This window comes from Cupressus sempervirens, chromosome 11 (assembly GCF_028749045.1).
Source record: "Cupressus sempervirens isolate cs-2001-9-10 chromosome 11, ASM2874904v1, whole genome shotgun sequence".
Lineage (NCBI taxonomy): Eukaryota > Viridiplantae > Streptophyta > Pinopsida > Cupressales > Cupressaceae > Cupressus > Cupressus sempervirens.
In genome coordinates this window covers 316,762,438-316,906,616 of record NC_143128.1, presented here as the reverse complement: position 1 = coordinate 316,906,616, position 144,179 = coordinate 316,762,438, and the positions used below count along the sequence as shown (strand labels likewise).

The window sequence follows — 144,179 nt, the reverse complement described above, 5'->3', positions numbered from 1 at the left end:
TAATGTAAATTTTTTTTAGTAGTTTGTTTAATTAGTTTAAATTTTAAGTTATTTTATTTTTTTAGCATGTTAGTTTAGTTTAGTTTTTTTTTTTTATATATTATGATTTATTAGTAATTTTAAATTGTTAGTTTAAAATGAAATTTTAATTTGTAAAAGGGTAATTAGTTTAATTTAATAAAGTTTTAATTTAGTATTATGTTGAAGTTAATTTATAATCATTTAGTTATTAAGTTAGTTGATAACTATTTTTTTTAATTGTGATTTGTTTTTAGGTTTTTTTTTTTAATTTTTTTTTTTATATATATATTTAGTACTAATTGTTAGACATTTAAGGTTTTAGCAACTCATCGTGAACTATTATCTCATTCTATTACGTTAGTACATGTTAGACAAATAGAAAATGTTGAATTGTTTTATTTACCATCTAGTCAAAAGTTAAGTGTAACTTATATGGTTAATATCTTTTGATATGTTTAATTCTTAAATAGCATTATGGGTTTAAATATAAAAAATTGAGTTTTGCATAAAGTTAATTTTAGTATATATATATATGAACGGGTAGACATGATATTTTTGTAATTAGTCCTTGATTAGATATTTCAATTAATTTTAACCCAAAATTTATTTAGATTGTATTGAAATAACTTTAGTATGTTATTGTGAAGTTAATGTAATAGCGTAACTTAAGATTGATATCAATCTAATAATGAATGTTTCAAAATCTTAACAATGTAGTCGTCCTCATGTTTATAATCCTTAGACGTAATGTAGAGAACCTGTACTAAAACTTTTATCTATCATTTCAACTTAGAGCATGTTTAATTATTAATTATTATTCAAAAAAAAATTGTGTGTTTTTACCCTCGTAGTTTGGGCATGACAATCATATTGCCTGAATTGGGCATATCAAGTCAGCAAGAACAAGGCACGTCAAAATCCTTTAAGAGCACTCAAAAGTCTTGGCACTAATTGGTGGATACTCGCTATAACAACTTGGTCATCCATTGCTATCTGGGATCTTAGTCATCCATTACTATTTTTTGAAAGATATTGGCAAATATTGAAGTTTGATGTGCATCAATATGAGGAATTAGAAGATAAGGAATCATATTAAGAAGTCAAATGATATGAAGGTATCATGTCAATACTAATGATAAATGAATTCAATAAAATAAAACATATTCATCTGGAATTATTGACTAAGACCACTCTTAAAGAGGAGAGATCCACTTTTAGAGTAGGCCTCCAGTGTTCATCATTTATCTTGACATCCTAGTAGGTGCTTCCAGGTCTACCAAGACACAAACAAATATGTTGCCATGCATCCTCTTTTGAATAGGGCAGCCAAAACCATATGTCTATAAAGGGCTTTCACAAGCCCACATCTTTGATATATGGGATATTTAGGACTTCCATTTGGCCTGTAAGTCGAGCATACTTAATACATAAAGAAGAATGCCTAATCACTTGAAGAAGAACAAATACATATATACTTGAAGGTGCTTTCCCATGATTATCTTCTCTGAGAATGCTCCCACATGCATGGCTAGCAAATCTCCCCAAAGTGTTGGAAGCATTTAGTTGAACAAAAGCATGTTGTGTATTAACTAATTCAAAGGTTTTTCTTTTCTTCTAATTTTCTCCATAAGTTGATATTCCTTGCAAGGATGGAATTGAATGCACAATATCTGAAAGGAAATGCTTTCGACTACTTATTTTTGGAGTTATGTCTGATGTGTTACCATGACAAGTTAAAGAATCTAATGTTTGACCTATAAGATGTATACCTCATGCATTAGCTAGATGATATTCAGTAAAAATAGAAGGCATACAATAGACACAATTGACATGCCCAACCCAACATGCTACCATTTTCCATCTCAAAAGTATAGTGAATTAGAAATAGAAACTTGCATGCTAGGGGGATCATGTGAAAGCTAGTTGCAAATCTTTTGAATACAGTTGATTTTTGACCACTAGTTGAATTCTTAACAATAGAAGACCTTAACTATTGAATGGAATTCCTATGCACTAATGATATTCTTTTTGTATATGACAAACTAGTTTTCCAATGAGTAGAATGTGATGGGAGCCCCTCCTTTGGAGAATCCATTACTTTTCTTATATGATTATCCTCCATTATTGGATAACCTAAAGTGTCTCCCAGATGCAATGGAGACTTTGAAGAAGTGAGATCATGGTTAAAATAATACTTTGTAGCTGATGACAGTTTATTAAAAGATTGGATCCTTGCAGGGTTGAGTGTGGATGTATTGACTCCATAATTGTGTCCACTAGCTGGGGGGCTTGAGCCAGTCTGCCATACATTCTTATGATTTGGTTCAAACATCAACCTAGTGTTAAAAGGTGAGCTTCTAATAGAATTTTTTCTAGTATTATTAATTAAGGACAACTGAGAGTTCCTATCCCATATAGTTGATGGACCATACTTTCCTCCTTCCTGAATACCCTACACAACACTTAGATGATTTGATGGTGAAGATTCAACAAGAAAATTATGTTTTGGTAAATATCAAGATAATGGCATTCCCTTGTCAAACTCAAATACATCATCTACTAGAGATGAAAATCTTGACTGCAAGCACCCTTGGCCCTAAAGATCAGAATTTGTAAATGCATCAAGATTAGACACAGATTCTGACATTAAATTTGAAAGTTTTGTTATCTCTTTCTCTAGAGATGATTGCCCATTGTCTAAAAGGCTCAAGTTCACCTCATGATCCACCATTTGCATTCTTCTAATATCAATCTTGTTGAAATGAAACATGTGGATGGAATTAGAAAGAAGACTAGATCTACTTGTTGAGTCTTGCTTGGACTCCAAAAGGGTAAAAAGAGGCTTGAAATCCATATCCAATTGTATTAGGAGGTAATAAGAATTTCCATAGTTTAGAAAACCCATGAGTAGTAAGTTTGAGCCTTTAATTATTGATTTGGGAAGCTTAACTATAGCCACACCTTTTTCATACACCTGTAATAGGAAATATCGATAAACCAAAGTCATTAAAAAGCATGTCAAAAGATTTTAGTATGATTCTATTTCAAAAAAACATCTATAAACTTTTCATACAAAAACAATGGCAAAATTTGGATAAGAAATAAGTTCATAAATGCTCTGTCTTGCTAAAAAATATTGGCAGGCATACAAAAAATAAAAAATATGGTTTCTTAGATAAACTATTAGAAGTGCATTTAATGGACTAAATGGAACATTATGTTTCAATAAAAGAATTTTTCACAGGTATTCAACAAGTCTCAGAAACCCAATGCACATCTCTATACCCAATTTGGATCTTGCATCCCTATAGAGCCCATACCCACTCCTCAAGATGAACATACATGTATACCATGTTCCTTGAAATCAACCTCAAAGAATATTCTATCTTTAAATGGAAGTGTATTATAAGGGTTACTGGTCAACGTATGATCTTTCCAATGAATGAGAACCATGTACTTGTCTATTATCTAGATACTAGGAACAAAAGTACATGACCTTGCTCCTCACAAAGATGGTTTGCTTCAAATTTACTCTAGACTTCTAGAATTGCATTGTGAGACTAAAGCATCCCTAGGTTAATAATATTTTGTATTGCCCTTGCATCTTTGCCTAGTGCAAGTTCCTTTGAACTGAAGATACACTGATGAATGAATCACACAATACACTCACTCTTCACAAGATTAGTTAATGTCAATGCTAAGTAGTGGTCATTCTATTTGAGTCAAACACTGAATAGCTTTTTTGATAGCATGCTAAGCTTGAAGGAAAAAAGAATATAAATTCAGATTTGTTGAGGAATTGTTTGATTGTTCTTTGTTAAATTGCACCTCGCTGGCTCAACTAACTCTTGAGCACATGTTTATTTCAGCTTCCAACTCCCATCCACTCCCAAACCTTGTCTTTAGTTCCAAATCTTCATGTTTGAAAGCTATGGTTTAAGAACTTAATCATATCTAAAACATATGGTAAACATAAATCTTCAGCAAAGATGTATCCAAAGTTCTATTACAAATTACAACAATGACAAAATGATCCTACTTTAATCTATTGGGAACATTATAGTTCTAATGGAATGGTATTTATATTAGTAAAGATAGCCTAAATGTTGTTTGGATTGAACACCAGAATCTTGGCTCTCCAAAGAAAACAAAAATAAGATACCATCTATTTTTTAGTTCATAAATTTTTCAAGTAGGAAGGATAAGGCAAAGCATGTCCAAAAGAGTACACAATATTATAAAGTATGACTAAGGTAACTAATTATAAATTTCTCCTGGTTAATAAAAGATGATAGAGATATTGTATTTAAAGATTTAAAGATACTCCACTTGTTGTTTGCAAGTGAAGAGAGTAAAATTCAATTAGAAAGCCACATGTATTGCTTATCCAAACTAGATGTATACATATGATAGAGCTTTTACATATCACTCTCAAATTTGCATAGGAAAGTGACTCCTTCAAAGGGAAAGGTCGTGTCTCTCCCAAAAGGTGCTAATTAAGAAAGGTTGTGACTCTTTCGTAAGGGGGTAGCTATGAAAGGTTGTGACTCTTTCAAAGGGCATAAAGGATGAAGAGTTGTAATAATGAAAGGTTTTGACTCTCCCATCATGAAGATATAAACAAGGGGGAAAGACTTCTTTTGAAGGCATGGAAGACTGGATAATCATAAGATAACCATAGTAAATTATGGCCTAAGATATAAGACAGTTCTGATATGCATAAATGGAGCATAGGAATTAAGGAAGGATTTATGGAAGAAGGGAGGGGAAGATAGTAAGGAAGTACCTTCATTTTGTCAACAATGATGAAGAGTTTGACCTTATTTGAAGGGTGGTAATTGTGAAAGGATGTGACCAATGCAAAGGGCACATGTGGTGAAGAGAAGTGACTCTTACATTGTAAGATATAAAGAAGAGGTTTTGTTTGAGGAGGGCATCCAAGGGAGATAAAGTTGGGGAATAACATATTAATCTAAAGTGGTGATTCAATTTTTATGATAGGTGTTGAACCTTCCATGAATAATATATAAAAGAACAAAAAAAATTTATGATCATTTATCAATCATCACTTCCAAATACATTAAATCAGCACACAATCATCACTCCTCAATTTATGAATTACAATATTCATTTAGTCGTAATTCACTAACTATCAAATTTTCAAATCAAAGGAAATCATTCTATCATTCATCAAACATCAGTTGGGAATCAAACAGACTTGCAATCAATTCTTCAATTAATTCAATCAGTCTATATTAATCATTCAATCGTCCTGAATGAATAAATAAATATAAAAGACAAGAAGACTATATGATTTAGATAATTGGGTATTCTTATTTGGTCTTTAGCTATAAACTTATGTTTTGTTGAAATATTAACTAGTGCTATGTTTATGCCTATTCTTGGCCTGATTTTGTTGATAAAATTTTAACTAAGGTATTGGAGAAAGAAGAGCTGATCAAATTTTAGAACTGTGAGAAACTTCCCCAGAGAGCTTGAAGGAGGTAGTTATATCTTTGAATGTATTTAAAAGTATTTTTTGACAAATGAATTTGTGTGGGAAGATCTTTGCTAAGTAATACACTAATTTTGTTTTGTGGCTCCATGATCTGCAAATACAAAACATGTTCAAGAGTACAGCTCAGCAAGTCTTTGGTTGAAACAAAAAGAGTTGTTCCTTGTGTTAGGCCTTATTTTCTCTAACATATGACCTCTTCTATGCCAAAAATTGGCATCCATTCTTGAAGTATAAGGAAAAGTTTCTTTTTCCCTTAAAATGGTAGATAGAGGATATAGCTTCTAAAATTCAGGAAGTGTGAGATACTCATCCTCTAATCATATGAGCAACATGAGTCGTGTATTTTTAGATACCTCTTGATGCTTCTTGGAAGCTCATTCCACATAATTTCCATGAGCTAGAGGGTTCTCTGAAGTCCAATTGAATATGAGAATTATTCTTAAAAGATACTGTGTTCTCTTAGGACTTTGGAGCTTTAAGTGGTATATGTTTCCTACCTTGTAAGGATAGAAAGGTCTTCTAATGAGCCTATTCAACATAATTGCTTTCTATTGTGATATTTTTAGGATTTTAATTAAATTGACATTTCACGTTATTTTTTGGCATGCTTAATGTTGTACATTATACCCAGCAGAATAAAAACTTCTCTATTGTTTTCTTCATGTAAATAAAGCCGAGACAATTATCAATATAGATTTTATCTTGTGAAACATTTGCATAACATCATGAATTTGATTTTTCTTTCTTGTAATGTCTTCCAACGGCTATCAATAATAGAAACCATTAAACCTTTTTTTGTCAATTGGCCCTTTGAACATTTAGAGGGCTGAAGACTCTATTATTGGTGAAGTTTAATATTCTAATCACTTGTTCACCTTTGCTCATCCCTAAGAACCCTAACCTTGGCATGATACCCTCAAACGATCTAGCATAGTTGGCTCGATTGCATAGTAATAGATTTGTAGGTTATTCTAGTAGTTGATTTTATTATTTTGAAGCAAACTTTTTCTAAGCTTCATCTAGATTGATCTAGTAAGATGCATACATATGTATAGAATGAATGTTGTAAGTATGGATAAGTTTGTAATTATACATGGGGATAGTAGATGCAAATTAGATAGGGATACTCAACTTTGTTATAATAGATATTCTTTTTGAGAATTTTGGAATTTGAATTGTCTAGAGTTTAGAAATGATAGGGGTATTACCTTGGATTTCATCTAAGGGTTATTATTGGAGGGCCTTTTTGTGTCCATTGATTAGATCTTGATAGTTTTGTGTTATATTTTTTGACTCATCAAATTTGTTTGTCTTGCTTTTGGATTACTTGTATTTATGAATATCTTAGGAGGTTGTTATAAGAACTAGTTTGAAAACTCAAGTTAGGGAACAAAAAAAATGAGAAATGTCTAGTCCAAAAAAAGGAAAACATTGTATAGGGCATATAAATATATTCAAAACAAGGCAAGAAAGCAAGCAATTAAAGCGTAAATTACAATGACTAATGATTTTGTAGAAATGGGGTGGATTATTAAGAGTATGACGAGATCAAATGTCAGTCTATAAAATAAAACTTCAACTCACCTTTGTAATGCCAGGAAGGAGACTCTTAATGTTTCTAGCTGTTATTTAATCCTTTCACGCTGCCTTCTTTCTAAAATCTCTTTCAATGGATCAACTTTGAAGCATTCACGAGCTCTCCTCTACTACAATCAAGCAACAAAGAACCCAAGATGTCAAACCCTATTGGTGCTGACACTATAAAACCCTTTTGGCGCGTACTCCTAGCCACAAAATGCAGTGTAGAAAATGGTTCAGTGCACGAGTTATCTTCTGGGTTGTGTAACAATAAGATTAGGGTGGAAAATAACACTTTTTTCAATTTTGACATAGTGTGATCTCGTATTGGTCAAAATTTTGACCAACACAGGATCACATTTAACAAAAGTCATCACATTTTGACCAAATTGACCCCAATTTATCAGATGGTCAAAATTTTTGGTCAAAAATCGGGGTCAAATGTACTAGTGTCTAGTCCTAAGTAACAAAATAAAAATATAGTATCTATGCTATGATGGGTCAAGGTGAGGCCTTACATCCTCCCCCCCATGCATGAACTTCCTCCTGGAGTTCATCAAAAAGATTGAGGTACTATGCTCTCATCTGTACTACATCCTCCCATGATGTCATGACCTTATCATAACAGTCCCACTAGACTATAACCTGGTCCAACTCTCTACCTCAAAGCGAGAGGGTCCACCAAGCCAATATGCAAATGGGCTCCAAGGCTATCTATCTATCTGACTCCACCTACAAGGTATCCCAATCTATGAGGTGAGACTCATCATATATATACTTTTGCAATACAGAGACATGAAATACATCATGGATATGTGATAGGCTAGGTGGCAGGGCTAGATGATAGGCAACTAGTCCTATTTGTTCCAAAATCTCAAAGGGTCTAACAAAATGAGGTGTTAGCTTAGAGCCCTTTCCATCATGAATTGGACTCTTATGAGGTCACACCCTTAAGAATAATCTATCACCCACCATGTACTCCCTGTATATCCTCTTGGTATTTGCATACTTTGTTTGCTTATCTTGGGCCTCTCTGAGTCATTGCCTAATCTAGGTCACCTATTGTTCCATGTCCTTGACCAACTGCAGTCCAATGGATACTTTGTCCTTGATCCTATCCCAACTCAAGGGTGTTGTACAAGGTGTACCATATAGGGCTTGGTAGGGTGGCATACCAATAGAAGAATGATCACTATTATTGTAGGAAAACTCAATAAGATGTAAGTATTCTTCCCAGTTAACCTGGTTGTCCATCACATACATCCACAACATATCCTCTAAAATTTGATTAACCCTCTTTGTCTATCCATCTATCTGAGGATGATAAGAAATGCTAAAGTTGAGCCTACTTCTGAGTGTTACCTATAATTCCCTCCAAAAGGATGATGTAAATAAGGAATCTCTATCCAAGATGATCTTATGAGGAATGCCATGAAGTCTGACAATGTCTCGCAAGAACACCTATACAACTATAGGGGTGGTGAAGCTAGTTCAAATCAATGAGAAATGGGCAACTTTGGTCAAGGTGTCAACTATCACCATGATGGCATTGTGGTGACAAGAAGACATTGGAAGACCAACAATAAAATCCATAGAAATGGTGTCCCACTTCAACTTAGGTATCTCATGGGGCTGCAAGAGTCCACCTGGATGTCCATGTTCTTCCTTAACTCTCTGACACTCTAGGCATCTAGCTACAATACTAGCAATTTGCATCCTCATGCTCAGCCAATGAAATGGCAGCCTTAAGTCAGCTTCTTAACTCCAATATGTGCTACATAAGGTGCTTGATGAGCCTCCAAAATAATGAACTCAAACAAGTCACCTATGGAGGGTACATAGATGCACCCTTTATGTTGTAATAATCCTTCAAAATCCAAAGAATAATTAGAAAATTTACCCTCAAGAGGTCTCTAGGAGTGGACTATCTGACAAAATTTTGCATAGAACTCATCCTTAGGTAGGAGGTGTATAATATGCTCTCTCAAATATGTACCTATGACAATGGAAGGAAGCTCATGACACCATCTACATAAAGCATTCACCACTATGTTCTCCTTAACTTTAATGTAATGCACATCAAAATTGTACTCACTTAGGAACACCATCCATCTCCTTTGCCTAGCATTAAGATTTGGCTATGTGAAAATATACTACAAGCTTTGGTGATCTAAATGAAGTTCAAATCATTTCCCTAGAAGAAAATGATGCCATCACACCAATGCATTGAACTACTGTCATGAGCTTGAGATCATGAGTAGGGTAATTGAGCTCATGAGCCTTGAGTTTCCTAGACTTGTAAGCTATGGCTCGACCCTCTTGCATAAGAACAACTCCAATTCCATCCAAGGAAGCATCTATGCATACTACAAAGTCCAAAGAGGGGTCAAGTACTACTAAAATGGGTGCACTAGTGAGTGCCCTCTTGAGCTCCTGAAAGGCCTCCTCACACTTTTCCATCCATTCAAACTTCTTTCCCTTTCTCTAAAGAGATGTAATAGGGTGAGCTACCCTAGAGAAACTTGCCACATACCACCTATAGTATCCTGCCAGCCCCATAAAACTTTTGACCTCTGTGACATTGGTAGGTGCTAGCCAATCCATGATGGCTTGGATCTTGGATGGGTCCACTAAGATCCCATCTCCTGATATCACATGACCCAAATAATGCACTTTCTATCTGAAAAAGGAACACTTTGAAAAGCTACCATATAGCTAGTTCTCCCTTAACCATTACAACACCTTCCTTAGGTGTTTGTCATGCTCCTTCTTTCCATGAGAATATACCAATATATCTTTATATCTTATAGGAAAACTACTACAAATGTATCTAGGAATGTGTGGAATACCCCATTCATGAGGCTCATAAATATAGCTAGCACATTCATGAGACCAAAAGGTACCACTGTGAACTCATAGTGGCCATATCTTGTATGAAATGCAATCTTGTGGATGTCACTTTTCACAATGTGCAACTGGTGGTACCCTGACTTCAAATCTATTTTGCAAAATACTCAAGCACCCTGTAACTGATCAAATAGGTTATCAATCCTAGGTAGTGGGTATCAGTTCCTAATACTTAACTTATTCAACTATTGATAATTAATGCACAATCTGAGTGATCCATCCTTCTTCTTAAAAAAGATCACTAGTGCTCTCCAAGGTGACACACTAGGTTGGATATGTCCCTTCTCCAAAAGTTCCTCTAGCTAAATCTTAAGCTTGTTGAGCTCATGTTTGGTCATCCTATAGGGTGCTTTAGATACAATTTTAGTTCCTAGTACGAGATCAATATGGAAATCAACTACCCTTGGTGGTGGCATGCTAGGAAGCTCTAATGGGAACACATCTGCAAACTCCTATAATATCGGATAGTCATCGAGAGAAGTTTCCTCCCCTACATCCTCCTCTCTATCACTAATGGTGATAGAAAAAAACTAACATCTCTTCTACATGCACTACTTAAGCTGCATGGAAAAAATCATACGAAGGCATACTAGCCTCTAAACCCCTAAAATCACCCTAGGTGTACCATGATCATCTACACACTCAACCCTCTTCTATCTACAATCCATCTTGGCACTGTGGGCACAAAGACAATCCATGCTAAGGACTACATCATAGGAACTCAAAGGATTAATACACAAGTCCAATGTGGTGAACATGTCTCCAATCTGAATTAGACACTCATGAACCAAGGAATCAACTGACACCCTAGCCCCTAAAGCTAACTCAACCTCCCAATCAACATCTTGTCTAACTACCACTAGCTTGCATCACTCCACTATAGAAGGGGATATAAAAGAGTTTGTAGCTTTGGAATCAAATAGTATAGTAACCTCATATCCTTAAATCATACCTATAGCCTCAATCATCCTAGCCTGGTGGTTATCAACCACTACAAACACTATGTGGGATCTGCCCATATAACCTACTATAGGCTTTGAGGTGGTTCCTCACTAACTACCTATTGTGGGTCACTGTGGACACTCTCTCACAATATGACCCATACCACTACAAGCATAACATGGCCCACAAATCTAAATCTACACTCCTTGTGGCCTGGACTACTATTGACCTCCAGTTCTGGTAGATCCATTAAAGCCTCCCCTAGAGGACTGTTGAGTCCTGGTTGGTTATGTATACTAGGTTTGTGGCCTTTGATCACTTCTGGGGCCCTGTGACTGCCATTATTTGGGCTTAGAGCCCTAATAACCCTAAGATGACCTATGTTTAGTGTCCTACTACCCTCTCTATTATGTCTATGAGGCCTTGGAGGGCCCTGTTGAGTGGCTCTAATTACCCTTCCAAGAGGATTTATATTGTGTTGGGTGCTACAAGGGATTTTAGTTATGGGACCTATCCCAAGATTCCTATCTAGTATGAATGTCTTTAGCAACCAATGTCATCTCAACTGCCTCTCTAAAAGTACTAAGAAATGCCAATTGTATTGATCCTTGGAGAGATAAGTTAAGGCCCTTAATAAACCAATTAATGCATAGCTTCTCATCTCTCATATACTCCACATAAGGGAGTAGCTCCAAGAACTTACTCTCATACTGAGCCACTGTGAGACCCCTCTACTAAAGATCATGGAACTCCTCAACCTACCTCTGTCTAAAATGCTCCAACAAATATCTGTCTCTAAATTGGTCCCCAAAGGACTCCCATATAAGTGTCTCTATGTCTACTCCCCCTATGGTCTCCTCCTGCTTCTACTAGTTGGAATCATCCTCTTGTAATAGGTGTATGGCCAGTTGTGCCTTCATATTGCTCTCGTAGGTACACAATCCAAAGCACCTCTGCAACTCTTTAGCCATGCCTCTGCACATGTGTTATCTATGGTACTGGTGAATATGGGTGGCTTGAGTCAAAGTAACTTGCTAATATCATCCCAAATATCTCTGGGTGCTCTCATTGGTGGTTGCTCTAATGTAGGGGGTGGCTCTATTAGGTGCACTGATGCTTCCCCCTAATCCTCTGCAATTCTAGGTGGGCGACTCTAACTTCTCTCCTTGATATTGGGCACATGCCCCTCTGCACCCTACTGTCCTAGCTATGGAATGATAGGTGGTAATCTCTACTGCACTACCCCAATAAGATTATTGTTAGCATTCAAAACCTGATCAAGATTTGGAGGTTGCCCTAGTGGGGGTCCTCCCACATCCTATCTTTCCCCCTCTTGGCTTGCTGGGTTTACTCTAGAACCTCTAGCCCTTCAATGACCATTACAAGTGACTACAGGCATCCTTCACAAAGTTGTAGTTCATAGGTTAGAAGTAATGGGTTAGGCTCCTAGTGTTGTAACCAAATGCTCTGATACCATAATGTTATGCCCTAAAATTTATGGGACAAAAAAAAACTATTTTTTTTAAACAGAAACAAGAGATAAATTTGAAGATAAGATACATAACCTATGCTTGAACTTGGAGATGTTAAAGTTAGTTAATGGGATGAAGATTGTTCCACTTGAAATCTGGATTTCAAGTTTGCTATGAGAGGTCACCTAGTTGCTTATTATTGAATGTAAAACTAAGTTAAAAGATGGTATGGTTATAAACCCTTCACCTTCTACTCTCCAATTAAGACACTCTGTAAGTGCCAATGAAATTCAATATTCGTATTAATGTAGTTGAAAAGTTTCTAAGGTTTGTGACCATGAAGATGTGTTTATAAATGTCCTAAGTGCTTCGATAGCAAGTTGTCCTACCACATACATATCCTTCCCATCTATCATACATTTCCATTTATTTGCATATATATATATATATATATACCCTGAACTTCTTCACCTCACCCTTCTTCTGACCTTGTTCACTTCAATACACTACTAACTAGGTATTCAATTATCTGTTGATTATTTTTATTTTTATTTTTTTGGTCTTATTCTAGTTATAAAATTATTTATTGATTATTTATTTGATTTTATTCCAATTAATATTTTATTGATCCATTTAATTAAAGTCCTATCAATTCCTCACTTATAAAATTCAATCCTAATCAATCCATTTCACAACATACTTTATTAATTAAATTAACCCTTAATTATGCTTCCATTTATTAATATCACAATTTATATATCCTAGCTTTATCTCTATCTAACCATGACAAAAAAAAATTAACAAACCAAAAATAACTAACTAATATAAACATATTTAAAATTAAATTACCTATCCACCTATCTTACCTATGCTACCCCCAAAAAATATTAATCTAAAAAATATATACATTACACTCCCCAAAAAAAAAATCTCCTAAAGCCATTCTAAACTTAACATCTTTTAACTTATGTAATATAAAACTATAATCGCCCCCCCCCCACCCCCACCAACAAAATTTCCTAAGCTGCCCCTTTTTCCTAACTCCCATCTACCCTACTCCCTCCTAGCTGACCTAGCTACCACCCTACCCCATACTCACATGGGAGAAGCCTTGGGAGATGGTGTGGAAGGGAGAGGGGAGGACCCACCCTTGTCATGTCACTCCCTTAGGAGGATGGAAATGGGGAGCACCTTGGGCAAGGTAGGTGGGATGGTTCCCAAAATTTTGAATGAATATTTTTTTTTGAAAGGTCCCCTAACTCTAACATAATGCTTGGTCCCCTAACTCAAATACTTAAGGCACACATAAGATACAATAAAAAAATGATAAACAATAGGGATGTGTGCAGGAAAAATCCTCACAAATTAAAGGAATTGCATATAAGCTGACATAGACAACAACAAAATGTGATATAGTATTTAATTCATACCAATTAATAAAATAAATAAAAAAGACAATTATTGTCTAAGACTAGTTTTGCCCATGAAGGATCATGTCCAATTGTATTGGAAAACCTCAAAAAGGAATTAAAGGGTACAAACTAAAATAAATATGCCCAAAGACAAGGCATATATGACATCTCTTTCTTCCCAACCTCTTCATTATAAATGGTGTGACCACATCCTCTTGTTGATTCCTATGGTAGGCCTTGTCAATGCCATAGCTTATTACACCTGTGAAATCCAAGTTTGCTCCAACTTTTTTGGTTGACCTTTAGAACCTATTTAAAAACCATCCAGATTCAAACTAAATTTAGTAATTGGTCAACTATTGAATGATTTGTTCTTATAATGGGTGAGTTGGCATACATTTTCAGCATAACCAGTCTCAAAGAAAGTTTGCATCTAATTATTTAGGGAACAACAAAAATATGGATCCAACTAAATTCAACAAGGAAAACCAAATTATGTGCATGAACCCTTTTTTCTAGCATATAAGGACATTGCTACATGGGAAGGAAGTAAAAAGAGGAAGGTTTCACAAGGACGAGAGTACTTGGGTACTTCGAGTATGGGTACACCTAAGGTTATTTTCACTATAGGGGATGGGGGTTATATAACTTAATATTTTATAGAAAATTTGAGAATATGTATCATGATAATGAATTTTCAATACAAGAAAAATGATAAAATTTGCAAATGTAATGTTATGTTTTCAATTTGAGATTTGTAATATGTTTGTACATGTTTAGATGCATAACAGAGAAGGAAAACTTTAATAATTAAACATGAACAAGAAGATCATAAATCATGTAGAAATGACATATTGCAACTGATAAACTTCTGACTCAAACAATGATAAATTTTACTATTAATCAATACTATATCAAATTTTCAAACTTATATATTGAATTAAGTTTGATAAACAACAAGCTGATATGCAAAAAAAAATAAGAAATCTTAATTAAGTTCCTTATCTATGATGCTCTCCATTGAGTACCCACTGAGTATCCAAGTGTGAATTATAGGGGTATGGAAACAAGTACCATGTAACATTGAAAATAAGACTATTTCCAATTGTAAAAGAGTAGAGTCATGGATTCTTTGCACATAAGGCATAGATGATAGGTGAAATGGAACCTAGGTAGTCCAATGGACAACAAAAGCAACCAAAGCCTAGATAGAAGATGTGTTGTAAGATTGAAAAAACAATATGTATATTAAGTGTTAAACAAAGAAGAATACTAGGACTGGAACCATTTTAACTAATCTTTATGTTTCATACAGGGCATTCTCTCATTGTCATGCTCTCATGCTAAACTCTATATCTATTATGTTACAAATGTGCATTTAAAGTCTACCTGATCATGAAAATGGAGGTTTTTTAGATGGCTTACCAATAAGTCTTCATGTATGATACTTATCTTCCAATCATAGTTGGGAAACTCAGTCTCAGCAAAACTTTGACAAACCTAAAAAAATTGACTTGGCAAATAATTGCGTAACTTAAAAAATTGCTTGAATATCTTTACAAACACCTTTTTTTGTTTGCAAAATTTGATGACAAGAAGTATCCAAAAATTCCTTAAATGATTACACAAGTGCTTTTATTTTATACTAAGTTTTATTGATTTGAATACAAATGAGTACAAAACCTCATCACCATGTGGAATCTTAATGGTTGATAACCTAATATAAAGGATGTCTGACAAAATTAGAATAGTAAAACTAAAAGTGACTACAAAACTTTACATCTTCCTCATCCCTAATCTACTAAACTAGGAGAGAGATAGATATTCTAGTCCTTAGAAAATGTTATGGCTTTTTAATTAGCATGGAAGGCAATGGCTAGACCTCTGATGACCAATCTAATAGTAGATGGCAATGAGTCCATAATGTCATCAATGGCATATTCTTCAAACTCATGGCCTTCAATTATTAGAATACTATGTTCAGTACTTGGGGGAGGATAGAGCAAGTCTTGATATATCCCAAACTAGACACCAACCATATTCCAAACAATGTTGTGACTAGCTATTCTTTTTGCTAGAGTAACTATCAACTAGCCCATTTTGGATAAGTAAGCCATTTCTCATGTGTTATAGATTTTGGTGCTAGATATTTGCCATGGATAGCTAGCCCTAGAAATTTGATTTATGTTTTGTTTAGTTTGAGCTTCACTTGGTTTCAAGAATAGTTTAATATTCTCTACTTAACAAGGCCAACCACGTGAAGGTGGAAGCTCATTTGTACCCCCCCGCCCCAACATCACTCTAAATTCCCCACTAACATCTAACAACATTCATTCATTCAACCATTTTTGAAATATAACATTCAATCATTATAATCACACGATAAAATTCATTAACACATAACATTCATGAATAATTCATTAACACACAACATTCATGAATAATTCATTAACACATAAAATTCATTAACACACAACATTCATAAATAATTTATTAATACATAAACTTCATTAACATCATTTCCTTTTGAGTTTCTTAATGCTTTTTTTTTTTAAGAATCTTGTAAGAGGAATATCAATGTCCTCATCATTCCCCTCCTCTACTAATTATAATGCTAACGCATGTCTCCTCCTCATTTGTTTAGGAACAAGTGGCTATTGTACCAAAGGGGAATCTATTGCAAAAACAATTGCATCATGAGTTAAATTCAAACCATTTATATTAGTGAATTACATGTATTTAATTAAGTAAATGAACTATAAATCAAATAATTTATTTAAATGAGAAAAACATAGATTTTCTTTACCTGAATGTGCCACATGATCTACATGGTGATCAATTTGAACATCCTTCGGCACTCGTTCAACATGACATTCTGTATCCTCTAAAATATATAGAAAAAAGGTTACACCAAGTTCAATTTAAGATATTAAATTGTATTAATAATAACATAATTATTTTTAAATAGAAAATGAACACTTCCATCGACACTAAGATGAACACTAAGGGCTTCATCATTTAGTGTAGGATCTATGTTACAATTAAGAGGTTGCATTGCAATGTCATGCACACATTATTATCAAATAGATTGTTGCTCAAGTATTCAATTTCTAATATATATTTTTTTTCATATTTACCTATTCACATAATGTAGGGGGCTATTGGGTTGGACCAGTGGAAGCTTGGCATAGGTATTCAACCATGGCTTGATAGCCTTCCTTGAAGGCAATTTTTTGGTGTTCTCTTGTGGCATCTAAATTAAATTCAGAGCCCTACATTTTTTAATTAAAAACATTATTTTTATTTTATAAATAATTTTTTTTAGGAATTTATTTACTCCTACTTACAATTTGTGCTTTAATTTTTGAATATCCACCATAGCCAAGTTTGTGTTTCTCAATCTTTTGTAGCCTAGCCTTTGTTGCCTTTGATGTATCTTGCAACCTATGAAAGGTTTGAAATATGTTAGATGATATAGATATAAAGATGCCTAATTAGTGCATTATTACATTGTACTAGTAGTTAATACTATTGCATACCTTCTCTCATTTGCAAGTGTAACTCCTCTTTTAACATCCATTTTTTCCTTTGCATCCAAAATGAAGTCATTCCAATCCCTCACTAAAATAAAGGAAGGATTCTCATACTTTGGATTGTGGACAAGACTCCTTCTATACGAGTCTTTCATAGTGTTTAGATGTTTTGCAGCTTTTTCCAAAATTTTCTTCTCCTTAAAAATATTACCAAACTCATGCTCTAAATCTTTAACGAACTGATATTTTAATTTATTTTTCTTGCAAGTTCCACCTTTTAAGGAAAAACACAAATTTGTTAGATAGAAAAATTAACTAAAGTTGTGTACCTTGAATATACTAAAAGAAAAGTTGTGTACCTTATACGTATCGTGGGCTGAATATCTTTAGTGCATGGTCATAAAGTGTCTTATAAAATTAATTATTTCCTACAGAAAATGTCATGGGATCGTCAATCCAAAACTTGTTATGAATGGGTTAATGCATATTACAATATAAAAAATAATAATTTAAAAGTACCAGGAAGCTTAGGATATTTCAAAGGCATCAATTCATTATCGTCAATCAATAATGACATCTGCATAGCTCCCATGCTAGAAACATGGGTAGATCCAAGAAATGATGGTAAATTATCATCGATACATGTACTATGATCTGTAACTAGCATTGCAAACATCGGGAATGAATATGCTACTAGATGCACCCATGATTAAAGTAAAAATTATCAAATCATAATTAACACAAGACCAAATATAGCAAAACAAGGATTTACCAAGCATAGGTCGTGAAGGCATAAATGTTTGCATGGCCCTTGTTGCTGACATTGCAGTCAAAAATCTCTAGACCTTTGTCAACCTCCTAGGAGTCTCTTGCACTTGATGACCTAGTGAACAATACATTGTTAGCAAACACATTCTGATATAATAAAAGTAAGAATTAACTTAAGAAGTTTTTGAATGTTCAATCAAAGAAAAAATTCCTTGTAACTTGTCAACATAAGGATTATTTTACCTAGGATAGTTGAAGCTCCACTAGTACCAGTCGCACCACGATATCTTGGACCAGACACTTGAGTTTACAAAAAATCTTGTAACAAGAACATATACATATTTTAGTTCACAATATAAAATTAACCTTTATTGAATTTTTTTTATAATTAAAGATTCATTATTGCTTACTTCAAAATGACATGCTATGGCCATCAATTCCTGTTGCCTCTTCAACAACTCCTTCATTGTATTTGGATATTTGAAAATTTTCATAATTTATAAATTGATTTTTTTTAATTTTTTCCTCATCATATATGTTAAATTAGGCACCTTTGCGATATCATCATTAGAAGGGGTAGGTGCCTCTATTGTTGTAGGTGCTTTTCCCCTATCCTAAACATCAAATTATGACAAATATTAGCAAAACTTTCATAAAAACTCCAAAACCCTAAATAAAATAACATAATAATATAACATTTTTCAACTATCTAATTTGTACAATTTCAATCACCAAGGAATGGGTGAGAGTTGGAGCATCCTCGTGGCCTCTATCTTGTGGGGGATCCATATTGTCCTGTGACAAAGATTAAATATGAAAACTTCAGTGATAATAAAAAATGCTCATTATTTCTATATTGATATTTTTATTTTTATTTTGTTCATATTTTATGTTAAATTAGGGACATCCACAATGTCCTCATCAAAAGGGGTAGTAGCCATCTCTATTCTTCCAGGTGCTCTTCCCTGATCTTGAACATCAAATTGTGATAGAAATATTAGTAAAACTTTCATAAACTCTAAAACCCTAAATTAAATAACATAATAATCAAGGTTTCATGGGTACTCGTACCCACACCCCTGGTACTCATACCCACGTACACAAGTACCGAGTACTCGATGGAAAGCATCATATCTAAAAACCTTGATTAAGATTTCTATTTATTTTTTCAATTTTTTGTTTGTGTATCGACTTGTTTATCAAGCTTAATTCGATACCTAATCAGTTTGAAACTTTGATACAATATTGATTAACAATAAGATTTATCACTGTTCAAGTCATAAGTTTATCATTTGAAATATGTCATTGTCATATGATTTATGATCTTCTTGTTCGCATTTAAAGCCTACCTTCTCTGTTATGCATCTAAATAGTTATTATATACTACTATTACAAACATACAGTAATTTCAAACTGAAAACATTCATTACATTAGCAAACTTTATCACTATTCTTGTTTTAGAAAAACTTTTCATGACTCATAATCTCATCTTTTCTATGAATATAAAAGTATAATTAAAAATTAAGCTTGATAAACAAGTACCCCCATCCCCTATTATGAAAAATAGTCATAACAGTATCGATACCAGTACCCTAAGTACCCTAAGTACCATCATCCTCATGCAACCTTGATAATAATATAAAATTATTCAACTATCTAATTTGTACAATTTCAATAAGGTTTACCATGGCCAAAGAATGGGTAGGAGGAGCATCCTCATGGCCTCTATCCCATGTTTGATCCATATCATCTTATAACAAAGATTAAATATAAAAACTTCAGCCAATTGATCTTAGCAACAAAAAAAATTATTAATAAAATGGTATATAGTACTTACCATCCTCATGATAGTAACTTTGTTTGTATCTATGCAATTTAAATGGTAATCTATTAGTAGTTCTTCCCCAACACTTATTGATTTTATCACACATACAAAAAATTGATTCCCCTCACGCACCTCAAAAATGCAATTGGGTTGCTTATTAGTTGAGGAAGTTCACATACTATTTATAAAACCCTTAATATTACCTATTTCTTTTGGTCTCCCATCAATGGACATAGAAAATATTTTACTTTGATCATTTTCTTTCCATTGTATATAATTTGTTGATAGTGCATACCTACGCATACTTTCTTTATATTGAACAATCCACATCCAATCATTGTAGTTGTAACAATGACCAGCATAATTCATCAATTCAACAACTTTTTTGTAACATACCTTTATCACATCCATGGAATATAGGCCCAAACCATGTAATGAGGATGGAGCTATGCGATATATCCTCTCATCAACACAAAAATTAGTATTAATTGGAGGTAGCTCATTAGGAACCTATTCTTTCTCAATATGTGTATACCAAAAGGGCACCTTGATGTCACCTTTGCTCTCATCATCATAAGAACACGACCCCCCTTTAGCAAGGAAAAATTGCATGGGTTTATTGAATTTTTTTTCTAATCTTTTAACCTCTAGTTGATCTCCCCATTTTAGCTATAGTACATGTAGAACTTTCATCTACCATTCCCTCATTTCCCTCATTCGATGTAGATAGATTTGACAAGTACCTATTTGGTGGTCCTTGCAATCCATCAAATGAGATATTTTCAGATCCCCATTTCAACTACTAGAGAATTTTGATAATAATTAAATAATATACATAGAATAATCAAGTTGTGACCAATGCATATGGTTCTTCTTTTTCTATACATGAGAGATATCAAATGTACTAAGTTGAAAGTGATTATATAATTACGTCTATATGGTTCTTCTTTGTCTATTTAAAAAAGAAGAATATAAGAAAATTGTGTCTATTTATTAACTTATACCTACTAATCCATGTCACTATACACAATCCTTGCCAAAGGGGTTAAATTTCCTGCATATGTTAATCATTTATCTTAAGTTAGCTACAAATAACTTAGAAGACAACATTAACATTTCAGTCAATTTATTTCAGGATACTTGCATGTGAAATTATGAGAGTTTACTAGGAGTCATGTATATCTTAAATTTTTTGGACATGTTATACTTAATATTAAATCTTCACATATGGCTTTGAAAGAAAAATTTGGTGCATGTTATACATAACAATCATAACTTATTAGGAGTCATGTATATCTTAAGAAAATTTGGACATGTACTTAACGTTTATATTTGCACATATGGTTTTAAAAAAAAAATTGGTGTATGTTGTACTTAAAAATCAAAGCTTAGTAGGAGTCATTGATCACATACCTTGTACATTTCAATCATGTCATTGATCATCTTCTTCATCTATCTCATCATCATCATCACCACCATCATCATCATCGTCATCATCACCACTATCATCACTATCATCATCACAATCATCATTGCCATCATCAACACCATCATCATAATCACCATTATCATCATTATCATCATCACCATCATCACCATCATCATCATCATCATCATCATCACTAGTATTGTCATCATCATCACCGTCATCTTGATCTTCATCATCTTCTTCTTCATCATCATCTTCAACATCTTCTTCTTCCATAACATTATACTTTATTGGCCTTCCTCATGGTTCGTGTCTAATAAAAAATGACCAACCCTATTTATGTGGAACCTCTAAGTAAAAAACTTACTCACATTGGCTTGGAAGAACATAGGGCTCATCTCCAACTAGCTCAAATGACCTTGTATTAATCATTGTAAATCCATTATCATGTTGAATAATAGTTCTATCTAGATCATTTTGATTTAGTTGTAGTCTCTACCATTTAATGACAAATAGAAGTACTTTGAAGGAGTTAAAGTTGCACTTAATTATATCATCCAAGATGCCATAGTATCGATTTTGAGATTGTTGAGGATGTATGTTGTTTCTAGATGATATATTAGTGACCTAAAAAATAATAGTTATCCCAGAATCACAAGTTTTCTTAGTGTCAATATCTATCTTTTTTATGAAAAAATTGTGGCCATGATAGTACATAGCTTTGTGGTGCTTTACCTGCAATTTTTGAAGTGTGTGACAATTATTTGCATCGTGAGTTGATATGAAACATATAAGTGATGATCATTAATAAATTTTTACATACTTTCCCACCTCTTAAACCCTTTGCTACATCAACTACCATCGGTGTAACATTGAAATCTCCATTACGATGAGATTTTGTAACCAATGAAGAAACACCTTCCCATGTTTATGAGCAACCATTTTTTTGACATCATTCAATCCATGCCATCATCCAATCAAGATTTGTTCATAATATATAAATGAACTTCATCCCACTCTCAACTAGCTATATTAAAAAAATACACTAATTATAAATAACTTATATTGAAATTTTATAAGAATTAATTAACTACAATAACATCTTATATTTACCTTTCACTTTCCTCAATCTACCTTTTCGCATCAAGTACTCCCCTTCAAATTTTTTAATGGATTTTAGATCTCAAATATGATCTACATGGATCTTTGCTACAAACTTAGGAAGATATTCACTAATGTACACCATGGTCTAGTATACCATATATCCCTCCACCATAGAACCCTTAGGATGTGCTCTCTATCGAACCAAGCCTTTCAAAAATTTCAAATGCCTCTCAACCATCCACATTTACCTAGTTGGTGTAGGTCCACACAATTTAATCTCCTCAACTTGATGTATGATGTAGTGTTCTTATGCATTGAAAAAAGTTGGAGGTAGACACTTTTGCATTTCACACATAAGATGAGGAATTTTTCTCCTCCAATATTTTATATCTTCTTTATTGATTTCTTTTGATGACAACCACCTCATGTATTTTCCAAGGTCATATATAAATTTTTTGACAATGTTCTAAAAGTGGTGTGGAAGAGATAGAGGTAGAACATACTACAATATTTGTAAAATGAGATTATCAATATTTTATAAAAGAATGCAATGAAAACTACGTGCAATATACAAATATATAGTGAATACAAATAACATGAATTAACTTAATAAATGTATGTCAATCATGTGTTTTCATCCCTAACCCAAATTCACTTTTCTTTGATATGAGATCGTTTATTTTTGCAGCAAATTCTGTGGAAATTTTTTTTTTTATGACTTCTTTTATAGCATTGCTCTATTGCTCTGATAATAACCAACTAAGGGTACTTGTATCAATATGGTCTTGATTTTTATTTGATCGAATGAAATTTTTCATTGTATGGTTGGATTCTTCAATGTCACTACAAATTTAGACAATTTTTTCTTTCTCATGCCTTCCATCCAAGATTTTTCATAATGCCTCTATTACATTCTTTCCAATGTGCATAGGATCAAACAAATGCATGATTGGGAGTTGTTCGTAGTACAAAAACCTACTAAATTTTGTAGGATAATTTTTTACTCCTTTTGGAAGTTGGACATTAATGCCTTGACGACCTTCAGGAGCATCAATTACATCATCAGTAAACAAAATCAAAATATGAATTTCAAACAAAAAACCATTAGATGGAATGACATTACCTTTGCAATTTATTTTATTGTATTCCAACTTTCATAGGTAAGGTTTCATTCTCCATAGTTTTGATGTAGTCTCTTCTTTCCCATTGAAAAGATGTTTTTCAATAATTCGGTACTTATGATTTCTATGGAGAAAGTGTCTATTCTCATCGAACACCTACTTTCCTAAACTTTTTGAATGACGAGATTTCATCTTTGGACCACAAACTGGACATGCAAATTTTCTCTTTGTCTAAAGACCTACAAGATCATGGATAATTGGATTAAATATGTTAACTTTGTGTTAGCACTATAACATACCACAAAAATGTGTTAGCCCAAGGGCATCATGTATTATCCATACAAACATTGCATATAATTAAAATTGTATTTGTCCTATTGGTCTAGAGACATCATACATAGTGATCCCATTACATAACACCATCAACTCATCGACAAGGGGCTCAATATATACATTGATATCTTTAACTTGGTACTTATCTAGTTGAATGAACAAAAATGTTACATAATTATTATGACCATTTTGATGGATTATTTATAATAAAGTAATTTAGATACTATTAAATGAAAAAATACCTGGAATAATCAGTGCCAACATTATGTGCTCCCTCTTTATGGTCATCCAAGGAGGAATGTTATTGTCGATAACAAAAATAGGCCACACTAAGTAGATCTCATCTCTCCAAATGGATTGACACCGTCCGTTACCAATAAAAACTTGAGATTACGAGGTTCTTCCTTAAAGTGTGGCCACTTTTCCTCTATTTCCTTAAATGTTGAACCATCTATAGGCATTCGCATAATGTCATCTCAACTTCTATTTCTTGCATGGTAATCCATAAAATATGCCAAGCTATTGCACTTGAATAATTGTTGCAGACATGGAATAATGGGAATAACTTAAAGAACCTTGCAAGGCACCTTTTTTGTTACTTGATTTTGTTGATATCAACTAATATGACAAACAAGGAATTGTGTTGCAAATTCATGTTGTTTATGATATATAATATGATCATTTGGACATGCATGTATTATTTGATACTCCATTCCAATATCTTTCATAATGGCAGTTAATTCTTGATATGAGCGAGGTAGAATGTTTGATGGTGGTAACAAAAACTCACCTATCAACCTATGACAAAAAATATAATTTATTAATACAAAGAATATTAGTTGCTACACAATTCACCCAATATTAATTGTAAGGGAATTATGACTAAAAAATGAAAAAAGATGACATACCTTAACATACATGTCATTGCTACGTTGGATAAGCCATTCATAACCTTCAAGTTCACCAAAAATAATACAACAGCAAGAAGAGTTGTTTGGGAGCCTTTGTATAAGGCCTTGTGTGCCTTTTTAAGTATAGGTACATCAAGGTCTATGTCAATATCATCATCATCATCTTGATCATCATGATTTTCTTGATCTTTGTAATCTTCTTCAATTGGATCATTACCTTCTACTTCTATATTCACACCTCCATGTTCCCTCATTTCAAAATCCACATTATTTAAATTGTAATGGTCCATAACATGAAACCTAGGATGGTTGGCCTATATCAAAATGATGACCTTATATTAACCATGACCATGATGTTATCATCAAATCATGTCTTATGTATTTTATAAATTATTAAAATACATACCAATAGATGAAATTTGTTTCCCCCTCCAATGTGACCATGCTGCCTACAATGTTCCTCAGATGTTTTGATTAGATATCTTCAAGTCTTTAAACCCTTACAAATTTTTCAAGGACAATAACATTTTCCATCACCTTTTCTTTTTAAGTTAGACCACAGTCTAGCAATTGTCTCCCTATTTTGTTGTGCATCGATATTGTCAGACATGGTCTTTCTTGAATGGAATGACTCATTGCTGGAAGAAGGATGATTTCTTTGCAACCTATAGATTCTATATCAAGTGTATTAAAATAACATCCAACATTAATAATCAAGATGCCTTTTGGTAGCATGATAGGTGGATTGAAAATAATATATAAATCTATTAATATTTAACACTCATTAATATTCACATTATAAACTAATCACATATTATCTAACCTTACATTATTTCTCATCAGTTATTTTACAAGACTAGTTAGGAATATCTTTACATCACTAGTAATAATATAATCATTGATTATGGTAGGACTAGTATCAATCAAAAATACATGAAACAAATAGATCTATAATGAGAATAGGGAAAATATTAATAAATAGAATTATCAATCATAAAAATCAACATCTCCACTAGAAAATACTTCAATGTATAGGCATCTCAATTCACATAAAAATCATCTCTACCAAAACAAGTGGAAGATTATATGGAGTCCGCTGAAAGAGCAGGATATGCACACATCTATAAAGCAAGAAGATTGGTGATTAGTATATAAATTGACTAGAGGCGCCCATGGCATATTGCATTGAGCACCACATTCATAAACACCTTTGTCAAATATTAAGCTAATGAGTGTGTATACTATCACTACTAGTATTTCCATGCATCAACATGATCAAGCCTCACTTCTTATTCATGTACTAGATTATTCATTATTGCTATGTTGTTATACTAGCCAACATTATGGGGCTTACATTATTGATTGTCCTTAATGACTCATAATTTTTGGGTAATCATCCATGATTTATTCATAATAATCATGAAGAACAAATAAACTAATTATGAAAGGTGATGACTTTCTACCATGTCTCTTCATATCCCAAAGCACATATTTATACAAGCTGATCGACTCTCCAAAGGCTGATAAGAAAAATTGATTTTATAAATTATATATTCCCTTTGTGGAATCTCTCAACTATAGAGAATTGAAGGTTGCAATAGCAACTACTAGTGCAAGCGATACAGTTTTATATCAAAGACAACATCCATTGAAGAGCATATAACATCAGATACACATCAAAGACGATTCCTATAATAGAGACAATTACATATATATAACATTAGAATATCAGAGATGGCATATCTATGCCTAAGATCATTGTTATTCTATAACTTCCAACTTACAATGAAAGTAATAATTGTCATATACAAGTACAATCTCAGAGTGGTTATACAATGGAGTAGTCATCATACATGGCTATCATAGTGCATGACAAGATTTCTATAGTGCAGAAGAAATACCATTAATATTTTCATTGAATAATCCAAGTCAACATGCAATCCAATACTCTCGTTAATAATACATGTCAAGTATGAAATTGAATTCATCACTGGCTAGTGTAATTTTGATGCAACATTAGCCCACTCTTTAATTGGATATATATAGATACAACACATCACTTCAAACCAGTATATTCTAAAGTGCCACATATTATTTTTGGTGATGTCATAAATAGACATAAAGGTTAATCAAAGGTGTAGTTAAGTTATAATAACCTCTATATTATATATTGTGATCAACGGATATTAATACACTTTGCAAGGCTTCTTTTATATTTCCTCAATATATCAAATTCTTATATAATAAAATTGGAAATCATAATCTAAGAAATTACAACAGACATAATTAGACATATGCTAGCACCATATCAAAAGGTTAAAGAACATTCAAATAGGTGAAGGAAAGCATATGTGTTGTGTTAAGGATATTAAGAATCTTGAAGAATCATTCTCCACATTTATTATAATAGCAATGGAAGCATTAGAGTCTATATATGCAGAAGATTGGATAGGGGGACATAATATAGCCAAAATGGAGAAATTGAGAAACAATTGGAGTTCCCTAAATTTATTCTTAACAAGAAAAAAATCATTTAAAAATCCTTAAAATTCATATAGAATGTTTGGAAGTATGATGTTTGAGTTTGGATAGTGACATGTTTTATGAGCATGGCAGGAGGCCATCAAGCTTGCAGTTTATTTTCTCTATTGGTTATAGTTAATTAAATTGGAATAAGAAGAATTTTGGATCTACCTTAATTTTAAAGTATTGATTTTTCAGTTCATAGAAAAATTTGAGAAGCTACACTTGTACTTGTCAATTAAGTTTCCTAGTTATTGTCAACATTTGAGGGATGTCTTCCTTGATTGAGATGTTCTAGGAAAGGAGAGCTTGAGTTATATAATATGCTAGGAAGATAAGGCATTCACTTGAAATTTGAAAAGAAAAAATTATTTTTTTCATGGGCTAAACAATATCCCTCTCTACATAGAGATCAATCTTTTTGAAAAGAGACACCCTTAAGAGCAGATCACCATTTAGATTAACATCTGGAATAACAATAATGTCCATTCCTTAAAGTAAAAATGTTTAATAAGTTGTAATAGTTTAATGAATCTCAATTTTCTTGTGTTATATTTCAAAACAATACACAATTTATACAAAATATATTGTTCATGAACATTTATAAATTGTTGTCTATCCACATTCAGACTATGTTAATAAAATGGTATCAAAGCTCAAATCTTGCCAGCCTATGAATCATGGAGGGAATTTTGACAAAAAGAAGGGCAAACCTTTTTCAAGATAAACTTATGGAAATTCATAGAATCCAAGTTATTTTGATTAAGCTATTCAAAAAAAAGAGTTGCACGTTTAAAGAAGAAAGCAAAATTTATAAGTATAATAGAGACATAATAGAAACAATTGAGCCTTAGGTATAAGTATGTCAGCTTTGAGATATCTCCTAGACAAGGCCTAGACATACCCCATAGATTCATCTTGCATATTGTGATACCAATATGATGCAGAGATAGGTCAATCCAACCACTTGATCAAATCACTCTACGAAATGTATAATAAACCACAAGGTTTTCCAACTTTCACTTAAATTTTTCCTTTGAAATAGAATCAACTAGTTTTCTCACAACCTAAGACTCTCACCACATCTTCTTAGGTTGATCTTATCACTTTCTATCATGTTTAAAACTCTCACAAAGTCTTTAAAAAAAATAGATAATGAAAACTACCAAAATGATCACAAATGGGTGAATCTCCTTGTAGTCCTACAAAACCTAATTTATGACCTTTTTGTAAACTTTCTCAAAAAATATTAACAAACATATTATCTATCATAGTTGATAGTGGGATCTATATAAGATATGTGAAACACATGTACAAGTCCTTTGGACTAGCTATATGGAATGTGCAATTTTAATTTTTTTCCCACGTGCAAGCTAGAGATCTAATACTAGCTGAAGCAACTAACACTTGTTTAGTATTCACAAAAACTCATGTAACTTTTATTCATGATTATCAATTAAATAAATTTGATCTATTAATTTTAGTCTTGTGTGTGGATGACCTTATTCTTATTAGTGATTAGGAGCTAATAGGATGGTGCAAGGAGGAGTTGAAATTCAAATTTGATATGAAAGATATTGGCCTTATGTACTATTTCTTCAGTTGTGTCTAGGTACAAGAAAGTCTTCAGATTGTTAGTTGTGTGCATCTAGAATTTACTTTGAGTAGACATAGTTTTTGTCAACACATGGGTAGAAAGTCAGACAAAAAGATGTATGAGTAAAGAGTAATGACCATTTGAGGACAGTAAGGGGTTGATGTTTGGAAGGTCAATAGGCAGAGAAATTGAAGAAAAATAATTTTGGAGGAAAACATGATGGATAAAATAATTGGCTATGAATGATGGAAGAAAAAAAGGCTATCTCCAAAATAAAGAGAGCAAGTCGATAAGGAGAGAAGTTGAACAAAAGTATAATGACGTTTTATTGAGGTCGATAGAAGAGAGGTTAAACAAGATGAACATAGCTAAAGGAATGGAAATGGTCTCGAAGAGAGATGGAAGCTAGAGAACCCATCATTGAAGAGTTTTTGGAGTATTGCTAAGAAAACTAATAGAGGAATCTATTTGCAATCAAAGGAGAAGAAGGTATGCAAATTCAAGAACAATGGAGAGCTACAAAAAAATATAGGAGAAAAGGGTTGGCCGAATAGGTGCATGGAAAAATGTTTGAATGCATCTATATGTGAACATCATTAAATGAGATTTAGTAATAAAGTTAATATTTTGGTGTTCATTATCTAGGTTAATGATTGAATATGTTGTTTCCTCTTGGTTTATGTAACTATTGTGATGCCTAGTCAGTTTTTCCTCCTAGTTTATGTAACTCTTGAATTGGGCATTGTCACTTCCAAACCCCTTTTCCTCCATTTTCTCATTCTCACCCCCTTGAAATTTTGAGTCTAGTGTAAGTTACTGTGGTGATTCTTCTTTGTCAAGGGTTTACTACTTTTAACTATATTTGATAGTAGATAACATTGAGATTCAAACTCAAGATGTAGCTTGTGAAGATAAAATTTTCCAAATTCACAATATAGTGGAATGTACTTGCAGGTTGAGCGTGGGAAGATTTGAACATAAGACCTTCTATAGTGGAATTTGAGCAAATGGATAAGGATGCAAAATGGGCATAGACACACACACACACACACACACACACATATATATATATATGCACAAAAAAAATGCTCTTTCAGAATTGTGCATAAAATCTATGGGGCCAATATACCTCATTTTTTAGAAGAAATCTATTGTTTGAAGTTTTAACAAATGTGTGTGATCCCTTTGAATATATTAGGCTATAGGTATTTGGAACATGATACATACTATTTACCCTAATTTTACAAACCTCTATGGTTTTAGTAGAAGCTATGTAAGTCTATTGGAGGTAGTATTGAAGGGCATTTGAAATAACAGAGAAAATGGGAGCTTAATTTGTTCTTCTTGCATCACTACTCTGGTGCACTTTCCAAATTCATTGCACATCAAGGAGCACCCCATATTTCATGCATTGCAATCAACACATTAACATAAAAATAACTTAATACCTTTGTGATGCACAAAGATTTGTATGCGAGCATGCCTCCTTCCACCCAAAAGTGCTTCAGCACAACAAAACAATGAAAATTGTGTTTCATTTTTCATTTTTTTTAATATAATCCTATGTTCATCGCTATTTTGACATCCCATGTTTGTCACTATTTTGATGTTTTTAGGAGCATAAACAAAAAAAGTTCACAAGCCAATTTGGCTTTTGTTGCTATTTTGACATTCCATGTTCATCATTATTTCAACATTTTTAGGAGTATAAACAAAAAAGAAGAAGTTCACAAGCCAATTTGGCCTCTCATTTAAAAATTTCATCAAAAATAGAGGCCAAATGTACTAGTGGATCTATAGTATAAGAAAAATAAGAAATTTGAATTAAGAGCCTATATTGATGTTGATTGGGCTAGAAACATTGATTACAAAAAGAGCACTAGTGGAGAAGCATTTTTCTTAGGCAAGAGGCTGGTCACATGGACTAACAAGAAACAAAAATGCACCTCACAATCTACTATTGAAGCTGAATATGTTGATGTTGCTGTAAATTGTACAAACATTGTATGGATCAAATAGTTACTCAAAGGTATCAAGGAAGAGATCACAAGACTTGTGACACTTTATTGTGATAAAATAAGTTCTATCAATATATCAAAGAATCTAGTTATGCACACAAAGACTAAGCACATTGCAATCAAGTATATTACTTGAGAGAATTAGTTCAAGATAAAGAGGTGAAGATGGAATATGTTAACACAAAAGAGAAAATTGTTGATACCTTCACAAAAGCATTACCTAAGGATGCTCATGAGTATCTAAGAGGTAAAATAGGGGTGATACCTCTATCTAAGGCTATCTAAGTAACAAAAGGAGTGCCCTACATCAAATAAGCTAATTTTCATATGTTACACATTGATGCAGTGGATCTTACTTTAGGAGCTACCTAAAGTAGACAATGAGATGACACTACAAATTAGTCACAAGAAAGTTGACAAAGGAAGAAACTAAAAAATATCATATCTACATATTAAGATGACAAGTCTTTGGCATTATTGTCAAAGAGGGAGATAATTGCTAATTAAGGGAAATGCAAGAAAGAGGGAGATAGAGAGGGAGTTATAAGGAAGAGTTTTGTAACATATTCAGAAGATGAAAGTTGCTAATAGAGGGAGAGATTTCAATACAAGGAATTATTTTCTTTTTAGTATTTTTTTGGTCTTACTATTTCAACCTAGTCAATTTGGTTGATTAGTTTGGCTTGCCATCAATACCAAAGAGGGAGATTGTTGAGAATTGATTGAAGAATATTATTTAAGTATGATCAATATGTTTCAATCATTTTTTTGTCACTGATGTCAAACCTACTAGTTTCTAGTAAGACAAATATTTATATGATTTAAGTACTATCACTTATTTGATTGATGAAGAGGATTTGATCAAAAGATGTAACAATAGCACCTAGAAGAAAGGTTGAGTTATGATATGTAAAGGAGTACAAGAATCAGTTAAGACAGTGATAACATGATTTATTGATCATCTAGTTAATGTTACAAATGCTAGTTATACTAAGAAAGTTTAGAAGAACAAGTTAAAAGAAATTTGTCTACCAAGCTTGACCGAGTGGATAGTAGGTGCCAAGAAAAGTCAGTGCAAATCGAGCAAAAAATAAGTTTGAGCTAAGTAAAATTCTATTCTAGCATATGCTAAGAAAAATAGTGGATGTTGAGTAAATTTTAGTTGATGTTGAGCACCAATAAACTTTAGTTCATGCTGAGTGATTTTACAGAGGATGTCGAGCAATTCGGTATCTGTCGAGCATCAAAAGCAAGTTAATGCCAAGTGGCTACATTATTTGGAAGATTGTGAATTTGATGGATCTAAGTTGACAAGTTTTTTTTCTTGGGTTGTGTGAACTAGGTGGAAGATAAGATTGATGAGCTGGTGGCACAAAATTCAAGGTAAATCATTTTGAGGCAAATTCAAAGGCATTCTTGGAGAAATTCTTAGAAGAGATATGAAGTATGGGGTAGATTCATTTTATCTTACCTAATTTATCCTAACCCTAAATTTGATGATGGAAAATGAGTGGCAAAAGATCTTAATTTCCTATTAATAGGAATGGCTCATCAGAAGTAAGGGTTGTCATGTGCAAGAACCTAAGACAAGGAGTCAAGGGTTTTTCTTCATCAAGTGACCTAAGAGAAGAGTCTGCATTGGCATGTTAAGCAAGAAGGCTTAAGGGTATGAATGCTTGAAAGTTCAACAAGCTATCAAAACTTAACTGTGTGAAGACAAAGCAAAATAGAGGACTGGAACAAAGATATATAATCTACAAATGGAGTTGTAAGTTGTTATTAGATCAAGCCTTACTATTACTCTCTAATAATTGTATCAGTCTAGGGTAAATCCTTTGGATTAAGGTTGACCTAATAGTCATTTGTAAATCCTTTAACTCACTAAAATTCCAATTGAATGATCTAAAGTCCTCTAACAAGGCTCACTCCAAACAAGGTGATTGACATCCTTTAACAAGGTCACATTTAATAGTGTGTATTGTAACTTTTAACAGGGTTGGCCTTTCACAGGGCATCACTTCAAAAGAGTAAAAAAGGGTAGCTTGTTACTAGTGGTTTTTCCCAAATTGGGTTTCCACATAAATCATTGTGTCAAGTATGTTGTTGAATCTGTTATGTTTCATGTTTACATTTCTGCAAATTGATTTGATAGTAACCTACAAGTTTTAAGTGATTACATAATCTAATGGAAGCATGCATGATGATAAATGTTTATGGGTTCATCAAGTTGTGAAAATTTTTGTTTATACATCTAGACCTTGGATAACTGATTCACACACCCCCCCCCCCCCCCCCCCACCAGTTATTCTAAAGTATTCCAACAATAGTTACTATAACTGAAGACATTCAATCCTTGATATGTCGAAACTTGTCTTGCATGACAACAAGACATCAAAACTAGGAATCACAATTACCATTTCGATGTAGACAACTAGACCAACTTATCTATTCATACTAAGAAATCCTAAGAGGTTCATCAAGGACACTAAAAATGCAAAGACTATTTCTTGGACACTCCTTTAGTCATTGATGTTGATCAAAATTTAGATAAGAAAACTCTATATGGCATCACTATAGTAGACTTATAAGGTTGTTAAAAGAAAATACAACATTACTATTGTAATTAAAATTTGAACAACATATATCATGAAATCAGGTGCCAATTGTTCAAGCCTTCTCGTTCTCATTTCAAATTTGTGTGAATAATTTTGTTTCATCATGTGCTCTTTGCCTCTTTCATACTTCTACAAAGGACCAAAACTTCTTAAAATTTGATGGAGGTTGTTTGCTTAGTCCAAATCCAAAACTTGAATAAATAACATTAAAATCCATAACTTGAATTGAAAATGTTAGTAAAATGAAATTTATGGAATGAATGTTGCTTCTTTTTAACCTTAAACCAACTGAAGGCCTAACATTAAGAAACATAAATAACATGATTGGGCTTGTACATTGGATCTAAAATGCCTATGCTTATCCTACAAAATGAACACAAAAATATTAATGTTTGTTCAACATAAATTTGGAAAAAAATTATATGAACAGTCCAATCTACCTAAGGCATTGATAATCAATATAATTCAATATGATCATATTAAATTTTTCAGTGGGAAAATCTCTCTCTTCCTCTAAAAATGTATTAATAGATTGATTAAAACATTGGAATCTAGTTGTTTGCATAGATAGGTCTCCTACACAAAAAGCATTTACCATTTGATATCCTTTTTAATAAAAGTATATCCAAGTATCTTTTTAATTCCACTTACCTTTCAAAAATCTCATTATTTGAGCTTCATCACAATTTCTTGCTTCTACAAAGATGTTTTTGAGCAAAAAACAAAAAATAGTGTTGTTGGAATTACTCAACAGATCTAGGGTTAATTCATACATGATCTACAAGCACCAAGTTTTTTTTCACAAAACTACTGAAGGTATAACTAACATCTTAATAATAAGGTTTGAGTGTCTACAAGATAGCCAAAATGGGCATGAAGGTCAACTGGGAAAACCTAAAGCTCAACTATATATGTACTGTAATAAGGGTTATTCATGTGATTGAATGATGTCTTGCACTTCGATGAAAAATCTATTTTGTGCACCGCTTGCAATCATTTCATTTCATTCCTTGAGATGATGTTTATATGAGGCCTCTGGAAAACAATTCAGGTGATTTGTCTATTATTTCGCATTTTTCATACATGTCTACAAGAGAATTTACAATTATAACATTTGACAAAAGAATCTTGTACCATCACACTTTAGTGCTTATCCATAATATATTTCAAAGGTGGTGAAGAATTTGGCTTTATACTTGACAATTGCATTATGTATGACATCTTTGAGATATTCTACCAAAAAGTTTGCATGCTTTATTTGCGCTTCCATATTTTCCATGCATATCTACTAGAGCATTTCAAAGCATGGAATCTGAAAAAAAATGTACCTTCCATTTCTCTTTGATGGATGTCCATACATATCCATATATTGTTCCCAAGCTCCTAATTTGTGAGAAGTAGGAAGGATGTTGGTAAAGGTTGTTGAATTGGGCTTCATACCTACTTGTGTTTTCTTAAAAAAAATTGAAACCTTTTGAAAAATCCATTTTGTGCATATCTTGCAATCATTGCAATCCATGAACCTTTTTTTCTTCAAGGATATTTCCATGGGTTATCAACTCTTGGATGTATCCCCAAATATTGTTCCAAAGCTTCTATTTTGACACAGGAAGGGATAATGTTGGAAAAGGTTGTGAAATTTGGATTTACACCTGCCAATTTGGTTTTGTGCATATCTAACGTATATTACTAAAGTTTATCAACCTAGATTTGTTGTAATCATCCCATTTTATCATCTCAGTCTTATGTTATTGACTAACTTCACCAATCCAACTAATCAATCGACCAATTTTATTGTCAAGTTATTCTCATTGTCTCATCACACCATTAATTATCCCTTTCATGCTAATTTTCTTTGTTGATTAATTGATTAAAATATACTATTTCCTCTAATATGATCTCATGTCTAATTAATTATTACCCTCTATTTTATCTTTGCACATATATACAAATAAACTAAATAAATAATTTTAGTTATCCTTACCCACATTTTATTGATCAATCAATGTTGGTTAACTAATGAGTAAGTCACACATTGGACTCCTATTAGTTTAGTTAGTTTAATTCTTATCATTATGTAAATATATTAGCTAATTAATAGATCAAGATAACTCTCAATTGATCAAATTATTTGATTGAACAATTTATTTAGTTAACATATCAATCTAGTTACTTAACTAACTAGCTTGAGTATTGAATTAACTAACTAATTATTTAGTGTTAATTTGATTGAGAGTTGACTAAATCCCAATTAATTGGTAAACTAATTTAAATGTTGAGTGAAAGGTGTGACTGACTATATTGGTATGAGTGGAATGTGAGATTGAGTGATATTTTTTCTTCTAGATTTGATTGTGTAAGTTTTTTAGCATAAGTGTTTCTGATTACTCACCATTATCCATCATCAGGATGTTAGAGAGCTTAAGGGTATGAGTTTGACTTGTTTGTTAACTAAGTTTGATAGATAAAATGAACTATGGGTGAGGATCATTATAACCATTTATCTCTTATAATTGAATATCTTTGCATGGACTAATAAGTAGTAAATTAAACATTTATTTCACTTTTCAGCATCAACTACAAGTATCCCTTCTATTATGAGAAGAAGGAGCTATTCATTGCTACTAAGGGTATGTATTCTGGCTATAACTTATTTATCAGTGAGAAGGTGAATATGATTGTGGAATGCCTTGCCCCTGAGATTTATTTGTGAGAGTGTTGTGGTTTTCGATGTGGAGGAACATGTGGATGATTGTGGATCCTTTGCAAGGGCTTTTGGAGATTATGTCATTATCACCAGTCACAACCATGATGGTGGAAGTTCTAGGTTTTTTATCCCTTTAAATCCAAATATGTTGGGTTTGTTTTGGTTCTCTTTTAGAAATAATAAATTGTAGATGGGGTGATATAAGGGTAAATAGGATTTTATAAATTAGGCCAAAGACACTCTTTATTTGAAGTGAATAACCCACTTTTTGAAACCATTGATTTAGAATTGAGCTCCATAATAACACTATTAGTAATAAGCTCCATAGCTTGGTTAAAATACAAAAATAGAGCAACCAAAACCATCAACAAACCTCAACCTCTACCAAAAGAATCTCCTACAACATATAAGTTGTGAAGGAGTTAGACCTCTATTGAATATTGCTCACAGCATGTCCAACTACTTCTTTAACTACAGGGTCATGCACTGGAACTTCACACTGCCATGAACCCATCCCTTCTATCATATACTCATTATACAATAAATTCAAGAAAGTAGAACCCATAATATAATCCCACCATAGTACTACAATAAGATTGTTGTAATTATTTCTTTCATGTTATTGACTATCTCAACTTATCCTATTTTCATTATTTTTTAAAACCAAAATCAAGGATATGTCATTTCTCTATTATTTCCAAGAAAAATGCTAAATTTTAATGTTCTCTCCAAACATTCTTCCCAAAAAATGATCCTCAAAATAATTAGTACAATACAAAAATTTGCCAAATTTAAGCAACAATTTTTTTGAATAGTACTAAAAATATTAACCTCAAAATATTGTTTTTTCTTAAGAAAGGTTATGTTATTGCTCAAGAAAATAGTTTCTATAGTCAATGAAACAAGAAAAATATGGGCATTACATTCTCTGGGAGCTATACATTCTTGGGATGGGCAAGTTCCAGTGAAGCAAGATTTTCTTGCTACCTTGTTACCATTGGTGTGCATTCCTGCCATACTTTTTCTTTCCTATGGCATTTATAAATGGTAGGTCAATGTACCTAGTCTTTTATCTTCAAATTTGTTATTTCTATGTAGATAGTAAAATTTATATGCAAGCTATTCAAACTTTGTAGGAAGGATGATAGCTAGCAACTTTCACATGGGGTCTACATGTTTGTTGGTATAGGCATGTTTCTTTTACTAGTTGCAATAACAATAGTAATAGTTGTTAATCCATGGACAGTGAGTGATTTTGGTGTACAATTCTAAATTAAAATGTTTATATCTTCTTGAATTTGAAAGTATGACACTATTATGTTTTATGTTCTAATTTTCTGTTGCTTGTTGATGGTTCAGGTTGGACTTGCATTTTTGCTACTTCTACTGCTCCTAGTTATTGCCATTGGTGTTATCCATCATTGGGCTCCAAAAAAATTTTATCTGACATGTACAAAGATATTTACAGTGTGCATGGCACTATTTATACTTGCTTTAGCAACTTTTCTTGTTGGATATCTAGTAGGTTACGTGAGATCTTTTACCAAGTACTTGCTCTAATTTTCACTTCTTGAGAAAGCCTGCAACTCTTGCTTTGAAATTCATACCTTAGCAATGTGCTAATATAGCCAATATACCTACTATCATAAAAAAATAGATTGATTTTTCTTTTATATGGGTCTTTCTTTCCTTGTATAAAACTGTAAATATAATATATAGGGTAGTAGGTATTTGAAGGATATGCATATATAGCTAATGTGGCCATAATATAAATATATGCAAATCATTCAATCTAAGTTCTTGTTTCCCTTTCTCATGTATGTCAATGCTTATGGACACAAATAGGGAAAACATGCACATACATATACACAAGATGTGCATTGTGTAAATACACACACAAATGCCCAATACTTGTTTAATATTCCCCATATTAAGCACATTTCCATAGCATCCAACTCATGTTAAAAATATTTTTGAAGAAATAAACTTATTCTATATTCCAATCCTTGCAAATCCTTTTTGGTTTCATTTGAAAAGAACATACAGTGGCCTTTTCTTGTTCCTTTTTTGGTATTTTTTCCTTGATTTATTCAAAACTTGGATACTATTTCATAAAATAACAAACCCTCTTAGCTACTCATACATACAAAAGCTTTTTTGTTTCCCCCCTTTACCATTTTTTCGTTGATTTACTTATCAGTCTAAAAGGTCTTTAATTTAAAAAATAAAAAAAATAGAGCTAGGGTATGATAGTACAATCCTCTTTTATCATGATATCAGGTATATTTATGTAGAGATTTGATGTATTTGTGATGCCAATTATGTAAAATATAACCTTTTATGAGGGTTCAAGAATGGGAGAAGGCATGAGAGGAGCAAAAAAATGAATGTTATTGAGTATAGATCCTTTTTGGAGTCATGAGATTTCATAAAGGTGCACACCTAAGTTTTTGTTTTAGAATGTTTTATAATGCTACAATAGTTAGAAGTTTTATTAGAATGATTGATGTTTTTTCTCTAATTTGTAGGTAATTTCTCAATGGAGAAAAGTTCAAGATAGACTAGAGGATGATGAGAGATGCTCAAGACTTGATAAAATTGACTACTTGGAGATTTTCCAGGTGACATTAAATTCTATGTTCTTCATTTTTCCAACCATTTTGTTCTGTTATTTTGGCCATTAATGTATACTTTTGCTATGACAAGAGTATATACGTGATTTGAAGAAGGAAGAAAAAGAAGAACAAAAGATTCAAAAGGTGTCTAGAATTAGAGTAATGCTTCCATAGTATTTATTGTTTTACTTTTGTACATTTGAATGACTTGAATATTATTTTAATTGCAAGAACAATAGCATCAAAAGGAACAAAAAAAATTGAGATAAATTCCAAAGATTAATGGAGGATCATAAGGTCAGTGGCCTTCTTACAATGAAAACACACTGGCGTGATTACTATGCCAAGGTATTAAATGTTCAAATTTTTGTTTTGAATATTAAACTTTTTTTTGAATACACATACAAAATTTTAACATTTTTAATAATAATTACTCCAAATTGAGTTTTATTTAAGTCTATTATGAGATTATGTACAATATAAGAACTTTATTTGTCTCTTTAAGGTTAAGGACCATCTTGCTTATTTAGTTGTGGCTTCAAACATGTCTAGTTCAACACCCAAGGATTTGTTTGAAGATGTTACAAAAGAGGTGGAAAAGCAAGTATCGAAGTTAGAAATTGCTCAATGATTTTATTGCAAAAGTTAATTGCATTTTTATTGTCAAGTTGAATCATTATTAATCAATTCAATGCATGTTTCTTTCCTTTGCTGAAATCTGACTTTGAATTTGATATATGTTTGATACCATCAGTAGGACAAAAAAACATAAAAGATTCTTTGAAGGCAAGGAAGGTGTGTTTTTCCTCCTTCAAATTTTCCATGGAATGTAAATTAAATTTTAATCTATCTAATTTGATTATCGTAGTTCACAATAAAATCAACATGGACTCTTGAAAAGTTCAAAGCCTCCATTGGTGAAGTATATGATTTGGCTGCTACATCTGAAACAAATCTAAAGCTTTGTATTAGTTTAGTATCTAGATTTTTGGTCTCAACATAGAACTCTTTACAAGAGAGTATCTAAGATTTATTTTTTAAATGAACAATGTCAATTGGGTGTTATATTGTGTCATATTTTATTTAAGATTCTAATTATACCAGTTGTATTATGTTGAAACTATTTTGTGCTGACAAGAATTACCATTGTAAATACATAACATCCTACTCTCATTTGTAGATTGTGGATATTTTCTAGCTAGTTAAACTCAATGAATTACCAAACTTGAGATTAATGCAAGTTGTTTGGGGATATGCATAAATTTTTGGTCTAATTGGCATCTTGTGTTTTTCTTAATAGCTTGTGTTTGAAGAAGTGCTTGAATGGACAAGGGAGAAAGAAGAAAAGGAAGCAAAAAAGAGGCAAAGGTTGGGAGATGATTTCATGGATTTACTTTATTACTCAAAAGGTTTTGATTCTTACTTGAAAAAAAATACTCTAACAAATATATTATATTATTATTTTACTTTTTGTACATCTGAGGTACATTTTTGTATTGTCCTATATATAAAAAGTTAGTGTCATGACTGAATTTTTATTTACTCCTTTGATGATTGATTATATATTTTTTCATTTCAAGAAATTGATGCTTCCTCAAAATGGGAAGAATTTATACCTTTTATTGAAGATGTCCAAGAGTACAAGTAAAAGAACAATTATTTAAGGAATAATCTAGTGCAAGTGATAAAAGCTAGTTTTTATGTGTATCCACTATAATTAGATATAAAAGAAATTGGACTTGAATATTCTGGGCAATTAGTGATGAAAGCTTCCATCGAGAGATATTTGATGAGTACATTGCACACCTTCAAGAAAAGGTCAAGGAAAAGGAACACAAACGAGGCAAAGAAAAGGTATCTAACAATAAAAAACCTTATACTTTTCTTTCCTTTGTTTATTATTTAATGTTACATGTCTAAATTTATCAATATCTCATTGATCAAATGCTTCATACCATGTATGTAGGTCAGTCAGATTATAATTTTCTTATTTTTGCAATAAATTAAATATTGGTCCCATTAGCTTAGCTTTGCATTTCCCATAAGTCACAAGGTTTGAATTCAAGTGTGTTCTATGACAAATTTATATGAAGCTAATCAAGACAAACAAAATTGACAAAAAAAATGATGAAACCAAAATCTTCATGTAATTTAAATTTTTTCACACACAATAATTTATCCACTTAATTATTAGATCACTAAACAACAACCTTTTAAGTTTCCAAACATTCCACAATTACAACTTGTGAGCACAAAGCTTACAAGCATAATGGCTCAATGATGTCTTGGTGGCTACCTTGTCAACAAAAGCATTCCAATTGTTGCTTTAGATGGGTTACCCCAAAGTTTTAAAATATATAAATGGTAAAGGAAAATAAAATAATTTTTAGTGTTCATTTTTTAATAAAAATTTATTTCAAATAATTTAATGTTTTTATTAAAATTAATATTTGGTAAACTTTCTAACATGACTATTGGCATTGGCATTAGACACATTTTGGCTCTACATGAAAAGCTTTTCACATGGAGATATGAGTGGGCAATGCTACAAAGAGGGGATCTCATCCCCAAATTTCATGTGTTCGAACTTGAAAGCTCACAAGTGTGCAATCTTTTGTTCCTTTTAAGTTGGTAGGATTATTGGCCAGTTCTCAAAATGATATAAAATGTCGACAAAAAAGGGGGAAACCAAGTCAAAGAAGTTGTCAATGAGATTTTTTAGTTTCTCCCTTATTAAAAATTCAAAATTTGGGATAACAAAAATGGCTCCTTTCATATTTTAGCTAGTTGTAATGTCCCCACTTGGCACTCACCCTTCATTCTCTTCTAATTCCTGACTCAAGGTTTTGGAATGATCTTATTTGTATAAATATTGTGGATAGCTAATTTTGGATGCTCTAATTATAAAGAAAGCTTATAAAAGTATAAAAGTAGGCCTAATGGATTAAAAAACAAATCAAATGGACAATACAACCTCTCAAGAAACAATATATAATGGCAATGCTAGTTGAGTCACAAAAGAGAGTTAAATAGGGTGGTCATACAAAAAGAATGAAAGATCAAAGCATTTCAAGATGCAAAACTTTCGACATTATTTTTCAATTTTAACTCTCTAGTATGGAAAAAAATGTATCCCATTGGAGCAATCAACTGGGACTAAATGAATACCAATTCTATTATATTTATGATTTTTACTTGATGTTGGACCTCATGTCTTATATATAATTGTGATTTTAAGGATGCTATGAGATCTCATAATTAATGTAAATTAAGAAGGTAGCATTATATAAGATCTTATAAAGAAAAGAAAAGAAAAACTCAATGAATAATTTTTGCCAAACATTTTCATTGACTGAACCTTATTTTGTTAGTCAAATGTGGTTATAAGAATTAAAAATATGGATTCCTATAATTTAACAAAATTTTCCTAGTACATATATCAAGAAGACTGGAAAAATTATGTGCAACAGAGGTAACAAACATCACTAAAATTTGAAAACACTTAAACAATAAATTTTTAAAATATTTTTAGCTTGAAAATAACATCTTCTAACTTTTAGGAACTAATCAATAAATATGTATTGTCAAGAATGTCCATGATCTTCAATCCATCTATGAAAGCAAGTCCATGATCTTCAATCCATCGATGACAACAAGTCCATGAATACTTAGTCACTATTTTTATCATTTTTTTTAATGTTCTAGAATAGAATTTGTCCAAGAACAGTTAGAAGAAAAGATGTTGTTCAACTATCTATTTAACCAATGTTACTAGAAAAACATGAAGATTTTGGGAAAGTTTATCTGCAAATTCTTAGATTAATTGAAGATTTTTGAAGGGTTAAAAGACAAAAGACAACCAACTACACAATTAACTTTAAATGGTATATAGAAAAATGTTTCTTCTTTGGGAACTTCATTATTTCAAAGATGATAGTAGAGCATTGCATGGTAGATTTAAACCCAAACAAAACCTTTTTTAATTTCATTCTTTCCTGCCATTTAGGAAAACTATGTTTCGTTCCGGGTTAAGTAAGCTGAATTTTATAGCCTTATACTCACGAAAAGTATCTAGAAAAAATAATTAAATAAGAGCAATTATTAAATTAGAAGTAAAAAGAGTGATTATTTAAACAAGTAATTTCTTTCTCTTTTATTGCAAAATGTATCATTCTTTCTCCAAAACTTTTCACTGATTTCATAGTTTGATCATTCATCTTCTCTAATTGTGTGTGTGGTCCGATCAACTTTCTGTTGAGACTAATAACCATAGTTTGCAAAGTTAGAGATTGTACTAAGAACCAAGACAATTTAGAAAGTTACACATTGTATGATCATTCTCTAAAGGGTGTTAGCTCAATGGAAGAGCACCTACTTTACAAGTAGATGGATGGTGATTTGATTCCATTGTGCCCTATTATGACCAAATACACTATTAAATATTTTATCAAATATGCTACTAAATAAATCACTAAACATGTGACTAAATATACTAAATATGTGACCAAATATATGATTAAATATGCTACTAAATATGTGACTAAATATGTGGCTAAATCAACTATCAAATATATAACTAAATGTGATTAAATATACTACTAAATATGTGACTAGCAACATGATTAAAGATACTACTGAATCAACCACTAAATCAACTACTAAATCAATTACTAAATATAGTACCAAATATACCACTAAATCAATGATCAAAATCAGTGATCAAACAAATGACTAAAATTGCTTAGTGGTAAATTTAGTAGTGTTATAAATGACTAGATATTTCTACTATTAGTCACGTGACTAAGTTGAGTCACATATATACAAATTTTAGTGGTTTATTTAGTCACATGTTATTTTTGTACTAGTGAATAATTGTCTCCATAATAGCTCTCAACCTTCATAGGCCTACAAAAATTGGTATGAACCAATTCTAGAATGTCATTAGTTAAATATGTCTTACTTGAGAAACTAGACATAGTCATCTCACCAAGTTGAAATGGTTTGCACATTGCACTATAAGGTTTATGCAAGCTTGTTAAGCCTCCAACTCTCTTCTTTCTACTCACTTTGACCATATTCTCAAAGTTAACATGACAAAGTCTCTTATGCCATAAAGAAACATCTTCAACTTTTGCAAACAGGCATGTACTAATAGTAGGATCTAGGTATATAGTAGATTACTTAGCATTTGTTCTTCGGTTCCAATCAAGTTTCCTTCATCATCATAGGTCTTTACCTTCTTGTTCTGAAACTCCAACTTGTGACCTATATTGTTCAACTGAGAAACACTCACTGGTTATACTTTAGTCCTTGAACCCAATATGTCTCATCACATCTAATTCTATCATTAAGTATCAATGATCCTCTACCTTTCACTAGACATGGAACGCCATTCCCAAGTTTAACAATTCCACCATCATATTCTTCAAGCTTATCAAACTTACTAATATCACTAGGCATGTGATGTTGTGAACATCCACTATCAATAATCCATGTGTCATTTTTACTAACATGAGAAATATGGGTCATTTCTTCCTCGTACCTTTCCTCATTAAGATCTTCTTTAACAACAACATATACCACTTCTACTTGATTTTTATCTTTTGTATCTAACTCGATGTGCTCCTCTTCAACAATGTAGCATGACTTATTTCCTTTGTCCATGTAGTCCTTGTGTTCCTTGTTATTTTTTTGTTTCTTCTCCTTCTTGTCTTTCTTGTCATTACTATACTTGTTAGGACATTTAGCAACAAAATGACCAACTTCATTATATTTAAAACATATCAGGGGTAGTTTACCTATGAATCTTCCTTTACCTCTCAGTAGCCTCCTTGCAAGAAGTAGTTCAATCTATTCCATCTCATTCTCATTTGAATCTAAATCACTCTCGTCCTTACTGCTCTTCTCGTTCTTTGAGCTTCTAGTGGTTAGTGAATACATAAAAGCATTCTCAATCTTGGGCATGTTATTATCATAAGTACTTAACTCAAATGCATTCAGTGTACCAACTAAACAATCAAGAGTAAAATGACTATTAGACATGGCTCTGACTTTTTGAATAGAACATACTCTTATAGCATAAATATTGAATAATGTTCTAAGAACTTTACTTACAACACATGTATCACTAAAGACTCCTCCATCAACATTTATAGCACTCACAACCTCTTTTATTCAATTAATATACTGCAAAAAATCTTCTCCATCTTCGATCCTCATATCACATTTTTGTCTCTTTGACTCTCCTCTTTAGCTCTTAACACATTCTAATCTCCACCGTGTACAAGTATCATCTTGTCCCACATTTCTTTACTAGTAGCACAATATTTGACACCATGAAATTCAAAATCATTTAGTGCAAAAGAAACCACAATCATCAGACGATTATGTTTTTTTTTCTTTTGGTTCATCTCATCAATTGTCATAGGTTGGTTTGGTTAGGTGTACTGGTTTTCTAGTGTAATGCATGGTCTCTAATTCCAAATAGATGCAAATCCATCCTTCTCTTTCATGATGCAAATTTATCCTTGTTTATCTTTGGTACCTCTCTCTTATATTATTTGGATCTTTATCTGAAGTCCCTTTAAACTTTTCTTTCAAGCATTGTGCTCTCATATCAATTGTTAGATAACTAAGAGAGGGGGTGAATTAGTTATAACAAGTTATCCTACAGCCCTTAAAACACTTTTGTACTAACTTAAACAATTTACCCTTATAGATCGATCACTTGGTAACAACATCAAACATCATACTTAAACTAATTTTACTTTTGCATCAATCTAGCAACTTAACATACTTCATTGCTCCTTATTATACTAAGTGTCATAGTTATCTTTCAGTTTATACCAAGTTGCAATGATCAACATAAAAATTGAAATAAACATGCAACATCATAAACATTCACACAAGCTTGACACAAGTATTTAATGTGGAAACCTTGTAAAGGAAAAAACCACCTAGGACTGGCAACCCAAATATTTTCACTCTTTTGAAGTGAGCTCAGTTATGAGCCAACCTTTTAAAATGTTGCAAACACATTGTTAATGAGACTTTGTTAAAGGATTTTCACCAAAGATCATTTAGACCTTATCACTCCTTGAGATTTATAAAGAGTGGCCTACTCTAAAGGACTTATGAAACATTACTATTGAATGTTACCATATAGGATTTCAAAGACTTGTTAGGTCCACTCAGTTAAGATTTTTTTTTGCCACAATGGTTAGAAAGTAATAGTGAAATTGATATGTTAGGTTTTAGCACTACCTTGCTTGATCAAATCTTTTTTTCCCTCAAATTCTTACTTGTGGTCGCTTTCTGGCTAATTCACACACTTCACACATCAACTTTTCACTTTCCTTGTTTGATTTTCACGATGCATCTCTATTCGGTTCCTTCTGGCTATAACTTTTCTTCTTCCTTAATTAGCTCCTCCAACATTAGCAACAAGAAACATCTTTTTCATCCCTTTAAATAGAAAACTTTTGTCTTTCTAGATTCTTCCATATGTTGTCACTTAATTACAATCATAGATCTTTATCAAGTTTAGATTCATTGAATCTAGATACTCAGGTAATATTTCTTCACCTCAAAATTTGTGCTCCATTTTAAAATCATTAGATCTTCATTGAATTTTCCTAGTCATTGACCTTCTAACTAACTTCATCATTATCTTCAAATCTTCAAATCCATTCTTTATTTTCATCATGTGTCGGCCTTAGATTAAATATTTCCTTTTGTTCCTTTCTTGATGAACATTACATATTGCTCAGTAAACACTACAATCAGTTAACACTAGAATTTCTCATTTAACATTGGATTTCATAACTTCTTCATCAGGTGCTTGTTGATAACTGTAGTAGCTTAGTTATTATTGTGTTCTTTCATTCACCAACTAAATTTTCTTGCATATATATGATTTTAACACTTCATATAAAACAACCAAACCAACATTATACTATCAGAGTCCAACTCATTCAAGTGCCCATTGAATAGCATACTCTTATCAACATTCACATCATCATACTTTCTTCAAATCCTCTTCATCAGCCAAATGATATGGAACTCTACTAAATTAGCATGATGTCTAACTAATTAAGTCTTGACATCAATGACAACATAACAATTGACATGACTCTTTCATATACATTAACAACATTGTTAGTTGGGGCTAACACCACTAATGAATAGGAGAAGAAATGGCTTGCATGGAAGTCAACCAAGGTAAACTTAGATTCACTTGGAATTGATTCGAAGTAGGAATGACAACAAAGGCACTATTCACCACTGTAGAGTTCAACAATCAAGGAAATAGAACCATGTGGTGGATACAAGAAACCATTAAAAGTATGAATCTAAGTACAGTTGAATCATAGAAGTCACGATCCAATCACTACAATATTTGGGGTCAAATTGTGATGAAAATTTGTGACGATGGTCTAATTTGCTATGATTTTCATTAAAAAAAATTGAAATTTTCCTCGACGTCATCATAATACTGATGTAAGTGTCATAATTGTGACACCTGCATAAGTATAAACAAATGAAAAAGAAAATATCACATAAATCATTCCCCATTTATTTTGATTGTGAAGATTTATTTGTCAAAGAAGGTGGAGAGCTCCGAACAAGGGTGGAAAGCTCTAAACATCTTCATTCCCTTGTGCTTGGTGAATTTTGTTCCTGTGATATATCTCTACATTTGGTTGTCATGCCCTTGCTCTGAGATTTTATTGTTGTGATCTCTACATTTTGTTGTTGTGCCTTTGCTCTGCAATTTGGTTGGCGTGCCATTATGATCTTTGTGTTTCATTTTCATGCCCTTGCTCTATGATTTGGTGGTCATGCCCTTGTCATCTCTATGTTTTGTTTTCGCACCCTTGCTCTGTGATTTTGGTGTTGTGTCATTGCTCTGCAATTTTTTTTCCATGTCGTTCCCTTGCTCTGTGATTTTGTTGCCATGTCGTGCTCTTCCTCTGTGATTTTATTTCTATGTTGTGCCCTTGCTCTACGATTTCATTGCCATGCCCTAGCTCTATGATTTTCTTCAAGGGTATGTAAATGTTGGTTTCTTTTCCTTCTAAGCAAGTATCTATTTATACCTCCTTCTAAACATGTATATTTAGAGATCTTTTTTAAGGTGCTTATTACATCTTAGGTACACAACAAAAAAATTGATCTAGCTGCATACACATTCAAGAATCCAAATAAAAATAAATAAAACTCACTCAACTCGTGCTAAGTGACTTACCTCAAGATCCTCCACAAAAATAATGTAGACCAGGAAAAATGGGCAGAGTTTGCAAGAAATTTTACAAAAAAACATCATAGCAGATATTTTTAGAAAGAAACAAGCCATAACCAGTTAAATGGGTCTACTTGTTGATTAGTTGGGTTGATATATATGTATATTTAACTGGGTTATGGCTTCTGCAAGGGAATGAACCTCATGATTATGCATATGTACTTGGTGCATTTCATTCTTGTGATATATCTCTGCATTTCATTGGCATGCCCTTGCTCTACAATTTCGTTCATGTGATCTATGCATTTTGTTGTCATTCCTTTTCTTTGAAATTTGGTTTTTGTGCCCTTGTGATCTTTGTGTTTCATTTTTGTGCCCTTGCTATGCGATTTGGTTGTCGTACCCTTGTCATCTTTTTTGTTTTCGTGCCCTTGCTCTACAATTTTAGTGCCGTGCCCTTGCTCTGCAATTTTGTTGCCATGTCATGCTCATGCTATGTGATTTCGTTGTCATGTTGTGCCCTTGCTCTATGATTTCATTTCCATGCCCTAACTCTGCAATTTTCTTCAAGGGTATGTAAATGTTGGTTTCTTTTCATTCTAAATAGGTGTCTCTTTATATCTCCTTTTGAACATGTATATTTAAAGATCTTTTTTAAGGTGTTTATTACATCTTAGCTACACGACAAAAAAATTGATACAACTGCATACATATTCAAGAATCCAAATAAAAATAAAATAAATTAAAACTCAACCTGTGCTAAGTGACGTACCTCAAGATCCTCCACAAAATAATGTAGACCAAGGAAAATGGGTAGAGTTCACAAGAAATTTTACAAAAACATATCATAGTAGATATTTTTAGAAATAAACTAGCCATAATCAGTTAAATGGATCTATTTTTTGATTACTTGGGTTGATTACAAATTCTTGTAGAACTGTCATTAGATTAGGTATAATAAAATGAACAATCAGTTGTTACCAACTAGCATGATCAAATACAATTTTCCAAGGTGATAAAATTGCATATGCAAGAAATTGAAGAATGAGTGTAAGGAGTTGAAGAAGCAAGTTCTACTTCTATGTAAATACCATAATCATAAGGCATATTCTCTTGTAGAAGCCTCTACCACAATGACATTACCTCTAAACCATGCAAAGGATGTTGAAGTGGTTCCCAACCTTGAAAAACTCTTATAATCATTTGATACTTGGGATCATCATAGGGAGACTATGCCCATATTTGAAACACTCTTATAAACATTTGATATTTGGACAATAAATTCTCAAAGACACTTGCAAGTGATTCCAATGTTACAGTACCTACCGCAACACTTGCCTAGATTCTATCTAGTGGCTCCCATAATATCCTCTATGTTGTTTAGTTGTTGTTTCTGTCGTGCAGTCTCTTTCTAAAGCTGCTCCTTCTCCTTTGCTCTCATGCCTTAATTTTGATTATCAAACTTCTACTTATTACATCTTAGGTGCTTATTACTTCATACTTGTTTTATTGAACACTTTGTTTAACATAATCAGCAATACTAGAATTATATAGCTACAACTAGTACTCTTGTTTATTTTATTTAATCATATATATTTAAGACTATTATTTTTCTTTAAAATTAGACTGTATATTTGTTATCACCAAAACACAAATATAGATCTCTGATAGTTATCTTTTTTAATTTCAAGATCTTCATATTTAAGGTGAAGAATTTCCACTACTGGATAGTGGAATAGCCACAATGTGGAGCCACATAGCTCATGGCTTTTTCAACCACAGTATATTTTTGTCCTTCAAAAATATTATAGGTGAATGTTCTTTTGATTTTCCATATATTTAATAATTTTTCACTTGTTGTTTGAGGTAATTTTCTATTATGAGATAAAGGCATCTATCATAAGGATGGACATGCCAATTTTGATCATTTCACTTTCAAAGTTGATTTCCTTATCAAATTAATGAAACTAATTGCAACTGACACCTGATTTTTTGCAACTTGCCCGATCAACCATTCACACAACCATCTTCCTCCTACCCCACCATAGCACGCAGCCCTTGTTTGAGGTTTATATCTTAGTCCCACCATTTTAGAAGACCAAGTCCAGTGATTTGTATCTAGTAAATTGATGATATAGAAATTCAATATGGAGGAGGATATATTGGCATCACAAATGAATCATCCCATATCCATAAACAACATCCAATCTTCTATAAGTCTCTCTCCTCTAAAGACCCAATACATGGAGCCATTATCATCATGAGTAGACTCACTCTCCTTCGATGAACTCAATTGAAATTATTCATATCAAACTAAGTATGTAGAAATATGTACTTACAAATTATATTATCTTTTGGTGATTGAGTAAAGATCAAATACAGTTTTCCATGGTGATAAATTTGCATATGCAAATGTATGTGTATGTATGTATGTAGATATGTATCTCTGCATGTCATTGTCATGCCCTTGTGATCTCTATATATGTATGTTTGTATGTATGTGTATATACATTCACACAAATATGTGTGTCTATGTTTGTATGTATATAAATAGAGAGATCTTTGTATATATACATACATACATACATAGACACACATATGTGTGTATGTATGTATATATACGCATACATATACATAAATAGTAGCTTCTCTATATATACATACATACATACATAGAAATACACATATGTGTGTGTATGTATATATATACATAAAGAGAAGCTTCTCTAGTCACCTGCTGGGGGAAATATAAAGAGATACATGTTTAGTATCTCTTTATATTTAGTATCTTTGTTTAGTATTTGTTTAGCTTCTCTATATATGCATACATACATACATAGACATACATATGTGCATGTATGTATGTATATATACACATACATATGCATAAATAGTAGCTTCTCTATATATACATACATACATAGACATACACATATGTGTCTGTATGTATGTATATATACACATATATATACATAAAGAGAAGCTTCTCTAGTCACCTACTGGGGGAAATATAAAGAGATACATGTTTAGAGGGAAAAGAAAAGAACATTTACATAGGTACCTCTTCTCCCCTTGAAAAAAATCATAGAGAGAGCACTACTACATTTGGGCCCGAACACCACAAATTACATTGCCATCGCAATTTGACCCGAAATGTTGTAGTGTTGCAAAGGGCACATAGATCACAAGGGCACGACACAACAATAAAATCACAGAGCAAGGGCACAGAGATCATAATGGCACAACAACAAAATGCAGAGATCACAAGGGCACGACAACGAAATCCTAGATCTCCATTGATCTCCACCAAGGGCACGACAACGAAATGTAGAGATCATAAGGGCATGACAAAAAAATGCACCAATCACAAGGGCATAGCAATGCAATCTCCGCCAATGGTCAGGACTTTATACCCTTGTTCAGAGCTCTCTACCCTCTTTCACACACAACTCTCCACATCAAAACAAATGGAGAATGATTTATGTCGTTAATTTTTTTTTTTTTTTAATTTATTTATTTAAATCTAAAATCAACTTCAAATTATGGTGTAACTCTTCCATAGGTGTTTGATCCTAGATAGCTTTCATTTTAGCATTTCAACATTCAATTTTTCAAGTTTCCTCTTCATTATATAGTCCTTTCCACCCTAAAAACCACTTTGTTCCTTCATTAAAATCAGGACTTTAACAAAGTCAATGATAAAACAAAGCCCGTATTCCATAATCCAAATAATAAAACTATAAAACTCACTCCAACCCATGCTAACTGACTTAGCTCAAGATCCTACACAAAAATAATGCAAACCAAGAAAAATGGGCAAGAAATTTTAGAAAAACATATCATAACAGATATTTTAGAAAGAAACAAGCTATAACCTAGTTAAATTGGTCTAGTTGTTGATTAGCTGGGTTGATTACAAATTCTTGTAAAACTATCATCAGATTAGGTATAATAAAACAAACAATCAGCTATTCCTAGCTAGCAAGATCAAATACAGTTTTCCAAGGTGATAAAATTGCATATGCAATGTATGTATGTACATATGTATGCATATATATATGTATGTATATGTATCTATGTATATATGTATGCATGTATGTACGTATATATATATATATATATATCTTGTGGATTATGGAGATCAGTGGAGATCTAGAATTTCATTTTCGTGCCCTTGTAATTGTTGCATTTGTTGGTGTGCCCTTGTGATCTCTATATATGTATGTATGTATGTACATACATATACATATACATATACATGTGTGTGTGTGTGTGCGCGCGCGCATATAAACAGAGACATCTTGGTACAATAGAAAAATAATAAAACTCACTCAACAAGTAGCATGGCCATGGGTATTGTCACAAGCTTTTAAACATAACTATATAAGGAGTGACTTAGGACATATATAGGTTAGCCTACATTAACTATAAACTACAACACAAAGGTTGAACTAGGGTATTATATTATTGTACTTATAGAAAACTATCTAATTCACCCGAGTGGGTGTATGATGGCAAAGAGTTGTATTAGGTGAGTAAAGCTCACCAGTGGTTATAGGAATACAAATACATCAAAAAAATTAGAAACCAAAACTACATATTCGTTAGAGTGAGTAGTTCAAAGGTCTTGATCCCATGGATACGAGTATGTAGGCAGCCTGGTAGGCGGAGTATGCCTCCAATGTGCAGATGCCTTGGACATAGTTAGGTAGCACTTAACCATGTATGTATGTAGGTATGTATGTATGTAAGTATGAATGTAACTATTCTCTACTTAATAGTGCCATCCAGATGGGGGGTGGGGGGAAGTTGAGCTTGCACCTTTTGCAATACTTCATGTCCATTATTTGCACTCTCTAAATCAAAAGTATATAACTTTATCACTTGTAACTATAATTTTCAAATAGTACAAACCACAATAGTTTTTTATAATTCAATGGTTCTCTTTGTAAGTTTATAAATTTGAAGTTTAAAAATTAATTGCATTTAAGTACATCTTTTTCAAGCTTGATATTTCTTTTTTTCCTAACTCACATTCCAAGAATAATTTTTCAAAACACATATTGACCAGTTGGAGATTGAGCCAAAAAATTACAAGAATGATTGTGTGAAAAGAGCTAAAAACATGATTGGTGCACGATAATCATCTTTTTATGTTCTTTTTGGTACAGTTGTTCTTACATTTTATGATTTTTGGTGACAACAAAATTTGAAACTAATCAAGTAGGTGATCCAAAATTAAATCATAATTGGTTGAGGCACATTTAAATACCTTATTTCACATGTTATTTAATGTTATGTGTTTATGTGCTACTGTTAATGAATGCTAAAGGATGAACTAATGTTAGATGTTAACTTTGGACATTATAAGATTATTTTATGGATGCTCATAATTGTTTTTTACTTCATGTGATAATGAATGAATGCTATATTTTATTAATGAATGAATGTGAGATCCATCTCTTTTTAGGTACTCTTTCTAGGCTATTGTACCAGTTCTTAAGCCCAAAATAGATAAATCATGATTTAAAATGCAAACTTGGATACTTAACTTAATGAATGAGCACACCAAGCAGAAGACCTTTGGCGATGAAGGATTATATGATTTTCTACATATTTCACCACATAGCAATGCATTGTAGGTTCACATACATTCTTAAGTAGACATTTGTGAGCACTAGGTGTGTGAAGGCTCCATGCAAAAACATGTAGAAGCAAAAAAAGGTCATAATGAACATTTTCAATGACATGTTTGCCAAGAGCATAAACAAGTTCCTTAAGGTTACTTTGCATTATTGAATTTTCATGTTTTCCAACACCACTACTCTTCCTCTGTATCTTGCACAAATAAAAAAATGCTACCTCCAACATTGCAACCATATGATAAAGGGAATAGCACATGCCTGAGCCATAACCTAGTTAAATTAGTCTAGTCGTTGATTAGCTGGGTTGATTACAAATTACTGTAGAAGTGTCATCATATTAGGTACAGTAAAATAAACAATTAGTTGTTCCCAGCTAGCAAGATCAAATATAGTTTTTCAAGTTGATAAAATTGCATATGCAGATGCATCACTTGAATGTCAGGCATGAAGTGCATTCTCCAATTTATAAGGAATGGTTGGATATAAAGGCTACATACGTTGGCCCAACAATGGAAGCCAAGGATGTAACCATGCATGTATTGGCACACTCTCCTTACAAGGATCCCAGGTATCATTTTCATTGTTAATTTGGGCATCACTATATGATACATATTGTAATGAAGTACTAAAGCCCGTAGTAACTTCTCTCATGTCTCCAGAAAACGTAGCATAAGTTCAGGCTCCCTTGGCTCCTAGAAATTTGTAGCAGCTATTCTCATTGCTAAAAGAATAACTTCAATTAAGAGTTGAGTGTAAGGAGTTGAAGAAGCAAGTCCTACTTTTGTGTAAATTCCATAATCACAAGGCTCATTCCCTTGCAGAAGCCACAACCCAATTAAATATACGTATATATACAAGTCATAACCTAGTTAAATGGTTCTAGTTGCTGATTAGTTGGGTTGATTACAAATTTCTATAGAATTTTCATCAAATTAGGTACAATAAAAGGAACAATCAATTGTTCCCAGATAGTAGGATCAAATATAGTTTTCAAAAGTGATAAAATTGCATTTGTAGATATATCACTTGAATGTCAGGTATGAAGCACATTCCCCAAATCATAATGAATGGTTTGATATAAAGGCTCCATATGCTAGCCCAACAATGGAAGCCAAGGATGTAACCATGCATGTCTTGGCACACTCTCCCTACGAGGCAAGTATCTACTACTACTACTGCAATGGAAAAGAAAATGCAGATGCAATACATATTTTACTATAGGCCATATGGAGGATTGTGTGAAATATACAAAAAAGAAAATAAAACACGACATTAATCATTCCCTATTTGTTTTGTGTAAATGCCATAATCACGAGGCTCATTCCCTTGTAGAAGCCTCTGCGACAATGACATTACCTCTAAACCATGCAAAGGATGCAGATGTATGTATGTATGTAGGTATATACATATATATAGACCAGGAAAAATGGGCAGAGTTAATGTCATTGTTAATGGGCATTATGTGTGTGTGTGTGTGTGTGTGTGTGTGTGTGTGTGCATGTGCGTACACACACACACACACACACATAGTAGGAAAAATGGGTAGAGTTAATGTCATTGTTAATGGGCATTATATTTCTCCTACATACATACATTATATATATGTATGTATATGTATGTATGTATGTAGGTAGGTAGGTAGGTAGGGACATGCATACAAATATAATGTATGTATGTAGAGGAAATATGTGTGTGTGTGTGTGTGTGTGTGTGTAGATATTGTTTATTAACTCTACATTATTTTTGTGCAATATTTACTTAGCACGGGTTTAGTTAGTTTTATTGTTTAATTATTTGGATTATGGAATATGTATGTAGCTGGATCAATCTTTCTGTTGTGCTAAGATGTAATAAGCACCTTAAAAAAGATCTCTCTATATAAATACATACATGTGTATGTATGTATATATTTATGTATGTATGTATGTATCACGTGGAGATCTAGGATTTCGTTATGTGATCGGTGCATTTTGTTGTCGTGCCCTTTTGATCTCTGCATCTTGTTCATTTTATTGTACCTAATATGATGACAGTTATATAGGAATTTGTTGTTTTGCCCTTGTGATCTCTACATCCTGAGTATCTACTATTGTTGTTAATTTGGGCATCACTATATGATCCAGAATGTTATGAAGTACTGAAGATGGTAGTAACTTCTCCCATGTCTCCAAAAAATGTAGCATAGGTTTAGGGTCCCATGGCTCCCAGGAATTTGTAGTAGCTATTCTCACTATTGGAAGAATAACTTCAATGAAGAGTTGAGTCTAAGGAGTTGAAGAAGCAAGTGTTGCTTTTGTGTAAATGTTATAATCACGAGGCTCATTCCCTTGCAGAACCCATAACCCAGTTAAATATACGTATATATCAACCCAACTAATTAGCAACTAGACTCATTTAACTAGGTTGTAGCTTGTTTCTTTCTAAAAATATCTGCTATGATATGTTTTTTATAAAATTTCTTGCGAACTCTACCCATTTTCTCTAGTCTACATTATTTTTGTGGACAATCTTGAGGTAAGTCATTTGGCACCTTAAAAGAGATCTTTCTATGTGTGTGTGTGTGTGTGTGTGTGTGTGTGTGTGTGTGTGTGTGTGTGTGTGTGCCCTTTTGATCACTGCATTTTTTTTGTCATGCCCTTGTGATCTCTACATCTCGTTGATGTGCCTTTGTGATCTTTGTATATGTATGTATATATGTATGTATGTATGTATATAAATAGAGAGATCTTGACACAATAGAAAAATAATAAAACTCACTCAATAGGTACCATGGCCACAGATGTGATAACAACGCCTATTGGTAAGTAGATTCCTCTTTTTCTCTCTCATTTTTCATGTGTTTATTTCACTTGAACTATTATTTCTTAGGTGGGATTTTCTAATATTGGATTCATTTAATGCAAGAGGTGATGAGGGCATTCTTGGATGTACCCGTGTGATGAATTACTCGTAAGAAATGAAGATTGACTTCCCTTGAGAGTAGAAAAAGGTGATGAGGACATTCCAAGTACTTTAAATATTGATCCTTTCTTAAGGATTTTAGATGTTAAACGAGATTTTAGATGTGGGGGGGGGTGCAAATGAGCTTCCACCTTCACGTGGTTGCCCTGATTAGTAGATAATATTAAACTATTCTTAAAACCAAGTGAAGCTCAACATTAACCTATGAATGTATGACAACTAATTGTGTGAATCTCTTGGTTGTAGGCAATGCAAAAGTATGTCATAGTTCAATATGAAATTTCAATTCATATGCATATGACATCAGGAGGAGCTAAAAACACAACAAGTTTGCATTTTTGTTAGCGGTCTTTAATTAGGTATTTTAAATTATAGACCATCATGAACATTGTTCAAGATGGTCGGTGATTTTAAAAACTTAATAAACCTATTAAATAAATGTAATTGTGTTGTGTTTTCTCAACGCCGCCTGCTATCCATGCATTTGAACGTGCATTCTCAATTCAGAGTGGCAAAATCTTATTTTGGATGTAATGGAAAAAAATTGTCACTTTTGCAAGTCTGGAACCTTTTTTGCACTTTAAAGATTGATACTTTCTCAAATATTTTAGATATTAATACCTTTATGTGGTTGGCCCTTCTTAGTACATAATATTAAACTATTCTTAAAACCAAGTGAAGCTCAACATTAACCTATGACTATATGACAACTAACTGTGTGAATCTATTGGTTTCAAGCAATGCAGAAGGACATCATAGTTCAATATGCAATCTTAATTCATATGCATACGACATCAGGTGGACCTAAAAAAAAATAAGAAGTTTGCATTTTTGTTAAAGGTTTGCATAGACCTATTAAATAAATGTAAACATGTTGGGTTTTTTCAGCTCCTATTGTGCATGCATACAGAATGCAGCTACACGTGCATTCTCAATTCAAAGTGGCAGAATCTTATTTTGGATGCGACAAAAAAATAACATGCACCAGAAGATGGGAAAATGATGTCACTTTTGCAGCTCTGGAATTTTTTTTGTACTTTAAACATTGACCATTTCTTAAAGATTTTATATTTTAACGAGGAATTTAGATGTTAGGGGGGAGGGGGGGCAAATGAGCTTCCACCTTGACGTGGTTGGCCTTGATTAGTAAAGAATATTAAACTATTCTCAAAACCAAGTGGAGCTCAATATTAACCTATGATTGCATGACAATATTCACCTATGATTGCATCATAGTTATTCAACGTTTGTTGCTAAAAAAAAATTTATTAATACAACACATCATCACAATTTGCAATGGCTATCTGTCGATCCCAAAACTTTCCTGCCACATGCTCATCTCAATTGCAATGTACATTTCTAATGGCTTGTCGTGGGGCCTGTAGCATTTATATCGCATAGACATCACAATTGTGATAGTGAAAAAGAACAGTTTTCCAATATGTTAGCCCAATTTACGACACCTGTATTCATCCTTATTGCGACGATCAACCCTGCCATCAAAACTTGCGTCAGTAAAAGTCCAACGCCTGTCCGACGAGAGCCAATTCCTCTTGATGTCGATGTGGCAACTAGTTACCATCATAATTCCGACAGCCTGTTGTCACAATTCGAGCCCAAATGTAGTACTGAATTATTTAAAACAAATGTTCTTTAGTGACATCACTAACCATGGAAGTAGGATCAATAAGACAACCATAAGAAGGATACTTAGCAAACCAAGAAATAATATAAAGAGGACCATCATGACCATGAAAGATGAGAGAATCATCAAATGAAATAGTAAGGTCCCTAACACACTTAAGAGAAGGTTTAGGCTTCGGTTGATCACAAAATTTAGATGGAATCTTAAGTTAAGGTTGAGGTACATGTTATGCAGTATTAACAGCGTGATCATTCTCTTCGCATTGTTTATCATAAGCAATGCTCCTATCAAAGGAAGAAGGTTAAGCAGTTGATGCAGGAGCATCCTGGGTGTAAGGGCAATCTTGCATCACCCAAAAAATATTTTATTTTTAGCCTTTTCTATTTTAATAAGGACTAGTAGACAGGGTGGTTACTATTTATGGGAACTTACTATTTTTAGTAAGTTTGTCATACGAGCTCAGAATGTTCTCATTTTCTACAGAAATGTTCACTTTAGAGTTGTAAGGCTACCATAAAAATCTCATTGCTCAAGCATTAGTATCAGAGAAGTTATTGCAAATTTTCGGTGGAAAAATTTGTAGAAAAATCTTCAGGCTCACCGTTGGAGGTCTTAGAGTGCTCGGATGAGGTCTGAAAACTCAATGGAAGGTTGCTAGTGCAATTTCGAGCCTGTAGATCAAGAGATGGTGTTTTCGAAATGTGGTTTTAATAGCCAATCGGAGCAACGGTTCATGAGTTATGGCCTTCGGAAGTTAGGCTACCAAAATTTCTAAAATAATTTGTCAAAAATGTATTTGGCTGAATCTGTGTATTGTTAGGGTCTGTCGGCCCTAGGTATTAAGTTTAAGCATCTAGAACCTTCCCGAGCAGCATAAAATTACCTATTTAAGAAAGGTCCAAAGATTGTCAAGGACAGCTCTGGATGGTAGTTCACAGCACTATCTTGCAAATTACTGTAATGAAGGCCCCCATTTGGGTTAGCATATTGTAATTGAGAATTCTGTAATTCCACATTTGAGGCAATAATAAGAATTTCATATCTTGTTCTCACATTTTTTGTTGTTTCTTTGTTTTTGTTATGAGTTTATGGTACTAAGGGGAGTCCCCTGCATTAGCAATTGTAATAGTAGTGTGCATAGATAAGGGATTAGTGTAGATTTCAAGATTTTGATTATGAGGTGCCATATATTTATTTCTGCTATCATAACTATCAACAAACAAAGCATTGGAATCAATCAAGTCTTAAATCTTATGTTTCAAAGTATAACACTATTTGGTATCATGGCCAAGATGACAATGATATTGAGAAAAGGATTTTGAATCAAATTGTAGATTTGATGTGATAGAAGGAAGAAGTGGTCTAATAGGATGGAGTGTAATAATACTAGCACTTACTAACATTCCCATGATTGAATGAAAAGTCTCTAAGAGAGAAGTAAACTTACATTTCATCCAAAAAATAGAGGAAGAAGCAGCGACACTTTTGGATGCAACAACTACTTGTTCATCTGTCGTATTTGTGACTTTGTTGAATTTGACATAGTTATTAGATTTTTGGAGTTTTTTGTGACTAGGTGTGGCATCACTATTATCAACGAGTACAGGAGCCATTGGAGTGGTGCTCTCAACTAGCTCATTTGTAATTGATAATGATGAAGCACTACACAAAGTTGTGAAAGGAGGTAAATTTAGTAAGTAAAATCTTATCTCTAATGTCATTTTGTAAATTAGCAATGAACATATGCTAAATATCAATATTGGACATGATTGGAAAATTAAGCATGCAAATGCTTAAATCTACTAGTAAAGTCATTTTTTCTTTAGGAACTCGTTTACAATGCATCAAATTAGTGAAAGACACTTGAGGACCTATGTTATTATGATATGTTTGGATAAAAATATTAGCAATTTTGAGATTAGAATAAGGTGGTAAAGAACATTGCCACTACAAGGCCTTATCACAAAAAGTACAATAAAATAACTTAGCTAAAATCCTATGATCATGAGCATAATCACTACATATAACCTAAATTTTTTTAAGATGAGTTACAAGGTCACCCTTACTATATAGGCATCAAGGAAAGGCATATCACCTTGTTGAGAGGCAACGATATGGATAATGTCTAAGGACAAAAGACTACCAATATCACATGTAGGCACATTAAACTTGGATTGAGTTAAAGAAGTGAGTTGTTGTTCCAAAGAAGAAATAGTTTGAGCAAGGCTAATGATATTGGAATCATTAATGGAAATGGTTGGCAATGACATATTTGACACATTAAGAAGAGTGTGTCAAATAGCTAGAATAGAAGGCACTACGAGTGGAACACTAAGAACCATGGTAGTAGGAGGATTAGAATAAGTGTAAGGAACACTATTGTATGAAGGTTGTGAGGTAGGCAATGAAGTAGGTGGAACACTCACGGATAGAGAAAGAATTAAAAAAACTCATGATAAGAGTATTGTATGGTTGACAAGAAGTAGTCACAATAAGAGGAACATATGTAAGAATACTAGATATAGGTGTGAAAATAGACAAGGAGGGTTTAATATCAGTAACAAGTGGAACCATTCCTATTTTGGATGCGGCTTGAGCCAAAGGCTTAACATGAGAGTGGGTGAGGTGTGTAAGACCCACGCAAAAGATTAAAATCATGTCCATCATTATGGGTCACTTTCTTAAGGACATCAAAAGAAGAAACAATATCAATTTTGTGCTTCTCTTGAATAATCCAAACATGCATCTTTTCAATCTTAGTAGCAAGCTAATGAAATTGTTTGCGAGGAACTCTTAAAACCTCATCTTCATCATGAGATGAATGAGAAGAGTCATTCTCCGTGGAAGGATTAGGATCATGGGAAACCATAGAATCACTAAGCTTTCAAAATGGACGAGAAGAAATTCTAGATCAAAGGAAGCCACAAGTCTACAACTTCTCCTGACAAGAATACTATAGGAAGGGCTTAAGGTAATGGAGCTCATACACCAAGCAAGGAAAGAAGAAAATGTAGCCTTGAGTTGTGAACTAGATCAAAAAGCATACAGTTACAAAGTAAATAGTAAATATAATTGAGAAAGATATACTATTACATGCAACAATCTAACTCCAAAATGAAAAAGAAGGGTAAGATGTCAAGTTCACCAAAAATGGTAAATGCCCAAAAGAATCAAACTCCAAAAAGAAAGGGTGAACACATGATCTCACTCTAGTAGAATACAAAGGGAAATCTAACACCAAAATGAAGTGGAAATGTTTCATGTCGGGTTCACGAAAGATGTGTATGGGGGAATGTGAAGCAATGAAGTAAACCAAAGTTCATCACATAACCCAACACCTTGAAAGTGAATCAAGGAAATCGATCCTTTCAATTCCAATTCTAAGGTAACTAGATCTAAGAAGATTAGCGCCAATGAGTGAGAAAGGACCACTAATACAATAAAAGATCTAATAGTTATGGAATTAGAGAAAGAATGCAAGACCCTAAAAACCTTAATGTAGCAAGAACTATGAAAGACATAGACTTAAAAAGTAAATAGAAAGAAATAAAGAAACCAATTAAATGATCCACCTTGAAAATGAAGAGGAAATTACATTTGATTTTTGATGTTTGTGCAACTCTAATCAACGAATAGCCTAAGCCCCAAAGCTGAAATTGTGAGATCTTTGAAACCTAGAAATTGTTCAATTGTTTAACAGAGTCAACTTTTCTCAACAGGTTCGACTTTCATCAGCAGGGATGAAGTGTGTCCCTACTTAACAATCTCCAAACGCAAAACACTTTTTGAATCTCAAAAGTTTGACAAAAAGGGTATTCAAATTCGAAACCCATTTTTCCTTTCAAAATCCTCAACCTGCAATAAAAATAGTTTTATTTTGTTGATTGGAGGTTTTCCTTGGTCAAACCCCAGTTCAGGAATTAACCTTGAAATTGAAATAATTGAAATGTTGGAAATGTAAAGTAAATGCATGAATTCACCTTACAATATTAAGATTTCTCAAATAAATTATAATGAACTCACTTTACCAATTGAATTGGATCAAGAGGATGAGAATGTAGAAGTGTGAATATAAGAGTCCTCCCTTGATGACAAGCTTCACTACCAGTAATGAAGGAAGCTAGATATTGAAGGGTTGAGCATGAATATGGAAAATAGGTGATCAAGCATCCAAATGAACTCCTTGGAGCTCCTTAAAATCACCATGAATGCAAGAGATCTCCTCTCTGATGACTTGCAAAAGGATCTCGTTGAATGCTCCTACAAATGATTTGGATGCTTGAAGACTTGAAGACTTGAGTGCTTAAGTGCTAGTGCATGCGAGATGATATTGTTAGTATATGATACAAAACAAGGCAAGCAAATGGGATTGTAAAGGGCTCGGAATAAGACTTCCCCCACAAGCCGACTAAACCTTGAAATTAACTCCTCGAATTAATCTTGAAATAGGGCCCGAGAGGCGACCAAAAATGACTCCTAAGCAAGGACACAATGTGTCCCTAATTGACCATGCAAGGATACACTGTATCCCTGATTGAGTAGGGATGCATTGCGTCCCTACTAACCAGGTCCCGCAATCTTTGGGAACCCCCCAAGCCCCCATAACAGGTCTCAGTTTCGTGAAATTAGGTGCAATTTTTGAGAAAAGTTCATTTTGGTGTGGGAAATAGATTTCAATTGATTAAAGGAAGACAAGGGAGGACCCAAGTAATTAGATCCTCCATTGAGTTTATGCCATGAAAAAGGAATACCAAGGGGATCTATTAGGTCCTACCCAATTAGTGTTAAAACTAGAACTTAGATCATCATACAGATCTAACTATACAGATCACACAAACCTTATCTTGGTATATTACCTTATGATGGCCTTTAAATACATTGCTCCTTTCATAGGCATGATCGGTGATTTCATAAATGAGCGTGTGTTAGCATTTACCTTAACTAATTTTAGGTATTATTGTTTGCTAAACATTATCTACTTGGGCATCGATTATGAGAATGCATTATTTGGGCCAACCTAGATAGGATCATGTCCCTTCAAGGGACATGCCCTTTGGTTAAGGTATTTATACAAGGTGTGATTGCAGTTAAAGGACACACAAGAAGAATAAGTTTGCTCCTTTAAGCAATTCTACCTATACAAATTTATTGTAGATATCAAACAAATTTCAAAACAATGTTTAATATTCTGATAACACCTCCTACATTCAAAAGATAAAGAAGATCATCTACAACAAGGATAGAAGGTATTACCTAAGTCTAATTTAATAATAGAATTTGTAGAAACTTTACAATTTGGTCTAGGAGAAATGAGAAGAAAGGGGAGAAGTGCAAATTAAATGTGAGTCTAACAATAAATCTCACTAAATAGGTGCTAAATCATTATTAAATTGAAGTGCTTCCAATTTAAGATGACATAAGTCCATAAAAGAATCATTATCTTTGAAATATTGTTCTACTTCCATTAATTATTTCCACATTCTTCGTCATTCCTGCACCTCATCATTAGACATAATATTCCTTACCACATCTTCCTCATGAAATGAATCATGAGCAAAAACCTTTTTCCATGAAGTCATTTTTTAGAGTAAGATTTAAATAATTTCCCTAGGTCACAAAATCTAGAAGCGCAATGATCATCCTATATTTCTTAAGAAAAATATTCAATTCTTGAAAAGATTTCCTTCCAACTAAAACATCTAGTACATTCCATAATATAGGCAAGAAAGTCCCCTTCCTATTTCCCTCCAAATACTAACTCCCACTAAGAATAATTGCCATAAAAGTTCAATCACTACAATTTAGAGGAAACAAATTTTGTTAAGATATGGGGTGGTTGTAGACAACCATAGACCTTAAAAATTGTAATGTCATCAACGAAGTACGAGTCTCCCTAGTTATGTTGGATAGATCATCAAAGAAAAAATGGCAAGGCCTTTGCAATCATCCAACCTTTCCCTATCAACTGCAAGCAAATCTAAAATGTGAGTAACAACCTAATTCTCAAAATACATGAAAGAAGAATAATCCCAGGTCCACAATTGTACAAGAATTGGTACCTCTAACTCCTCCCTTCCCAAAATTAACTAATCCATTTCATTGATACATAATCAAATCACATGGTATTAAATAGAATTTGAATTTATTTTTGTTCAATTCTTCTAAATATATATCAACCCTTTATGTATATTCTTTACTAGATAACCAATAAAATCATTATCTATATTTACCTTAGGATTCTAAATAGCCATGGCCATCATCAATAATCTCTCTGACACCTTCTTGTAACCATGCATGCTAAGCACCTTAGACTATCCATATATTGTGAATACCATGTAATTATGAAATATGTTTATACATAAGGCTCATTGATATTCTTCAAAAGTGGGATAAGGTTCCTCTTTACCCTAGATATGTACCTTGGTATCATAGATTTCTTGAAAATTTCCTTATGGGCGTGATAATTCCTTTTCTTGCTATTAGAATCCATGTCTCTATCAACAAAATTATTTCTATTGATTGTAACTAGCATCATCTTATCCTTTTTTCCTGATAACCCTAGTGACTGGGCAGTAAGCCTTGGCTAATTTCCTCGAGAAATTAATATTTATAAACACATTAGGGACCAAATGCTTGACCAAATTCAACTCCCATGGGTTAGACATAGGTACTCCCCTAACTTTTTTGTTATAAAAGTAATTAAATGGAGAAAAAATTGATAATGACAAAGTTTGTAGATTGTTGCACTTGCTACATGCATCACCTTCTTCATACTCATTTATGGACTACATATTTGAAGAAATTGGCAACAAATAAATAAACTATTGTCAACATGGTCTAAAAATTGTGTCCTTACCTATACCAAGCATCTTTGAACTAGTCAACTTACTTTGAATCGTCGCTAAAACTAACATTTAGACAATTCTTAGTACAAAAAAATAGGAATCCCTAATGAGAAATGCAGGAATGACCACTTACAATGTATTTCTTGCAATATACACACCACCACCTTTACTATTATTTGTACTAATCTCCATCTTTGCACTCTACTCTCTAGCTTAGATTGTTTGTTGAACAATTAAAAGTTATGTATTTATGCATTAAATTTTTCTATTGTCTGATTCATCTCTTTAGTTATCAATTCACGTTCTTGTACAACTATATTCAAGTAGCTATAATTTATTTCTACTTTTTTTTAATATAAGCCATCGAGAGAATTTGAAAGATGCAATTGTAAGAGAAAAAAAAAGGTGGTGCCATATTATGAAGAGTCATAATCCCATTTCAAAGATCCCTCTCCTTTTACAAATAAAAAGTAAACCCTACAATCTGCTACCAAATGTCACCAACTTGTCATCTCGCAACTTCATACTTTTTACTTTAACTATCCACTATGATCATGCAACTAATTGTTAGGCCTTCTATTGTATCCCCACAATTATTAGCACCATCTCCTTCAAACCATAAGGTTGTGATCACTATGTTCACAATCCCTCTTTCTTTGGTCGTGACCTCACAACCCTTTTTCACATCACCTACTTAATAATGGAGAACATATGAAAGCGCCATTTACCAATCGTAAATGTCATGCTTCCAAGCTCGCACAATAACACATAAAAACTTGAAACTAAACTCAAACCCCAATCCAAATTGTACCCTACCCTAACATAGAAAAATTTGAAACTTACATCCCATAATAATCAACAAAAACAAATTCTAGACCTGAACCACATTGAATTTAATCAAAACCCTAAAGAAAGTTAAACCTTAATCATAAAACTAAATGAACACCAAACCAAATTAAACACTAACTCTAAACCAAATTTTACCTAAACCTTAAGGGCAAAGAAAATTGAACCCTAACATTGAGAGTATTTGTCCACACTAAAGGAAATTAAACCCTAACTCTAAGCTTGGTAAAGTGTTACAAGAAACTAAACTTGGCGATTATCACATTTGCATTGCTCTTTTAATAGACACATCTACGGGACATAGAATCAAATCAAATTTTGAAACATTTTTTAAACATGACCTTAAATAATGTCAAGTGTCCAAAACCTCACTCAGCCATAAGTGAATACCAACCTTGAATTTGAGCCTAATGGCATGACAACCTTCAAACAAAAAACGTTACCCTAAAACTAAAAGTAGACCAAATTGAATCTCAAATTTGATAATAGACGATGATAAACCCAAAACCCAATCCAAATTAAACCCTGCCCCCAATACATATAAAATTTGTTTAAACAAAAATAAATTCTACAACTAAATCAAATTGAATTGTAATCAAAACCCTAATCAAGTTGAATCCCATTCATAAAACTAATTAACACCAAACAAAATTAAACACCAACTCTAAACTAAATTTTACTTTAACCTTAAAGGTACTAAATAAAATTGAACACTCACACCAAGAGTATTTGTCAACAAAGAATGAAATTGAACCCAAAGCCTAAACCTGACAAAGTAGTACACAAAACTAAACCTAGTGATTGTCAATTTTTTGTTACTCTTTCAATCCACACAAATCTACAAGGCATAGAATCAAATAAAATATAGGAACCCTTTTAAAACACAACCTTGAAAACTATTAAACCCAAACCTCACTCAACCATAAGCTTACGTAAATACCATCCTCGACTTTGAACCTAATGAAATTACAATCTTTAAACAAAAATAATTATAAAAAACTAAAAGTAGACCAAATTGAATCTCAAACATAATAGTAGATAGAGTAAACCCAAAACCAAATCCAAATTAAACCGATGGATCCAACAACTAATTATCATTGTTCTTCATTTTTACTGCTAGCCCGATACTTAGATCATCACAACTTGACCAAATAACTTTATAAACATGAGTTATCACAAACATAGATATATTATATTGTGTAGAATCATCCACTAACCATGCACTTAAAATTTGAACACAATTGCCCACACTAATCCATCTACAAAACCTTGTACATTGTCTCAACTCTGTCATACTTAGCTGATTTTGCAATCTATCCTACGCTAAATCAAGAATATGATAAGTTGCCATGTGAAACATGTATGGTTGCCATCAATGAGAAATATAAGTTATCTATCAATGTCCCCTGCCAACATTATGGACTATAAACTTGCCTCCACACATATAGTTAAGGGTTTGAAGTTATCAACCAAATCTAATTCGATTGCAATGATCAATATTTAGACAACTATGCGCAACCTCATCTACCTCAATACCACTAGACTCAATATCAGTTTTGCTGCAAGGTACACTTCTCGCTTTATGACAACCACAAGAACTAATCATTAGGTTGCCACAAAGTGAGTTTTGAGATATGTAAAAGACACTTCAAATTTTGACATTTTATATATAAGGCGCAAAGATCCAAAGCTGATTGGTTACACAAACTCAGATTGGGCAGTCTAAGTGGATGACATAAATTGTTCTTCTAGATATGTATTGAATTCGAATCCAGGTGTTGTAAAATAGACCTACAAAGAGCAGCAAGCGGATACTTTTTTCTCTACTAAAGTTGCCTATCGAGGAAAAATTAAGGCGGCACATGAGACAGTTTGATTTCAAAGGATGCTCTCTAACATGCAAGTGTCATAGGCAAGACCTCCTCCCTTGTGCGTTTATAATCAATGGGTGTTTAAACTAGTGTATATCCAATCTTCCATAAACATACCAAGCATGTTGAGCTTCATTGTCATTACATTCACAAACTAGTAGAAAATGAATTAGTTTAAATGTTATATATTCCAATAGAGGATTAGACTGCAAACTTTCTCCCCATCTCTCTGAGCTCAAGTAAGTTTGTAAAATGTAGGGGGCAACTCGATGTAGTTGAGATTGACAATTAAAGGAGTCTTAATAATATTTATATCCATTAATGGTCAATATTGTAAATAGTTGATTTAGTTAGGGAGTTTCTATTGTTGTTTTGGGTTTAGTTAGTTTCTCTTAGAAACTTCTTCGTTGTAATTTCTTTAAACTGAGCTTACACTCCTTTAGCTAGTCAAGTAATTACCAATTCTTTATTTCAAACAATTTTTTGATTGGCTGAGCACAACTAATGAGGGTAATGTTATGTTCTTTCATATCACATCCACCAAAGTTCAAATTCTTTAAAGTACAATATATAAAAGATGAGACCAAGATCATGTCCCTAATTGACTTTGATATATTGGATATTCCTCAATCATTGGCTTTTAGAAAAATATCAATATAGATTCATGGTCCAATATAAAATTGGAAATTAAACCAAAGTCAAAAAAACTAGAGAGATGACAAGAAGATGCTGGATTGATGAGAGGAAGAGTGACCACTTCAGGATTCAAATCGGACCTGCCTTGAGCTTACATACAGCTACTAGTGTAAGGTTCGCTATTAAACATAATATTAAGTCTCTGAACTAGTAGCATTTTAAAACATACTACTACTATAAGGTTTATTTCGAATTCTATTTTTAAATTCAAGAACTCAAAACCATCAAATTGAGTTCAATGCCAAAATGTGTACTTTTACTAGGACATTTCTTCCTGGCTCAACAACATTAGCTGGCGATGTAAGGAACCATTTAATTATGCTCTGTAATTGTCTTATTTGTTAATTTACACCAAACAGCACCAGGTTTGCAGACCACACTAAGCTGAAAGCAGCTCGTAGCCTCACATAAGATTTACCGAGCAATAAGGAATTTATAATATTTTAAGTGCCTGCAGGTTCCCCTAGAAGTATTTAAGATGGAAACATTCCCAAGGGTCACGAAATGTGTCCTAATTACTCTGATGCATATTAATACAGAGTTCCATTACATATTAAACAGAGCAGGTCCATACAACGAAACATTTTTTAGCATACCAAGTAAATTAGTACTCAGGTAACATGTTCGTCAGCTCAAAATGATACATTAATTCCTAAAGATACCATGATTTGGGAGATAAATTCAGGATGTCCAGGCCAAGCTGCTGCTGTCACTAGGTACCCATCTGTGAAGCATTTAGTTATTGGTTCTGGCTCCAACCATTCAGCACCAGCAAGCAATACATTAAGTTTCACTGCCGGATATGCTGTACACTTTTTTCCCTGTAAAACAACATTTCAATAAATTAATGCACTTTATAAGCACATGTTCTCCTGACATTGAACAATGGCACAAGTTGAGTTGCCATTGTTGGCAAGAAGAAGTTGGGCTACCTTGAGTATGTTTGCTGCTGCCAATATTTGTTGCCCATGACAAATTGAGGCAATTGTTTTTTCCTTTTCTGCAAATAGCTTTACAATGGATAAAACCTTGTCATTGAGTGAAAGATATTCAGGAGCTCGACCTCCAGGAATTACCAAAGCATCGAAGTCTTCAACTTTGACATCCTCAAAATTGGCATTAAGAGTGAAGTTATGGCCTGGCTTTTCACTATATGTTTGGTCACCTTCAAAATCATGGATGGCAGTTGGGCATGTGTCTCCAGCTTTCTTTCCAGGGCAAACAGTCTTGACATTGCAACTGAGAGATTGCAGAGCCTGGAATGGAACCATTATTTCATAATCTTCCATGTAGTCCTACCAAGATAAGAAAACAGGATTATATAAATGTCAAAGCGAGACGAATGGACAAGAAATTCATTTTATAGGAAAATATGCTGCACTTGTTTTTAACAAAAGCTATACAAAATGCCCACCAGAGGTAGCAAAAGAAAACCAAAACCTAAAAGGAACCACCAAAGTTTCAAGTCTCGCAAAGACCAAAAAAAATTGTAGCTTCCATGCTAAGGGACTGATACCAAGAATTAAGGTTAATGCTTACCCCACAGAGAAAAAGAATGTGTTTCCCTGAGCCAGTGACCTTGCCTCCTAGTGCCTTGATAAAAAGACTTATAAACTCAGGGTGTCCTGGCCAAGCTGCACCAGTGATCAAATTACCATCAATGAAGCAGGCCGATATTGGCTCTGGTTCTTTCCACACTCCCCCTGCAGCAACAACAGCAGGTTTTACAGCAGGATATGCAGTACACATTTTCTCTTTTAACACACCTGCTGCAGCGAGAATCAACTGCCCATGACAGATAGAAGCAATGGGTTTGTTCAAATCAGAAAACTGCTTGACCAGTCTAAGAACAGAATCATTCAGAGCTAGGTATTCAGGTGCCCGTCCTCCAGGAACTAACAACCCATCATACTCCCTTGCATCAATGTGATCAAATGTTGCTGTCAATTCAAAATTGTGACCTCGTAGCTCTGAATAAGTCTGCAAATGCACAAATAATCAGAGCCTAATCTAGATCAGCTATTCAAATTTATCACTTACTTGTGTCGAGCAGATATCAAATTCTAAATCTTAACAGGCAGCTTGAACACTATCCAATATCCTTGTACATGACTTTCAGCTTAGATGTCTTATCATTGCAATGCACACAAAACTTCTCATTTTGTGAACTTACAGTTCTATGCATCTCCCAAGTTTCTACAAACAATGTAAAATACAAAATCATCTTACTGATTACTGTCGTAGAGATGAGCAAGGTAATCCGTTCCATGATTGAAGAAGGTTCAAAGAGAGTGTAACTAATTATTGAGCAAGAGCTACATGTTGAATGTCCATTAGACAATGTCAAAAGAATACATAAAGGTTGTTAGTTTAGCCAGAATTTTACAGAGGCTTTTGTAAGGTGCAACAGGAAATTGATGTCTAATATAAGTTATATAACTTCACCAAGGAGAAAATTTTCTTGCATAGGAAGGAGGCAATATGAATTTCAAATAAGAGTATCAAGCAAAACCAATCACAGTTATATCATTGAACCAATTCAGGGAACTAACATGCACTTACCGAAAATAATAGTGTGGAAGAGAGAAAGGCATCACCAACATAGATTTCAAATCATATTATGACAGAAAGTAATCGGATCAGAGACTAGTGCACCTAGAACAGATCATCTCCACATACAAATACATAAAGTTGACACACCAAGTAGGAAGCATGATCATTCACCCACTAATTATAATTGTGATCATAAAGGCATTATTTACTATAAAAAAAAAATTCTGTCAGGTTAAAAGATCACCAGAATATTATTTTTGATAAGATTTGCCAAAAAGGCAGTGCAGAGGTATTTCTGTACAACATATATCTTCAAAACTGTACATATCTGACATAAAATTGATTTCAATGTGATCTGCCTCTTTCCTCTGCTTCTAAGGAACATTTGGAATTGATACGAAATGAAGAAAGACATATTTTTGTTGAGTAACTGGGATCGCTTCTGCAAATGTAATAACATTGCCATCGTATTGATGTGTTCGAAATGCAGATTTGAGTCTCCGTGGTTTAATCATCAATAAATTAATTATAATATATTAACAAAACTAATATGTATAACAATATATATATATATATATATATATATATATATATATATATATTATAAAACATGAATAATTATACATAAGAAATGATGATTTACCAGTAACAATAATGTATCTCAGATCGAATCAATCCGATAGAGGCTACAACCTTAACACTCCCTTTTAGCTAGGAAGGATTTCTAGAACACATTATGCTCTCAAGCATATCGAGAGATATCATCTCAATATGATATTCCTGGAATGACATATTTAGGGATATAACATATATCCATCAAATCAGATGTAATTCAACTAATGTTATTTCATCAACACTCTCTCTTAGTGAGGGAGGATTTAAACAACAAAACCATCTCAGAAAATGGTGTTCTGATTCTAACAATATTATCAATCTCACATCCTTGTGATATAAGCACTAGCATCAACACCAAGATGCCTATCAACAATTATATTTATGGTGCTTAGCTTCTGGATTAGATTGTGTTGAGAATCTTGAGATTTTTGTCATCAACGTTTTGAATCACACTACGTGATCCATCATCAATATGAGAGAGCAAGAGATCACGTAGTGTGATTCAAAACGTTGATGACAAAAATCTCAACACAATTTAATCCAGAAGCTAAGCACCATAACTATCATGGATTGTGGAAATCTGATCTCCTTAACAATCATATTATTACATATCCAAGAAGGATATGAGTTATATGATCTCCAACACACTACATGACAACAACTAAATGTTGCCAATAAGATAACAATATGATCTTAGTGACATCAACTTAATATAGTCTCCATTAGGACAAGTATCATGACCACCGGCACACTCTGGGACATCAACTTAATGTGATCTCCAGCACATTCTGGGACAACAATTTAATGTAGTCTATCATGATAATAGAGCAAGAACACAAGAACTGCACATGTAGAGAAGAAATAGGCATGATCATAAAGTATCAAATAGCTTGTGATATTAGTATGTGTACGAAATCAAACATATGCATATATGTATGTATATGTATATGTATGTGTAAACCTATTCCATATACTAATATCAATTTTATCAGATTCAACTGAGGCTATTACTTTAACACTCCCTCTTAGTGAGGGAGGATATGATCAATTTCTTAATCTCATATTCGAGTTTGCATAAAATCCGCTTATACACAATTATATCCCTTTAAGAATATATATATATATACTCTATTTTCTAGCACATTCCGGAATACAAACATAGTTGATCAAATAGTCAGTTTTGATCTCATGATTTCTAGCTCAATCTAGGACTATCAGGATTTACTTATTGTCATGCCTACCAGCAAAGTCTAGGACAACAAGTTTAATGTAGTCTATCATGAAATGGATCAAGAATGCAACACAACAACCGTAGTATCATGATTTCCAGCTCATTCCAAGACAACAATTTAATGTAGTCAATCATGATACATTTTGTTAACATGAGTACTAGCACATTCCAGGACAACTTAATGAAGTCTATCATGATAACATGGTCAAGCTATTGCTAAGATCGTCACCTTACAATAGCAACCTCACACATTTATCAAATGAAAGATCGTCACCTTTCATGACATAAATTACGACACCATTATATAGTAACTCAAATGATATCCACCATAAATAAAGTCAGAGGATTGATCCACCATAGTTGCTCCTAGAGGGTGGAACAAGGGTTTTCACCTCAAACTTCTCTCTCATAGAGGAGAGTGCATTACAAAAAAAAATTCACTTTGAACTTCTCTCTTATAGAGAAGGGGTAATTAACAAAGGATTGCACCTTAAAATTCTCCCTCTAAACAACGATCCTAGGTAGTCAAGTCCTCTAGTAACTCAATTAGAAGCTCTCTTCGCCCAAGGATGCCTATCAAATTCCCTTTGAATCTGCTATCAATCTTCTGATTTTCTGGTGACAAATCATTACTTCCTCATCATGTATACAGGGGTAGGCCCATCAAAATCATGCAGTAACATGTATTTTTAGATTCCCTCTAAATATCAATCTTTTGAGCTCCTCATCCAATGCTTCGTTTGAGGAAACATTGGACTCCCTCTTGATATGGAAGGATACTCATAATCTTAGTCATCAAAGATATTCGCTTCATGAGCTTCAATTTATCAAGCTTGATCATTAGGTGACAAATGGATTCTAGATCAAAGTTTCTTTGGAGCTACTATCATAAGATTGAGTCGGACAATATTTGGTAGTATGTGTAAAGTACCAACCTTCTTTTCCTGCAAGAACATCCCTAGACATAAAGGAAAAGATCAAGGCAAGTAACTTTTATAGTATGTATAGAAATACAATTAATAGAAAGAATACATTGAGTAGATAAATGTAATACTCAAAGATAAGGAATACTTATCTATACATGAATGGAACATCTCCCCTCTAAAGATGGTTCAAGTGGGAATGGAACATTGTTTATCATTTCCCCCCCACAATGTGAAATTGCCACTATTCCATTGTTTATAGAATTTTCAATCACTTGTAGCAATTGAATCAGACATGTTGTTTTACTTATTCACCCACATTAGTTTTACTCAAGAGAATGGATGTTCACTTCATTCATATCTCATATTTATTCTCTATAAAAATAGCTCTAACCATAGAGGAAGAGGGATAGTTGGAATGTTGCACTTAGCCGTATAAGCTAGATGCTCCAAATATTAAAGCTCGATGATTAAGATTCCCAACACTTTCATAATATGTCCTTTGGATTTTACCCAAAGGTCTACATAAACCCAACAATAGGTAAGTATGAATCAATTTGCAACTGAGAAGTAACTCAGGCATAAAAAATTTCACTTGATAATCAAGCACTTACAAATTTTATGGCAAACGCCACTTTTTCTATATATTCTATCAATGTCATCTTTATTGAATAAGAGTTTCCAATCAGCCCACTTTCTTATATAGTTCTCGTGCTGTCATTTCTCCCAGCCATTATACTTGATGGATGTTTGTCATCCATCTCCTTTCATATCAAAATCTGTTGATTTTATATTTAATACTGTCTATATGATATTCTTCCATGACCATTGTCTAATGCGCTTGATTTTCCACTACCATTTTATTTGATCCTTCCATTCGTAAGGGAAAGAATGAGACTCGCTATTAATGAAGTTTGCAATAATAAAATTATGTCTTCTCCCACTTGGTGGTTATGAGTTTATAGTCCAATTGTGATATTTTGTTTGATGTTCGACACCCATGGGCCACAACATTTTAAAATGCATGAAGTAATCTATTCCTTCACAATCACCCGAACGAAAATTTTTGGTACCAAACAGTCCGGCCAAGAGGATTTAAATAAGCACTGGCAAATTTGAACTTGAAGAAAATGTAGAAAGATGTATCTCACAAAGGCCATGCAGGAAATTTCAGCATCCAAGTCTCCACAATGACTTTCCTCCTTAGGAGTGACTGTCGTCAAAATACCATTCTCCTATTGAAAACTTGAAATCTGTCTTGGTCTCTTCTCTTTCTACAAGAACGTCTACAACCATTGGAAGTTCCCAAACTTGTGAAGATATGCATTTCGATATTGAGTGAATTTGCAACTGCATTTTCTTTTATCTGAAAATTAAATAAAGCATAGTTTACAATGAATGATTTCACATCCCATGAGGGGCTGGCCACAATCCATTTATTCCTCTTGGTGAATTTGCAATTCTGTTATTCCTGAATCATTACACGCGGGTAGGGAACCTATGATTTTCTTCCATATTCAACAATTTCAACTGAGCATATTCCTTTTGGTAATCATTCTATACGTCCCCCAACATATTACTCATATTTCTCCAATGTATTCTATTCTATATATATGCTTTTAAAATTCTCCCTTATCATTTCCTTGTTTAGTTCATGTTCAATTTGATCTTTATATTCAACGTTGCCTTTGTAAAAAAAATGTCTTCCAATACTCAGTCATGAGAGATTATTTGGTGTGCTAATCATGATAGCCAAATTTATATATTTATGCATTGTTGTGTATATATTATCCCGTCTATCTTTTCTTCGCTGACTGGATCCAACTCCCGTGATTTGGGTTGCTTATGTTTTAATTGCTGTAAGTAATGTCTCGCTTTTCCGTTTCCATACTCCTCCCTTACCACGATCATTTAAAAATAAATTGAAGTAAATAGAGATGCCCGTCTATTTCACTGCACCATGCACATTATTGTTTTCTTGATTCTGAAAGGCGAAACTTAAAGACATCTGCTCCTCCTCACAAAGTAATAATCAATACATGTGCATTCGGAGATATGAATCAGATCAGAACATAGAGTTGTATGTTCCGAAGTAAGATTTGGTGTATCTTCATACTATAGAGTTAGTTTGCATGGTATTAATATTTGACTTAATGAAGGAAGATATTTAACCTGTTGGAAGAAAGATCGATCTTCAAAACTCCAAGCTTTAAAATCAATATTCAATCTTCTGGTATACACAAAGCTGACTAACTCCATGAAAACTGTCGGAGGATCTTAGCGTCATAGAATGAACGCAAGACAGCAAACCGTTGGAAAAGGATATGAGATTTAGAAATATATTATAAAAACCTAAGTTGTTGTTGTGATTTCAATTGTTCATTCATGATACCATGTTGAGTAACTAGGATCACTTCTGCAAATGTAATAACATTGCCATCATATTGTGTTCCAAATGCAGATCTAAATCTCATATATATATGAGAGGAGACATGTCTCTATGGTTTAATCATCAATTGATTAATAATAATATATTAACAAAAATAATAATATGTATAACAATATATATATATATAACATGAATAAGTATATATCGGGAAAGTAGGCATGAAAGATGATGAGGGTGATTACTCCCCCCTAGATCTTATTAAGAACTAGTATGGTGGCTCTCTATCCCCTGAGGATAAAGATAATCCTCCACCGTTTGTTGAAAAAATTTGCAAAGAAAGAAAAATTTCCTGGGAAAACATATCCTTAGACTCGATGAGGTTGGGGATTGCAAGAGAAACAATAAATTTAAAGGTCAGAGAAACAGATCTGGATAAGATGGATCTCCAGACTCTGACTAATCCTTCTCTGGTCATCCTTAGTGACAACAGCAAAGAGGAAGGCATGGACCTCCTAAATAATACTAGGAACAACTTGCTCGATAGCTTCATATCAATAAAATGGATGTTTCATCAGATTTTGGGTCTGAAGGGCAGGATGTCCATGGTCGAGGAGAAGGTTGGTGATAACAAGGTGCAGGATGGAGACAACAAGGACAATCTCCCCACTGGGTCCCTGATTGACTTGGCTACTTTCTACAGGCTGAAAGCCCAGGTTATAGAGTTGGAAAACAAAGTCAATGGTATTGAAAGTACCCTCCGAAGTATAGCTCAACAGAGCTATAACATCCTCGACACCTCCAACAAACACATCAAGATCCTGATTAATGAGCTGGAAGGAAGCCCAAGGGTGAAAGCCATTGTTGGAGTGACTAAGGGTGTTGGACCGACTACTAACAACAAGGAAGGAATGGGCAGGAGAACCAGAGCTACTACTAAGAAGATGACGGCTGAAGCTTCCTCAGAGATCAAACAAATCAAAGCTACTGCTGAGAAGATGGATGTGTTGCAGGATCAAGCAGCAGAAATGATTAAAAGAATGGGTTAATGCCCTGATGCCCTTTGGCTTTTTTGTGTTTTTTTGGTTTGTTGGCTTTTTGTGTTGTCTTTCGTTTGCGGGTCTTTCATTACTGGCTCTATTGTTTGTGGATTGTAGTTTCCTGGGCTGTAATGTTTAATCTTTAGATTTTTTTTGTACAGGGTTTCAAGGCCGCTTCAAAACCTGTTTTCTTAATCAAAAACATGAATAAGTATATATAAGAAATGATGATTAAATTAAATAAACACTTAGGACAGGCCCTAAGTTTACTAACATAACTAACTCATAAGATAAAATAAAGCCATACGGCCTTAGACATAGACCTACATCCCATCCAACAATCAAGATCCAAGATCGCGTAAGATAACTCCCACGGATTGAAGATCACAGAAACAATCTCTAACATATGCCCACAAAATAAAGAACATGTTACCAACAGACACCAAAAGAGTTCTAACTCGAACAAGATCCATCCAAACGTTATGCGAACATTGGTATAAGTCCATGGATGGGCCCCAAACATAACCCCAAGCTCACAGAGCATAGGGTCCTTAAAAACCAAGCTCGATGCTATCCAAACATTATGTGAACATTGGAATAAGTCCACAGATAGGCCCCAAACATAACCCCAAGCTTACAGAACATAGAGTCCTTAAAAACCAAGCTCGATGCTCCTACATCAACAAGGTGCAAGAAATCTCCCTCATATTCTAGAGTTGCAAAATCGCCAACCAAAAATCTACCTTTTCTCAACAAGAATGATGAAGATGTATTATAGGTGGGATGCAACATAAATGAAGCTTCCATAGTACTAGTGATAGCCAAAGGTAAATGATGTGACTTTGTGATAAATAATTAGTTGTTGACGTGAACATGGTATATAATCTAACTAGTGTCTTATTAGCTCTGTTGGCATAATTAAGGCATTTTAGCTTGGTGATTTATCACAACATTCTAATTAAACTTCATTTAAGCTTACTTAGGGAATTAATAAGACCAGTTAGAGCATTTCCAATTTGAGTGGACTTATCGTGATATTACTTTATCATGGACTTTTCCTCCTTTGGTGGGTGATCCACCTTTTATGATGTTATCACATTATCACCTATCTAACTTTCATGGAGTGATTTTTTTATGTTGGATTGTCATTTACTAATGTGACAACACTTGTCATTGTCTCATTCACTCATTCGTACTCATCTTGGCTATATAATCAAGGGGTCTCCTATCTAATGATAATCTAGTTGATTTGTATTGCACTCCTTATAGAAATATAGTTTATTCCCGTCATATTCATTCTCTCTTGTTATTGTGCTTTCCTTTTGACTTCTATATCTTAGGTGGCTATCTCCATATCCAAATGTTACAAGTCATTAGAGCTCGTTGAGTGCTATTAGAGAGCCTTTTGAGAGGATTTGGTGCATTTTGGGTTTGGTGTTTTCATGGCTTTGTGTTGCAAAACGAAATTGGAGCTTGTTCAGCCAGATCTGAGGACACCATTGGATTCAGAAAGTTGTTTCAAATCAAAATCGCCTTTTGCTTTGTCCAAATCAGACATCAAATCTATAGCTGGTTGAAGCTTGCATGTGGAGACAAGACCAAGAAGCAATCTGAAATAGCTGAGCATTTTGCGCAAAAATTGACCCCGCCATCGCGCTCAAAAAGCCCAAACCCCAAGCTTGATTGTCAATTTGTCCAAATCTAAGCAATTGACCTCAGGGCATCAGAAAACATTCTCCGAGATGGGGATATAGATGTAATTATCTTGCAGTTGAGTAAATATTTTTGAAATAAATAAAATTATTTTCTGCAAATTATTTAAATAAAATTATTATTAAAAAAAGAAGAAGTTTCATATATATTGCAGAGGATTTTGTTTTAAAAGTTGTGTTTTGAACCTTTTTTTTAAAAAGTTATATAAGGTACTTGACACCTACCTGTCTCGCTTATAAAAAATCTGCTGCTTTATTAGTCAAATTTGCAACACCATGTAGGTATTTTCTTTGTAAAAGGATGTGGGGTGAGGAGGCATCACCCCCACCCCCCACCTTTTAAGTTATTTTAAAATGTCATTTTTTTGGTTATAAATTCTGAAATTAGAAAGAAAAATCAGAAAAAGATGCAGAAGAATATTCTCTTCTGAGGTCATATCGACATCTGTAAACGTAAAAAAAATCGCTCCCCCTCTCATTTACCTTTTCAGTCTTGGAGGCGAATTTCAAATGGTGATCTTGGTCATAAGAGCTCCTTTATTCAAAGAAATACTTTTTTATGTGGGTTAACTCTTCGTGCACTACATATTGGTGGAATTAGATTCCGATTTTGATGCACATATGTTTCATTAAATTTGGTTTTTCATATGAGTAGCTCTCCAATTCTCTTTTCTGCAACTTTTGGGGCTCTGTTTAGGCTCTCATATAAAGTCCTTTTGAGGTGTCTTTTATTTTCTGAAGTGTATAATATTGTCTAATTGTGTAGTTTGCTATCAATTTGTATCCATTGTGGCAGGAAATATCACTTTCAAAACCTGATTATTTTTGGCCAATTTTGGCAATTGTATTGCTAGGATCTCAAGTTTGGTCTTTAGCATCGGTGATTTGAGTTTGTTATAGCCAGATTAAGGCAGTTGTATGTTGAAGTTTATAGCTGTGAGAAAGATCTTTATAACTAAATTTGCCTGAACGAGCTTCTCAGAAATCTATGTATGGATTCTATTGTCCTCTGTCTTGCTATGGAGTTGCACAGATGTTCTGAGCTTCTTGTTGATCCTCTTTGAGTAGAGGCTCCTCTTCTCTTCAGGTTCGTTTATTCTCAGGATGCAATGACTCATGTTTCCAAGTTGCAGCAGTTCATTTCCTCCGAATTCTTCCTATGTTTACTTGTGCAAAGTTCATTCTACTTTGTTGACTCTGTATATTTGTGCATCTTTATTCTTGCATTCTTGGCACCATTTGACTGTTGACTTGGACCCAGGCTTTCATCACCACTTCTTGGCAGTTTGTATCAGATGTTCATTGTCTTGACATCATGTGGATGCTGGATTAATGTTGATATTGTGTGAATGATTTATGAAGTCAACAATTTCTTCTCGTACACGTCATTTCATATATCACCGTCTTCCATTCTCCTCTGTGTGTGTTGCTTCATTTATTATATATGTTATTTGATTATTTAACTGTATTTTCTTGTATTGCCTCCGTGAAGTATCAACAATTACTCATCTTCTTGTATCGTGCGAAGAGACATTTTTTGGCAATATTGTATCTTCTGCTGCTTATTATTTCAGATTATAGTGGTGAAGAGAACCTTTAGTGCAGTGATATTGTTTTCTGGTCTGCAAGTTATATCAGTGATCTAGTTATTGATCATATAGAATTTTGTAAAAGACATCAGTACTTTTCAAGCTTATTAGTTGATCGAGTGTGCAGGATTCAATCATAAGTACCAGTTTTGTAATTGTTTCTGAGATTCTGAATAAAGGAACTATCTAGCTGTTGGCTGGGTTCTTTCCCTCAGAGGGGAGGGTTTTTACCAGGATAATATCCTTATTGCTATTTGTTTCTGAATTTTTGTGTTTCTTTCTTGTAATCTTATATTTCGGGTTAAAAAATTTAACATGGTATCGGAGCGGGTGTAAAGAAACGATCCAGAACTAGAAGTATTAAGTTATACTTTTACTATTTGCTCTACTTGTCAGTTCTTTGTTTCAGCTACTTACAATGGTGAATGTTTTGAAAGTTGAAGACAGATTAGAAGGCTATTCAAACTTCTCTTCATGGAAGTTAAGAATTCCAATTGCGCTTGAAGAGAATGATCTTCTTGACTATGTGAACTCTAATGTAGCAGAACCTTCTGAAGAAGCTCAATAAACTCAATGGAAGAAAAGAAGATTATAATTGATTCAGTTAGGGATCATCCGGTTCCCATTATTTCAGAGTTGAATGCAGCCAAAGGGATGTTTCAAACTCTAAAGGACCTATATGAATTCAACAACACCAATGGAGCTCTAGTCGTGAGACGTCAACTTTTACGTGTTAAAATGGCTAGAGGAGAATAAGTTGTTTCATACTTCATGAAGATTACAGAGCTAAAGGATCAGCTCAATGCAATTGAAGAATCCTTTGCAGATAAAGATTTGGTAATGTTAGCCACAAACGTCCCCCATTCTTGGAAACACCTTCATTCAAGGAGTCGGTGGGAGAGATGATTTTCCTGAATTTGATAGGTTGAGAACTGATTGTCATCAGGAAGAATATAGACTAGAAGCTAGAGGCAATGGACCTAAAAATCATCATGAAGATGATCATGTACTTGTTGCCCACACTACACAAAGGATAAGGAAAGAAAGGTAACTGCAAAAGATTCAGAGATAAGAACTTTGAATCAGTTCCTGATTCCAAGAAAAAGAAGGATTTTTCTAGGATCTAGTGCTTTAGATGCGACTATAAGCAATAAAATCTTAGTTGTTAGAAAGATGAAGCAAGATAAACATACAACAACAAAGCATATTACTACACTTATGAAAAGACCATAAAAAGAACTTGAAAAATAATGAAATGCAAACCTTCCAACTCAAATAAGTTCCTTTTGTTGTGTAGACTTGGTCCAAGATAAGGAATGTGTGCTCGATGCTATCTTGCTCAATTGATGGAGTTGTGATCAACAATGGAGATGAATGAAAGATTTATGGCGTATGAGAGTATGGATGAAATTTGGCATAATAAGGAAACTTTAGGATATTTCTTGGAAGCAAAATGGCATGATATCGATATATAAAAGGTGGATGAAAATTAAGGAGTGAAGGGTTCGATTTATAGGCAAAGGGAAGGTGGAATGGATGGTCAAGATCCAAACTTGAGGAAGAGTCGAGATGCAAGGAAGGGAGAGCACATGGATTGTTCTTTTTCAAACTCATATTCTTGTGGCAAGTGTCACAAAGGGAGGATTTGTGAGGAGAAGTCAAATCGCTTGAAGAATGTGACCATTTTGGGAGATGGGATGGGGGGCAAAGCTCTGAGACAGATGGAGTATGTAAGAGAGGTGCAATAGCATTTAAGGTTGACAATAAATACACTTAATTGGGGAGTGGGAGGATTCTTGGGTTTGGGTTAGAATTTCTTGATCCGCATTCTTAAAGTTTGGCAAATGATTAGGGTGAGATTAGGGGGTGTTAGGATGCAAGTGGGTTTTTATGGAGAATGCAAGTGAGCACTTTAATTAATCAGGTTTAATTAATTAATTAAGTGGGTTTAGTATGTGTTAATGGGTTGGGTTGGGTTGAGTCTGAACCTGGGCTATTGTATTTGGTTAAAGGTTAGGTTAGGATTAGGGTTGGTTAAAGGAGAATTATTTAATCAAAAGGAGATTTGGCAATTAAATTAAATAGACTTGTTCAATTATTTAATTTAACAGAGGAAGGGGGATTTAATTAATGATCAAACTATGGGTGTCATATTGATAATTAATTGGACTATAGTTAATTAACTGAATTTAATTAATTAGGGGGATAGCATAAATTAATTAAATATTAAATACTTAATCAATAATGCCTTCGAAGAGAATTAAATAAGCTTACTTAATTTTGTAATCAGATTTAGGTGTCTATAGTGACAAATTCAGACACCTCGAGACCAAAGCCTCAAGCAATTGTTACAAATGTTGAGAACTCTTCTCCTTAAAGAGAGCCAAATAAATTTTTTAAAGGATTTTTATCTATTTCTGCACTTTCTAGCAATGTTCCTACTAACAATGATACATGGTTGATTGATAGTAGAGCCTCTTGTCAAATTATTGGTAATCATGAGCAACTCTTAAACTTTAAGGAAAATTATTTCATCTCCAAGTTATCATTGGTGAGGATGCATGTTATTAAGTGAAAGAGTGTTGATTCTACTTCCTTCTAATTGGATTCTGCAATTCCTCTTCATCTAAGTGATGTTCTCTTAGCTCCTGGTATTGAGAGGAATCTGATTTATATTACAGCATAAGAAGACAAGGGTTATCATATTGCTTTTGTTGATGGAAAAGTTCTTGCATGGAAGAAAACACCAACGTTCAGTTAGCTCGTGAGATTGGTGTTTGTCGTGAGACTCTTTACAAGCTTTTAGCCTGTCCTTTTCAAGCATTAGCTCATGATTCTTTAAGTTCCAGTTTTTTGTGGCATCAAAGATTTGGTCATTTAAATTTCAGAACTTTGTCTTCAATGGAGAAGGTAGTAGTTGGTCTTCCACAGCTGAACCAAATCGTGAAGGTATCTGCAAGGGGTGTGCTCTCATTAAGAAGTTAGAACATTAAAAATACTTTCATAGTAGTGAAAGTAGAGCAAAGACAATCCTAGAGTTATTTCGTTCTGATTTATGTGGTCCTATGTCAGTTGCTTCCCTTAGTGATTTTTGGTATAATGTTACCTTCACTGGTGGCTTTTCTCGGAGTGTTGGATTTATTTTCTTAAGTCTAAAGAATATGATAAAGTGTTGTCCAAATTTTTGGAATTTAAAGCTCTTGTTGAGAATTTATCTAACAAGAAGATAAAAGTTCTAAGGTCTAATAATGGGGGAGAATATGTTTCTGGTATATTTCATAGCTTTGTGTTGAAGGTAGGATTAAGAGGGGGTTTTGTCCCTTACAATCCTCAACAAAACACTGTAGCTAAAAGAAGGAACAAGACTATTGGTGAGGAAACGAAGGCTATGATACATGATCAAAGACTTCAAACATTTTTATGAGAAGAGGCTTGTAGGAGATCAGTGTACATTCAGAATCGTAGTCCTCATCATATTTTTGGTTGATCGAGTGTGAAGGATTCAATCATATGCACCAATTTAAAGGAACTATCTTTCAGTGGGCTGGGTTGTTTCCAAAGGTGAGGAGGGTTTGTCCCAAGATAAAATCCTTACTGCTATTTGTTTCTGAATCTTTGTATTTCATTTCTTGTAATCTTATATTTCTGGTTCGAAATTTAAGAGATTAGTGGAATTAGATTCTGATTTTGATGTGCATATATTTCACAAAATTGAATTTTTCACAGGAGTAGCTCTGCAATCCTCTTTTTTGGGCTGTGTTTAGGCTCATATAAACTCCTTTTGAAGTGCCTTTTTTTTCCCTAAGTGCATAATTTCTTGCCTAATTGTGTAGTTTGCTATCAATTTGTATCCACTATGGGAAGAAATATGACTTTCAAAACCTGGTCTTTTTTGGTAAATTTGGGCAATTGTAGTGCTAGGATCTCAGTTTGGACTTTAGTATCAGTGATTTGAGTTTGTTATGGCCTGATTATGGCAGCTGTAAACATCAAAATCAAACGTCCACTTTGCTTTTGTTTTGCAAGTGACCATTGTATATGCACTAAGTATGAAGTGCCAAAATCACCATTTTCGAGGTAGCCTTCTATTCTGCTTGTGCGTCTCTCTTTGGTGCTCTTTTTATTTTCAATTATGGGTTCTCCTAAATTTCCACTTTTAACCCCACATAATCATGCAACATGGAAAATTAATGCTTGGAGCAAATTAATGGAAAAAGGATTAACTCATTACATTGATGGAACTAACTCTAAACCGTCAGATACTGATTTGAAAATGGATTGGCAAAGTTAAAAGTACTAAGACTCTTGGGACATTGGAAGTATATGTATCGGCTAATCTTTCTTTCATATTCATAACAGTTAAGGATGTTTGGGACAAACTTGCTCAATTGTATTGTATTGATCTTATGGTTCAAGGATGTCTACTTCAGCTTCTTCTTCACAAAAAAATAATTGATAAATAAAAGAGTCATGCATATGGGACAAGTGCTACGAAAGGTAATGATTAAAGGAGATGGTTTCTAGATTCAGAGGCTTCATATGGCATCTTCACAAACTATTTTCTCTTCATTTGAGCCATGCAACATGCCCCCAATTTTGATAGACAATCATGCATATATGAATGTGATTGAGAAAGGATCTATTGATATTGGGGATGGCATCTTCAATTATGTGTTGTCCATACCTTACTTGACCAATAATCTTCTTTACATGTATCAAATCACCCATGGTGCAGAAAGAGAGACTGTGGAGTTCACTACTGATTGAGTTATCATCAGAGACTTGGAGAGGAGAGCTACCATTGCTACTAAGGTGGTGGATCAAGCATCTCATTTGTACTCCTTATTAGACTTTGTTCTTATTGATGACTTTGATTCTTCAAATTATGACCACACTTCTAGTGTAGGCACCAATCTTGAGAACTTTGGTTAACTTGAACTTGCATATACTCCCATGCAATCCAGTTCTTGAGCCTTGCATTCCATCTCTTATTGAGATCACATTTGTTGTTGTTCTTAATGATATGTTAATGTTGCTACAGTTTTGGCTTTTTGTTATTCAGCACAACAAAATATACATTGTCTACCAGATACAATTCCTTGGGATGACTACTACACAGCCATTGCAGGTTTGTTTGAGTTATCATGTCTTGTAAATTTGGGAGACACTATTGAAGATTTTCATCTTCTCTTCGACAAAAATGATCTTTCTTCCGTTGTTGTGAGGGAATACCTTGACCCTCTTCATCATTCTCTACAGGATTATTCTTCACAATTTGACATGATTGTGGATATTTTGGACCAGCATTTGGAGGTCTCTATATCTTCAAAGGAGATACTCGAATCTTTGGATATTGTTCTACGTTCATCTTTACTAGAAACTTGATTTGGAAGGGGCAACTTTCAACATTGATGCGACTCAATGCATGTTGAGACTTCTTCCTACATATTGCTTTCAAGATTGGGGAGACTTCATTCATTTGCCTTTGATTTCATGTCTTTCTAAGAGGAGGAACATTGTTCGACGATCATGGAGCATCTTCTACATCAAGTTTGGATCATCTACTATTGGTGCATATTCAACATTAGGTGGGGCTACTTGGTCTATCGTCTTTTGTATTCTCAGGGGGATTGTTTGCTCACAAGGGGTTTAGTCATTCCCATTCCTCTTTAAGAATTCTTTTGTGTTTTCATCTCTCTTACAAAGGAGAGTTTCCTCGCATGTGGTTTTCCACCTTTCTTTGTTTGTGAGAAATTGCAATGCATTTTGTAAATGGGTACTAAATACTGCCTCATTTCCATGACCCATCTTACAATGTTAGCTTTTGTACATTCTCCCTAAGTTGCACTTGTGTGGGGGCTGGGGGGGGGGGGGGGGGGGGTGTTGGTGCAACTAAGGCATTTTACCTTTGGTTATTTCTCAATAGGTCCTAATTAAACTTAAGCTTATCTAGGGAATCACATAGGAGTAGCTAAGGCATTTCCACTTCAAGTGAACTTATCATATTATTAATTTATCATATCCACTTGCAATGGATGGACTTTTCCACCTTTGGTGGGTGTTATCACACTACCACCTATCCACCTTTTATGGAGTGATAGCTTTACACATAGTTGGAAAACTCGCCAAATCCAAAAACTCGCCGAGCCCCCCAAAAGTTTAATCGGGAAAAACTCAGCCATTTAAAAAAAAAACTCGGGAAAACTCGGGAACCTAAAAAAGCCGCTAAAATTTAATACAAAATACATTTTTTTGCAAATTTCAATGAGAAGATGCATCTAATGAGTTCATTATAGAGAACACAAAAGAAAGAAGCAGGAGTTTAGATATATATAAATGCATAGTGGGTACAAAATCACATTCTCATGCTGAATGCTGATGGCGGGAAGCATAATAGTAAATAATTTGTGTCAAACTAGAAGTAAAAACATCATTACAATCACATTTTCCTCTTCCTAGCTCTACTAGCATATTGTAACTCTTTATCTTACATAATATATATAGGCTTTTTGCCTTTTGTTTTTAACAAAAAAAAAAAAAAAAAAAAATTTAAAGAGTTTTTTTGAAAAACTCGGCGATTAGTCGGCAATTTTTTCTTGCGATTAAATTTGGGAAAAACTCGCCAGTCCCAAAAACTCGGCGATTAGTAGAAACTCGCCGATTATTCGGCGATTATGCCAACTATGGCTTTACATATTGATTCCCATGTAATAAGACAACTAAACTTGTCATTGACTCATTCATAGATCAAAATGTCGCTAATAAGTCAACGTATTGTGATAAGTTATGACCAGCGATAATATACATAAAGCTATCAGGAAAAAATATTGCTGATATTTTAAAAATTTATTGCAGAGAAAAACCCAACCTCACACCAATATTTCGACAATAAGTTGCCAATTTATTGGCTGCAGTCTGCTAATAGCGACTAACAGCCCAAAAGTCACTCATTTAACATTTTCCAATTTGCAAGGTGGTGTTTGGGAGAGAAAAAATGTGATTTGCAACGGTTTAGAGCAATTTGTTGTGGATTTCAAGTGGTTTGGAAGAGATTTATTGGATTCACAAGTAACCTTGTCTTTATAGAATATAACCTTCGCAGTACGTAATAAAGTAATGTTGTAATCAGCTTCAGTTACGCTTGTTGGGATGGGTAGTTATGAAGCAAGGGGATGCATCTGGTGGTTCTCTCAACCAACCAACTAATAAATAAGACTATGGAATATGAATGATGTACTCATGTTGTCTTGGTATCAATAAAATAAATCATTTCCTTGCCATCTCAGTGTTCTATTAAGAAGGTATGTTGTATGTTACTACTCTATATGTTATCTTGTTATTCTGTAAACTTGGTTAATATTTCCATTGTACATTTGGCGTCGTTGCCTAAGTCTGAACCTGGAGGTCATCTACTAGGCGGGATGGAGTAATGGGCAGACCCTTCTTAACATGCATACAAGTAACAAACAATGACGGTGAAAAGGAGAAAATATCCAGAGAAGATCAGTTGACACATGATTTGGTGATGGCCTGGGAAGTTTTTGTGGACTAGCACATGCAAAGGGAAGCCCACGGGAGAGTGGCTCCAGAGAGCACGGTACGAGATGAACTTTAAGTACCACTAGTGGTGTACAATCTACTTGGACAGATTCCTGGACTATTCAAAAGAAACTAGGTACATGTGGAAGAAGAAAGAGCAGAAACAAAAAGAGAAAGAAGAAGACAACAATTCCTCTAACAGTTTGCTAAAAGGACACGAACACTGGAGGAGCATGATAATACAAGAAAGACAAGTAGACACTAAACAAATTCATGCCCCTACTTCCAAATAAATACCCAACATGTGTGCCAGAAGAAGAAACTGAGGAAGAAGTTGCCATGAGGACATTACACTTCCAACAACAAGAGGAAAGACGTCGTCACCTAAAGGGGTGAGGGTACCAATTCCGAATTGACTAAGGGTTGATTGAAAATACAATCGAAGGAATAGCTAATTTGGCTATCTCAGAGACACCAGGAAGAAAGGAAGGGGGCAGAAATCCTAAAACCCCTACACGAAGATAGCACCGGCAAGAACAAAACTCTAGCCTGGGAGTAGATAGTGTTAGTCCCTTAGGAGGGAGCATCCTAGAAGGAGGGAGCACCCCAGTAGGAAGGGAGGAAAAAATAGGAGAATGGCAATAAACAAACAAAAACTTCCTAGATTCACGGGGGAAAGCTCGGAGGACCCCGCATGTCATTAGAAAACATGTATAACCATATGGCAAGCCACTGGAGAGAACAATGCAGATGAATGGCTAAAAGCATTTCCCACCACACTAAGGGGTATAGTCATTGATTGGTATACCGACTTGGAGGCAGGCAAAAAGAACTCATGGAATAATCTCTGTGCTACCTGTAGTGCCTGCCCCTAGTTTGCATTTTTGCTGTCATTGCCGAACTCTTCTAGGCTAGTTTTATGTTTGATGATTAGTAGCATTATTTAGAGATTATCAGATATTATTTTAGATTCAGTTGATATATGATGAGATTACTTGATACTCCTTACTTCATGTATGTATGATGATTATTACAGTGTTTTTAGTTATTGATGATGATAAGTTAGATGGTTTATTATATGTGTTTTCTTATGGATACTTACCTCATACTGCATGTGTATGGTGTCCGTGTTTGTTTTCTTTATATATGGCATTTCTGATGTGGTTAAGGAAGGGAGTTGTAGTCACCTGCTAGTCAGGATCTACACGATGCACCATTTCCTGCCATTGCCTGTATAACTTAGAATATTGTGTTTGTACATGCGTGGATTTTATGCAGGTTGCAGGTATCGGGTATCGACTTCCCTGAATTGTCAGGATGAGCATACCCTATTGCATTATCTCAATGGTAAGAGAGGGGAGATAAATTCTTAAGTCCAAATCCTAAACCTTTAAGCCATTTGTCCTAGATAATTAGGACAAGTATCTGAGTTGAGTACTCTTCGAATGCGTCGAATGACATTAATTCGTGATTATAACCCTTTAGTTTGATTTTGTATGTGTTTTTCTTTGATGGGTTTTCGTATGTTGTTTTATGAGTCTTTGGTAAATTTTCTATTAATTAAGTCAAATTAAATAATTAAATTAATGATTTAATTTAATGGAAAATTATTATGATATTTTATTATTTAACTATATTTAATTAATTGGGAAATTAATTAAATAAAAATAATTAAATTTGAAGATAAAAGTTATAAGAATAAATTTAGAACGTGATAATATTTATTTAATTTAATAATAATATATTTAGAGTTCATTTTTAAAATAAATGCTAAATATTGTTATTATTTAAGTTAATAAATATTTTATCAATTAAGTTCCGAAAATAAATTAAGAAGTAAAAAGATATTAATTTATTAAAAGTTTGAGATCGCATGATGTATGCATGAGATTAAAATATAGGAAATTAATAAAACAAGTGAATTTAATAAAGATATTTTAATTACATAATGTGTGTGCATGGGATTAAATTTAATAAATTAATTAAAAGCAAAGTCAAGTGAAAATTAAATAAAGTGATTTTATAATTCATTTAACGTGCATGAAAAGATAAAGGAAAGATTAATAAAAGTTAATAAAGAGTTGAAGTCTGGTGAGCACGGTGTTCCCCGGGTGAACGCACAATTAGTGCCTCAATTTAAGGAGAGAACTCTTTATCACAATGGGAGGGTTCATTTTTGGGGGATGCAAATTTTGACGTGAAATTGGGAAGCAAATTTTGGAAGCAAATTTTGGAAGGGGAATTTTGGGAAAATTTTTAAAGAGAAGTTCTTTGATAGAAGCGAATTCTCTCACAAATCTTCTGGGCGTTGCAATTTTAGCATCAGAATCTACGTAGATTCTTATGTTTTGAATTGCACAGTCAATTATGTTATTTACATAATCCTGTCTTCTTCATGATTGTTAAAATCGAATTTCTGGGTATTGTTGTATGAATCTTTCGCTCTCTTGTTATGAACTTTATGATATTGTGTTGTATCTCATCTGTATATTAGAACTGGAAGAAAAGTAAATCAATTTGAAACCTCATCCATTAATTTTGCAAATTAGATATTAAAAAAAAAAAAAACGGTGAGGGTTTGAGATTTAAAAGAAAATCTAATTTAGAAATTTGAATGGTTAGTTGAATTTAGATAGTAAAATTCGATTGGTTGATCGTTTTCCTCCTATCAAAGATTTGCTAGATATTTAATAAATTATAAAAATAATAATAAATGTTTTTATTAACAAAAAGGGAATTTGTTTTATTTAAATTTTAAATTTTATAAAAAATTTATAAAATAAATTAATTATTAAATAAAAACGAATTAAAAATAATAATAATAAATAATATTTTGGGTGGGTGGGGGCCACTACCCCCCACCCCCCTTTCTCCTCCTTTTTCAAGAGCCAGCAGCTGCGGCTGCATATGCAATCCGCTGCTACTTAGCAGCCATATCAAAAGGTAAGGTGTAGTTTTTTTTTTTTTTTTTTTAAATTAGTTTATGTTTTTTTTTTTTAAATTAAATTAAATTTTATAAGAGATTTTAATATATGATATTTTATATTTATCAAAAGTTAATTTATTAATATTAAATATTATCAATATTAATAAATATTATTATTATTTTATTAAAAGATTAATAATTTTTTTATTAATAATTAATATAAGTTAATTTATTAATAAATAAATAATTGTTATCTTATGGTAATTATATGATCATTGTTATTTTTTTTATAAATAATATTTAAATTAAAGTTTTATTTATTAAATTTAATTTGGAAAGTAAAATTGAAGATCGTGATTTGGAAATGGTTAAATTTTGTAAATTGAGTTTTATTTGGCGGGTCATTTTGAAATGGAATGCATTTTCTATGTTTAGGGAAATTTTATCGTTTGAGGAACTGAAAATCTTATAACTAATAATTATGGGGACATTAATATAGATATTTATATAGTTATTAATTAATTTAATTAATTGTAAATTAATTAGGTTAATTGATAATTAAAGTTATTCAATGGGGTTTTAATTTATTTAATTATCGATAATACTGATTTTAATAAAATTGTAATTATTTTATTTAAAATCAATAATTGTTACTTTTATAACTCAGATAAATAAATGATTATCCTTAGATTATTTATACTGTAATTGTACAATATTTAAATATGGAAATGGGTTAATTGTAAGGGTTAACTACGAATACTTATTACTTGGAACATATATGAAACTGGAACTTAAACCCCACTATATAACTCATCTATATGTTAAAAAACTTAAACCAAACTATGGGACTATTTTGTTTTTCTATGTTTTGTCTATGCTTTCAAGTTTTTGGGTTGACCTAGCATTGACCAGTCTTAGGTTGTTACCAAAGGCTTAGGAGTTATGAGTTTGTGATGTCATGCTGATGTTTTGATCTCGATCTTTTAACCCAGCCATGGTAATGTGATGGTATGCTCTATGATATGTTTGTATTTACTGTTTGTTATTGTTTTCCAGTGATCTTGTGTGACACTGAGGTGTGATGCTTGGGTTGCTTTCCGGTCACCTTGATGGGACTGAAGTGTTTGCTTTGATCTTGGTGATGTCATGCTGTGACATGTCTGACTTAACCATTTTGAGTCGTTGATCAATATTATTGGGATACTTTCTAGTTGCTTGTTGAGAACCGATGAGTATTGTGATTTATTTTGGGATGCTTTCCAGTTGCTCGTGGAGAACTGATGTGTTATTACCTTTTGATGTTTTCCAATCACTTGTATATGACTGAGATGATTTTTATATGATTATTGATTTGTGCTTGTATGAGCATAGGGTAGGTTATCTACTTGTAGTGTCGAGAAGTGGCTTGCAATGGGGGCCAAGGCCCTAAATGGTTCCCAAGGTAACCCATTGTAAGTTGTTTAATAAGTGAAAACATTACACTAAATGGGGATTAAAATGAACCTAATAAGAGTTTTTGTAAGTTCTCGCCCATGCCTCAAGAGCTAGTACAGACTAGGATGGGAGTAGAGAGAACGCTTGATTGCGACCTTGCATTCCATAGTATGCCTTGTCAGTACGAGAGGATATTGGTGGCCGCATAGGGATCACTAGGGACACTAGGGTCCTAAGAGACTGCTAGGGTAACTCCAATGTGATTCATGCAATGACACTTGCCCACTTACATAGTAGGTTTCCTAAATGTCTTGTGTGCCTCTGGGAATTAGATGTCAACCTATCTTAGAACCTTTGAGTTAAATTACTTTTAGAATTTCTTGGAGAGTGTACTTTTGATATGTGGTTTGATATCCTGTTTGGGACTTTAGGCTATCTCCTCAGTGCAGTGGGAGTGGGCCATTTAGGTTCCACACAATTGGGTGGTAGTGCTTTTTCACTCTTACCATTGAGATCCGTTCGTAATCGCCGTGGTTGGAGCTTCTTTGTCTGCATTTCTTTTCATACTATCTTTGTATCCTATGATGGATGTTTATATCTTTTATGATGGATGGTTATATCATATACGGTGGAAGGTTTCATTTATCTTATTGTACTTTGTATCATAGATCCAAGGAGGATGATGTATTTCTATTTCTACATATGTATATTCTTTTAAGCCTTTCATAGCCTGTGACATGTACAGTGAATGATTGAGCATTCCAAATTTCATTTGCCAAGAGGCATTTGGAACAAATGTATAGTATGGACTTTGGACTTTTAATTATTTTTTTATATGGATGTGGTAGTTGTTAGAGTAGTATTAGTTAAATTTAAATGTGATTCAACGTCATGGGATCCTTAAGGAATGTAACCTGTTATGTATGCTTTAGTTGATTGTATGTTATTGCTTTCGCTACTATGTGTTTGATGTGTATGTTACTCTTTCTTGTTTCAAAAAAAAAAAATGTTTGGCAAACTTAGTAAAACTTTAGGTTAATTCTTTTGGATCCCTTGTTGAGGCAATACACTGCCTTTGAAGAAGAATTCAAACTCCTTCAGGACGATGATGAAATAGTAACCGAGATTTATAATACACGGCAAGAGAGGAATAAATCTGTCAAAGCATACAGCAAAAGGCTGAAGGAATTAATAGGAAAGCTCGACAATAAGTTTGCTAATGGATTGAAAAAAAGACGGTTTATTGATGGGTACAGCCGTACTTGGGAGGAACATTTGAAGCATATTGATGCAGTGCTCAACATTCTAGAGAGGGAGTCATTATAAGCCAAGATGAGTAAATGCGAGTTCAGGATGACAGAGTTGCTCTATCTAGGGCATATTATTAGTGCAGGAAGTGTTCGGGTTGACCCAGACAAGATCAGGGTCATTCTGGATTGGCCACCGCCGAGGAACACTTCACAACTCAAGGGATTTCTTGGGCTTTGCGGGTTCTACAGCAAATTTGTGAAGGGATTTTCACAAATAGCAGCACCACTTATAGATTTGACACGGAGAGACAGTTTCAAGTGGTCAGAGAAGACTCAGGATTGCTTTGACAGGTTCAAGGAGCTGATGAGTACATGCCCTATTTTAGCCATTCCAGATTTCACCAGGCCTTTTGAGCTGCAGTGTGATGCCTCAGGAGAGGGCGTAGGAGCTGTCCTCATGCAGGACAAACATCCCATCGCATATGAGAGCAGGAAATTACGAGGTGTTGAGAGAACTTACAGCATCTATGACAAAGAAATGCTAGCAATCATGCACGCGCTAGCTAAGTTCAGGCAATACTTAGCAGGGAGCCGATTTACAGTAAAAACAGATCATAACAGCTTGAAACATTTCCTTGGACAGAAGGATCTCAATGACAGGCAACAGAAATGGGTGAGTAAGTTACAGGCTTATGATTTTGACATAGTCTATGTCAAAGGGAAGAAAAATATCGTTGCAGATGCTTTATCCAGAAGGCCTCATTTGCTTGCTGTTGGGATAGTCATGGACGATTGGAGAGAGTTGATCTTGGCAGAGTATGCCAAGGATAGTTGGGTATCTAGTGTTATTGAAGGAACTATTCAGGATAGTCGATATACTGTTATAAATGATTTGATCATCTACAAGGAAAAGATTTATTTAGTACCCGGGTCTGTTATGAAGCAGAAGATTTTGAGGGCATTTCATGATTCACCATTGGCAGGACATCCCGAATTCTTTAAGATATATCGGCAGGTGAGAGAGCGCTTCACTTGGAAAGGACTCAAAACAGAGGTGCTTCAGTTTGTTAAGGAGTGCCCAGTATGTCAGCAGAACAAACAGGAACACTCATTTCCAAGTGGTTTACTACAGCCCCTACCCATACCAGAGAAGAAGTGGGATAGCATTTCCATGGATTTCATTACAAGCCTCCCCAAGGTACAGGGTCGGGATTGTATTTTTGTTGTGGTAGACAGATTGACAAAATTTGCACATTTCTTTGCGATTTCGTCCACATATTCAGCAGTACAGACAGTAGAGCTATTCTTTCGAGAGGTATTTAGATTACATGGGATGCCACGGAACATAGTCAGCGACAGGGATAGTAGGTTTATGAGCCACTTTTGGCAGGAGTTGTTCAGGTTGTGTAGAACAGAGCTAACTCCGAGTACCAGTTACCACCCCCAAACTGATGGGCAGACAGAGATAGTGAATAAATGGGTTGAGGGGTACCTTCGAAACTACATTGCAAGAGAGCAAAAGGCTTGGGTGAAGTGGCTGCATCTAGGGGAGTACTGCTATAACACCTCTTTCCATATGTCTATTCAAATGTCCCCTTTCATGGCACTGTACGGGTATGATGCTCCTAATTTTCTGGATTTGTTATTTGGGGACAGTAGGGTGCCTAAGGCCAAGGATATATTGCAAGAGTGTCAGGACATTATGCGATCCTTGAAGGAAAATTTGCAAAGGGCACAAAATCAGCAGAAGCAATATGCTGAGCAGCACAGGGTTGAGAGATCTTTCGAGGTAGGAGACATGGTGTACCTCATGTTACAGCCGTATAGACAGTCCTCTCTCAAGAGGAGTGGAGCAGAGAAATTGAAACCACGCTACTATGGACCATTCAAAGTAATCAGGAGAGTGGGTGAGGTAGCTTATGAGTTGGAGCTGCCTGCAGACAGTAAAGTGCATAACGTGTTCCATGTGTCACGCCTTAAGAAGGCATTGGGGCATAATGTGGTGCCTTCAGTAGTATTGCCACCTCTCGATGATGAGGGAAAGCTTATCTTGATTCCCGAGGCTATACTTGACTCCAGGAGAGGGTGCTTCGCAGGCGGACTATCAGGGAGTACCTAGTAAAGTGGAGGAACCTACCAGTTGAGGATGCGACATGGGAAGCAGAGGAGATTATTCAACATCCTGAGTTAAGATTGCTTGGGGACAAGCAATTTCAAGAGGGGCGGATTGTAATGTCCCCCACTTAACCAGTTTGGAGGTATGTTGTCGTTAGCCCATTTTTGTATGGTCTTGAGGGCTAACCAGGACTTCTAAAGGGATCCTGAGGTTATTTGGCCTAGTCAAATTTAATTACAGGCCAAACGGAATTCATTTGTTGGGTTTTCGGAAAGACTTACTATTTTTAGTAAGCCAATAAGGGGATGCAGTGCCTTCAATTTTCAATGACAGGATGAGATGCGTTTTGTTGGGCTCTTTCTGATGAGCTATTATATGTGGGATTTCGAGTTTATTTGGTATATTATTTTAATGTTTGAAGTTACAACGGTAAAGTGACTATTTAAATTAAATATTATAATGTTTCATAAAGTCACTTTATAAAAACTCAAGAGTCCCCCTTTTGAGTACATACATGGACTTTGTAAAAAGAAAAAAAGAAGTAATATTAAAACTCATGTATTATCCCACATTGGCAAGACGGAAGCGTGGAGCAAGTGAAGAAGGGATTAAAAGAAAGAGGATAGCTTTCATTTAGGCATGCTTGGAAATATCAAAGAAATTGAGAAATTTGTTGGAGATTATGTCTCAATAGTTTGGAGGACGCAATCCCTTCAAGCTGGAAATCTTGACGCCATTGAAAGATATGGTCTTGAGATTCAACATAGTAGCAATCCGAAAAAGCGGAACCGAAAAAGCAGGCTGAAAAAATGGGTACGAAAAAGCTGTCCGAAAAAAGCGGAACCGAAAAAGTAGGCTGAAAAAGCGGGTGTGAAAAAGCAGGCCAAAAAAGCAGTTCGAAAAAAGCGAAGTAGAAGGGGCAGCATAGGAGAAAATTATTGCAGCCATCTACAACCAGGTTCTTTGTTATATATTGTTTTTTAGGGTGTTATAAGCTTTCAGCTGTAAGTGTGCATTATACCAGCATTATCATTTTGTAATCCATGTAAATGCCAAAGTCTTGGCCATATTTCATGAGCATTGTAATTTTCATTGCAATTAAGAAGATAATAGTTGCTGGTGCCATTTAAGCAATTTAATATCATTATTTATCAGCTAGTTAGTTTGCATACCAATTGTTTGTAAAAATGTCAGTTGGCTGTAGGTGTTCATTTTTCACGCTTAGATCATATATATACACTGAATATTGTCAAAATTAGTAGCACACTCATGTTAGGTCATTGTGTAGTCCATTGTAGTCTTCTAGCACAAGATTTTCATTGATGCAAATTGAAGAAAAAGTCATTTGAAGCTAGCTGAAATACTATATCAGTCATACATCCCTTGCATGTGAATTATTTGATGAAATTCCTTGAGCTTTCATCAGCATTTTTTTGAGGGCAGATTAGAGGTGGGTTAGTACAACACCATTAATGTATTCAGTCTTGAAGCTATTGGAGTTGTCGGACTTGTGTCGACCACCAGATACACAACAATTTTTGAAAGAACGCAGTTAAATTCCAATCATCATTTCAACATGAAATCTATACAAGTGCATGAGTTTGTTCTAAAACCTTGCAACTCTGCAACTATTGTAATGAAGATAGATCATTACAATCTTAATTTTTATATAAAAAGAAAATGCCTCAATCACAAATCTGCCCAGCTGTGAACTCCGTAGCAAATCCACCAATAAGTGGATTGGGTTTTCATTCAATCCACCAGGAAAATCCTAAAGGTTTATCGTACTCAAGTTTCAAAACTGAAAGCCAAAGCTTCCCAAAATTCTCCAAGAGAAAAAAAAATAATCAAGCATACTCAAAATGAACTCCATGTTCTTTGATAGCACATCCCCATAACCCTTCATTTTCCTATTAGCCCCAACTGATAATGTTGTTGCTATATGTGAAAGAGGCATATCAATTGTTAGGTTGTCATTGATGTCAAGCCTTAGTTGGTTAGACATTATGCTAATTCACTAGAGTTCCATATCATTTGATTGATGAAGAGGATTTGAAGAAATTATGATGATATAAGTGTTAGAGTTTTAGGTGACTCTACAACACCCCCAGGATCAAATGACAAACCAAGATAACTTCCATGAGAGATTGGAAAGATAATTGTGTGAAGATGCAGGAATGCTATTATTGATAATGGACTTCCTTGACATCCATTGGATTGATTCAAAATGTACATAATGTGCCTCTTTATATAGCAAAGGCGATTAGAGACAAAGATAAGGAGAAGATAAATTATCACCTACAAAAGGTGGAATCACATGTCTACGAAAGGTGGATCATCCTCCATTATGCAATGAATTATGTTCGATGATGAGGATGATAATGTGATAAGTGCACTAAAGGTGGATTGAGATAACAACTATGACCACCTAGAGTGGAATTCTCCTACACCATGTGCTTAATTGAGGTGCAAACTCTTAAGTGTCTCAATAAAAAACTACTATGCAATGCATTATCCTAAGTAAGCTTAAGTGTAATTAGTGAATATTTAATTACACCAACAATAAGTGTATGATATTCAATGGGCACTTGCATAAGTTAGACTCTAACAGTATAATGTTGGTTTGATTATTTTACATGATCTTAAGCAAGATGTATATGCAAGAGAGTTTGCACAATGAATGAAGGAATACAGTATTAACCGAGCTACTACAATTGTCACCAAGCATCTAAGGAAGAAGTGTTGAAGTCTAGTGTTAACCAAGCAATTTCAGTGTTAACCGAGTCATGTATTGACCAACCAAGTTGTAGTGTTCACCGAGGATGAACATGAAGCACAAGTTTGTAAAAGATTAATTTGAGGCCGACATTTGGTGAAGATTAAGGAGGTTCAAGAAGTCTAAAAGATAAGGAAAAAGTCAGTTATGAGATCAACAGCTGGAATAATTCAAAGGAGATCTAATGGAGAATATTTAGCAATCTAAAATGGAGCACAAAGTTCAAGATGGAAGTCTATTTTCCAAGGTCTGAATTCATTGAATTTGAGATCTACGATTGTAATTAAGCGGCAAAATCTAGAAGATTTTGGAAATGTGATGTCCCCAATTCTGGTTCAAGAGATGAATGTTGGAACCTACAACAAGAATGTTAGAGCAACATAACATATATATATATATATATATATATATATCAATCTTAAATAGGTTAGGAGAGATAAATTAACTACAAGATCTAGGTGCTACCCCTTTACTATCCTTCTTAATCCTTAGGAAAGGACTTTTCTCAGATCACCCAACCCTCTGATGAGAAATAATTCTCGACTAGGCGATCGTCATGTGAAGAGTGCTTCCCTAAGGCCTCTGGGATCTCATTGACATTACTTGGTAGAGATCCCACCTCTAACCAAGTCCCTTCTCTAACATATGCATATGATTAACATCTACAATGTACATTGCCTCTAAGAGATTCTCTTTAAGTGACATTTGACATTCTAAGGAATGCCCTCTAGCAAATTCTCATTTGGTCTCTATGAGAAATCAAGCTCTCATCTTACACATAGGATTACTAGTCTTTGATTGGTAACCTCTCTATTATATAATTGAAGTTCTGAAATCCAACTATTGAATACCTCTAGCGATCTCTGAATAGTAGCTATATCTCTAGATTTCTTATTCACTACCACTACTATTATCGATCTACACAATCTGGTATTAAAGTTGTGTTGCTTCCACCAATTTCCTCCAATACTGGCTTTTATTGGACTATATGATCTAATAGTCTGGTTATAGATTTGAACGTTGTTCTTCCCCTTCCAGGTAGGTGACCAATGTAGCTATATATACTAATATCACGAATGTTTGGATTAAGCCTGACGACACTTATATGGAGTTGTCACCACTTCACTTTAACTAAGCTGCTTGTGTGATCTCTGATTTCTTGAATTTCCCTATTGTTGTGATCCACGTTGGCAAAGTCTGATGATTTGACGTCCACGCTAGGAAGAAGGGTCCAATTAAGTCGATGGTTGCTTGGAGGATTTTCATCTTTTATTCCTGATTTTTTCCCTCTTATTCGAATGGCTATTCTCTCTTAATTCCCCATGAATGTCGTGAATGGTCACTTTGAATAGTCATGCCTTTAAATTGATTTAGATGGTTTATACTAACCCTTATTTCATTATAGATTTAATACAATTCTTCATCATCTATCAAAGGTATGAATAGGGATTTATATATTGATTTTATAATAATTAAGATTCGTTTACTTACTATATATTAATTTGTATTGTATGCTTTAATAATAAATATTACATGGTTGTCATATTTCATATTTTAAATAATTATGATTTTGTTTACTTATTAAACAAATATATATTTATTTAATTGGGAAATTAAATGTATTTTCTAGGAAAAAGAAACATTTGTATTTTATATATTTGATTTAGGAAATTACATATGTTTAATTTGGGTTTATTACAGGAAAGGCAAAAGTTAGCTATTCAAAGGGTTGAACAAGATGTTTCTTGTGGCTGATATTGCTGATTGTTGGAGTACTATTGTCGAAGTGAATTGAAGTGGAAAAAGAAGACAGAAGGTGAACCAAGCAGAACAGAATTGAGAAGACCAAGCAAAGGAAGTGTTAAGTGAAAGTGTGAATGTGAATCAGCCAAAAGGAGATCAAAAGGAAGAGATAGAGCGAAGCAGAGATTTGAACAAGCAAGGTAGTGCTAAAACCTAGCAAATCATTTGACTGTTACTTTCTTAACATTATAGCAGAAAATCTCTTAACCGAGTGGATCTAACATATAACAACCAATTTTTCCAGGTCTTAATTAACAACTAACATATCAAAGAAATACAGTTATTACTTCATTTTCATAAGAAAACAGTTATATCAGTTATGTCCATGTGAATGAGATTAACAGTTATAATTACTTAAACGGAAAACTCATAACTAACATTTGAAAACACCATCAATGAATTTACTATGGAAATTAAAATCTACATACCATGGAATTTGAAACCGAAATCAATGTAGGGATGCTTCTGCAATCACTCAGGTTAATCCACAAATATCACTTAGGATCAAATGATGATTACCATCCAATGCCACTACATCAAAATCAATTAACAATTACCATCAAATACCATTATATCAATTAGGGCATCAATTACCATTAGATCATTTAGGACATCACATACCACTGTATCAATTAGGGCATCTATTATCATTGGATCATTTAGGGCATCAAATACCACTATATCATTTAGGGCATTAAATACCACTGTATCATTTAGGGCTTCAGATACTATTGTATCATTCCTTTCTTTTCGATTGCTTAACTGTGGCAATAACATAAGATTAGAAAATATGCTCATAATCATTATTCTTATAAATGAAAGACTGCAATAACAATCCATGAGATAAATCTATCTCTCGCAAATAAATATACTCCACGTTTAGTTAGAAGATCAACCGATCTAACTAGTTGCCAATAAGAGTTGTTTTTATTTAAAGAAATAACTGTAACGATGATACAACTCAATTAATCTTACCTTCTACTTGAATATACATCATAAAAGTAAAAAATACCTGTTTCCGACAAACGTTTGAATGCATAGTTTATCTTTATCTGATGCACGTTCGACATCTTGTGAAGAGGGGAAACATTGTCACGGGCTTAACATCCCAACCACGGACCTTAAACTTATCCCCACACTTTCTTTAACAACAAGAAAGGCCCTCCCTACCCGGAATAGACATGGAACACCTTGTCATCCACTAAGCATCCCGATATCTAATCACACCACTTGATTTGACAACAGGAGAAAACAATAAACATGAGATGCATGAGCTATTAAATGATTCATTTTAAAAATAATAAATATTGTTATGTCACATCTGATTCTGTTTATAGTTATTGCAGATTCATTTCTCTCACCTCTTCACCATTTCCTTTGGCTATACAATCAGGTGAGTCCCGGGTGTTTGAATCTCAGAGCAACCAGCTCTTTCGGTTGATTCTCAATTGTTTCATGAATAATATATGTTCCAACTTATCACAATCTGTGATTTGAAGAATGTGTTCTTTCAGACTTGTAAAAAATATCATTTGAATTCTAATCTTCAACGGCATAATAAATCATGATTTCATAACATGGTTAATTGGCTTTTATTTACCATATACAACTCTAACTTAGAGAAGGTCTAACCTATGATATTAAGCAAGATAATTTGCATCATGATATAAGTTGTAGCTTACTAATATATAAATCGGAATGCTATAGCAACTAGTAAGAAATTATATTGCAATGTTTGGATTTTTGGTTAACCACATAACTTGGTATAATCTGAAGGAAAGAATGGAGTCTTGCTGGATGCTCAAAAAAGATCTTGAACGCCAGTTTTCCAGTATGAATGTTCCTCACGATTTCAACAGAACTTCTCAATAACCAAGAATCATGGATGGAAATGATGCAATGGTTACTAATTAACAAAGCTATCGGGTGCCATGATAAACATGGTCAGTAATGAAGAAGTTGAGGTGCTTGAGAATGGAAGTCGGATGCTTGAAAATATGGATGTCTTCCACTTCTCTCGACTTCTTAATAAAAAGAGATAATATGTCTCTTTGGCTTCCAAGAAGCCATAACATAAAAGAAGTGTCTTGGCTCTTGGACGCCAAATGAATATGCTAAGTGTTTCAATCAGTTTCAAGCAAGAAAAAAAATAAAAAGATGGAAAAAGATTTGAAGGTTATAAATCGAAAATAATTGTGGTTTATATCTATCTACATGCACGTAGATATATTTGTGAGGTGGCATCATTTTATTATAAAGAAAATAATATTATGGTGTCACTTTATTCTTATATCTATGTGTATGTACATAGGTATATATTAAAATGATGTGGAGAAAAGAGCAATCAAAAACCTTTGAGGTACATATTATTTTTTAATTAAAATAATTAATGTTTTAAATGTTTATTTAATAGCTCATGCGGTTCCATCAATTGTATCTTAATGTTCAACTCGCTAGGTCCTCAACCATGGTGATTCACGATTTATACCCATTTTCCCAGTGACGGTGATGCTCCTGTGCCCAATTCTTTTCTGACAATGCTTCCATCCCTTCGACATGCTTCCTACAAGGAAATTCTCTGCAGTTAAATCATATTACCATAACAAGCTATTTAATCATAAATAATCATTACGGCTAACCGCCTTTTCAATTCCATGAATTCGTGATAAATAATCAACTAGCATGTTATCTTCACATGAAATTATAACGACTAACCATCTTACCATTTCAGAGGATTATAACAAATTTAACTGTCAATTGACTTCATGTAAACTTCAATGGTTGTATGAACATTTTAAATTAGGTCAAAAATTGGAATGTAACATAACAAGTCTTCAAAATCCTATATCGTAAAATTCAATAGTAATGTTTGTAAGTCCTTTAGAGCAGGCCACTCTTTAGAAATGTCAAGACGTGATAAGGTCTAAATGAGCTTTGGTGAAAACCCTCTAACAAGGTCACACTAAAAATGTGCATATAACCTTTAACAAGGTTGGCTTCTAACAAAGCTCACTTTAGAAGAGTGAAATTATTTAGGTTGTCAGTTCCCAGGTTCCCTTTACAGGGTTCCCACTTTAAATACTTGTGTCAAATGTGTTATTTCTTATTGTGTTGCAAAGTTTATTTCATATTAATTGTTTAATGTTGCAGCTCAATATAAGCTAGATAATTAATCTGTACTCAGTATATTAAGAAACAATGAGATAACAGTTTGATGTGAAGTTGTTATAAGTTGGAACTAAGATGTTTGATGAGGTTACCAAGTTATGTTGGAATTTACGAGTGGGAAGAATACTTCTGAGAGGGGGGGTGAATCAGAAGTAATAAACTTTAACCTCCAAGACTTTTAACTGAGATCAATCACATGCATTTAACATATCTAATTAACATGAAAGTAAAGACATGCATGAAAATAGATAACACAAGATTTGATAACCCAGAAACCCTCCAAAATGAGAAGGTAAAACTGGGGTGGGGATGACACCCACAACTTATCACTATAGCAATATGTAACTGATTAAGGTTACAAAGTTTGACCACTATCAATGGTTTGCCCTATGAAAAGCCTACCTCGTTAAAGCTTTACAACCTGTTAAAAGTGACCTCTCTAAAAGATTTACAAACATTCACTTGGAATGTCACCCTATTAAAGGATTTACAACCCTGTTAAGGATTTATAATATGGCTGTTAAACCAACCTATCATCATAGGATTTTCATTCTCCTAATACAATGGCTAGAAAGTATTATAGAATGTATTGACCCGATGACTTACAATCTTCAATTGTTGATTCCAGTTCCTTGTTCAGTTCAATCTGATCTGATCCTTCTTGATCTGGAATAATAACATTGTGCTAATGCTCTGTTCTAATCAACTTGATTCTGCAATGTTGCTCTTCCTCTAAGTCTTCACACCCCTTTCATTTCGTTCAAAACTTCGCTTGCATTTTCTCATGCATTCCCTTACAACTCTCTTTTCACTCTTGAATTATGGGGTTTCGACCTCCTTTTAAAGGTTTTGAGACTTAGGGTTAGGTATGAATCTACGATCGAGATTCATCCATCTTTCTTGCTCAATTTTTTCCATATTTCCTAACTGGTTGCATGCTTTCTCCATTTTTCTAATTGGTTGCATGCTGATTACATAGGGAATGTAATAAATTCAATCTTATCTTTTAGATCCTTCGAGACTCATCTTAGTCGGCTCAAAAACAGTTTACATTTGAGTTTGTAAAGGCACAAACTTTTATGTTGATTCTATGTTACTTGGCACTTACTGATTATTGATGCTCGGCACATATAGGATTTTGTCTTACTCGGCTCCTATAGTAACTCTGTCTCACTCGGCTCCTATACTTTGCTCGGCTCATATACTTTACTCGGCATCTATTGTCACTCGACACTTGAAACTTGCTCGGCATTTGAAACTTGCTCGGCACTTGAATAACTCAACACCTGTTGAACCTCTAACTTGGCACATACTGTAGCTTGGCATCTATATTATACTCGACATCAACCTTAGAATTTTCTTAAGTGTGTTGACACTCAATTGTCAAAACCAATTTGAGACCAACAATCTCCCCCTTTGACATGAGTGTCAAAAACACTTAACTAATCATTATGAATCTGATCTCTATGAGTACAATATTCATCTTGTTTGGCATATGTACTAAACTTCAAAAACTTGTTCAAAATTTTGTAGAGGACTATATACCTCAAAACTTGTAACTCCCCTTGAGCTAATGTGCCATTTCTATAGCCAAAACTCCTTATGATGAATTTGTCTCATGCTGATTATTTTGATACTCTTTATCTTTGCCTTGTCATTCCTTTCTCTGTCTACCCTATTTCTTTCTGCTCTGTTTTTGCTCCCCCTTTCACACATATTCCCTTGCAGTTTTTGTATCCTTTTGGCTTTATCTCCTTGTCTCTCCTCAAAACTCAAAATTTTATTATCTCCCCCTTTGGATCTCGTTTATTATCTCCATAATGTATTATCTCCCCTAATTTATTAAATCTCCCCCTTTTTTGATACTAATGTCAAAGGGTTCTTATGAATTAATTGAATACTTAGCCAAAAAAGATTTATTTACCTCCATTATGATCTTCAAAGCAACATCCCAATTGTCTAATGTAAATTCCAGTGCTTTAAGTTGGATGGCTGTCTCTGCTGCAATGTCTATCAGGGCTTCCAATGTAGAAAGATTGGGATCTTTCTTCAAGACCTTTTCTGCATAGGCCATTTCTTTATGCAAAATTTCCATGTGAGGGGTTATGGCAGACTGGATTTGTATTAATTTGGCCATGGTGTTTGCCTCGTCTATTGTGAGTGCAGCTAATTCCTTTTGTGTGTGAAGCATTGTAGCAAAATGCTTCTCACTTTGAGTTGGATCCTTAGGTAGCTGAATGCTAGATACTTTAAGGTTCCTTTCCAAGCTCAATATCCTCTGGCTGGTCTCTTGTGTGAAGCATGAGGAATCACACAATTTGGAGTATAGTGAGAACATATTCTCAAATACTGCTTTCACCTTTTCAACTTTTTTAGCCAGCTCCACCTAAGAAAGTGCTCTCACCAAATAATTTCTCGTTTACCTTCATCTGGAATTTCTTCTTAGACCATTCAAGTAATTTGGCATTGGTGTCTAGATCTTCATTCTGTACCTGGTCCACTATGTTGGATAATTTCTCCATTATGGGCTTTGTCTCATCAGGTACTTGCAAGTTGAATGCATCAAGAAAGATGTCTTTGATTTCAATCAATGCTTGCCTTTGCTTATACTCATTTCTGAGTATCTCTTGCTTTTTCTTCTTCTCCAGTGCCTCTTGCACTTCATTGATCTATTCTATGTTCATTGTTTTATAGTCAGAGCTTGATATGACTATCTCCTCATCAAGTGCAAGGTCTCCATAGTGAAGTACCCTTGCTACCTTGGTAGAGCTCGAGCCTGGTGCTAATATTTGCAAAGGTACTACATCAGTGCTTGGCTACTATGTTGTTCCAACGGGAGTCCCTGTTGTAGGCAAATTTATTAATGTTTGAATTGCATCTTGTTCTTTCTCCTTAGGGGTCTTCTCCTCTTCTTTGTCCTCTTTAGTTCTGCCTTGATCAATTATAGTTATCTGAAGAGGTGCAACTTGACTTTGTGCTATAGGATCAGAGGTATCCTTCTGTCCTATTTGCTCCTTTGCTTGCTCCCCGGCAATTGAAGTCACTGTGACTATGGAATCAACCCTAGCAGATGCATCTTGTGTTGGTTGCTCTTGTGGTTGTCCACTTGTAGCTATTGGAGTATGTGAAGGTGGTTCTTGTGGATTCACCTTCTCCTTTGTTATCTCAAATACTGCCTTTTGTAGTTCCTCTACATTCACCAAGATTGAATTGGTACACAATTGTGCTTGTAGTGTAGTCTGGTGAAGGATCTTTCTAAGATCCTCTGCAGTCAGTGGGTTGATGTTCTGACCAGAGGTGTCAGGAACATCCTTCACAATTATTGTCTCTGCAGGTGTGAATGTTGCATGTGGAGGACTAGGTGGTGGCATCTGTATGTCTTGGACACTCTGTTCCTGTTGCTGCTCCTCGGTTGTTGCTATATCACCTTTTTGTGTTTCCTTCTCCATTATAACTTCTTCCTTTTCTTTCTCTCCTTCTTCCTCCTTTTCATTTTCCTCTTCTTCCTCATCATTATTCCTTCCCTCAAAGGGATCTTCTTGTCCTTCCTTAACTGTCTGGAGGCCATAAATTACTTTCCACATAAGAGTGGACTTCTTCACAACATCTTCAATTTCATTTTGCAAAATACTAAATGCTTTGTATTTGGGTGCAAATTTGCTCCCATGTTTCTTACTTGCCTTGCTTATTTGACCTTTTGTGAGGTCAGGCATCACACGAGCCAGTGTTGACTCTCTTATTTCTTTCTCCATTTTTAGGTAATAATGCCATTTATTTTCTACAATTGTATACAGCTCCTTAGGCATAGTATTATCGAGTTCAAGTGGAGTATTCTTGAACTTGGCCATCATAGTGTAAATTGATTCTTCCACTATGTTTTGCTCTTCTCTTGTCAGCTTATTAAAATCAATGCCTTTGAGTCCTGACAAGTCTGGATTGTCCCTAATATTGTCACAAATGTTTTCCAAATCTGATTTTGTGGTGTGACTTACCACTCTGAACTAGCTGTTATCATCAAACTTAGTTCTCTCTTCATCTAACTCTGGAGGTGCCACATATTTTCTCCTCTTTTTCTCTGCTGGCCCTCCCTGCTCTGTGGCTTTCTTCTTTTCTTGTTCTTTGGCCACCTTTGTTGTAGCCCTTGTATCTGCCCTTGTGGTAGGCTTTGTTGGGTTTGGCTTAGCCGTTTTCTTCTTGCCTTTAGGCTGTGTTGCAGGCTGCTTTTGTGCTTTCCTTTTCTTAGGCTCTGCCTTAGGTGCTTCCTCTTCTTCCTCGGCACCTTCTTCCTCTTTAGCATCTTCACCTATGCCTTGGGTTAATGCTAGTGGTCCTTGCCCCTGTTCCTCTTCTTCTTCTACCTCTGTTGATCCTTCTCCAAATTTTGCTTTGAGCTTCTTCACTAGTTTATCCTTTTTCTTCAGTGTAGAAGCAGTCTTTAGCTCCATATCCACCTTGGATCTCACTATATCATATGTGCCAAAATGTTGGGCATCTTTATCCACTTCTTCTGCAAGCAGTATTGTTATTGTTGCAGATGCCTCATCAATATTTATCTCATACCCAAGTGGTCTAAGCCATCTTACCCTTGGTATGGCTGCTTGAATGTAAGTGTAGTCAATATCAACAAGAAAACAAATATCGTTATATGCTGCTCAACTAATGCAATAGGTATCCTCAGTCTCTGTTTCATAGATTTCTTGAAATCTTCAAAATAGCTAGTCATGAATGTCTCAAAATTTGCCCCCATTTGTTTAATGTATTCGTTCACCTGAGCTACTATGGACCTATTTGTCTTCCAGCTAACCTTTCCAAAAGAATGAAATTCATTCTATACATAAAAGAATATACATATCAAAATTGCGCCAAATTTGTATTGGGCTCCCTTTGTTCTTCTTATAGCTCACAAATTTTCATTGATTTATTGTAGTTGCAGTTCAACTAGATCATAAGTATGATCCTTTTTAACAAGTTTATAACCAACATCCACTACAATAGATGGAACACTGTTGAGTCTACTAGATTGGTAGAATTTGTGGGAAATGACTCTAACAACAAAATCAACAAGAGGATCCTAAATGGTATCTATGGTCATGCCTCTCTTGTTCCACTTGGCTCTAGTATTCTTTTCAATAGCTTCTTTGGAGTCACTCCTCAATGTTTTGGTCCGATCTAGGGTTGGATACCCTGTTACCCTATAAATAATTCTTTTTGATATCTTAACTGGCCCATCTTCTAACCACAAACTGCCATCATGAATCCTACTGAGTACAATTTTAATCCATTCAGTCTTAAAGACAGTAGGGAACTCTAGGGCACGGGTTAAGCCCTTCTTCTCAACGATTTGAAACTCTTCCTTCAAGACTCCATTCTCACACAATCTATCATATGCCTCCCTGATTTCCATGTCTCCAATAGCACCTATTTTGCAATTATAGCATCTCCTAACATCTTGAACCATTCAACCTTATGAGGGATTACGGATAGGGCTCTAGCAGGGTCATTTTTATACGCAACTTCAAGGATAGGTCCAAAATTGGCCTATTTAACTTCATTTGACACTAACTGAACTTCAAACGGCTCTTTATCCTAAGGTTTTCTAGAGCTAGAGGCCATTTGTACAATCTAGGGTTTCAACACAAAGAAATTTTGAAACTGCATAGCTTGGCACAAGTATAAATACCTTGAAATTGATGAAACAGTGCTGAATCTCTATTGAAATCTGCTCAAATGCTTGGAACTTTGCTTGGAAATCGTTTTGCGCTCTTCTCATCTTTTGCTCTTTGTTTGCGATGGTGAAAAATGATTCAAAATGCGATCATATACCCTTATTTCATAGCATTTAATGCTTAGTGCGTTTACAGCTGTCCACTCGGCTCCTTAAGCAATTCTTCTTTACTTGGCTTCCATTGTCTATCCAACACTCGGCATATACTGGAGTTTCACTCATTCGGCTTCAATACAAATTTCCCTTTGCTCGGCATCCACTACTAACTCGGCTGCAACTATTCACTCGGCTTCTACTGACTTTGGCAGACAACTCAACACACACTAGGATTTTATTCGGCTTTTGAAGGCAACTCTCCTTACTCGACATTACTTGTGAAAACTTGAAATTTTAACTTTGCATCTCTATTCATGTTGATCTATCCCTTTCAGTACTTGTCTTGGAACTGATGTAAGATAAAGCATTAAATATCAGTCCCACATGCCTTCTTTTGCTTAGTTGGATGAAGTGTAATCACTTGACCTTTTAGGTGAAGTGATCCCTTCATTGGATGTGCTGCCTCCATCTTTCTTCTTCCATGTTTTATTCATCTCTCCTCTAATGTGTTCAACATCCACCTTTCCTTTTCCTTTGTTGAACTCTGAGTTGGGTTTGACCTTGTTGGACAATTTCTACTAATATGACCAGTCTTCAAGCAACTGAAGCATGTAGTTTGGCTCAACCATCTACTGTAGTTTCCACTAAAATGTGTTCTTATGCAATTTTCAGGGATGTGTCCATATTCTTGACAGTAGTAACAGCTATGTCTAGTATTGTAGTCCCAATTGTAGTGATGTCCATGACTTTTGGTCTTTGCTGATTGGTTTGGTGTTCACATAGGCTTTGATCTGCACTCAAAAGCTCTATGCCCATACTTCTTGCAATTGTAGCAGTGACCTTCAAATCTTGGTGTTCTAATGGTTCTAGTCCTACAATCATGTGCATGATGTCCTTGCTTGTTGCACTTGTGACAGTGACCCATGTTATTAGGTTTGTCATGCTGATTGGCATTCTTGCTCCTACACACATTAGAGGTATGTCCTTTTTTACCACAAAAATGACAAGTAGGTTTAGTGTTCTTACCTTTGTCACTTCATTCCTCTGCAGTCTTGGATGACTCTCCTTTTTCAGTGCTGATGTATCCCAGTCTTGAAGTGTCATTACTGGATCTTGGTGATTTCAGAAGCTATTCAAAATACTTGATGGCTTCATTGGGTTTGTTGAAGCTCTTTGCAATTTCCTTTTCTCTTTTCAAGTCATTTTGCAGTTGTTCATTTTGCATCTTCAATGTGGAGATCTCAATGTCCTTGACATTTAGCTCATGATGTGCATTCATAATCTGGCTTAGGGTGTCTAGCTGCATGTTGGAAATTCTTGCAAGCTCAATTGACTTTTCATCCAATCTGTTGGCAAGATTTCTCTTGTCTTCTTCTATCATAGCCTTATCTCCAATAGCTCTTTTCTTTTGTTCAGTCACTTCACAAAGCATCATGGCTTGTGATTCTTGTTCAAGCTTGAGAATTCTAATCTCTTCTGCTTGAGCTCTATTCTTCTCCATCATATCTGCTATTGCTACATCAAACTCCTTGGACTCTCCATTTGCAAACACTTTTGAGGTGTCAATCTCCTTGTACTGTGTATCATTCTCAGATATGGCAATCTCTCTTCTTCTCTTTAAGGATTTTCTCAGTTCTTCCTTGGCTTCTTCCAAGGAATGTAGAATGAGATGTATTTCAATCTACTGGTTCTCTATGATCTTCCCAAGTTTGTAGACTTCCATTTCCAGATCTTTTTCTCCAAGCTGTAAGGCTTCTCCTTGTGAGAACTCAACTCTGATACCAATTGTTGGAATTTACAAGTGGGAAGAATACTTCTGAAAGGGGGGGTGAATCAAAAGTAACAAACTTTAACCTCCAAAACTTTTAACTAAGATCAATCACATGCATTTAACATATCTAATTAACATGAAAGTAAAGACATGCATGAAAATAGATAACACAAGATTTGGTCACCCAGAAACCCTCCAAAATGAGAAGGTAAAACTGGGGTGGGGATGACACCCATAACTTATCACTGCAGCAATATGTAACTGGTTAAGGTTACAAAGTTTGACCACCATCAATAGTCTGCCCTGTGAAAGGCCTGCCCTGTTAAAGGCTTTACACCCTGTTAAAAGTGACCTGCCTAAAGGATTTACAAACATTCACTTGGAATGTCACCCTATTAAAGGATTTACAACCCTGTTAAAGATTTACAATATGGCTGTTAAACCAACCTATCATCATAGGATTTTCATTCTCCTAATACAATCGCTAGAAAGTATTATAAAATGTATTGACCTGATGACTTACAATCTTCAATTGCTGATTCCAGATCTTTGTTCTATTCAATCTGATCTGATCCTTCCTGATCTGATATAACTCTATTTGTAGTGCTAACGCTCTATTCTGATCAACTTGATTCTGCAATGCTGCTCTTCCTCTAAGTCTTCACACCCCTTTCATTTCCTTCAAAACTTTTCTTGCATTTTCTCATGCATTCCCTTACGACTCTCTTTTCACTCTTGAGTTATGGAGTTTTGACATCCTTTTAAAGGTTTTGAGACTTAGGGTTAGGTATGAATCTACGATCGAGATTCATCCATCTTTCTCGCTCAATTTTTTTCATATTTCCTGATTGGTTGCATGCTTTCTCCATTTTTCTAATTGGTTGCATGCTGATTACATAGGGAATGTAATAGACTTGATCTTTTCTTTTAGATCCTTCGAGATTCATCTTGAGTCAGCTCAAAAACGGTTTACATCTAAGTTTGTGAAGGCACAAACTCTTATGTTGATTATGTGTTACTCGGCACTTATTGATTGCTGATACTCGACACATATAGGATTTTATCTTGCTCGGCTCCTATAGTAACTCTGTCTCCCTCGGCTCCTATACTTTGCTCGGCTCATTTACTTTACTCGGCATCTATTGTCACTCAGCACTTGAATAACTCGGCACCTGTTGAACTTCTAGCTCGGCATCTATATTATACTCGGAATCAACCTTAGAATTTTCTTAAGTGTGTTGACACTCAATTGTCAAAACCAATCTGAGACCAACTATTTAATGTTGCAACTCGGTATAAGCTAGATAATTAATCTGATACTCAGTATATTAAGAAACAGTGAGATAACAGTTTGATGTGAAGTTGTTATAAGTTGGAACTAAAATGTTTTATGAGGTTACCGAGTTAATGATTTGAAAGTTTATGAAGTTGAAGTTGGTACAAAATTATTTTTAAGGCCTATAGGATAAATGGTTATAACTAATTCACCCCCCCCCCCAGTTATCTACAGTTCCCTTTGCTTATCTCTTGGAATTCCTTTTCTTTATCTCTTTATTATTACTTTCTTTTAAATAAAAATGACTTCATTAATTTCATGGTAATACTTTATTGTCATTTAATTTGATATGATATGACAACTTTAAAACTTAATTATTTGATTGACTTCTAATGTCCCAAAAAAGGGACATTACATGCCCTCCACATTGTTGCACATGTTTGCACAATGGAAGATGATCCACCTTTGGTGGACATGTGATTCCACCTTGTATGGGTGATAAATTATCTCCTGGCTATCATGTCCACTTCTTTCCTTGCCTATGTAAGAAAACAAATTTAAATTGTACTCATCTCTTGTATCTCTTTTATCTATTGCAGTTCAATGTAGTTTACTGCATTTGGATGAGAATACAGTTTGTTCTTGTCTATTTTTTCTCTCTTCTCTTTGAGCTATTGGCCTCAAGATCTTGGGTTGTTTCTATAGGAAGATTCTTAAGCATCCTTCTAGAAAGAAAAAGTAATGATTAATCCACTGATATGGTAATGGCCTCTCAACATCCCTTTTTGTACATACTCTCTATGAAACATGAAGTAAACATTCTCACCTGCAAAAAAAGTCCATTGAACAAGGCATTTAAAATGAAATCAAGAAATATTGTTGAACAAAAATTGCATGTTGCGTCGATGCCAACGGTCTTCCTTTCAACTTGGTGAGATTGGGATATTGGTAGAGAAATGGTGTGAACAATTAGTAGCTATGTCACAAGGTTCGCCGAATTTCTGGCTTGAAGTTTGAAATTCGGTGAACATCTTAAAGCGGTAGAAAATTCATTAAAAATGCCTATCAAATTCGCATGGCAGTCGGATAGTTGTTTCATCAAGTATTTTTCTAAAGCATTTCCTTAGGTTTTTCAATCTGCTGGTTCAATCGAGGGTTAGCCTACGAATAAAAAGAAGCCTAAAACCGTAGCTTGTTCAGTAACTGAAACTAGCAACTAGGGCAAAAAAAAAAATTGCAGCAATTGTTCTTTTTTCAACATGTTTTCCCTTGTGCGTCGTGAAAGGAGCGAGTTCAAGCATCAAATTCATCAACCCGTTGGTAACGTTTCACACAAAATTGACCGTCGCTTCATCCCGCACAGTAGCATCAATTATGTTCAAATCTTTTTTAAGAGATTTAATCGAAGTCTATTAAAACTTAGTAATTTTAAGTTTTACGATAGTGAATTAAAAATCAATTAAAAACTTAGTAATTTTAAGTTTAACGATAGTGAATTAAAAATCAAATATTATTAATTTTTAGTTTTACGATAGTGAATTAAGAGTATATAAAATTTAAAAATATAAATATTTTATTAGTTTTTTTGACTTATAAAAGTTATGAATATTTTTAAGTTTATTACAAATCATTTAAATTAAATATATTATTTATAAAGTTTTAAGAGTTATGAATTGTGTTTCTTTATATAGATTGATTTCTTATGGTTTATATTTTATAAATGTTAATCTATTTTGATATTTTTATAGATATATTATTTATATTTTAAAATATTAAATTTATATAAGGCAAATTAATGTCGAATTTTTTTCGAATTTTTGTCCTTGTCGAACTTCATCCGAATTTTATAGTTAACGAACTCGAACTCAAACTCGAACTCGAACCTTGTGACTTAGATTAGTAGTATACTTTTTGGTTTCAAAAGTCCTAGGTATAGAAGGTGTGCACTGCCTTATTGCAATGAGAGGAAAATTGTATGAAGACCTTACTAAGACCCATTACAGGTTCTTCGTTTGAATCAAGAGTTTCTATTGTTTCCAATGGATGGAAAGATTATAAAAACAATCCATTAATAAATGTTATTGTAGTGTCCCTCAAAAGGCCAATGTTTTGGAGGCCTATTGACTGAGGGGCAAATCAAAGATGCGGAATTCATTTCCAAAATCCTCATCGAGATCATAGAGATGGGGGGTCATGGAAATGTGGTCCAAGTCATTACAAACAATGCAAAAAATAGTACAGTTTTATGTATTTTGGCTGAGCAAAGATAAGAGCCCATTGTTTGGACATTGCGCACTTTACACTCCGTTAACTTGGTGATACAAGCAATTTTGAGAGAACTTTCTCAAGGTTGGAGTTGTTGAAGGTAAATTTAGTTTATTTATTTAATTTTATTTAGCAATGTCCAATATATTATTATATTTATAATATTTCTTTAATGTGTCATCTACGTATTTCTTGTGTGTTATTAACATGATCCTAGATTGTGATCTGATCTACAACTCATACAATTGTTATGAGATGACTTTTGAAGGTGCAAGAGTCATTGGGTGAAATATTTATTAGCAACCAATGGGGTGCTTGGAAGCAGCCAAATTCATAGAGGGCACAAAAGGTCATAATATTCATCTTGGATGACAATTGGTGCTAGTGAGGAATATGTATTGGATTTCACTGAGCCTATTACGACTATGCTTAGTTTTATTGATATGGATACACCATGTTTGGAGGATGTTTACGATGGCATGGACACAATGATAGAGAAAATAAAAGCCATAAGAAAAAGAGAGAATGACCCTAAAGAAACCTTTTTCAAAAGGATGCAACCAATCATTCTTTGTTGGTGGAACAAGATGATTACACCATTGCACTTTGCAATGTACTATCTCTGAGGTACTATAGCAATAAAGTACTTTCTTTGCCAAGGAAATTACCACCGTATAGATATTTTTAAGTCTAGGTACAAGTGGGCATTTATTAGACTCTTCCAAGATCCAAAAGTGGAGAAAAATGTTAAAAGAAAATTTGGCTTGTTCATCTCAGAAAGAAACTATATTCCTTGTGTTGTTATTGACCAATCCTCCATGATCAAAATTTTATTTATTTCCAAACTTTTGCAATCAAGATTCTCTCACAAAGTGCGTTTTGTTTCTTAGTTTACCATTTGTATTGTAGAGTTTGGTAATTGGCATTCTTTAATTTATTTTGCATTTTTTCTTTTTAAAGTTCATTGGTTTTCTCTCCAATTTCAACAGGTTGCAAGTTCTTTTGTCACTGAATGGAGTTAGTACATACATCTCTATACACTTAGTGAAACATAATTGGTTGGTTGCAAAAGAAGCAGAAGACTTAATTTATATACATTCCAATTTGCATCTTCTATCATGTCAGGATCTCCAATACAAGGATAAGGCAGTAAAGCTTTGGGAAAATATATTTCATGAATCCTATATATCCCAGAGCTTATTTACTCGTGTAAAAATAATAAGGCAATCTGAACAATCCCACTCTTATTTCTTTCAAAATCTTTCTTCTCCTTTTCAGCTGCCAATTTCAACGCAGCAATCTCTCTTTGCAAAGCCTCCATGTCCTTATTTTTTCCCAGGGAAACCTGTTGCACTGGCACGGGAGGTGCTTTTTGTACTGCATGCACTAAGCTCGATCGGATGGACCTACCACATCTGTCCTATTGATTTGGCAGCTTCAAGTTTTGCTAATGATGATGGCATACCTACACATGGTGTATCTAGTGTGAGTGGCATTGCTTTAGGTTCAAATGATCTTCATCTTGCAACTATTCAAAATGCAATAGATGATGATTTTGTTTATAATCCTTTTGATGATTGATGAAATACATTGAAAATAGAAGACGATTACCATTTTTTATTGTCAATTTTGTAGTTATAATGATTCTCTTTTGATTCATCATCCTAGACCTAAGTTGTTGATATGGGTATGAGAAACTAGTATGTGGGTATGGAACCAAAAAAATTTAGGGTGGGGAACATGGGTTCAACTATATATATATATATATATATATATATATATATATGATTATATGGTTCAAAATTTTGATATTAAATCATATGCAATATCATATATGTCTAGGTTCACAATTCAATTGAAAATCATAGTCAATGATGAAGTATCATACTATCACATGATTTAGTTTTACAAATCCATATATATCTTTAAATTTTTTTAGTATACAATATAATACACACACACACACACACTAGAATCCACATACCCAAACCCCCGAAACAAATTGCCCGTACTCACATACTAGGTTCTCATACTCATACCTATGCCCATACTCACATACTAGCAACTTAGCTCAAATCATAAGATTACAACATGTGTCATAATCTTGTGTTTAATGTTTCCCATCTTGGCTCAAAACTATCATATTAATGTACGCAGTGTGCATTTGCATCTTTTGATAGAATATAATTATTCCATTATGTTTGGTCTCTCTTGTGCTTTTATTGAAGCTCCAAGATCTTGGTTGCCTATCTTCATATGCAACTCTTGCATGATTAAAAGCATTCCATACTAACTTCTCTATATCAATTATTACAACTTTCAATAGTTTCCTTGACAGCAGCCATATCCAGCTTGCATCTTTGACAGCAGCCTTTGGATCTGACTTGCATTCTAGAAAGCAACCCTCCTTCATTGAGATCAGCTCTTGGCTATGGCTTGCATCCTTGACTCGATTCTTTGATAGTAGCCCCATTGAGCTTGTATTTTGGACAGCATCTGTACGTGGCTTGCACTCTATAACAAGAGCCCTACTTTTCCTTCTAAAGCAATTCTGTGAGTGTGACTGCAACCTCGACTATATTTTCTAATAATTAAGTTATAACTATTTATTTAAAGAGGTGAAAATAAAGAATGTAAGAGAGTTTCTAATGAAAATCAACAAAAGAAGATCCGGTCCTCTTTTAATGGTACTGATTGAGCCACATGTAACCTTTGTGGTTTGGTTCAACAGGTAAGTCTCATGCATGTAATTCAGATCGTTTTGGTGCATTCCTCAACTTGAAGTACACATGAGTGGGCCTGGCAGAGAAGAGCTTGTTCTTGAGTGGGAGAAGCACAGATTTGAAGCTTGAGGATGTTGTAATATGAGTCCCCTATAATCTAAGCAAGGTCGAAATGCAGGGTCATAAGGTGTAAGCTACCTGCTAGCTAAGGACAGGTAGGTGCATAGGACGTCAGCTGCTGCGGACCTTAAAGGATCCTTCCTTGTGTTCTCTTTATTCACATTGACTAACTTTAATAGGCATCAAACCACTTACAACTGGACTTATTCATAAATCCATAGGTTGCCACGTTGATTTCCAAGTGATACTAAATAAGATCACACTCCTAATCTAGTCCCATTCAAAATTCAGCTTTTTCTTTTCTCTGTAATGAGATAGACTGTACTATTAATTTGATTTCCAATCTTATCTCTCTCGAGTGAGTGAATGGGGGTAACCAAGAGATTAAAAGCTGAAGGGATAGGGTATGTGCGCCACACAGTCAAAACACAGTCAGATGCGTAAGTAGTCTTTGTAAGCTACCAGCTAGTCTAAGCAAAATTAAATGTGCAGGACGCCAAGCATTGTGGACCTTAAAAGAAAGTTTATTTTTTCTATTATGAATCTAGCATCCAAAGAAGATTGCGTCACAAAATCCTTAAAACACAGAGAAATTGAACGATCCACATCATGAGATTATAACTACAGTCGGCCTAGATGCTAACGAACGTGAAGGAACCTGGGGATTGTTCAATTCATCATTTATGAGTTACAGATTGTCATATATGAAGAGGAAAGAAAATTGCAACAGGGTTCTAACCTGTGACCATATTTAAGAAACGTAAAGAAATAAAAATTGAGAAGACATGCCTGATGACCAAGGAAATCATGTACAGCGGTAGGGCATTTATCGCCCAATTTCTTCCCGGGGCACACTGCATCCACCTTTATGCCATATGCTTGGAGGGTCTGAAATGGTACCATTGCCTGTGAACATATTTCAAATTTTTAGAATTGCCTTTATTGAAACAAAGACACGATTGTATGGTAAAATGGGTTGATTGATCCCTACCTCGTAATCCTCCATGTAGTCTCCACATATCATTAAAACGTGTTTCTGAGCCGCAGAATCCATCTTCTTCTTCTTCCCTCTGAACACTCTCGAGTGTTTGACGTGAGCTCTCGTCTTCACCGCCGGGCCGAGGATATCTGAAGAAATACGTGGTCACGGAGGTGATGAACTGTCAAATTCATTCGGGCATTGGAGAAATTATTTGTCTAGAAAGAAATGCCATGGATACTAACATGTTAGAATTATCTAGGCCTGGTAGAAATCGTAAGATTTTTGAAATGTGGAGTTAGTTCTAGATTAAAATGAGCGTTCAAAGATGAAAATGTAATCATATTAGATTAAAATGAGCGTTCAAATATGAAAATGTAATCATACTCAAGTGCTATCTTGAAAAATTGATTGAGATTTAAATTTGTTTCTTTTTTAATTGTGTTGAGAGTTTCAAACATATAGTTTGGAATTTAAAGATCTTTCAGCATAATTTTAATTGAAGGAAGTCATTTTTGTCATTTTTGCATGTAGCTTGTAACTTATTCAAGCTCCTTACAAGCAATCACATTAGAAACAATAATTGGAAGACCAAGAGGCACAACTTAAAATTTCACAAAGATGAACATGTTACTTCAACCAACTAAGCTAAACCCTTTGGACTTCTTAAAAGCATTTGAAAAAACAGGTGTGATGCTATATTTTCTAATAGTTTTCATCATACAACTGGTAAGACTTTACTCTTATGTATTTTCCTAAGTGGTTTTTCGTCTTTCACAGTGCCAAAAGTTATGCAAGAAGGATAAAGAGGTTGAGCATGTTAGTAACAATAGTCCACCAAGATAACTGAGAGTGGGAGGTGAATCAATTATTCAATAATTAAAACATTTATCCTCTTTAAACAAACTTAACCATTCAACCAAAGTAAATAGCAACCATAAAGATGCACATAAACAATTACACTAGATATGTTAACTAGGGAAACCCTTGATGAGAGGGAAAACCCTAGTGGGAATGATGCCCACAAGATGATGTACTAATATAAATATTCCTTGTTAGAAGATGGACCCTATTAGGAGTCTATTAGGAGACTTTGAATACCTGTTAGGAGATTCCAACCCTGTTTGGAGTTGTGCCAACCCTATTAGGAGTTGTGGAAGACAGTTGAACCCACTATTCAAACAGCTTCAGGATCAGATCAATGAACCCACTGTCCAATTGACCTTGGTACTATTCCTTTCAGAATGATAGATGTGAAACAAGCTTTTACTTCTTCCTCTGTCCAATATGTCAAACTTCTTCTCCTTCAAACCATGCAATTAGATTTGGAACTCTGTACTCAGTAATAATAACCCTTAAGTTCATTTACACGCATTGGTAAGTCACTCTACTTCTATAGTGCTCTGTTGCTCAATAATTCGCAAGTCTTATCTGCTCTTTATATGTTAAACATAGAAAACATCTTTCCCTTATACCAGGCTCAATAATAAATCCTTGAGTTGGCATCCCACTTAATTATAATGCGTTAATTAAATGAATACACATTTAATTAATGTTGTTGGCTCACAGTTATAAACAAACTTTCACATGTGTGACTTTCGTACATGCACACTCTTTGATGTCATCAATGGCCAGTATACTATCTCCAATTAACTGTGCAGCCTTTCACTACATTTGTGATGAACTACAACAATCACACAATAGGAATTACTTTCCCAATACTCTATTTCCACATGATTCTAATGCAGGAGCATCCAGAGGTATAAGGGCAATCCTGTGTCACCCAAAAAAAATGTACTTAGACTTAGTTTATGTTTCATGTCTTTACATTTTTGGATACCCATTTGGGTCAAATAAAGGTTCCAACTCTCACAGTTCCACTATCAGTGTGTTTGAAAATTTCGAAAATAGGAGCATGCAATTTGGCCATCATTTTGGTGACCTAGAAGGTGTGAATTGGCCAGATGAATATAATTGTGATTTAGAGCATTCTAGAAAAAGAATCAGGTCAAAAGGCCCCACGGTTTGAAAGTTATTGCAATTTTTTGGGTTTTCAGGACCTCCTAAGAATGCTTCAAAGTCAAGTTTGGGGCATTAAATGACCTCGAAAAGGGTCAAAAAATGGGGGACGAGCAAAGCTTGTCCATAAGGCTATAGAGTGCTTCGAGAGCTTTCCGAAAATGTAAATGGTTCGTCAATCAGAGCTACAGTTCAAAAGTTATGCCTCCCGGAAGTTCGGTTACCGTTTCTGGATTCTTCTAGATTTGCACCGAATTCTAACATAGCTTCCGGAACCTTCTATTTCGTCGGTGGATGCCTACTAGCACTTTCTAGAATGTACTCCTAGTCCTTAACCCTCCAGAGTCTATTTAAGGAGATTTCTGGCATTGTAAAAGGCAGTTCGGAGTAGAGTTTGAGAGGAGGTGCTAAAAGGAGAAATATTCGCCAGATTTATGCTATTGTAAGCCCTTAGGGCATGTTCTGAAGTTTATTTTCTCTATACTATTTGTACTAGCTTATTTTCTCAGTTAATATAATTTCCCTTTTCTGTTGTGTCCATTCTGTTCTTGGGTTGTGTCCCCATCAGATTCTCTATAAATTAATCATATCTTCTGTACATTGTCAAATTAGGTTCTATGCACTTACCCTTGTAACAAAGACAGATTGTAGTATGTGCTAGAAATTGTGCATTAACAGATAAGTAATATATTGTTCTTAATACAAAAATCATAGTTTGTTGCTCTGTCAGTCTTTACAAACTTATTAGTATGTTATCATCAATGACAAACACAGTCATGAATACATCATATCAATGGCTTGCAATGCTCCCCCATAGCATCAGTATTCATACTAACAATCTCCCCCTTTGGCATTGATGGCAACATAGATGAAAAACATCTAAGTTCCAAGAATATCAAATATACATGTTCTTCATCATCATGTTCTGCTTTCTTCCCAATTGAACTACATAGAATTTTTTTCATGTCATTCTTTCCCCCATTGACATCAATGTCAAAGGTAATACACAAATGGTTCAATTGGTCAAAGATACAATAATTTACTAGCACAACCACAAGCTAGTCTGTTGCTTTACAACTTTTGCATATAAATCCATAAATAACTCAATTGTCTAGAGACACAGTTGCATACCAATTACCAAGAGTCATTTGCTAACTCTATTCATCATAGATACTCTCCCATTGAGGAAGCATTAGCATTCAATCCAATCTAACAATGGTGCTCTATTCCCTAGATTGATGCACTTTTGCATCTTCTATTATGAAGTAGGCAAGAACATAACCCCAAGCATACCTCTTAGGTACTCAAATGGCCTTTGTGAAAATGTCTGCAATCTGTTCCTTAGTGTTAACATACTCTAGTTTGATTTCTTTCTCTGCAACTTTTTCTCTCAACACATGATACTTTATAGAGATGTGCTTAGTCTTAGAATGTAAAATAGGATATTTAGACATGTTAACTGTACTTGTGTTATCATAATAAATAATAACAGGTTCTTTGAATGTAATTCCAATATCCTTCATCATCTACTTCATCCATATAACTTGATTACAATTGTTTGTTGTTGGAACATATTCTGCCTCTGCAATACTTTGTGAAGTGCAATCTTGTTTCTTGTTGAGCCAAAAAACTAGTCTTCCACCAAAAAAGAATGCTCCTCCACTAGTGCTTTTTCTATCATCCATGTCTCCAGCCTAATCGGCATTAGTATAAGTGCAAAGAGTAAAATCATTACTTCTTTCATACCAAATGCCATAATCAAATGTCCCTTTCAGATATCTAAATACCCTTTTTACTGTTGCATAGTGATATTATTTAGGATCCGCCTAAAATCTTGCCACAATTCCAACTGCATTAGCTATATCTGGTCTACTATGAGTTAGATGTTGTAAGCCTCCAATCATAGATCTGTACTTCTTTTGTTCAACAACAGGTGTCTCATCCTTGCTTGATAACTTGTGACCAGTTACCATAGGAATTCCAATAGGTTTACAATTTTTTAGTCTAAATCTTTTTAGCAAATCTTTCAAATACTTGGTCTAAGAAATAAAGATACCTTCTTTGTTTTGAACAATTTGCAATCCTAAGAAAAAAATTATTTCTCCTATCATACTCATCTCAAATTCATTCTTCATATCTTTTGAGAATTTATTACTGGCTTCATCGTTTCCTCCAAAAATGATATCATTAACAAATACAATGATTATCAACAAACCATTTTCTATTTCTTTCGAGTACAAGTTGTTGTATGTTATTCCTTTAGCAAATACAAGCTTTGCTAAATATTTATCTAACCTTGCATACCAAATTCTAGGTGCTTGCTCTAATCCATATAAGGCTTTCTTTAATTTGCAAACCATATCCTTCTCTTCTATCAAACAAAAACCTTTTGATTGCTCAATATAAACTTCTTCTTCAAGTTCTCCATTCAAGAATGTTGACTTGACATCCATCTAATATACTTTGAAGTTTTTATTTACTGCATATGCCAAGAACATTCTAATTGCTTCCATTCTTGCTACAGGTGCTTATGTTTCCTCATAGTCTATTCCTTCTTGCTGAGAGTAGCCTTTGCATACTAGTCTTGCTTTGTTTCTTATTACTTCTCCTTGTTCATTCATTTTGTTTCTGAATACCCTCTTTGTGTCAATCACATTTTTGTCCTTAGGTCTAGGGACTAGTTCCCATGTGTCATTCTTTATTATCTGTTCGAGTTCTTCCTTCATTGCTTTCATCCAATGATCATCCTTGATTGCTTCATTTGTGCTCTTTGGTTCTACTTGAGATATTAGCCATAGTTTTTCATTGGTTCTACTTCTTGTCGTTACTCCTTTTTCTTTACTTCCTCCTATCTGATCAGTAGGATGATTTCTCATCACATTTTTATTTGGGGTAGGAGTTGTTGCGTCAACTCTTATTTTAGGTATTGTGCTCTATTCTTCCCTTATTTCTTTAGTTTGCACATTATTCTGCAAGTCATTGTTAGTCTTGAGAAATAATTCATTGTATCTATCTATCATCTCAGAGCTATCTTCATCAGAGTTATAATCCATCATCTTTTCTTTGGTACCAAACTTTTCATCTATTCTCACATTTGTGCACTCTACTACACTCTTTGTTATGTAATTGAAGCATCTGTAGGCTTTACTTTTTAATGAATAGCTAAGAAACATATCTTCATTGCTCCTTGGCTCAAACTTACCGATATCATCATCTCTTTTGATGTAACATTTGCTCCCACATATTCTGAAATATTTGACTGATGGTGAGTATCCAAACCATAATTCATAAGGTGTTTTTTCCATACCTTTCCTAATCTGTACTTTGTTCAAAGTATATACTGTTGTATTGACTGCTTCTCTCCAAAATGTCTTTGGCACATCATTCTCAAATAGCATAGCTCTTGTTGTTTTAGCAATTGATCTGTTTCTTCTTTCATAAATCCCATTCTACTCAGGTGAATGAGGTGAAGATAGTTGTCTCTTAATTCCATGCTCTTCATAGTATATGTTGAATTCTCTAGAAGTGAATTGTCCTCCTGTATCAAATCTTAAGCTCTTGATTTTTACTCTTGATTCATTTTCTACTCTGTTCTTGAATATCCTGAATTTCTCAAATGCTTATGATTTTTCTTTAAGAAAAAGCTACCCACATCATTCTGGTGAAATCATCAACAAAAATCATAAAATATCTTTCTCCATAAAATCTTCTTGTTCTTGAAAGACCACTTAAATCTATATGGACCAATTCCAGCTTCTGTGTAGTACCAAACTACTTGCTAGGCAATGAAACTTTCTTCTACTTAGCCAAGATACATTCCTTACAAACAATGTTAGTGGGCTTAGTGATCTTAGGTAAATCTCTCACAACAAGTGTATTACTAGCTTTCATAATGTTATCAAAGTTTATGTGACAAAATCTTTTGTGCCATAACCAACTATTGTCAACATTAGCTACTGAACATGTTATTTCAGTGGTGTTCAACTGAAATACATTACCTCTAGTTCTTGTGCTAGTACCAAGCAATTATCCTTCCTTGTCCTTGATGATACATGTGTCATTACCAAATTGTAATTGGTAACCCTTGTCCATAAGTTGTCCAACACTTAACAAGTTATGTTTCAGTCCATCAACAAAGTAAACATCATCAATATTTGTTTTAAAATCAATTGTGATAGATCTGATTTCTGTAATGTGACAGGCTGCATTGTTCCCTACTCTGAAAATCTCTCCATCATGACTTTTGAATTTGACAAATTTGCTCATATCACCAATCATGTGATGTGAACAACCACTATCAATGATACAATCTTTCCTTTCAACTTGTGAAATCAGTGCACTTTCTTCTCTAATCTCTTTGTCAAGATCATCCTTCTTTATAGCTACGAATCCCAATTCATCTTCACTTTTTCTTTTCTTGGATTCTTCTTCTTCTTCTTCTTCATTAGCATATAAGCAATTTCTAGGTCTTCTAGGTTTGAATCATCCCTTATACTTCCTTTCTCTTTTAGGACACTTAGATGCATAATGACCACATTCATTACATGTCCAACACTTCAAGATATTCTTACCATCTTTTTCTTTTTCCAGAAGAAGAGCCACTCCTCCCTTGATCTTTTCCTCAACAAAATTGCTATTGCTAGCAATATTTCCTTGTTCTTTTGTGTTCTTTGCTAGACCAGGTTTAATATTTAATGCACTAAATGTTGTCTCAATTTTTGCTAATTCTCCAAATTGTTTCAAATCGAATTCTACAGCTTCCAATCTACCAAGCAATGTTTCTTTGGTGAAATTTTTAGTATAAGGTATCATCAGCTGAATCATCTATGTTATTGTTTTGAAAGGTCGTGTTAGACTTTTCAAGATCTTCCATATTACTTCATCATCTGATTTCTTTCCACCATGAGATGTGATTCCTTCAACAATCTCAATTATTCTATGAATATAGCTTCTTATAGATTCATCTTCCATCATTCTAGCATCTTGAAATGCACAATGCAAATTTTGTAATCTAAATCTTTTTGCATGTGTATCACCCTAATAATTAGCTTCTAAAGTTTGCCAAATTTCATGAGATGTTTTGAGTAGTTTTACCTAACTATACTCACTTTTAGGTAAAGCTGACAATATTGCTTATCTTGCCCTTATGCTACACATAAATACTTCTCTTTGCTTCTTGGTACAACTTTCAAGATTGTCTTCTTCCACAATATTCTTAGATGCCTTGGTTGCAAGCCAATATCTTGGACCCATGCACAAAAGATGAGTCTTCATCTTATCCTTCTAGCTGCCATAATTGGTGCCATCAAATCTCAAACTTTCCTTTCTGAACATGTTTTCCATAGATCTCCCAAAGTTGTTAAAATTTTTCTTCAAGGACCTGATGCTCTGATACCAATTGTTAGAAACAATAGTCCACCAAGATAATTGAGAGGCGGAGGGTGAATTAGTTATTCAATAATTAAAACATTTATCCTCTTTAAACAAACTTAACCATTCGACCAAAGTAAACAACAACCATAAAGATGCGCATAAACAATTACACCAAATATGTTGACTAAGGAAACCCTTGATCAAAGGGAAACCCCGATGGGAATGATGTCCACAAGATGATGTACTAATATAAATATTCCCTGTTAAAGGATGGACCCTGTTAGGAGTCTATTACAATATTTAGTACAAAGAGTCCCTGTTAGGAGACTTTGAATCCCTGTTAGGAGATTCCAACCCTATTAGGAGTTGTGCCAACCTTGTTAGGAGTTATGGAAGATAGTTGAACCCACTGTTCAAATAGCTTTAGGATCAAATCAATGAATTCACTGTCCAATTGCCCTCGGTACTACTCCTTTCAGAATAATAGATGTAAAACAAGCTTTTACTTCTTCCTCTATCCAATATGTCAGACTTCTTCTCCTTCAGACCATGCAATTAGATCTAGAACTCTATACTCAATAACAATAACACTTAAGGTCATTTACATGCATTGGTAAGTCACTCTACTTCTGTAGCACTCTGTTGCTCAATAATTCACAAGTCTTATTTGCTCTCTATATGTTAAACATAGAAAACATCTTTCCTTTATACCATACTCAATAATAAATCCTTGAGTCAACTTCCCACTTAATTATAATGTGTTAATTAAATGAATACACATATAATTAATGTTGTTAGCTCATAGTTATAAACAAACTTTCACACGTGTGACTTCCATACATGCACACTCTCTAACATCATCAATGACCATTATACTGTCTCCAATTAACTGTGCAACCTTTCACTACATATGTGATGAACTTTAGTAATCACATAATAGGAACTACTTTCCTAATACTTTATTTCCACATAGTTCTCTGTAGATCAATCATATCTGCCATACACTATCAAATTAGGTTCTGCCCACTTACCCTAGTAACAAAGACACACTGTAATATGCATTGGAAACTGCACATTAATAGATAAGTAATATATTGTTCTTGATACAAAAATCATAGTCTATTGCTCTGTTAGTCTTTACAAACTTATTACTGTGTTGTCGTCAATGAGAAACACATTCATGAATACATCATATTAATGTTTTGTAATGCTCCCCCATAGCATCGGCATTCATGCTACCAAAGCATTACTTCAAGAGATTAAAGAACAAGTTATGAAGTTACAATACTGTACTCCTTGTAAATATGGTGTTCAATTGATGTAGTCTTTCTCAAGTCTTTATATGTTCTTGGTTTTTGTGATTGGATTCTTCATTTTTCTCAAGCTACTTTCGTAGCTTTAATTTGTTATTCTTTTATTTACTTTATTCAATATGAAAAATATATATTATTAGTATTATTATTACTAATTAATTTTAAAAATTAGGAAAAATGAAAATACAACCTTGCACACAAAATTAATTGATTAAGATTCCCCTATCAAAGTGCATTGAGTCATGGAATAAATAAGATAATTGTAAGAATTTACCTTAGGGAAAAATTCACCCAGGAACTAAGAACTCAAACAAAAGCACAGCTGTAGACCAGAAAAAGAGAGTATGATCAGAATGACGACATATTCATTCAATATGCATTATCAAGAGTACACTAGGAGTGCCTGTATATAAAAGCCTCTGAGATACATATAGAATGCCACCAGATATGGGTTATCCTTCATTAAGCATAGAAGTAAGTGCGAGGATGAGAGGATAAGCCTACAAGGGTGTGACATGCAAATTAGTGTTGTAGACAACATGTGCTAAAAAAGGAGTGTGAATAACTGTGTTGTCAACATGACAACTCAATGAATGATGCAAACTCCAGTGTTGTAGACACCATGTGCTAAAATAGAGTTTCATACTTCTATGTTGTCAACATGACAACTCAAAAAGGTGTGCAAACTCCTAAGTGTCTCACAAAATGATAAAATAATAAAATAATGCATTAACCTAAGTAAACTTAAGTAAGTGTAAATAGTAAATATGTATTTACACCAACTAAGGTATGAGTAAATAGGATAGCTAATGTTTAATTAAGATAAGAATTGTGTAGATAATTCTTGGGTTTAAAGGTTAGGTGACTCTAAGTGGAACCTACAAAGTGTTAAAGTTCACTTATATTGAAATGTAGGGGAATGGGATTTATTTAAAATTTAGATTGAATGAAAATAAAATTTATTTTATTATAATTTAGATAATATTTGAGATATAAAAAATAATTAGATTGAATGAAAACAAAATTTATTTTGTTATAATTTAGATAATATTTGAGATATAAAAAATAATTAAATGGAAGTAGTTATTTTTGGTTTTTGACAAGGAATTATAGTGGAAGCTAAACTTGTGATTGTAATGACCATTTTCGTATCATTTGATCTATAATCCATAAATTGGTACAAGTTAGGAATATTGAATTAGGAAATCACTACTACTAACCAAATATGTCAACATATTACTCCATATTAACTATCATGGTTCATTAATGTTGAAGAATTGCAAATCAACAATTAACAACTTAATGAACTTAGACATAGCCTAAACATTTGAGAGATCTCTTCGTATAGATTATATCAATCCCCTTCTTTTTTCTTACTAACAACATAAGGTAGAAGATTTACTATGTTAAGGGCATGTGAAATAGTCTACAAGTGGATCTCTCAAGGCGTAACCCGAGGGACACAACTATCCTTCAAACAAAAATGCACCTTTCACCAAATTTAAAAAAAAAAAAAAAATACAATGGATTTTGTTGAAATTTTTAGCATTTATTCTTCATGATTTGTATGTTTTGTAATAAAAAACAACAAAATATTTGAAAAATAAAAATCATTGTATTTTCAGAGATCTAAAGAATGTTTTCTTTTTACTTTTGGTGCATTGTGTCTAGAGCATAGTTGGTGCCTGACCCTAGTGTTGGGACAATTGTCATGGGACCAAAATTGCTCTACCTCTCCCTTCCACAAACTCTACCATAGGATGTCTTAGTAAGAGATAGGAAGTAGATGTCTATTATCTATAATCTAAATATCAAAATTAGATATCTATTGTGTATATTATATTTATGTAGTTTAATTCTCATATTCCAAATATATTAAATCTCTCAATTATAAAATCCATTTATATACCTTTCTATATGATTCAAATATATAATATAAAATTATTTTTCTCGAGCTACTTCCGTAGCTTTTATTTGTAATTCTTTTATTTGCTTTATTCAATAAATAAATAAAATTATTAGTATTATTATTACTAATTAATTTTAAAAATTACAAAAAATGAAAATACAACTTTTTTACAAAAAATTAATTGATTAAGATTCCCCTATCAAACTGCATCAAGTCATGGAATAAATAAGATATCCAATGTTTAATTAAGTTATGAGTAAACAGGATAGCTAATGTTTAATTAATATAAGAATTGTGTAAATAGTTCTTGGGTTTAAAGGTTAGGTGACTCTAAGTGGAACGTACAAAGTGTTAAAGATCACTTATATTGAAATGTAGGGAAGTAGGATTTATTTAAAATTTAGATTGAATGAAAAAAAAAAATTTGTTAGAATTTAGATAATATTTGAAATATAGAAAATAATTAAATGGAAGTAGTTATTTTTGGTTTTTGACAAGGAATTATAGCAGAGGCTAAACTAGTGATTGTAATGACCCTTTTTGTATCATTTGACCTATAATCCATAAATTGGTACAAGTTAGGAATATAGAATTAGGAAATCACATCTACTAACCAAATATGTTAGCATATTACTCCATATTAACTATCATGGTTCATTAATGTTAAAGAATTGCAAATCAATAATTAACAACTTAATGAACTTAGACATAGCCTAAACATTTGAGAGATCTCTTCTTATAGATTATATCAACCCCCCTTCTCTTTCTTCTAACAACATAAGGTAGAAGATTTACTATGCCAAGGGCATGTTAAATAGTCTACAAGTGGCTCCCTCAAGGCATAACCCCAGGAACGGGGCTATCCTTCAGACAAAATGCGCCTTTGACCAAAATTGATAAAATCGAAAATACAATGGATTTTGTTGAAATTTTCAGCATTTGTTCTTCACGATATGTATGTTCTATAATAAAAAAATGGCAAAATATTTGAAAAAAAAATCACTATATTTTCAAAAGATCTGAAGATTTTTTTTTTTTTTGACTTTTGGTGCATTATGTCTGGAGCATAGTCAATGCCTAACCCTAGTGTTGGGACAATTGTCATGGGACCGAAATTACTTTGCCTCTCCCTTCCACAAACTCTACCATAGGATGCCTTAGTATGAGATAGGAAGTAAATGTCTATTATCTAAAATCTAATTACCAGAATTGGATATTTTTTATGTATATTATATTTATGTAGTTTAATTCTCATATTCCAAATCTATTAAATATCTTGGTTATAAAATCCATTTATATACCCTTCTATATGATTCAAATATATAATATATAATTATATATATATATATATATATATATATATATATATATATATATATATATATATATATATATATATATGTATGTATGTATGTATGTATGTATGTATGTATGTATGTATGTATATACATACATGTATACATATATATATGTATATATATGTATACATGTATAGATATGTATACATGTATATATATGTATATACATGTATACATATGTATACATGTATACATATGTATACATGTATACATATATACATATACATGTATATACATACATGTATATGTATATATATATATATATACATGTATACATGTATATACATATATATATGTATATACATATATATACATGTATATACATATATATATGTATATACATATATATACATGTATATACATATATACATGTATACATGTATGTATATACATGTATATATGTATATATGTATATGTATATATATGTGTATATATATACATATATATATATATGCATACACATACATATACATATATATGTATATATATACACACATATATATACATATACATATATATGTATATATATATACATATATATGTACATATATATGTATATGTATATATATGTATATATATACACATATACATATATATATATATATATATATATATATATATATACACACACACACATATACATACATATATATATATATATATATATATATACACATATACATATATATATATATAATTAAATATATATATATATATATATATATATATAATTAATTAAACACCTTCATAATATATATTTACCATAAATATATTTATTAGAATATTATTATCTCTTATTTCCTTCTCAATCCTCCCATAAAGAGTATACATATGTAACACCCCACTAGGGAACCAAAAAGGACAATAATAATGTTAAAAAATTTAGCGAATAACAGTATTTTTAGGAATTGTTTTGTTAACTCTACATGTAAGAGTCCTAACATGTTCTCTCGCATTGTTCTTTAACAACATTACCAAGTTTTCAATTATGAATTACCTAGTTATCAAGTAACCTCCAGTGACTCAATTCATTATTTACTTAATTGCCCTTTAAACATTATAATTTCCTTAATTATGCAAGAAAGGAAACTTAAATGAAAACATTAGTTAAACTCATATCTAGTTATCTTCCCTTACTTTGTTCATAATTTATTTCAATATCTATTCATCTTATCATGATAGTTTAGGGTAAGAACAAATACTAGATCTCAACTAAATAATTAAACTCCTATTAACTCCTATTATGACAATGCAAGGCCTCACCCCAACCCATCATAGCATACTAATATAATCATATTTTGATACCTTATGATTTTATGTTCTGATATACTTTTGATTGGTTAGACAGTGAGTCGTAGTATTTGTTGACATATGATGACTACATTATGATGATCTTTACTCATGTTGTAGACTAGGACCTATCTTATATGTTATGATGATTTAATATATGTGTTTTCAGTGGTTCATTATTGTGATAGAAACTAAATTGTGGCGATACTCAAAATGTTACACTGGCTATATTTAAAGTGAGAATTGATGTTGATGTGTAGATCATGAAGTTTTAATGTTGCAAGTATTTTATATGGCATTACTTAGAAAGGAAAAGTTAATTGAAAATGAATATCCATGTCAAATGTGGAATGCAACTATGTAATGTTGATCCATTGTATATATATTTATATGTGGTTTATCCTTAGGCTATTGATGCTCAAGTTTAGCGTGTAGGCAATTAACCATGGAAATTAAATTGGAGAACCAAGGTCTAAACATATGTGAACACGATAAAGCCAAGGTTGAATCTATTGGAAAGATTCAAAACTTGTTGTTATGTGCTTTAACTTGTAACTGTGAATTGTATGTGTGTGTTGGATTAAATTCAATTCTTGTAACTAGTGACATGTCATTGTCATGCATTTTGTATAGTCTCACTTGACACTTGTAATGTCCATGTGTAAATGACATGTCAATTAGGGTTTGGAAAAAAGTTACTTAACCTAAAATTAACCCCAATAGAGTACCCAAGTTAACCCCACTTGAAAGAGTTGCTAGGAGAAGTCCCCATCAAGTTGAATTTCGAATTCAAACTTCCTATTGACTTTAGAGCACTAAAAAGTGGTCCTAAAGTGTCATTTGAGTGGAAATTAGGTACCCATATGATATTATTATAAGCTAGGAGCCTAATTTTCACCATTAGAAGGTCTAGATAACTTTAGAGACCCTCCAAACAAGCCATTTTCTAAAAGTTGCGAAAATGGAATTGTCTCATGACATTTCCCTCACCCTCATACTTGGCCAAGCTTACATTTTTAGAAGGGACAATGGTGTAAGAAAAAGGGGCTTATGTTATTGCCATATTAAGATACTGCGTAGGTTAGAGGTTTTTGAGGTTTTTTTAGGGGGCCCTGGGCAACTTAATTGAATGTTCACCCACCCTCTAACTTTAGAGACACCTAGGGTTTTGGAGATTGGAAGGTAAGGGAAAGGGAGCACTTCTCAAAATCTATTGCCATTTTGCATTGGACCAAGGTTGGTGCATCTTGCCATGGAATTTCTCTTCATTTGGAACTTGTATAATGGTGTTACAAATATGAACATGTAGGAATGTGATTTCATATTACAAGTAGATTGGTGTTTATTTTGTGTTGGGATGAGTATGAATGATTTCTTGCATTGTGTTTTCTTTCTTTGTTGCGATATTTGGTTTGTGGATAGAATGTTTTTTTTGGGTGTGCATGCTTCACTCACCTTGGGAGGGAAGAGTAGCTTGGGTTAAGGGGTTATTTGGGCTTGACAATGTAGTTAAGAGTCTCTTCTCATAGAAAAGAGAGGAATTTCATGGAGTACAGGCTCCATGTGGCCATACTAATTGTCATTTTGTTTTTGGGGTGATAAGGGAAGTTTTGTGAAAGCAGAATATATTGTGAAGTCTTATGGAGGCCTTAAAATTTCATGTTATGTTAATGGAAATAATATGGAAATCTCCTCTTTAAATCCCACCTTCACCCTTTGTTTATGGTTCCATTTGTGATCCATTGTGGAGCTCATGATTGAGGGTGTTAAATGTTGTACTGGTGATGTTTATGCATTTGTAAACATGTATGATTGCATTATGTTTGGGCCTTGATTCTCCTAGCTCGATAGACGACCCCATAGAGGCCTAGGTTGGGAGGTGATCTCTCCATGGTATCGTTCAATTGTATTTGCAGGTTTTGTGCATAAAGGATCAAGTGAAAAAGATAGGAATTGGTCATCATGTTGGTGTATTGTAAAGAAGACAAAACTTGGCATATTGTATTGTGCATTGTAATGGAGGATTCTCCACCTTGTTCATCTTTGTTGTATTGCATGCTCCATATGTGTGAGTGTTGCATTAAAATTCATTTGTATTTCAATGAATTGGAAGCATTCTTACATTGTTAAAAGTTGAGTTGTAATATATTTCTTAATGATGCTCCAAGAGAGTTTGCTCAATGTTATCATTAATGTTTGAAGGCAAAAGGCATGTAATTAGGAACTATTGTAGAGGAAATTGTTTTGGAAATGTTATGAATTACATTCAAATTTAACTTGACATAGTGAGATGAACTCATATTTGGACTTGGAATATTGTAGGAGTGCTCATAATTTATTTGTAATTATTATGAAAGGATCGAATTGACTTCATAGATATTCATGTTAAGTGACAATATATTTCACAGATTGATTAGTTCCCCAACTAAATAATATGTTTTACTCCTTAAGTTAAATTCCAATGTTTTCAATATCTTTCAATTAGCCATTCAATTGAATGCAAAACCACAAAAAAATTAATAGGGGTTGGTTAATAAGAAAAACTAAAACCTTTGAATCAACTCATGAAGATAATATGTAAACTAGATGTCAACATGAAGCAAATATAAAATAAAATGGTTGAGTAAAGGAATGTAGTGCTGGGAGAGTGCATTTCACTCTCTAGAAAATGTATGGAGAGTGGAGATAAATCCCATTGTCATAAAAGTACATATATATAGACAATAAAATGAATAAAGAATAGGAGGGAATATTCTTGATGTGACAACCAGTTTTGCTCCTACCCTAGCTTCTTATAGGGTCACCTTTTCACCTTAGGTCTTTCTCTTGACCTAATAGTGTTACTAGTTACCCTATTCTCCTTAGTATCCTAACAGTGAGGTCCCAAGCCATTCAATATTGCACACTAATTAGTAAGAACCACAAACCTCCATCACCATTCCCTAAGCTTGAGTCAACCCTTTCCACTTCTTCACACAAAAACTACAACCAACCCCAACAACTCAAATGACACTCCAAATGGAGGAATGGTCATCTAGGAAGGTATTTGGATTATCTTCAAGGTCCACAACTATAACTAAACTTTAAACCCTAATCAAGTTCCAAAAATCATGCAAGATTGCACAAAATTGCTTATAAAAGGGCTACAAGCAATCAACCCTCCTAATGAAGAAAATCCCAAATAATTTGAAAAATTCCTTAACAAAGGGGGTAAATAAACCATTGATCCAAACACTATTTTCAAAGAACTCAAGGATTTTTGTGGTCTTGGGTTCCGAAGCAATCCATACAATATGACCACAAATTAAGCCTAAAAATAAGGGTTTTAAGGGTTTAGTAAGTTGTCTGACAAAAAGTATGTTCCACTCTCCTTAGAAATTATTCCAATGCCTCTCATTGAGGTTAAGGATTCTTCACACATGCTACTATATTTCCTCAAGCTTGGATTGAAGCAATTTGAGCATTCAATCCCTCTTATTAGCTCTGCACTTGACTATGATCCTAAGCCATGCATCTTTGGCTCACCTAGGGCATCACCAAAAAAATGCTTCCCAGGGCCCCTCCTTCACTATACACTATGTAAAAGGAGTCATCTCCCAAATCCCAAGAGGTGGTACAAATCCTATGGTGGGAGAGAGAGTTATGACTCCATTTTGCTCAAACACTTGATTTAGAATAACAAGTAAACATAATGAAAAATAATTAATTCAAGAAACTAAAACCTTACAAAAACACAAACTAAAGTTGTATAGAATCACCAATAAGACTCCTCTAACACTTCCAAATACAACATATCCAAATTCAATCTATTAAAATGCCAAGATCCACAAAAGCATAAAAATTGTAATTGATTAACGTACACCAAAATGTTTCAAACTTCCAACCCTTTCAAAAGATCAAGGATGGCCTTATAAACACATCCCAACTCCTTTCCCAACTATTTAAAATATTTACTAAATTACAAATGAAAAATTTCTTGAATGCAACAAAAATTTGTCAATGACAACATTGACAAATTTTTAGCAACTTTTACATCTTGTAATGTTTGACCCTCAAACTTGCTCCAAGGGTTACCAAACCTTGCCAAAAGCCTTAAATGGTATAAAAAATGTAAAAAGGACCTTCAAACACTTATTTGGCCCTTCTACCCTTCAAAACACAAAGATGACCTATTTGACCTAATCGTGCAACTCAGGGAAACTAAGGCCTAAAGAGGCTTTCTAACCTTAACCTATGACTAGGTTAGTCCTATTATTCACCTAGTGGTGTGGTCAGCACCACTACAAGCCAAAATATCCTAGGAGCCCTAGGTCTTCCATAAACCTACCTAGGTGCCCCAACACCATACTTCCCCACAAAAGAAAATAATGTCACTCTTGTGGACAATAGGTCTTGAGGAATGCCTACCTTGTTAAAGTTTGCCTAAGCAACCCAAGTTGCTTTTGAATATGGCTTGCCTTTCCACTTGATGAGGTGCTCCATGTACACCTTGTGCCTAGTGGCCTTCTTAACTCTAGAATCCAAAACTTGTTCAACTTCCAACTTGCTTGATGAAGGTACTATTGTAGGCTCTAGATCAGTACTGATACCTTGACTACTATGGTAGTGTACCCTTGAATTCAACCAAATCTTGGATATTTAAAATAGGAGAGATGCCCAAATTTGATGGCAAATCAATTTTATAGGCATTGGATCCATATTTGGCTATGATTCTACAAGGCCCCACTCTTTTCATTTGTAACTTAGTTGGCACACCCTTTTGCAATTTGGACTTGTTCAAATGTACCATAATATAATCACCAACAACAAACTGGATTTCTTTCCTTCTTTCATCCACCTTAGCTTTTAATTTTTGCGTATTATCTTGGATAGTCTTCTTGACTTGTTCTTAGATTTCTTTCATGGTTTGGACAAAATCTTTAGCATGTCCACTTCTATGCTTCATTCGTCTAAGATCCCTCAACTCACATACACCCCTTCGATGCATTCCATACACAATTTCAAAAGGGCTTCTGCCTGTGGTCATCTTCCTACTGTCATTGTAAGCATACTCTACATAGGGAATGATGACATCCCATGTTTTCCCATACTCCTTAGTTAGGCACCTCAGGATATTTCCTAACACCCTGTGAACCACCTCAATCTGACCATCAGTTTGAGGATGGTATGCTAAACCAAATGAGAGGTTTATACCAAGTCTTCTCCACAAAGTCTTCCAAAAGTAGCTCATGAACTTCACATCCTCTATCTGAATCAATTATTAATGGAAGTCCATGAATCCTTACAACCTCCTTAAAGAATAGGTGTGTAATGTGGCTAGTTTCATTGGTAGTCTTACATGGAATAAATTGCCCCATCTTACTGAATTTGTCAACAACTGCACATATATTGTCATAGCCCTATTTTTCCTTGGGTAGACCTACTATAAAGTCCATTCTCACACACTCCCATGGCCTATTTGGGATTGGTAAGGGCTGATACAAGCCTGCATTACTCATTCCACCTTTAGCTTTCATACACACCATGCATTGCTCTACATACCTAGTCACATCTCTGACTAGTTTAGGCCAATAATAGAACCTTTGGACCAGTTATAGATTTTTTCTCACATAAAAGCGTCCACTTAGGCTTCATCTATGCTTCTCCTATATTAGGTTCTCCCTTATTGATCCCCTTGATACACACAATTGATTGCCCTTAAATAACAATCCATTCTATAAGGTAAATTCAAAGAGCTTGTTGTGGAAATGATTCTTAAAATCAAAACATACCTTATATGCCTCTGTAAAGTCTTCATTCTCCTTATAGAGACTCTTGAATCTCTCTATCCCAATGCTATGCAACTGAACCTCTTGGGCTATTAACAACCTCCTGCTTAATGCATCTGCCACCTTGTTCATTTGCTCTTTCTTGTGCTTGATTATGAAGGTGAAAGCTTGCAAGTACTCCATCCACTTCAAGTGCTGATTACTCAACTTTTCTTGAGTGTTAATATAGTTGAAAGCTTGATTTTTAGTGAACACAAAAAATTCCTTGGGCAATAGGTAAAGTCTCCACTTCCTAAGAGACTAAACTAGGGCATACAGTTCTAAATTATAGGAAGAATACTTATTTTTTGGCCTCATTAAGTTTTTCACTAAAGAAGGCTATTGGACTACCTTATTGACTCAACACTCCCCCTACTACTAGGTGACTTGCATTACACTCTATGGTGAAAAGTTTCTCAAAACTAGGCAATTGCAAAACAAGTTGGGCAGCTACTTGCTTCTTAAGCATTTCAAAGCATTTCTCTGCTTCTAAGGTCCACTTAGACTTGACCCCACCCTTTATGGTATCTAGAAAAGGTGCACATATGCCATTAAAGTTCCTAATGAATTTCCTATTAAATTGAAATAGACCATGAAAAATTCTTACCTCTGTTGACGTAGAAGGTGGTGGCCAGTTGAGGATATAAGAAACCATCTCTTGATCCATCTTCAAGGACCCCTTTGAAACCATAAAGCCTAAGTACACAAGTTCTTTCTTGAAGAAGTCACACTTCTCAAGGTTCATAGAAAGCTTCTCCTCTTGAAGTCTTTGCAATACTAATTCCACATGCTTGATGTGCTCTTTCTTTGTCTTGTTGAAGATTGGTATATCATCTAAATATACCACCACAAATATCCTAGTGAAGTCTTTAAGCACTTTATTCATGAGCCTCATACATGTGCTAAGAGCATTAGAGAGACCAAATGGCATCATTAGCCATTCATATAGCCCATATGTTGTCTTCCATTCATTTCCCTCCTTAATCTTGATTTGGTGGTATCCACTCTCCAAGTCCAACTTTGTGAAGTACATTGGCCCTCCAAGATAATCCATGAGATCTTCAATCCTAGGTATGGGAATGTAATTCTCTACATCTTTTGGGCCCTTAATGGAGTTCTTAGCTTTTTCACTCTCCAAAGGCTAAGTGGAGAAATAAAGAGAAATAAATTAAATAAAAGTTAGCAAATAAATAAATCTAAAGGTGACTTTATATTTAATTAATTTAATTTTGTAGAAGCACAACTAATTATTGTATTAGAAGGGGGAAGCTTCGAGAGAGTGCATTTTTTAGAAGTACAACTAATTATTTCATTGGAAAGGGGGAAGATTTCAGAGAGTGCAATTAAATGATATTTTATTTCCTTCTAGAAGGGTGAAGGAAAAAAATAAATAGAGGCGAGAGCTTCATTGTTAGGCATCTGATTATTGTCAATTGCATTTGATATAAACTTGAGAGAAGAAACTAAGGGTTTTTTATTTCAATTAACCATTAGAGAGCATCAATTCTTCAATGTTGCAACCATTTGAGGTGGTGAAATATTCATTGAATTTGGCATTCAAGAGAGCTTTATTTTGGAGTTCTATTTGTGCTTAAATTGGAGAATACATTTATTATTAATTGCTACAGTGTCGTGAACAATGATGTGAATAGTACCCACACTACAGTACTTGGCTTGACTATGATTGCAATTTCATCTCCTTCATTGGGTGATTTATATATCAGGTTCTGCAATCAATTTGTGTCATTTAAATTGGTCATTTTGCATTGTAAAGGTGGCTGTCATAAGTAGCTATAGATGCACATTTTATATCATATTTATAATTTCATTTCTACTCAATTATTTTTTGGGTTACGAAGCCAAGAGCCTTGGAATATTATGTTAAGCATTGAATCAGAAAATATCTCACTAAAGGAGTGATAAGTTGCAAGTGTATATATTTGATGTAATGTACATATTTATATCTTTCATGGTTGACATAATAGTATGGATGCCAAGTGTTTGACAAAATACCAATTGGCTATAAGTGCACATTTTTCATTTAGAATTCATCTATATGTATTTGAAAAGCCAAAAGAGAATTGCATATGCATTTAGTTCTTTTCTTAGATATAGTAGTAATCAATTACAAGCTTTTAGGTTCCCTTTGATATCATTTCAAGCAAGCATAATCAGTCCGAAACTCAGAAACAACAAGCATAGATATTTATATTGGAAGTGTTTGACAAATTTCCTTGACCTACAAATCAACAAGTTGAGGTTTGAGTTGACAAGGGATATTATAGTGGTATTAGAGCTTTCTTGTAAAGTGTTTGAAAAAATGTCAAACAATTGAATTTGAGAAGGATTTGGTGTTTCACAAAGTTATAACCGGTTGGGCTTATTACATTAGTATTAGAGTTTGCTTGCAAAGTGTTTGACAAAATGTCAAACAACTAAATTATAAAAGAATTTGGTTTTCATTGAAGGTATAACTAGTTAGGGTTATTACAATGGTATCATAGTGGTTTCTTTCCATCTTGTGGGGTAGGAATTTTATTTTATTTTCAAATTTGTTGTTGCATTTGGAGTGACTAGCACTCTAGCATTTTATAGCCATGGACAAACATAGGAGGGCTGACAGTTCTAGAAGTCAATGGAGTAATGAGGAAGTTAGCATGAAGATGAATACTTTGTAGGAGAGTATGGAGAAACTTAAGCTTCATCAACAGAGGTTGGCAGGGAGCTTGTCAGATCCAAAGACAATCGAGAGGGAAGCAAGTTATATAGTTTTCACCTTTAGAAGGTTGACATTGAGGTTGCATGAAAGGACGCTTGAGTTTTCCCCGAAAAGAGTCCCTGATGTAGATGTACCTATATTTAGTACAATACCTACTAGTCCTATCTATAGAGTTGATGATGGACTTAGCAGCACCGAGCTTCAACAGGTTAAAGCTCCTAGAGCTATTGTTACAGTTAGTGCAAAGACAATTGATGTAGTTGTTACCACTGATACTTTTGGCTCTCTCAAAGACATGATTATTATTGGAGATTTGTATGTGATATCTCATGGTGTTGCTACATTACAAGAGGCCATTTCTTCCTTAGGTCGGATAGAGGCATGTATAGAGTCATTCAGCTGTGATGTTGCTGATGTGGGTGTTTCAATGGAGTCAACAAATTTGGGTTAATGCTCTAGTATTATAGATTCATAGCCTAGCATTGAGTCATGTGTGCAGAGTCAGGAGTTTGTAGTTGTTGCTTTGTCAGGTGATGTTGATGCAGATAGTATGGACACATTTGATGATCCATTTGATGATGCTATGATATGTACTAGGTATGAAACACCTTCTCAAATATTGGGTGATGACTTTGAGGAGGTTTTGGATGAGTCCCAGGATCGATGCTTATAGGATCTTACTATTGAGGTGGAAGCTGAGACACAAAAGGAGATTGATATGGTAAGGGCTTCCATTTCTTTGGATGAGGAGTTAGTTGAGGTTCATGGCAGTTGTATGTTAGATGCAGAATTATGCAAGGAAGATAGCACTTGTATGAGCGATCTTGTGGTGGAGAGTTCTGATTCAATTTCCTATCTTAGTGCAGTTAGTGAGACAGAGAGTTTGCATAGGAGTCAAGGATTACAGAGCCATCATGTGACTTGTCAGTTGAAGGTGAGTGATAGTAAAATTTCTTTAGCTCTTGAGCATTATGATGCCATCCATTAGATTTTAGCTACATCTAGTTGGGGTGCTCCTATGTTTGATGAACATGGCGATAATACTCTTTCTCTGGTAGAGGTTCATGTGCTTCAAGAGGTTTTTAGGATCTTAAAGCATAGTTACTGTCAATTAGTTGCTAATAAGGATTACCTTTTGGAGTTAGATATCACATGATATGAGATGTTGTTAGGGAAAGAGGAGGTGGCTGAGCTCACCAAGGAGCTTAAGGTAACTATGGAATCTCTTCAATATACTTAGTTGGCTCTTCAAGAGTCACAGTCATAGTTGGATGAGGTTACCATGGAGTTAGAACGGGTATAGTCATCACCATCCCCAAATCTTGTTCAATTACATATTATGGTTGGTGGTGAGTTTGCTTCTATAGTTGAGGATGAGGGATGTGATGATATGGAAAACACATTCATCCAGGATATGAATGTTGTATGTATATAAGAGGTGAGAGCATCAATGGAGATGGGATCTCATGGTGATTTTCTTCCTTCTATTGGAAGTGAATATGTTTCTTCTTTTCATACAACTGGTAGCATTGGGCAGTTGGCATTGTCACATTTTAAGAGGGATCAGTTGTGGATTGTGAGGGAGTAGATTGATGCTTCCACATATAATTTCTACTATACTAAGTCATTCATGGAGTATTTTCTTGAGAGCTCATATTTGCGAGAGGTTTCATATAGTATATCTGAGGGTACTCTCATTCGGGGCTCTCATGCTATATGACAATTGGTGAGGAAGATTGTAGAGACCTTGGAAACAATGCTTCCCAATAGGGATTTTGTGGTTGGGTTTTTTGAGAGGGTTGCCTAGGATCATGCCCAACCAATAATTTGGAGTCAGAGAGTGGAGCCATCTTCTAATTCCCATTTTGATGATGATAAGATTGGGATTTTTTATCAGCATTACACTGTGAGAGTGCTCATCACTTTTCTTTTGACCCATAGGTAGAGGATTTGGTTCTTAGCATTATGGATGGTAATAGAAGGTCTGGTATTCATTATACCTATAGAGGGCATACTTCTCCACCAAGGGATGGAGATTCTGAGATACATGGTTTTGTGAAATAGTTGGATGTGCTAGAGAATGATATGAATCAAAATCACAAACAAATGACTCAAATAATTTTGAATTTGATATTTGAGTAGAGCATGATATCATTTTTGTGAAGAGAGAAATGTGATGATAATTCATGTTAGGCTAAGTCAGATGATGTAATTGTTGGCATGAGTTTCCTAAATCATGTATTTGATGGTGATGCAGTAGTAGTTGGAGTAGGAGCATGCGAGGATATTGTCATATCAATAGCCGCTTCTATGTTAGTTGAACCATCCAATGAGGAGTTTAGTAGTATGCATGTGGTTATAGATGTGTGCTCTAATGATAGTACACTTTTTATTGTTGATGAGGTGAGTGATATAGTGACAGAGTCATATTATACAATCGATCAATAAAGTATTGATGTTCACTTCATGGATAGTCCTATGTTTGACATGGATGCAACATTGTCTTATGACAATCCATTGTTTGAGGTTAATGTTGATCACTCACATGAGTGGAATTGAGCTTAGTTTTCACCATCTATAAAGATTTAGCTTTGTGTTATGGTAGTTGATAATGTTCCTGTATCCACAGAGTTTGACATGGCTACACCTATTGTTGATACAGTTGGCATGATTGCATATGGTTCTCTTGTAGCTACATCTCTTCAAGGGATTGTTGACCAGGATTCTAGTCCATTATATATTATATGGGTGGGGACTAGGATGAAGATTTTTCTTGTGAGGTTTTCTTCTAGTGATATTCTAACTCTTACAAGATTAGTACAGGTTTTGAGTGCTTTTCTGCAGGTTATCTTGTTGGTCTTGATGATGTTAGTGGTATGCAATTGGTTTAGTGTGGACAAAGGTATCACATACTACTTCATTTGGGATCCACGTGGAGGTTGGAGTTCATTGTGTTGTTGAATCTCTTGAGGACAACCAATTTTAGGGAGGTTGGACTATAATTTTCCCCATCATTTAGGCCCTCAATAGAGTTCTTAGCTTTTCACTCTCCAAAGGCTAAGTGGAGAAATAAGGAAAAATAAATAAAATTAATGTCAACAAATAAAAAAATCTAATGGTGACTCTATATTTAATTAATTTAATTTTCTATAAGCACAACTAATTATTGTATTGGAAAGGGGGAAGCTTCTAGAGAGTGCATTTTCTAGAAGTACAACTAATTATTGCATTGGAAAGGGGGAAGCTTCTAGAGAGTGCAATTAAATAATATTTTGTTTCCTTCTAGAAGGGTGAAGGAAAAGAATAAATAGAGGCAAGAGCTTCATTGTTAGGCATCTGATTATTGTCAATTGCATTTGATATAAACTTGAGAGAAGATGCATTTGATATAAACTTGAGAGAAGAAACTAAGGGTTTTTTATTTCAATTAGCCATTAGAGAGTGTAAATTATTTAGTGTTGCAACCATTTGAGGTGGTGAAATATCCACTAAATTTGGCATTTAGGAGAGCTTCATTCTATAGTTCAATTCGTGCTTAAATTGGAGAATATATTTATTGTTGGCTACTAGTGTTGTGAATAGTGTCATGAATAGTACCAGTGCTATAGTACCTAGCTTGATTATGATTGCAATTTCATCTCCTTCATTGGGCAATTTGTATATGAGGTTCTACAA

General features: G+C 33.9%; 1 protein-coding gene across 1 annotated transcript; it reads right to left on the bottom strand.

Annotated features, from left to right (window-relative positions):
• Positions 1-68,993: 68,993 nt before the first annotated feature.
• Positions 68,994-119,063, bottom strand: DJ1D (Class I glutamine amidotransferase-like superfamily protein). Its single transcript, XM_089811138.1, has 5 exons — positions 118,729-119,063; positions 118,527-118,643; positions 70,240-70,680; positions 69,633-69,995; positions 68,994-69,521 (listed from the first exon to the last, which is right to left on the bottom strand). Exons 1-5 carry the CDS (start codon positions 118,789-118,791, stop codon positions 69,333-69,335), a joined length of 1,173 nt encoding a protein of 390 aa, XP_089667264.1. The 5' UTR covers positions 118,792-119,063; the 3' UTR covers positions 68,994-69,332.
• Between the last annotated feature and the right edge of the window lie 25,116 nt (positions 119,064-144,179).

What these genes read in the sequence shown, in the direction of transcription:
- DJ1D (XM_089811138.1), bottom strand. Translation starts at nt 118,791, where the DNA reads ATGGATTCTGCGGCTCAGAAACACGTTTTAATGATATGTGGAGACTAC. An exon ending in ATGATTTCCTTGGTCATCAG is followed by an intron (nt 70,681 to 118,526) that starts GCATGTCTTCTC and finishes GTGCATTTGCAG; the next exon opens with ACTTATTCAGAGCTACGAGG. An exon ending in ACATTCTTTTTCTCTGTGGG is followed by an intron (nt 69,996 to 70,239) that starts GTAAGCATTAAC and finishes TTATCTTGGTAG; the next exon opens with GACTACATGGAAGATTATGA.